Here is a 113,155-nt window from a genome sequence, read left to right as displayed (position 1 = left end):
TCAAGTTTGTTCACGTGCTGTTTGAAAACGCCTTGATTCTTTTTGCTGTGCTATCTCTGGGCCTGGGTAACTCGCTGTTGCTGCAGTCTGGGTGGTTTCCCATGCTCCCCTATGCATGTGTGTGCACACACACAACACACAGTTGGGACTGTATTCCAAAATGGGATCAGTCTTAACCCTGCCTCTGGCTGCAGCGTGTGTCCCCCTGGGTACCATTGCAACTGCATGGAGTTTGAACCCTGCCCTTGCTGCGCATACCAGAGGAGGAGCTAATGAGTAATATACACAAAGTAAATTGCTCTCTCAAATAGTAATCCTTAACATCAATAGCAGAATTGGAGAAACAGACCTCTCGTTGTCAGTCATTTTGAGCTAAGTATGTGAATCCCACTGGTCTGCATCTTCTGTTCCCTCAAGCAGTGTGCAAGTGTCACCAGGTGCCCATTGCACATCACACAGAGACCTCCAGTTCTGCAATGACACACTTTCTCTTTTTAGCTTTTGTCCCCTGACGGGTATAAATGCAGCTATTTGTTCACAGGGATGCTACTCATCCAGGCTTTTCCCCCACCCCCCTTCTCCCTTCCTACACAGCTTCTTTGGGAGACTTTTCTGATTCCACCCCGTAACATGTTACTTGTTACAACCACACTGGGGAATATGTTGCATTTGCAAAAAATAGTAGTCCTCAGTTATCACAACATGCGCTTAAGAAAATATTTTTTTTAAAAAAAAAAAAGCCCTGACATTTCCTTTACACATTTATTAATGGACACAGAGGTGAAAAGATGAACTGTCAAAGCAGATTATTTGTTGCCAAAGAAAGGTCTTAAACACCATGGATCTGATCCAGCAAATATGACACCGTCTTCCAGGCAGCGTAAGGACTAGAGAGCTACAGATGCTGTTAAAAGAATGTATTTCCAAAGCCATTGGGTTTTCCCCAAGTCTATAGAGAGATGGACTAGCGACAGCACACACTGAGGGAAGGCAGCTGGGTTGCAAAACTGGGTGTGAAACACGCATTTTTGCTAGCCATGGCCAGCTGGTGTTGCATAGAGAAGTCCCGCTGACGGTGTATCTTTTGGTGACCAAACCTGCTGGGTACCAATGATTTGTCACAGAACAGGCTGAACTCTGAGCCACTCACAGCACCGGGGCAGCGAGTGAGGAGAAGGATGAAGCAGAGCTGTGCTTGGCAGTGGTCGCTGCAAAAGTACCGTGAGCTCTTTGTTGGACACATGGACTGCGAGCATGGTGATGGGCAGAGCAGATAGCATGTGTGGCTGGGTGGAGAACAGCAGCATGGACAGCAAGGGTGTTGTCTATTCCCTGAATGTGTGCAGGGCGGAGTCACAAAATTGTGTATGGGAAGGGGTAACAAATAGCATGAGGAAATCATGTGGAGATCAGGGGAAGCAAACTTGTGTTCATGGCAGGAAGGAGAGAAAGGGTGGAGAAAGTGGAATGATGGGGAGGAAGGCACAGAAAGACGCAGGTCTACTTTTTGTTCTGACGAAGGCTGACCTTGGACTAATGCATATTTATAAACCTGACAATCAGCAGAAGGCATGTTGAGGCTGTTACTACTATTGTTAATATTAATATAGCTATAATTATAGCTATAGTTAAAATGATAGGACTCAAAACCTGCCTTTTTCAAAACAGAAGCTTCCCCTTTTTTCCCTCTATTCACAGATTTGAGATGCACTTTTACAAGGCTGATGTCAAGGTGTCACTAGAAATGCACAAGGCCACAGTGATATCATGGTGTGAGAGAGAGTTATGGGCAAGGCACATAAACTTTATGAAATATTGTAATTATTTTCCCTCCCTTTTTAGCCATTGCCTAAACTGCAACCATAAAACTGATCTTAAAATAGCACTGCAGGTGAAAAAAAAAAAAATAAACCAAAAGGAAAAGTACTGAACTAGATTTTGTTTTCCAGCCAAGTTTGATCAAACAGCCTTTGCTAATAGGAGAGCTTTGGGGGAATTCTGTGAACTCTAGGAAAGGGTATTGTATTGCAGATATCAGGGCTCTTATCAATAATTTCCTATCTCCTTCAAAGCCAGGAACTTTTCCCTATCTACCTAACCAGAGACATATTTTATGTCAAGATGTAAAGCAAAATAGGCTTGCATTCAATATTTAGTTTAAAGTTATGTAAACAATATTAACTGATCTGTCAAAAATGCGTTCATTGAAAACATTTGACTAAGCTAATTTGCGTTTTTGGGGAAATTGCTTGCACAGACACTTAAAACATACATTTACTGTGGGCCTGGCAATGTCTTCAGTGAGCCACGCAGCCCTCCAGTTACACATTTCCAAGCACTAATTGTGGAATAAATAAATTAAAAGTATCAAGCATATAATTGTAAACTGTTGGGGGTCTAACAACATAGAAGACATGATGATCGGGTCTTAGCATGTACTCTGTACAGTTGAGAAGGTGTGACATGGATGCAAACCAGCACCAGGCCATGAGGGCTAGGGGTTGTCTGGCAGGGGTCTGGGCCAGGGTTTTGGTGGTCATTCTGGCCTCGTGGACTTCAGCAGAGCTTGCTGCCTTAAGCCAGATGAACAGACCCGGCATTAGGAAACTAGAAGTTTCTTTGTGCTGCATTAGCAGCACTGCCCCTGCCCTCCTGCTGCAGCTCCTGTGCAGCCACTCAGATGTCACCGAGGCTGGAGCTAGAGATGGGGTCATCACTCTGACGGTGAGGACACTCAGCAGCTGAATTATCAGGTCTAGTATCCATCTGCCAAAATTAATTTTTCTAATAAGCTTCATGTGTTGGTCCAAGACTGCCATGTAGTCACAGGGGATAAGCAGAATATTTGGTGCCTGTTCTCCAAGCTAGGTGGGACTTCCAGACGTAACCCTTAACTTGTGGTTCAGGTTAAAATGGCTTTCCAGCTATGTTCTCGCTGGGCTGGTTCAGGTGAGTGCTCTTGTCAGTAAGGGAGTTTGCTGTGCTGCTCATCAGAAGGGAAAGCCTGAAAAGACACCAAGAAATTCAGCCTTTACTGGAGTGTTCCTGGGAAGCCTGTGGGAGCCGTGGCCAGGGGGTCTGTAAGTGCACACACAAACCCTTTCGATATCTCAGAAGTGTCTACTCTAGTGAAATTATTTTCTTGTGTATGAGAAAGTAAGGGCTGTTTGGAAGGCGTCAGCACTGTACCTGAACTGAGCAGAGGGCACAGACTGAAAAGATTCCTGGGGGGATTTCTATGTTTGATAATGGATGTGTGGTGAGAGAAAACTGGTAATTCCATCTTTCACAGATCACTGTGTTTTGCAAGCCAGGGCTTCTTGATAGTGATATAGATATATATAGATATAGATACCTGCCTATTCAGTAGGTTGCCTTTCTGCCGTATCATCTACAAATGCAGAAGAAAAAGGGTCCCATCCCTAAAAAAACATTATTCTGTAAGTTGATGATAAGGGTGCAAGACACAAGAGTAAAGAGGGAGCCATGGCTATCAGCATGGTGAGCAGCTGCTGTGGCTGTAGGAGAAGAATGCTTTTGCAAGTAGTCATAGGGAGCTCCACATGGGAATTCAGCACCCAGGAAGAAGAAGAACACTTCCCTGGAAATAAGAGAGAGGGGATAAAGGCCATTGTAGCAGACCAGCCATAGAGCAGTTTCTTATTGGTAAATATGTCATGAAGGGCCTTGAAAGCAAAGTCTGGTGACTTACACTTGATGCTAAAGAGGAGGCGTCAGAAGAGGGACACAAAAGGAGGGAGCGTATGTCAAAATGCTGGTGACAAACTGACTCGGGCAGTGCTGGCCTGCTGTGAGCAGAGCAAGAGGAAAACTGGCGGTCTGTTAAGATCTGTCAGATGGTGGGATTCAACTGAGGGGGTCACTGGGAAAGGCTGTCAGTTCTCAGGACCCAAAGCAGAAAAACTTCAAGTATTAAACCTCATTTGAAGGAGAGGATTCATAAACTGGGTGTTAGGAGAGAGACTGGAGGTTCTGGTGGGCTGCGGGGTGACTGACACACGTCACCCGGTCAGTAACAAAGGAAAGTGGGGTTATATGGAGGTGTGGGCAGGAGCTTTGCTTTAGCCTGGGAGAACCCCAGTTAAAAGTAGAGCTAAATAAGAGATGACCTTACAGAAAGATCTTTCTTTTTTATTATTTACTTTTTATTTGGATAGAAGGGACAGGTCTTGAGCTGAGCAGTGAAACAGGAGCTACCTCTGCAGAGGCAGCCACTGAGTTTGTGCAGAGATGAGTTTGGGTTTTTTGTCTTGTTTGGTGGTTGGTTTTCTCCTGGAAATGAGATGGTAGGAGAAAAGACACCAAGACCTTTCCAAGGCTAGTAAAGAAGTCTACTTAGCAAATGTGCTGAGTGAGTGACAGGAGGCAGAGGATGAGGGTTGCTGAATCCAGAGAACAAGATCTCAAGAAGAGTGTGGTCAACAGTGCTAAAAGTAAAGAAGAAAGATAAAGATGAAGTGTGTGACTGAAATCTTGGTAAGAAGAAGATATGAGAGACCTTGACTGGAGAAGTTTCAGTAGGATGTGGGGAACAGAAACTGTTGGGAGGAACACCAGGATACTACAAACAGCAAGGAGCTATGGAATGCAACAGTGTCTGGAAGGACAAGAGGGAAAGCAAGGGTGTTTGGGCAACACCTTTAAGAAAGGAGATGCTGAAGTATGTTAGTGAAGGGGAAACTGAAGAACTCAAGGTTAAATGAGGAGAGTTAAGTGCAGTTAGAATTAAAAGGGATGAAAGAAACTGAGATGGAGATGCCATTGGAAGGGAGAACAGGCCAGTGCCCTACCAGAGAGATGAGGAAAACCAGCCAGCTCATATTTCCAGGGAGAACAGAGGAACCAGGAGATGACAGTAGCTGAGGAGTGAGAAGTTGAGCCAGAGTTGCAGATATACTTCTTTAGATTCAGCTGTATCTTACAGCTACTTAGCTGGGAAGGTGACGGTACAGAGAGGTAGAATGAATTTGCTGCTATGTTAATAGCTTCAGGGGGGAAAAAAACCAAAAAGTGAAATTAAGTCAGTAGGCCAGACTCTGGGAAGGCAGTCTAGACCGGACTGAAATGAAGCTTGAAAGCAAATGAGCAATTTTCAAATTGAGAAAAGGACAGAGAGGAGAGGTCTGCAAACAGGAGGAAAGAAAAACTAATTGAATTATCCGGATGAGCAGTGACTAGAGGGGAAATCTGCACAGTGGAGAGGTGAGGAAGAGCAGTACTAGGTGAAAACCATAGCAGATTAACCATTTCAGAGTGACTGAGAGAGTCAAATAAGAGCTGCACATCAACTGAAGGCACAAGGATATGGAGATGACAATGCAAGGAATTGGTTGGATTGTCCTGTCACAACCTGACACCACCAAGAGCAGATGTGGGAATCTGGGAACAGGAGAAAGAGCTTTGGATCAAGCATGGAGAAGGAGGAGGATGGGGAGAGGCTGGGCAAGAGAAAGGGCTTGGAAGCAGCAAGAACAGGAGGGATCCTCAAGCATTTGCACTGTGTCTGCTCCTGATCCAGGAAGCTCAGAGAAAGGAAGATGCCTAGAAGAGGGAGAGAGCCCAGGTGAGGGGTCCCAATAGTTGGAGGAGCTGTGGGTGCCTAGGCTGTGCACGCAGAGCCCAGGAACAGCTGGGAGGGCACTGAAAAACAGCTGGAGGTGAGGGGTGAGTGTAGCTGGGTGGAGAGGGTGATACACCAGGAGAGCAGGGACTCCATCCAGAGTTGTCAAAGGAAGGGATGAGGAGCATGGTGGGAAGAGGATAGGCTTGGCATGGAAAATGGGAGGGCATAAGGAAGATAACAGGGCCAGATGCTGCTATGAACAAAGGGTGAGGTCAGAGCAATGGCCGAGTGGCAGACAGATGCATGTACAAAAACAGAAAACAAGAGGCAGCTCCTGCCTGTGGTTTCTAGGTATGGCGTTTGGCTGCCTGCAATCAAAAGTGATTGATTACAGAATTAGGCTTGTGCTATTTTGGCCCTGTGACTTCAGATGCTGTAATCTAAGCCCACTGTGTGCTTATCCTTGCAGCAAGGATGACTCTTTAGGCATAGGGATGCTTTGGGGGAGAGATGTCAGAAAGCTTTTCCCCAAACCACGTTTGTAATCCTGCCACTCCTCTCATCAGTCATCAAGCTAATATAAAGCTGGCAGTGTGCTTCCTGTTAGAGTGTTGTGAATTTTCAAAGGCAAAGTGCACTATTGTTTAATAGCCAATTATTCACTGGCATTGATAAACAGGCTCTGCTTGCGATTACTGCAGCAATTACTCACTCTCCTAATTTAGACATGAGGAAAAATTAATTCAAGCTTCCAGTTGATCATTTATATCTTTGGCTTTTGTAATACACATCACAGCACACTGAAAACAACTCCACCATAAAGGAAACTGATCTGTTCAAATTGATAACGTGTTTTACTCTCATTCTGCCACTGAGAGAGGCATAACTGAGTCCAAACAGAGGGGCTGTGGCTGAAGGTGGGGTTTTTTTATGTTTTGGGGACATAAAAATATGAAAATAGTTTTGATAAACCTTAAATTAAAAACAGAGGAGAGGGATGTTACTGTGGTCAGAAGGGAACCCCATGTACAGCTAAACAAACAAATAAAATAGTAGGATGTTTAAGTAATTTGACCTCACCTTACCCCCAGACCACCCTTCAAGTGCTGATGGACCCATCTCCAAACAACAGACGTCCAAGACATTCAGGGAAGGCTTGTGGGGTTAGGAATGAGAGGATGACGGCTGTCTAGTTCAGCAGGAAGAGGGGTGGCAGAGGTATACAAAACTCTTGACAGTTTTAGTAAGGGTAAGTTGCAACCATCTTATTTACTCTTTCTCATAAGTCAGGAGCAGTGAGCTAGAAAGGCATACACGTAACAGTAGAACAGGGAAATACTATTATTGTTGTTGTTATGATTATTACAGTTAATTCACAAATTGCAAAGAGTGCAAGAGTTCTGTGATAACTGTAAGCTCGAGCCCTCAAGATCTGACTGAAAGAGCAGCACCTGAGAAGCACCTTCTCCAGGTTTTCTCTCTCCCCTTGGCTATCTCTGCCTTCGCTGCTGGCAGCTGTTCAGCGGGGCTCAGGGAAGAGCAGGAAGAGCCTTTCCTCAGCCACCGCGGGTCTGACAGCACATTCCTCGTAAGCACCGGTTCTGTGCGAGGTAGAACCTCTTCCGTGTCTCGTGAGGAACGTGCACACAGCAACCGTGGCCACCGAAGCAGGGTACGGATTGCCTGCAGTTTCGTCTTCCAAATTCTGGTTTGTTTACCCCAAATGGTGTCACCGCAGTGAGCTTTTCTGTTCACGTGCAGTACAGACCTGGAGTGACCCCCGATGGGTATTTTGCTCCAGCTCTTGCCCGAGAAGTGCCTGCCAGGCGTCTGCCAGGTGGCGTTTGCAGAAGTAACACCACTGCTTTTGCCAGCCCAGGAGGTGGATGGGGGCAAAGCACAGGCAAGGCTGTGGCAGCTCTGATGTTCAAAGCAGACCTGAGGGAGATAACTGCTTGGAAAACTGAAAGGCAGCAAAATATTGTCTCGCCTCGGAGATCAGCTCTGATTGATGACATAGCAGCTACGAGCATTTAGCTGAGCTGCTAGGCAAGTTTAGCCAAGGCTGAACACAAGGTTGGCTCACTAACAAAAAATTGAATATTGTTTCAACTGGGAGACAGAACCAGGCCTTTACTTTTTCCTCCTTCGGTGCAGTGAGTGCTTGATTAGCAACAGACCATTTTTACTAATGATTTCTCTGGACAGGATATCTGCCTGCCCCTGCCCCCTGCTCTGCATGAGCTGGAGGTGCTGCTGTCTCTTCCCACCTCTGGCAGGAGGTCGTGTCCTGTCTCCCTCACTGCCACCGTGACTCTGCCTGTCTTTGGGATGCTCGAAGCTTCTCTGTGCAGTTTAAGTGCCCCACAAGCAGAGCTATCCCGACTTCTTCAGGAGGCGCTAATGCTCCAGAAGCCAAGCAGCAGGGTGGGCACACCAGCCGGGCTGGGCTAGGGAGGAAGGGGGACACTGCTCTGGGGAGGCTGGGGGGGTTGCCTCCAGAGACAGGGAATGGGCAGAGCACCGCAGTTAATGGGCGTTGCTGGCTGCAAACCCTATGCCTGCACATTGCAGTTGTATTTGACACAGCCATGGGACATGCATGCACGCCAGAGGTGCAGGCAGAGGCTGCAGCACCCTGAGGCTCCTGGGTTTGGTGTCTGCTGCAGGTGTGGAGCAATTGCAAAGCTCCGACTGTTACAACTGGGCTGATGGGAGGAAAGAAAAGAAAACTATCATTTGGACTTCATCTTATCTGAGACTATCATGCACGCTCAGGAACTGTGTAATTCAGTTGCCCTGCTTAGCCAAAAGCTAAATAGCTGCTAAAGTTTATTTCCTGTCTTTATAGCAACTGTCTGTCCCTTTATTTATTTTCACTGAAAGCTACTGGTGTGCTAAAAATAATTTTTGGAGCCATTCTTGTGGCAGATTATATAACAATCGCAGTCTGAAGTCAGCGTAGTTGGGAAGTGAAGGATGCCTCCTTGGCCAATCTCTTCTTACGAACTTCCATAATTTTTATTTTTATGTTTTGTGCTAAAGCATTTTCTGTCCCTCGCAGTTGAGAAGAGCTGACGGTTCGCATTGTTGTTACCTTGAAAGGGCAGTTATCACGGTTAATCCACCCTCCAAGGTTTTTCCTCAGGATAATTATTGTTTCAGTGATTCATCTTGCAGACCCTGCCCTTCCTTATTCACACAAAATATCCTACTCCCTGCAATATTTCTGGGTCAGGCTCGTGCCACACATGTGATTTCCTCTTGGGCACGCAGACAAGACAAGATGGATTTAAAGGTCAGTCACTGCTGAGCAGGCCAGCCTCGGCGTGCTACACAGGCAGCTTGGTGTGTCCCCTACGGGACATGATCAGACGGGGCAGGGTTTGCAGGGGTGGCAAAGTAGAGTTCACTCGCGTTTTCTGTGGGGCGGGGGAACAGTGCCTCTGTTGTTATGCTGGAAAATTTCACTGCTCCTGTCTTCAGTGGAAAACATTATCACCAGCACATCCTGGCATGTAATTTTGCCTCATTTATTATTGTCTAGTGTTGGCTTCATGCTTATGGTGCATTTCTAAGGTACTTAGAGAGGGTTGTGGTTTTTCAAGGAAACATAACTCATGGGGTTCAGGGGAGGGAGAATCCTGAAAGTTTTTGGCACAAATTGAGTCAAATTTTACTGAACATGAAAAATACAACCTGTGCAGGCTTTAACATGAGTTCCGCACGGCCCAGAGGCTGCAGGGAAGGGAGTATGCCCAACAGGCAGGATTACCACTCAGGAGACCTGGGCTCTGCTTCTCCTGCCAACCTGCTTGTCAGGGTCTGTTCGTACATCCTGTGCTCCCCAGTTTGGGTGCAAACCACCACATCTTGTAGCGGGCAGATGTTGCCCAACAGCTGTAGCTGTCTAATCTCATGTTCCTTCTCAGGATACAGAAGCTGGATGAAACCCAGTGATGCCACCAAAAAGGCAGATCAGAAGCCTGCTTTGGGTTTGTTTGGGAGGTTTTTTTCCTTCCTTTAACCTTGGTGTTTGTGCTAGAGAGATGGGCTCACAGCTCATCAGCTTGCTGGGTGACGCTCCTTGATGGTGTGCCACAGCAGAAGGGGGTGGGAGTACCATCAGAGGGAGACGGCAAACCCCTTACCAGGAGGTTCCACCATGCTTTCCTTTGTGAGGCCCCTGGCACCAGCCATTTCCCAGCAGACCAGAGCCAGCACCTGCCCTTGCTGCTGAGCTGGGAAGTACCACAACACCTTCCAGTGCAGGACTGAACTCAGGGTGCCCCCAGCTTTGCCGCCTCCTCTCGCTGTGCTGAAACAGCCACCCCACGGCTCCACCATCCTGCTGGCTGCAAGATCACTGTAAAATGCAGCTACCACATCTCTCATCTCAGAGGCATTGCACCCTAACTGGTGAGATCAGTAAGGCAGCTTCACATCCTACCTTCCAGGTGGGATGGGAAATGCATATTAGCACATATTAGGGTCATTTTAAGTAATGCTGCTTTTAGCCAAGACCAGCAGAACCTGATGACAATTTTGAGGCAACCTGCTTCGAACCAGGTTTACTCAATTATATATTAGCTTTGGAGGAAATCAGTCTTTGGTAAAGCCCCTCTAGGGACAGAGGAAATAGGGGAGAAAAACATAAGCTTCAGACTTCATTTCTTTGTTCACTGCGTGTGTAAGATGAAGGTGACAACAGTTACAACTGGTCCTGCTACCCTTTCAAGGGGTGTGAGTTAGCTGTAGCCAGTTCACAATACAGCAACATGCTTGCTAGTACAGTGAGGAACTGGGGTGTTACTAAACCCGCTGCTTCTGCTCTAGTGGCCTGGCCAGCTGAGCTGGCCCTTTGCTCGCGCCAGAGAGCTCCTTACAGACTCTGAGCACCTGCAAAGTCATCACACTCCTGGGGCTGGGATGCTTGCTGCTGGGGTGTCTCTGGTAGCACAAAGCTGTGCCCACACCGGTTGCCTTCAGCATGTGCCTGTTCCGTCTCCTTTAGCCAAATTCATCCAGTGAATTGTATTGTATTTTACCAAATTCACCCAGTGATTTGGCAGTGTATTTTATTGTCACTGTATCAGTATAGCACACAGCAGAATGCTCTTCCTGTGAACCTTTCACATCCAGGTAGAGCACAATACCTGTCTCCAAACACAGGTGTGTAACTTTCGGTATTAAGAAATGACAACCAGCACACTCAGTGTTACACACACAAAGTGAAAACTTGCACATGTACCAGACAAAACAAATTGGGAACTTGTCCCTCAGGGGGTCTGAGGAGCTGTCCTGCAGCCACTACCAGCAAGTAAATCGTGGGAGGTACAAAAAACCCCAAACTGTTGTGTGAGGTGCTGTACCTAATGACCAGTGGTCAGTTAACGGGATCTTTATGGGACAGAAGTGGTTTTTTGTGACTGATGTTACTACTTTCGACACCAAATCAATTTTATAGATGATGGTAGTCTTACCACCCTTCATTGCACAGTATATAGTTACGATACCTTTCATTTAAAAAAAAAAAAAAAAAAGTGGTATAGTGGGTTTTATTCTCATGTTTCCATTAAAAAGTTAACATAAACAGTGACCACAATGATTTGTTTTGAAAACTCACAAACCTACACTTACATTTACAGTTTCTTTGAATGTGTAACACCAGTGGTTCAAAGAGCTGAGGCTCTAGTGGCAGAACAGAGATCCAATCTGTTACTGCTTCCTTGACAGCAAAAGATGTCAGATGCTTTGAATTGGCTTCAGCATTTCTAAAATCCCTTTTTTTTTTTTTTTTTTTTTTTTTTTTTTGGCACAAGAGCTCTGGAGCAACACTTCAGAGAACAGTTCCCTGGGCGAGTAAGGCTGCTTTTGATGCCCAAAGTATCACAATTGGGTTGGGTTGGTTTTACAATGCTAAAATGACAACATGTTGTACAGGTACGTCTTGTATGGGTTTGCTTAGGTTTTTACTACTGTACTACGAAAACACCCAAGTAGTGTCCCTGCTAGCAGGCTGGTGACTGGACAGGCACACAAGATACCCAAGCAGTAACAGATCCAGTAAAGGTTGTGTCCAGGAAAGCATCTAAAAATCTGAGGGAAGGGATGGGTATATTCACCACGCTTTAGGCTTAGGTACTAGAGAAAACAGTTTTGTTTGGTTACTTGTCTCATGGTGGGTAACAGTTTTCAAAATGTCTAGTTGGAAGTAATTGAGTTTTAAGTTCTCAAAGATGCATATTAAAAGAAGCTGCCTATTAATCTCATGTTAAGTATCAGATACAACATTTTGAAAGATTTGTATACAGCTGTCACATGAAGTAACAATGCAAATCCATGTCAGGTTTCTTGTAAAAGCTTTGCTGACCATAAGCAGAAATGTGGAAACTCAACAAATCACCTCTGGAAAAAATAGCATTTGTGCATTATATCCTCAGAAGGCTAAAAATAGAGCTCTGTTTGTTTTTCTTCATGAAGTGGCTAACTGTAACACTCCCTTACCAACCCTAAAAAAGAATTTACATAAAAGATGGTGACGCAGAACCTTATCTCATTAGGTCATCTACGGTGGTGAAGGAATGGCGTAATTTTTAAAGTCTTTTTCCCATCTTGCCTGACCATGAACTGATTTGAGAAAATATTCAGGTGCCTATCTGCACACCAACCTGTTATCTATTAATATTGCAAATCTGTTTCTTGAACCTACAGTAAGATCTCAATTGTTAATCATCCATAACATAACACTCTAAGAGGGAAACTTTCACACATGCTGTCATTTGATAATACTTAGTAATATGCTGTCTAAAGGGCATGGTATTTTTCTGGGTGTAGTGAGCTCCACATCTTTAAACAGTTTGCTGTACAGAGCTTGTACAGAATCAAACCTTTCAGTTCTATTTAATTAGATTTTGTTTTCTAACTCTTATTTTATTGTAGGTAAAACAATTGTCATGGTTTATCTGCCCGACAATGAACATGTTTGGTGCTGGAAAGTTAATGTCTGTTACCTGAACTGCAGCTACTGATGGTACAGTTACAGCCTGGAATGGGCAAGAGGTGAGAAAATACATGAGTTCACCCATTTTTCTCTTCCCTTAAAAATTATATTTGTGGGCCAAATCTCTCCTGCAATACTTAGACCTTCAATATTTATGCCTTCTGCTTTGTTTCTTACAGAATTCTACTCCACTTGGGAAACAACTATTGTGATCTGAGAACATTAGCTTTCAGCTGATAGTATTTCACATGCTAAACTCTTCCCAATTCAGATATAATGAACTCTGCTATAAACCCAGATGGCATGGGATAGTTGTATGAAAGCATGTAAAGGTACCAGTCACCCAGTTTCTCTGAAGTCTACATATAATGAAATATTCTCTCTTACACAGAAATCTGTAGATATTTGGGTTGCAAATCACCTTCCCCACCCCCCCCAGCCTAATCTAAAACACTGTAGAAAAAGATGGTGCCTCAAGGATGTACAACTATTTCACTGTTTCTTGATCTGTCTCAAAATAAAGACAGAAAGGAACAGAGAGATAGAGCAGTTTGTATGGCAAATCACCTTTTTCTTCTGCTGTTGAAGGCTTCGCACAGGAGAGGTCTAGTAGTCATCTAGTCACAGAATTTGAACCGACTCTAAAAGCACCATTTATTGTTGCTGATTTTGATGGAGGAAACTCTTTGGACTGGAGAGAGATGAGAATACACAGTGATCAACCCAATCCTGCTATCCACCAAGTGAAACACTGTGTTCAGTATCAAATTTACTGATTTTTAATTTTTTTTATTTTTGGAAATCAGTTCATGAACACTGGCATTCACACTAGTCACCTTAAATGTAATAAACACTATTCAAGAGCAGCTTAGATTTGGCTACCATCACAGCTGCATGTAAATGCAGTCTTAAAATACCTGGGATATCTGTCTGTGAGTTAACAGTGAGATGAATTGGCAGAGAAAGTAGAAAGCTGTGTGCACAGCTGTGCTACATGTGGATCCAGAAATGGACTCTGAATTTCACAGGACCATGGTGCTGCTCCAGAAGCCAAGGGAAAGGGATTAGAAGGGGACGGGGGAGGGAATTTTAGTTTCTATGTTTAAAGAGAAGTTGACAGAAAAACCCCTACTTGAAATACAACAATTTGCGGTCACTGAATGTGATCTGAAGGGCAATCAATAAAGTGGACATTCTTTCTTTAACAAGGTAATCTTTAGAAGGAACTTCTTGGCTGCATTTCAGGATTTCTGAAACACAAAGGAGTGTGCTGAGTCACGGCAATCCAGTGGGGACACGGGTCCAGCCAGGGCTGACATGCGAAACAGAAAACAGGTATTTTATTCACAGTAAAAACTTCATCAGACACCCAAGAATTATTTTTCACATGTCTTTGAGAATTTCATATGGTCTAATTGACTTCAATATGAATAAAACTATATTGTAATAATTAACCCTCTATTAGATGCTTAGTAACTGGCAATGTACTATTCTTGGTTAGGGTGAGCAGATATGGTCAGGCTCCCCAGAGGAAATGCTACATTTGAAAGTCACAGCATCCCAGACTGGTCAGGGCTGGAAGGGACCCCTGGAGCGCACCCAGTCCAACCCCTGCTAAAGCTGGTTCACCCAGAGCAGGTTGCACAGGGTCATGTCCAGGTGGGTCCAGAGCAGGACACCCCACAGCCTCGCTGGGCAGCCTGTGCCAGGGCTCTGTCACCCTGAGTAAAGATGTTTTTCTTCACATTCAGCTGGAACTGCCTGTGCTTCAGTTGGTGCCTGTTGTCCCTTGTCCTGTCACTGGTCACCACTGAAGAGCCTGGCCCCGTCCTCCCCAGTGCTTGCCCTTAAGGTATCTGTGGGCATGGGTCAGGTCCCCTCTCAGCCTTCTCTTCTTCGGGCTAAACAGGCCCAGCTCTCTCGGCCTTCCCTCGGAAGGAGATGCTCCCGTCCCCTCATCATCCTCGCAGCACGGGCGAGCATGATGCAGCCTGGAGGGTCGCTCTGCAGAACAGCTTCCATTTTTCACATCACCACCTTCATGCAGCCTGGGCTACCCACTCAGGGAACAACAAGCCTTCCCTAGCTGTAGCAGGTGTGAAAAAACCAAAAAAATTACTAACCATTAATCTCTTATCTAATAATTATCTCAATATGTTGATTCACACAATAATGTGTTAGTTGTTCACTTTATTTCAATCATTTGTGTAAAAAATGTACTTGGGATCAAAGTGAAATCCTGCCCTGACATTAAGGGAAGGATTTCCATTGACTTCAGCTGAAACAGGGTTTAAACGGTTTAAACATGCCTGTTCCTGTCAAAGGACAGCTTTCCAGAGCTGCTCGTTGGCAATCCAGCCATTTCAAGTATCTTCACAATAGTTTTACACAGTTTGTTGCAAATTTTTGTGAGCTAGCTGAAACTTTTTAACAGCAAGAATCATTACTTTCTAACAAGAATCTTATTTCCTGCATTTGCATCCTTCAAATACCCATACTCTATCGTTCTTTCACACTATTTATTTATTCGTTATTCTCATGCCTAATGCTCCAACATTTCTACCCACCTTTTGTTTTTTTTCCATTGGTTTGAATAGGTTTGACCTACCTCTTTCACCTGTTAAAGCACCAGAAATACCATATATGAATGGGTGGTAGACTGTAGTATCAGAATGGCATCGCCGGTGTTACTTGCAGTAAGGACAAAAGCAGGATGGTGTGAGCAGGGAACAGTAGAAATACTGTTCTGTTTCCCTCTGCCACCGCCGGGACAGAGAGAGATTAGCCAGATGTGTTGACTTTGCTTATTTGCGCTGCAGTGGTAGCGCTCACTGCTGGCTCTCCTGGACTCTCCACAGTAGCTGCACTTAACTTGAAACAGTAACAGGAAAAGGAAATGTACTGCATTTGTTCAAAACTGAGGAAAACTTGCTTTGTCCTGTCTGTCCCGTGCATCGCCTCTTTCATTACAGCATGCACTATAAGGCATCTGGGGCAGTATATGCCAGCTGAAAAAATGATTGGGACGGCATTACATCAGCCTCTAAAAACAGCTCCAGTCATACTAATTTTTTTTTTGTGAAATAAGTATTGAGCAGAGTCTTTGTGCTTGTTTTGGCATAAGATTTATGTTTTATGTACCAGGTCCTGATAGCATCAGTCACAGCTTAATTGGGGAGAATATTAGTAACAAGTATTAGCTCTTTGACATTGTAAAGATTTATTTTTGTAGGAACTGCGAAGTTCAAACTACACTTCTTTTTCTTCCTTATCCCTCTTCATTTTAGGGAGCTACTGCAGGAGTAGCCACTTACGCACTGAAGATTCCAGATGTGAATCAGGTTTCCTGTGTAACGGCATTTTGTGATACTAGGATTGATTTACTACTCCTCGTTACTTTCACCTAGCAATTTACGCATAGCTGTTGGGAGTACTGAGACCACAGGCATCTCCAAAGGTAATGTATTAAAGGATGTAAAAAATAATGTATACAGGGAGTAGTAAACGCCCTCACAGAACTGGGACTTGAAATGGCATGATTTGATCATTCACTCTGGTATTATGGCATTCTGGGTTTAACTAATCAGCTCAACATCATTGATATAGGAGAGTTTTAGTGTCAAAGGAAGTATTTTTGCTGGTAACATTCTTCTATTTCAGAAAGGACCTTTTCAGCCACCAAAAATACAGTCCTTAGTAGCTCTACATGACTTGTAGTAACTTTATTTTGAAGATTGCTTTAATATACAGGCTGGAACAGAACAGTGTCTTAGTTTCCAATGCATATAAGCCCTCTTCACTGTAGGGGTTTTAAGTGTCTGAAACAAGCTAGCATAAAAATCATATTCCAGTAAGACCACCTATGCAGTAAGAACCAATCTGACTTCTTGTGTTGCAACAAAACAGAATGCTGGCATCTGATGCTTCCAGCATCTCTTGTTGTGACTCATCTTTACAGAACTATGTCATTAAATACACAACTAAGCTTGTTAGGTGAAATCTGTTTTCTTGACTAAATCCAACTATCTCATCTGCTGGTCTGAAGGCCACAGCATGCGCTGATGCCTCTAGGACAGAGGGACTTCAATTGTCTTTTGGGAGTCTCAGCTGAAACCACTCTCAGCTACACTTACTTGTTTCGACCAGTATATCTGAGACTTTCCTTCTATTTTTTTTTTCTTTCCCTTTGCATGTATCAGGTGTTTCGTAGTTGGCTTGGTAAAGACAAAAGAAGATGAACCACCTGTATGCACCTACTACCAGCCTGCTGGTTACCGAGAGAGAGGTTTTAGCATAAGGATGACATGGCATTTCACATGACCACAGTATTGAATCTAGCAATCAAGGAATCTAAACATAACATGAAAATTCTAGGTGTGTGTTGCTAACATCTCTACATATACATCTGATAGCTAAAGATTAATTCCCTTGCATCTGTTCTCACAGGTTGGAAGGAGGCTGGGTACAAAAGCACGAAGTAAAACTAATGGTTAAGGATGCCTAACGAACCTGGGACACCCCAGCAGAGAACACCCTTTTGAGGTAGGGTAAAACTGCTCTATGTACCTACGGTGGCAGCTGTCCTCTAGGAGCTCTGTTATCTTCTGCATAGCACCAAGTACAGAAAATAACAGCAACACTTCTTGTCTGCCACAATCCTAGCTCTCAACACAACGCCGTATAGGGGAGATAATTTTTAATGCATAAAGTTCATATACTTTGGACATGGCACAAGTGCCCAAAGTCCCCTTCAGAAGCATAAGAATGTTTATTAGTAGTGTTTTCTCTTATGGAAAAAGCGCAACGAGTCTTGGGTTTCACCCTACCAGGAAGATTTCGGGGCACACCTTCCTGCATGGAAGGGCACAGAACAGCAGTAATTCTCCTGGGATGTGGTTCTGCACTGAAGCTGTATTCTATTTTTGGAGCTCTACTGGAATGTTTCCAAGACCACCATGACACAATTGCTTCAATATGGGTGGTAAACATGTCTCTACTGTTCCTGCAAACTTTTCTGTACTGTTTGCTGTGCATTCTTTAAGCACAGTTTCTTTATTGGAAGGATTCTTGCTGTGTTGTCACCTCATCCTTGGACCCCTCTCTGAATATACATGTGGGAAAAAGCAAACGAATTCTGTGCTTTGCTGAGCAGATACCATTTGCTAGGCAGAACCCACAGATAAGTAGTCAAGGTGAGAAATAATCTGATGAGACTGCTAAACTAATTCCTTTCTAGTCTGAGTATCAGTTCATCAACTGCTTCCAATTACAAAGAAATACATGCCTCTACCTCTTATAGGTAAGACAGAATCAGCAGTAGAAAGATGGGGGTCAAGGGTTAGCATCCTCAGATAAAGGGAAGAGCTCATTAACCATTTTAAAAAATTAACTGAGTGGTACTGCCTTCCTCTACGAAGACATGATCAAGGCCACTCATGAGAGGGGGGATCTGACATGCCAGAAACAATACTGCGGTAGCTCTCTGCAGTATCCACTTATCACAACACACAAAGCATACAGACATTAACCCCAAAATTCAGGTACTTCTGCCTAAGAAACACTTAGGACTCTGTGAAGAGGGGCTCTGTTTTTAACACTTAAAAAAGAAATTTGGCTAATAATAAGGTTGAGATGTATATAACTTCAATCAGACACTAAGAAATTAAGTGCTTCATCTGCTTGTTTTCTGAAGCATACTGTTAAGAGCACCGACAGTATCAAATGTTATATTAAGAGGGGCAGAAATAGGCACATCAAGCCTAAAGCTTGCGTATTACTCCAAACAACATCAAACAGCTACTCATTTTCATCCAGGACCCAAGATCTATTTACTTCTCTCACAGAAGGGGCTTTACAAATGTGTCAGGTACAATGGGCGTATCGCAGCTGGCATGGCTAGCATAGGTATTTAAGTCTTTTATAACCATACTCCTTATAAAATGTTAAGTATATTAAAACTTTTAAAGCGTTATGTACTGCTAAAATCAAGTTTCTTGGTATGTTTCTCTGCCTGAATCTTACCTGTCGATAACTTACCAGCTGCATTTATACAAAAACCAAGGTGTAGTTCTAAGACAAGCAGAGCCCACCCTTTTGAAGTCTAGATTTTTGTGCAGCAATTTAAACTTATGCTCAGAAACCAGCTCTAGAGAAAGCAGAGCTCCTGCACATTCCTCTGCAGTGTTGTAAATAAGGATCACACACACAGCCCCCTGTGAAGCCTTGTACCAAAGCTCTTTAACCAAAGCCAGTTAATGCTAGAATAATTTTTAGTTAACACTAAAATAATTAGTTAACACCAATTCTTGTTAACACTATAACATGGTCTGGCCTTTATTTCAGTAATGTGGGCACTGTTTTCCTGTAAAATTAATTTCTTTTGTACAAAGTAAAGGCGATTCACTGTAGAAGTGGCACAAAATACTGTATTTTATTAACTAAATCAAATATGTACAATTACATTCATACAAGATAGTCAATAGAAGCACACTTAATGTTTATAATCTAGGATTATGTCTTGTCAAAAGTTTAAACAGTGGCTGGTGTAGACATGTTAATGCTACAAGATGCTCAGCAGTTAAAATACTTTATCCCATAGCAGCACGGCGAACAGCTGAAGCCCTACCAGAACTATTGCTGTAGCGCAGTCTAAGTACATAAAAAAATTACGACTACTTTTTAACACACGATTCCATGAGAGACAAACCATGCAACCTTTCATTTTACCTGGCTAAAAACTTCCCTCCTGCAAGCCTGCAAACAACTTATGATTGAGAGCTTGTTTTATTAGGAGTGCCCGTATCTGCTGAGAAACCACCAGCTTTCAGGTGAGTTGTAAGCTAATCCTTCTGGGGAAGGAAAACCTAGTTTTTTCCACTTGGAATGCACAAAGCCAAAGATGTATTTTAGGTACCTGTTTAGTACAGGTAAGTACATAGTATTAGTACCTCAACTGAACGTTAAGAACTGCATGCCACTTCCATCCTAATCACAGGGAACTGGATCTCACTCCTGAAGGAGTTGCCTTCCAAACGCAGCCTCTTACTTATCACAACCCAGTGTCACCAAAAGGGCAAGGACACCCTCAAGTGCAGCATTTCACCACACTGAATTCCAGCCAGCAGTACTACACTTGAGTTTGGTACCAAGATAGCTGATATACCAGTTTCATTAAGCCTCAACATGCTTACAAACAGCTTCTCATTTCTCTTCGCGTACCAAAGCTGCAGAGGTTAGGATGGAGCCAAAATGGTCCAGGTGTCATAATAAAGCCCTAAGAAAGGCAGCAGGTTGTATAGTTACCTCCTTGTGAGCAAAATCCCTGCCCTAAAACTATGCAACCTACTACCTCTTCCTAGGAGCCCAATGCTTCCTTTTTGCAGTTCTTCTTACTTAGCAGCTGCTCTGTGAAGTCACTTTAGCTTACCAGCTGCTTTTGGTCTTCTGCCTTTTAGGCCTGGGCACGCACTGCAACCTTGCACTGCTATCACCGCTTGGTAAGTGGTTAACCAGTTTTAACGCTCCAGGCTTAAATGCTCATGAATGGCTCCATTTTCACTCTGACCTACTATGCTAAACTTTCAGTCCCACAAACCATTTTCATGCTTTTCTTTGTTGCTACAGCAAGATGCTAGCACCGAAGCAGTTAAAACTGGGTACACCTAGGACTTCAGAAAGAAAAAGAATGCAGTAAGCTTAAAATGCCTTTTTACAAAATTAGTAACCACTTCAGAGAAAAATTACAGTTCTGAATCTTGGATGCTCAAACTTCATAGCTTTACGCTCCCCAAAAAAGGTGAGGGGTCAATTCTGGCCATTCAACACTTCAATTCTGTATCAAGTCTCACATGCTAGAAGAGCTGGAGAAAAACAAGCAGGCTTATTCATAAAGTATAATTGTAAGGTTCCTCTCCAACTTCTACTATGCAGTTGGAGTCAAGGAATTTTAATGCATTCTAGAAACTGGGGTCTCAAAACAGTTTAAGTCACAATGTACAAGTCTGCACTACCTGTAGTTTTACATTGAAAACAAAATTGTTTTAGAGTAATTCCCACTCTCTGGAGTATTCCACTCTGTATCTAGGAACATAAGCATTTTCAATATCCAGCCAGCATTGTGCCACTCACCTTGGAAGAAAAGTCGTATTAGTCAAATACATAATTTGGGGGTTGTACCATTCACACTGATTGTTAAGCCTGCAAATTCTGTCACTGATTAATCTGATACTTTACAACCCTTTGTTTATCTGACATCTATTTTTACTCAATGCAGACATGACTGACTGCAAAGGACCGTGGTTTGTTTTACTCCTCAGGGAAGGCAATAGATTGTATAGTTATCTCCTGAACAGGGTAAAATAACTACCCTACAACTATACAATCTACTACCTCACTCTGACAGAGAAGCATATACTTCAGCAAAGAGCTTAAGTAGCTGACCATAATTTCATTCTAAACAACATTTGATACTTCAGTTAGCAATGTTAAACAACACAACTGGAACATCAGTAACTGGTATTTGATTACCCCACCATACACATATAGGAATCAATCTATTCTTAATTTTTCACTTGTTAGAGGAGAAAAATTAATGAAGCTTTTCCAAGAACTAGAAAAATCTAAACAAAATTAACTGCAGGTGTTACAGAAATATTTTTTCCTACAATAAACATTACAAGTACGGAAGTTCAGTAGAATATGACATTCAGCTTAAAATCTAAAAGTTTCCATTGCTGATTTTCTGCTGCTTTGGGAAAGACAGTAGATTGTATAGTTATCTCCCAGTTGTGGGTATGACCCTAAAACTATACAACCTACTACCTCATCCCACAGTGCAGGCATCTTCAGAGTTGATGTAGAGTGTTGCTTTAGTAAAGACAAGTTAGGCTAGCTGCAGACAGCATTTACAGTGTAAAATATTGATCATAGAAAAAGCATCCGCTTACTCCCCCCAGTAATGCAATAAAGCTATTTTAAAGAAAAGATTCCTCAATTTCAAAATTTTACCAATTGCTTGGGTCTTAATATATTTCATCTTTAGACAGCAAGTTGTAGTAGTCATAGCAACTACAGTCATTAAACTTCTGTGAAAGTACTATTTGTGTTCCACAGATGTAACCTCTGATCTGAAATTAGAAGAAAAGTCTATCAGAAACATCGTATGCAGACATAAAACTCTTCCTCTTTGGAACTTCAAAATAATAAAATCTATAACAGCAGCTATGCAGCTGATTTACATGGATCAGTACAAGGCCTTCACATTTATAATTCTCATTAAATAATATTACATCTAGTAACATTTTTCAGCTATCCTAACAGTTAATAGCTCAAAGAAAACCATGTTCCGTCAAAATTAATATTTTGTGCTTCTGTTAGTCTTAAATTACATAAAGCCCCATGCACAGGGATCCTTTTACTATAAACAAAATTCAAATAAGATCATGGCCTATACCCTAACATTTAGTTGTTAAACTGCCTTACCAAAAGGCCACTTAAAATACACATTGTTTTCAGATCAGAAACAAGTGGGTTGCTCTTAACTGCTCCCGATATAACCTTAAAGCCAATTTCCACATTAACACAGCTCAACATGGTCTTGAAGTAAAAAAGTCTTAGAATACTGAAATCAAAATACTTGCCAGACAGATGTGTGACTTACAATCCCCTTCTTAGAAAGGACATCTTGAGAACAGATCTGGAGAGGAAAACTGATTGTTTTGTCAATGTACTTTATAAGATAGTTGAAAATGTTTACAGAAATGCAGTTCTTAAAACATTAAATACATGTTTTACTAGTACTTCATCCCAATTCTAAACTGATGTTTTCAGACCACTCTTCAAACAAAGCCTTGATAGAACAAGAGCGCCCTAATGCATGCTAATGTCCTTGCCAAAAAACACGTGTGATCCAATGCATTAATACACAAAGGGATGACATTATTCCTTGGAACAGTGAAAAAATAAAACTACTTTCCAACCCCCTCAAAGCTTTACTCCAGAATCCTTTATACAAATATTGATGACAAATTTTGGTGAATAACTCTTAAAAATCTTGCTTGTAATTGGTATAAATCCCAATATTTGCTTTTTCTAACTTACACGCTTACCAGCACACATACTTTAGCATGCACAGATGGACACAAGCAGTTGGTCCTAATGCCCATAAACTAGATAGAAAATAAATTAGAAATAAATTAGAACAGTAGCACTGGGACAAAGTCAAACCACTATGAAGCACTGGCACACACCACATCCTTTTGAATCAGCTCAGGCAGAGGTCCTGCTGCCAAGCCGATGTTCGGTAGGGAAGCCGACAGTCCCTTCAGTTCCCTGTTCCTGCACCCACAGCTTCCAACAGCTGAGCAGAATTCACGTAAAGCACCCATTTCTCACCCAGAGAGGCAGCCTGCTAAGGCCTGTCCAGCAAGTCTAGCTGCAACAACAGCCCACGCACTCTTCAGTTTGTTACTTAGCGAGTCTATGAAGACAATGATCTCCCACACATTTAAGTTCAGAAGGAAATTCAAGATAATCCTGATGATTCTGTGATGTACTGACAATGCTTTAAGCGCTTTGAAAAACTTAGTATGTGTAACTACACAAAAAGCTTATGTCAAAAATGTAAAATGTATAAACTTAACATGTTGGGAAACACTTCTGAATTTTCCTTCTCAAAATTAAGCCAGCACAGAAGGATTGTAATCTCTTGTATTTCACCACCTTTAGGCAACAGTTATAAACCTAACTTGAGACATATCAAACAGCTTTTTTTTTTATTATTTCCATTGACAGTTGGACTTCCCAATTAAGTTCAGTTATTGGAAATTCTAAATCACTTTCTACTGCCACCAGCTCTTCCTGTTCAGTACCCGCAGCTCCTCAAGCCGTAAGAATCTCCTTTCGCCTTCTTGAAACAAGAAACTTTTTATCTAATACAGGTCTGGATGGGCTGTTTGCTCCTTAAGGTTAAAAACGTCCTTGAAAAAGTATTTCTCCTAATTGTTATCCTGTGGTTATATGCAGTAGACTAGCCTGAGATCCTGAAGTGCACATAGGATATCAGGAAAACCTCATTGTGTAAGAAATATACCTTATGAAGTATCATCAGGTATTGTCTTCTATTACAGAAAAGCATTTTTATTGATACTACACCACTCAGGCATCATTTTTTATTTGGTTTAATACCAGAGGGCTATAGAATTAAAATTCTAGTAAAAAATCTTCTATTGGAAATTCAGGTTACATTCCACTTTTTTTCTTATTGTTGTTTTACTGTGTAATCATGCAAAGGCTAGCTAATTCACATTCTGCTTTATATTAATCCTGCAGTTTTAGTAGTTTCTAACTTGTGGGTTATTTTTAAGTTTTAAAAACACTGTATCACCTAAGTTGCAATGTCCTTTTACAGAATGAGATCTTCCAGGTGACCTTGGAGGCCTGCTATACGCTGCTTCTCTGGCATCATGCATTAAGGTTTTCTGGCACACCCAGAAGCAGAGAAGCCTGATGTACAGCACACTTGACAAATTATGATCCTGGCACAACCTCTACTGATTTGGTACGTTCTCATCTTCAAGTGAATCTGCTATTGCATACATCCCTGCTCCTGAAGTCACCATACTGGATGATATCATGCCTTAGTACAGCACAAGGGTTCCAGGGTTATCTACCTGCGTATTCACTCCTTCAACAATAAACACTTAAGACGATGATGAGGTTTTAAGCTGTTTAACAAATACACGGTTAATTTGCTTTTTTAAAAAACCGAGTTCAAAGTGCTATTTTTTTTCAGTTACCACGTGCTTGTATTTTAAAATCACTAAAGCAGTGAAAGTAAAGAAAATGACACTGTAATTGTGGAACCGTGGAACTTTCCCATACCACCGGCAAAGCAGGACTCCACCGAAGCTGCCTCCCACAGCCAAGGGCCGAGGCTCCCCCCTGCAAACAGCTTTCACCACACGATGGCGCTCCAGGGTTTCAAACGCCACCACCGACCAGTTCCGCGCAGATTTACACCGACACCGCAGTCCCACCCCCGGCACCGGCGTCCAGACTCCCACGGGCTCCTTCAGTGAGCGAATTCCTGCCACCTTCTCCAGTCACACCTGCCGTACCTGCACTCAAGCACCCCACATGACTACAGGCAGACTTACAAACTCAAGTCTGTCAGGGTTTTTTTTTCTTTTTTGACTGGTGGGGATTGGAGGGCAGGGGGAAGGGAGCAGCATGATTGATGTAAACTTAATTATCCTTTGTATTGCTTCCCCTCACTTCACCCAACTAGCCCTGCGCTGTCAGTCATCACATGCTACAGGCATACCTCATCACCTCCTTCCTAAAGAGGCTCAGTAAAATTACAGTTACTGACATGTAAGTTTCAGTATAAATTAAAATTTTTTCCTCTTCTATATTCAGTTTTGGCTTGTACCTTCCTTTGTATTAACCAAGTGCCTATCTCGCTGGAGCCTTGCTCCTCATTTGTGCCCAGGAGAAGCGACAGTAGTACAATTTAAACAGGCTCTAGCACCCTGAAGTATACTTTCCATGGCTTTCTTGAGCTACCTACCTGTAACTTTAAAACCTCTGAAATTATCCTAAACTGCATAGGAAAAAAAAGTCTCAATAATTTCCATGTTCTCATTTAGCAGCACATAAATACTCTTAAGCTATTCTCCAACCTGTGAAAGAGAAAAAAATAACTCAAATTACAGTTATGATTTTTAGTCATTACTCCTCTGAAGGAACATCTATTTGCGGATATAACAAAAGTTCCATTTCCTCTCAGTGTGGTCCTAAAAGAAAATGCTTTATCCTCCCAGTTATCTTGTCCACTTTGCAGCACAGAAGAAACCACGTAAAGCTGAACTGAGTTTCCAGAATGAATAGTTCCTACACAAACTGTGCTTTACTGACACATACTATATGCAGTGTGGAGACATACAGATATATTAACTTGAGGTATACAATGCTGTAGCATCCTTCTGTGTAAAATCACTTGGCAACTGTAAATTTGTAAGCAGCTTGTTATCTGAAAAGGCTATTTTACTCCAGTGGTTACGCATTCAGCTTTAAACATTCAGCAGATAAAATTAAGTGTAACAGGTCAAAGCTGCAAGTTAAAAAACTTTGTGAAGACGAAGACTAAACAGATTAGAGAGCTTCTATGGTTTTAGTTCTTGTTTGTTTGGGTTTGGTTTTTTTACTTTGTGCCAAGCAAATTCACCTGCACTGAAAAGAGGTGTTGCTTGAGAAAGCAAAAATTCTTTCATCAGAATGCAATGCTTGCCAGCTGAAGTCCAGATGACTTTTATGAGTCCCCTGCTTATGCCCCAAAACTTAAAATTTAGTACTTCTACTCAGAAATGCTTGTCCATTTAGCAGCAGTATACCACAGTTAAATGTAAATCACACCAGAACACTTGTTTGAACTGGCAAATTTTACAAAGAGAAAAGGAGTACAAGCAGTTTCAGCGCACACTATACAAACGCATAGAAGTGCTTTAACTCTAAGCGCAAGAAGCAGTACAATGTACACACACCTAGACAGGGCTATGTGTCCACTACAGTATTTCTTGGAATTTTTCACACAATAGTGTAAGACTAATGTCACTGACTGTCACCAATAATGTATTTATCTAATGTCTCAATTAGGGAATGCCTTTTTTTTTTTTAACAAAATCTATATTCCGTTTACATTTAATTGCTTTAATACAAAGAATTCTGGTTTAAAGTAATTATAACATGGAATGTTACTGTTTTGCCACATTTTCAATTAGTGTATTTGATTTTAACTTACTTTGCTAACTATGTAGTTACAGATGGAATATAAATATCCAGAAACCACAGCCTGAAAGAAATTAGAAGTCACTACTGCCCACTCACACACTGAATAAAGCACATCAACTGTGGAAAAGTATGTGATCGTAATTAATAATTTCTAGTATGAACAAAGTATCAAAGTAATACAAATCATAGCATCTTCCTGTAGACATACTCAAATTTACAACGTTAGTATTAAACTATCTGCATCTCAGTGGTGCATGTGTTGCAATACTGTAAAATACTGGCAAAAACCTCAGTGAATTTAGATAATGTGTCGTACTAAGGAAAATGACTGTACTAAAACGTACCAGATTGGCACAAATTCTTTTTGAATAAACATCTGGCAGTACACTGGCAGAAGAAACATATGTAGGAGCACACTTCAGTTTAGCTACAACTTCAAATGATATGAAGGCCTCGGTGCACTTCTTAAAAGCAAATCATTTTGGTTATTTGTTCCTTCTTCAAACAGGAATGTAGGTTTACTTATAAATATATGAATGTGTATTCACTAGATTTGTGTCTCTTAGGACATGCAAGTAGTAAGCAGGCTAACTTTTTCTGCATGAAGTTCGCATGTTAATATAATAACTACACAAATTCAGCAAATAATTAAATTAGTGCACAAGAACATTTTCAACAATGCCATGTTACATTATTAACTGGCAATATAATTAAACATCTACTGCCCTTTGTAAGTCCTGGGAACCTTTCACTACTTTTTTTCCCGCTACTAACAACAGATGAAAATACAGAAATTTATCAAACGGAAAGTGAAATAAGGATACGCTTTGTTAGTAGTAGTAGAAAAACAAAGCAAGTGATTTGATGTTTTATCTAAGTTTCCTTTTTCTAAGTCTCCAGTCTTTTTGTGCAAAGCAACTTCCTAGCATGACCTGCATGAACTGAGGTTCCATTGAAGATATAAAATGTACAACTTGGTGACAAGCTCAGTGAAAAAAATACAATCAACTGTTTCACATCAAAAATATCATAATACAGCTATTTATTAAGCCCCTCTTCATGAGGCTAGCTATTATAGGGCAAAACTGCTATTAAATCTGTTATTGCACATTGACTACACTGGAAAGACTACAGCAAGTTTGAACAACCACGGTAAATAACTCCTTGGGTAAATTCAGGCTGTTTAACACCTGAGTGGTGCTGTGAACAGAACATGTCCAATCTGACAGCAGGAGCCACACCAGTAAATCACTACTCTGGTGAAGCCCCCTGGCAAGTAGGGATGCTTACCCCCTTGGAGAATTAGGAAGAGGATACCCTGTTTCTTGAATATTGCTTAATTAAGTTAAAGAATTATTATTGCTTTTGAAGGGACAGATTCATTTTCTCAAAAATGCTGTCACGGATTAATGTGACCCGTTGTTATGATTAGGCATCGTTCTGTAAGATTTCTATGTACATTTTTAATGGAAGTAATTTTTCCATGCCAGTTATGGCTTGCCTTAGTCAGAAAACTGGCTGTGGAAAGTTGTATAACTAAAGAAGAGCACAGACTATGCAGAGATGACAAATCTATAAATGAGGATTATCATAACCTTGAACATCAGGTTGAGTTTCCACTCCTACAAGAAATAACTCATAGAAATAGAATGATTGAGCGATGTCTTTCTCTAAAACTAACTGTGCTCACCAGATGAAAGTCACTGTCAGCATGTTAGCGCCGATCAGGGACTGCTGCTGCACCGTGCTAACGGCAACACTGAAACGTAATGCAAGCGTTTAGTTACAATCAGTACAGCCTACGCTGACAAGCGCTGAAGTTTAGTTTTGTGCCATCCTGTCCCTTGGCCTGCTGTTTATTTGCCAAAGGAAGCAAATTTCATAAGGCATCATCTTCGGCTCCTGCCCCTCCTCGGGTGTGCATTTAAACCCTCTCACGCCGGACCGTGCGCCGCCAGCCCATCTCGTTCCCAGGCCCTCCCACCTTCCCGCTGCTGCTCACAGCCCTGCCCGCCCCGCCACAAGCCCCTCGGGCCGCCGCTCCCCTCCGCAGGCCAGAGCTGCGCCGTGCCCGGGCCGCGGGCAGGGCCGGGGGGCTCCCCCCTGCGGCCAAGGTCTCCCCTGCCCACACACTTGATAGCGGAAGTGACGTACCCAGGCGCTGACGGCATCCGCGGCCTATCCCCGGCGGGCGGCGGGGCCAACCCACCACTCACGAGCGCCCGGAGGCGGCACTTCCAGGCCTTCAAGTTAGTCTGGAGGAGAGAGGGGGAGGAAAAAGCGGGGGGGGGGCGGGGGGAGGGGAGGTAAGGCCTCAATGAGAAAAATAACAATAAATGGAGACCCCAGCAGCGCCGGGCGGCAAGGAGGCCACATGCGCCAGCGGCGACTGCGGCCCTGCCTCCCACCAGGGCAGGCGGCCGCCGCCGCCGCCCGGGCGGCTACCCGCGCCGAGGATAGCCCCCAGCCCACGGGGCGGCGGCGGCGAGCGGAGGGGCCGGACTTAGGCCCCACGCCCGCCCGCGGCGAGGGGAGGGCCGGACCCATCCGTCCCACCCGCCGCGCCGCCCTACCCGTGCCCCAAGCCCTGCGTCCGGGCCCCACCAGCGGTTCCCCACACGCTACCCTAGGCTTGCCGCTCGCCAGGTGGGCGATGGCGGCGCTCCGCGGGGTCCGTGCCCGCCACCGCCGCCCTGTTACCTGCCGCAGGGTGACCCGGAGCCGCGCCGAGACCCGGATGGAGTCGCGGCCGCTCCTGCCGCCTATCGCCGCGCGGCACCACGGGAAAGCGCAACGCGCCCCGCGCCGCCCGCTCCATTGGCAGATGGGCGCCAAGCCCCGCCCCCTGGAGCCTCCGGGCGGAGGGGCAAGTCGTCCATCATTCCCTGCCTCTTACGCCCATTGGCTTTGGGCCGTGCGGCACCGCCCCCGTCTGGCCCTCTCTCTTCTCACTGGATAGTGGGCAAGCGAGCCTCGCCCCCCTCCGCCATTTATTTCAGGCGTTTGCGTAGGCAGCCCTAAAATGGCGCCCCCGGTGGCAGCGGCCTTGCTGCTGGTGTAGCTGATGGAGTTGAGCAGGGCGCGGGCCCTCCCGTCCCCCGCTGTACTCTGCCTTGGGGGCGCCTTTCAGCGCCGGCATAGCAGCTGTCAGAAGGCCCGCGGCCTCGTTCCTTCCCCTCAGGAAGGAGACTGCTCGCGCCGGGTGGCCTCGTGTTGCTAGCTCGACGTGTGTGTTCTCCAGCCTGCGGTCACTCTGGTGTTAGCACTCTTAGAGCCAGCGGTGGCTTGGGTTTCCAGGACAGCCGCTAGCCCTGGTTCTGGTGAGCACCCTTACCGGGCTTGGACTTTGGATCCCCTTTGGCTGTTGCCATGTTGTTTCTTCATAAGCTGCTTAGGTTGGAAATCAGTTCAGAGGTTTGAGATTGGCGATGATGACTACATCTTTCCACACAGTGACCATCCAGACTCGCACGGTGCCAAGTAGTACCCCACCAGGTAAATCACGAACACCAGTTGCAGCCAGAATAGGTTAACTAGCGTGGGCGACTGCAGCGTCTTTAGCAAGCTTTCGTGAGGGGATGAGGAGTGAAATTTTCAGGCAAATGCAGTGTTATGTACGTGAAGTTTCTGTGCAGTGTTCTTGTTCACTTCTCTGCATTGCAAGAGTGGGTTTTCTTGGCACTGACAGCTTTTGTTCTCACATACTTCTGTAATCTACTTAAGGAGATGGTTGAACGAGCAACATGATGAGTTTTAATGACTTTGCTGATGGCATTCTCTGATAAGTGATAGTCTTGTGTAATTGGGCAGTAACCACTGAGGCGCCTTCTCTTCCTTCATCTTTATGTGCAATACCAGTGGCTCTTGGAAGTTGAGTTTGTACTGTTCGTTGCTGGACAGAAGTCTCTTTTCTACTAGTCACCCTTTCCTGTTTGGAAGGTACCGGCTTTTGCAGTTGGGTGAAAGAAGTCTCCAGCTTGCTGTTACGTCCTATTGTGAATTCTGTGTTTTGGCAAAGCTTGTGTCTCTGCCTCTGCATTTGGATTTTACCCTGTTCTACTTCAGAAGCAATCTGACTTGGAATTGTTGTGTTAGTGTGTTGTTACTTGATCAAAATACCTTTTCTGCTTATATATCTGATTGATTTTTTTTTTTCATGTTTTGGGGACACACAGTGGCTATAAGGCACATCAAGGTATTTCAGAGGAGGGGTGTCCTTCAGGTTTTTAGGGTATCTGCAATATTAGAGTCATCAGGACTACTACAAGCTCAGGGAGGGAAACGTGTGTTTAAAAACAAACTTCAAACAGATCTGTTTTTGGTCTCAGTTCCCACAAGATCGTTGGGATAGAGATACCTTAAAATGTGTGAATGCACAGAGGTTTCTTTTTAAGTAAGCTTTTTTGTGTTCTGAGGAATTTTAGAAGTAAGGCAACTTTTGTGACTTCGTAATGATTTTGTAAAAATTAGAGTGTGAATGATTCAGCTCTTATGTGGTGCTGTCTTCACAAATGATGCTTTTTGTCACAAATGCAAGAAGGGAATATGGAGCTTTGTTTTTGGTGATCAGAGCAATGAACAGATTAAAACAGTGACCTGATAGCTGTTTGGATAATGCAGATGTTTTGCAGGTCAAACAAATTAAATCATGATGCCTCAACAGCTAAAAGGTGAACCCAAATGCAATTTTCATTCTTGTGAAGGTGAAACTTTGTCAAATACATTTGGCCAGCTGCTAAATTAGTTTACACTTGAAAGTCAAGATTAAAATTTGACTCATTTTCTGACAAATCGGTTGGACTCGACGATGTTAAATGTCCCTTCCAATCTGATCGCGTCTATGAATACAGAAGTTACAGCCTGTGTTAGCGTGAGAAACTTTTTTTCGGGTGTCCAGCAGTACAACTACCACATGCTTTGGTAGCTCCTGCGCTTCCTCTGTAGGTCACAAGATGGGGTAGGAATACCCAGAAGGATGACTGTCCAAGTACATCTAGCAGTGGAATACCATCTTACTGTTGTTTTTGTTGCTTAGGCACTGTAATACTTCTTGCTAGCACAAAGACAGTACTGTCTGTCTACTTCTACTACGGGATAGCGGTAGTAATAATAAATATTAAGTAGTGGTTATTAAGTGTTATTTTTCAGGACTTGTATTAGGAAAGGTTGTAAGAGGCATATGTAAATTCAAGTATGCATTATTAGTAATTTACTGGTTGTGCTTGCTATAGTGGATATTTCTGGAGGGCCGGATTTGCCAGAGGAGCGTACTGCTGTAATAAGTCCCAGCTATCAGGTAAGTGAGGAGGCATACAGAAGCATTTTTCAGAAATGAAGGACACATTTATTTTCAAAGCAGGAAATACTGAATGATGGTGTTCTTTTGGGCTTGCACTTTGCCTGATGCATGCTGATTCATTGATGGCCTTTGCTTATTATACCTGTAATTGGGAAGTGACATTGGTTTTCACTTAGAGAAGTAAACGGTTGCACAGGGTATCCAGTCAGGCACCAGATAGTTGTTGACGTGACAAATTTTTCTTCAGAAAGTGAATTGTTGTATCAGTTTTTGCTGATCTTAAGTCTTGTATTCTAACAAGAAATGTCAGCCCATCTATTTTACTGGAACACATGTAGTTGTAGATTAGCAGGCCATTTTCAGTAGCACTGATTATTTTAAAAGGAGATCATGGTACACTGAAACCGTATGTCCTGAAATAGTATCCGGAAGAGTCTTGCAAAATAGTTCCAAATAGCTCACCTTGCTCTCTTATTTCTTTAGGGCAGATGGGAATTGGAGATTCTGAATCTTCTTCCTCATCTGAGAGCAGATCACAGTATAAAAAAAAAATGTTGAAAAGAAACAGGGTGGGCAAATGCAGTTGGTATCAGTGCAGAAGAAAATAGTTCAGATGTATAAACCACTTATTATGATAAATCTATCAACTTAAGTTCTTTGAAAAAGGGGTAATGTAGAAAGCATGAGTTCTGACCTGAACTGGTGTATGTGGTAAATAGGCAGTACACTGGCTGCTGTGGATTTCCTCATACCCATACTTGAGCTTTGGTTGCACCAAGTGTAAAAGATCAGAAATGACCGTGAAGTTATTCTGAGCATTTGACTTGCTGAGCATTGCTTGACTACAGCAGCAAGTGATTATAAGCTGTAATGTTACAAGCCATGTGTCATAACACAACGTTCATTACAAACAGCAGCTGAACAGTATCTTAAGGCAGCACCTTGGCAAGATCTAAGTGATAAGCAAGAGGTAAAGGTGATAAAATTTGTGGTTGGTCCCAGTTCTGTTCATTTGGCCTAACAGTGAAAATACCAGTACTTGTGCCTTTAAAAATTATACAAAATTAGAAGATAGTCAAAACAGTTAAAGATGAAAAAAGTGTGAGAAGACTTGGCAACATTGGGACTGGAGGAAGTGTCTCAGCCTGGTGAATATGGAAGCTCATGGTCACATAGCGCTGGGACTGGTAAAACAGAAATTCCTGTTTTCTGTTTGCTTCTGCATTTTCCATTCTCTAGTAATGTACAAATAACATAATGTACAAATGAAGCTTTTCTCACAATTAGGGCATTCATATTCCTCCACCATTTCAATGTGAATCCTGTAATGAAAAAAAAAAAAAAAAAAGAACTTATGTTGTACCCTCTTTTCACAGAGACTTCTAATAGAAAATCATCATGAAGTCTATGGGGAACTTAAGCTTCTTGCACTTATTTCAGTTAAGATGACTTGAAGGTGGTCAGTGGGCTCAAAAGGAATGAGGGGAAGAAGGATGGACACATACACACATACCTTTGTAACCAGGCTAAAAGGATCAAATGGAGTTTGGTATGAGCACTGTCTCCCGTTTATTGCATTAAGCATGTGCAACAAGACAAGTTGAGAACAGATTTGATGGTGGCCCCTCCAGGACCCTGCTGAACAGGAATGACCCTTGGGCCCCCTGAACTTGGCCTGCGCTGCCCTGCAGCAGAGGAGCCATACCAGCACCCTCCAGGACCCTGCCGAACAGAAACAGCCCCTGCACCCCCTGAACACGGCCTGTGCTGCCATTCAGCAGAGGAGCCAGACCAGTGCCCTCCAGTACCCGCTGAATGGGAATGGCTCTCATGCTCCCTGAGCCCATCCCCAGCCGCCCTGCTGCAGAGGAGCCAGACCAGAAACTTCTAGTACTCCCCAAACGGTAATGGCTCCTGCACCCCCCCACCCCACCCCCGAACATGGCCTGCACTGCCATTCAGCAGAGGAGCCAGATCAGCACCCTTCACCCCCCTGCTGAAGTTCCACAAAGCTGCCAAACTTGGCCCACGCTGCCCTGCAGGAGAGAAGCCCACCAGCCATGCACCGAATAGGAACAGCTGCCATGTTCCCTGAGCATGGCCCCTGCTGGTCTTCAGCAGAGAAGCCAGATCAGCACATTTCAGCCCCTCATTGAAAGGAAATGGTCCACGCACTCTCTGAGCCTGTCTCTGGCTGCCCTGCAGCAAAGGAGCCAGACCAGCACCCTCCAGGACCCTGCCAAAAAGGAATGAAACCCACGTTCCCAGAGCCGGACTCCAGCTGCCCTACAGCAGAATAGCCAGACCAGCACGCTCCAGCCCGAGACTTAACAGCAAAACTCCCTGCACCTCCCAAGCCCATTTCTGGCCCCTACGTAGCAGAGGAAACAGCCCAGCACTCTCCAGCCCCTGACCAAAACGCAACGGCCCTCACACCACCCCAAGCCCTTGCCCAGCTGCCCTGCAGCGCAGGAGACAGTCCAGCAGCCTTAAGCCCCAGGACCAAACACACCTGCTTAGCAGAGCGTCCACCAGCCCCACAGGCCCCCAAGCCGTCCGAGACCGCTGCTCCAGCCGCACAGCAGGGGCTGAAGGCAGCCACACCAGGGTAGGAGCTGGGGCGCACTGACAGAGCCCCAACCGACGGCTTCGGGGCTCAGCCGCTGCCCGCCAAAGACAGTGTGACACAGGGCTGTCACACAAGTGTCCAGGGGGTACCAACAGCAAACCAAGCTAGGCACCAGCACCGGCTGGGCTCCACGCCTGGGCGCAGCCATGGATGCCCACTGTGTCGGCAGGCAGGAGCTGGGCACGGGCGCGTGGGGAAAGCCCCAATGGCGGCACTATGTGCTCTGCTCCACAGCTCATCCCTGACTGCCAGCCTGCTGCAAACAGGTCATTAGCCTGAGGGGCAGGTCCTGCCCCTTTCTCCTACAACGCAAGGCACCCTCTGATGCCATCTGGGCTGCTCCTGAAGTGATTAAAGAGCTGGGAGAGCGGGAAGCGTGGTCAGGTCTCCTTCTCAATACAGTTCTCCTGCGTCGCCTGCAGAGAAGCCTCATGGCAAGTGGTGACTAGCGGTAGATGACAGAGCCCTGAGCACCGCCGCTGAACAGCGCCCTGCGGCTGCTCCCGGTCCGAGTGGTAGAGTCCCTTGTGTCAACGAAGAAGCCCTGCCAGGAGTGGTGACAGTAGCTGGGAAGGATAGGTGGTGTTGGCTCCCCGTGTCGGGGACAGATAGGGAGAGGTCTCCTTTCACCAGGCGGGGACTGCCGTTTACATGGACCGCCTGACCACAGTGTTTTGAACATTGTCCTGCCATTGCTCCTGCTCCACCAGCTGCAGAGCTGGAAGCATCCACATTAGCGCAGAGGTCGCTGTGATGCAGTTACTGTGTCTTCCAGTCCAGGACAGCCCGAGCCGGGGAGTTTTGACGTTATGCCCAGAGCGAGATAAAGAAGCAAATGAGGTCAAATGCTGCCAATCAAGGAAGTTTATAGGATCAAAGTGTTGACAAGCAAATAGCGATAGTAAAGGGAAGGAAGGCTAGAAGAGGAGGAAACCTAGCAAGCAGTCGGGACAGAGTCGCAAGAGATAGTCACCACCATGGATCCAGCAGCGTCCTGTTGGTCTGTAGTTTCCCTGTCCGTCGGTGATGGTTTCAGCTGGGATAGACTTAATTTTCTTCTTAGTAGTTAGTACACCGCGGTGGTTTGGCTCTGATGTGAGAACAATGTTGATAGCACACTAATGTTTTTAGTTGTTGCTGCGTGATGTTTATACTAAGTCAAGGACTTTTTGGTTTCTTGGGCCCTGCCAGTGAGAGGGCTGAGGGGACACAGCCAGGACAACTGACCCAAGCTGGCCAAAGAGGTATTCCATACCATACGACATCATGCTGAGTATATAAACTGGGGAAAGAAGAAGGAAGGAGGGGACATTTGGCATTATGGTTTTGTCTTCCCAAGTAACTGTTATGCGTGATGGAGCCCTGATTTCCTGGGAATGGTCAAACACCTGCCTGCCCATGGGAAGTAGTGAATGAATTCCTTGCTTTGTTTTGTTTGCGTGCAGAGCTTTTGCTTTACCTATTAAATTGTTCTTATCTCAACCCCTGAGTTTTACATTCCTTTCTGATTCTTCTCCCCATCCCTCTTGGTGAGGGGGAGTGAGCAAGCGGCGGTGTGGCACTTGTTTCCAACCAGTGTTAAACCACGGCATGGTCTCTTGATGGTGCCCATTACTGTTTGATTGCACAGTCTTTTATAGGGTATTTGGGGAGCCTCTTTCCCCAGGCAATGGCACGAACGGCACTTCCACACGTGCTCCCTGTCTCGGTACGCTGGTTTTGAGGGGCACACATCACGGCTGCGTGGTCCTTTGCCATGGACTGCGCATGTCTTGGCAGGTTGAGGTGGTCGTTCGCGTCTGGACATGTCCCCCAGAACAACGTGGCTGTTCCTTGACCCCAGCTGATGTCTGGTTTCGGGTGGCTGTTGCTTCTTGTGTCGTTTGCAACTGCCGAGTTCGGTTAAATTGCCAGGTAGCCTTTCACCAAGCTCAGCAGGAACGTCAACAAGCTTTGAGACAGTCAGCTCACAATATAGTCTCCCACATCATGAGGAACGGTGTGAAAGCCAGCGTCGCTGCAGCGCGGCTCAGATCCATCCCTTCCTACTGTGCAGGCTACAACATCCCCAGACGTGCATCTAAAACCTCTGGCTGCTGAGTCTCACGGCTAAGGCAGAGTGAAAGACGGGATCATGGAATCTCTGGGGTTGGAAGGGACCTTTACAGGTCACTGAGTCCAATCCCCCTGCAATGAGCAGGGCCATCTTTAACGGGATCACTTTGCTCAGCTGAGCCTGAATGTTTCCAGGGATGGGGCATCCACCACCTCTCTGGGCAACCTGTTACAGTGTTTTGCCACCCTCACCATAAAAAAACACCTGCTGTCCTTGTGTCTAGCCTCAATTTTCCCTCTTCTAGCCTCAAACCATTGCCCCTTCTCCCTAGGGCTGCTGGCCCTGCTCAGATCTCTGTCCCCGTCTCTCTGATAAGTGCCCATTAAGTACTGGAAGACCAGAATCACGTCTCCCCAGAGCCTTCTCTTCGCCAGGCTGAACAACCCCACCTCTCTCAGCCTTTTTTCAGAGCAGAGGAGTTCCATCCCTTTGATCTTTTTGGTGGCTTCTTTTGATGCAGCCCAGGACACGGTTGGCTTTCTGGCCTGCGAGCGCACATTGCTGGTTCATGCCCAGCTGTTCATCCACCGGTACCCCCAAGCCCTTCCTGGCAGGGCGGCTCTCAGTCCCTGCCTCCCCCAGCCTGTATTGATACTGGGCATTGCCCTGACCCTGGTGCAGGACCTTGCACCTGGCCTTCTTGAACCTCATGAGGTTCACATGGGCCGCATCTCCAGCCTGTCCAGGTCCCTCTGGACAGCAGCCCATTGCTCAGGTGCATAGCTGCACCACTCAGCTTGGTGTCATCTGCAAACTTGCTGAGGGTGCAATCGACCTGTGTGACAGCCCTTGGACGGAGCTGCCCGACGGGGCGTGCTCCCCAGCCTGGGAGGGCAGCTGCCCCGGCTGTGCTCCAGCGGCTCTCCCCCTGAGCACCGTTGCTATGCGGCCTGGGCCGGCCCTGAGGTCACAGTGGGGCTGCGAGGTGACAGTGGGGCTGTGAGGTCACGGAGCTCCATGGCGATGCACCAGCTATAAGTACCCACGCCTCAGCCCCCAGCCGCAACTGCACCACATGCAGCAGCAGCGGTGACAGCAGCACAGGATCATGTGGCTGAAGGGAGCCATGGCCCTCATTCAGCACTGCCTCCTCCTCCTCCTCCTCCTGGAGGCCCTACGTGCCAGGGTTGCCTGGGCTGCACCTTGGCAAGAGCAGGAAGCAGGTAAGCACTTGGCACATTTGCGACCTTTCACGGGCCAGCGGGCTCCTCTCCCCGAGAAGCGTGGATGTGGCTTTTCCCTCGAGCGCTTTGGTGAGGGCTTCCCCTGTGTGTGTGAGAGCTGTGCGGGTAAGAATGCCCCCAGGGGCCCTATGTTGGCCCATGTGCTCCACAAGGGGTCTTGTTCATGGCCTGGCTTGAAGAGCGTGTTGGAGAGCTGCCAGGTGCCGGCCAAGAGGTCACCAGGCCCCTCTGCAGCGCTGGCAATCTCCCCGGGGTCTGGCTCCCACGCTGCTACCTGAGCCCCTTCCAGTGCCTGTGGTTCACTAAGGCACAAGCGGATCCCAACAGGCAATGGCAACATTTCCCCTCTGTGCTTGCTTCTACGTGAGATGACTCTCCACAATTATCCAGCTGCCTGGCAGGAACATGGTTTTGAGGACTTGGGGCATCCTGGAAGTAAGCTCTTAATGTCTCTTGCCTTGAAAGAAGAAACAGTGCCAATGTGGCAAGAGCTTATGGCCTGCAATTTCCTGGTCCCCCAGCAGGTCAGGCGTGGCTGTTGCTTGGAGTAGGAACCAGGCGCAGGCTCTTCCCCCAGTGCCCACTCTGGCAAGTCACAGCAGCAGCCAAAGCTGAAAGTGTTTTGGGTTCGAGGCATCGGGACCATGTTCCGCAGATATGGGAAATGTGCCAAATGTCCCTCCCGCTCTAGCTGCATCCCCGAGCTTGCTGTGACTGCCGAGAGGCACAGGAGCAGCACAGAGCGGGATCCCTCCCTGAGCCGAGGTCCACAGCGATGCCCTGACTCCCAGACTAGGCAGAGGCTTAGGGGGAACCTCCCCGTCCTCCTGTGTCCTCTGTGCCTGAGACTCGCTGAGGCTTAACCTTCCCCCTCTGCTTTTTGGCAGTGCCGTCAAAGCCTGGAGAAGACCACCAGAGCAAGATAAATCGGGCTTATGAACCGGGCTCAGGTACGGAGCAGTCTTGCTGGGGTCCCCAAGTGGGAGACACATCCTGAAACCTGGGAGGTGCTGCAGGCGGTGCCTGTGCTGGAGAAAAGGCACTAGGGGGAGGGCAAGGCTTCAGTGCCACTTGAGGAGGCCTGAGTCTGTCCCCTGGGGTGTGGGAACTGTCTCACGGGGAGGGAGAGCTGGGGTGGCACTGCCTGCTGCAGGGACGGTTTCTGTCCGTGTCACTCAAAGGCTCAAGCAGCTGTGCCCCCCCTGTGCTCCCCTTCTGGCCTTCTGGGTTTGGTTGGGTGGGACACCCTGCCCCAAAGGGTGGGAACGTGCCTCCAGGCACCAGTACGGGGGGGAAAGAGAGAATGTCCTGGCCGGATCAATCGTGCTGCACGCTTACCAGTGGTGCGCAGGACGGGCTAACGTTCCTGATTGCTCCTGCAGATAATGTCATCGAGAGAACCACAGAGCTTTACAATCCCCTGAGCCCCTCAGCTGTTTCCAGTCCCAGAGATCCTGGAAAGTTGTACACTATAGGTGCAGTAGCGGCTGTTGTTTCTCTGCAAGTTACAATTGTGTTGGGCTATGTCGTGGTCTGGTGGCGAAGGAAGAAGAAAGCGTGAGTACATTTCCCTCCCTCCTCTTCCTCTGATGGCTGCTCAGAGCCACGAAGCATTTCTAGTCAGGCTGCCGCGGAGTGGCAGCCTGGTGGCTGCCCAAAAGCAAGGGCAGGACGAGAAAGAGCGGGGCAAGAGATTGCCCCAGCCAGGGAGGTGCCCAGTAGTGCTGGCTGGTGGCCACCGAACCTGCCCTGAGGAGTCCCCCTGCTCGGGGCTGCCATGAGGTGCGGGTGTCCACGTCGGCCAAGGCGTGCCAGCGGCTCTGCCCGTGCTGGGGAGCCTTGCCAGCTCTGGGCCGTGCTGTGGGGGACAGTCCGTGCGCCCCCTCTGCAGCTGAGCGCCTCAGCGGCCTCCTCTCTCCACAGGCCCGTCGCTGGAGCTTCAGCTGACCAGCTGGAAAACGGCAGCTGCCCCTCACGCCCGGACAGCCAGTGCAGCTGCCCCTCGCGCCCGGGCAGCCAGTGCAGCTGCCCCTCACGCCCGGACAGCCAGTGCAGCTGCCCCTCGCTCCCGGAGAGCCAGTGCAGCTGCCCCTCGCGCCCGGGCAGCCAGTGCAGCTGCCCCTCGCGCCCGGACAGCCCGAGCAGCTGCCCCTCTCGCCCGGACAGCCCGAGCAGCTGCCCATGGTGCTCGGACAGCCAGTGCAGCTGCCCCTCGTGCCCCGACAGCCCGATCAGCTGGCACTCGTATCTGGACAGCCAGAGCAGCTGCCCCTCACGCCCGGACAGCCAGAGCAGCTGCCCCTCGTGCCCGGACAGCTGGACACAACAGGAGCCTCTCCCATCTTGATGAGCAGAGAACCAGGCCTCCCCACGGCCCCCATGCCATCTGAGCCCATCCCCGGCCAGCCTGCAGCAGAGCAGACAGAGCAGCGCTGTTCAGCCCATGACGGACGAGCACTTCCCCCTGCGCCTCCCAAGCCCATTTCTGGCCCCCAGGCAGCAGAGGAAACAGCCCAGGACTCTCCAGCACCCGACCAAAACGCAACGGCCCCGACGCCCACCAAGCGCTCACCCAGCTGCCCTGGAGCGCAGGAGACAGTCCAGCAGCCTCCAGCCCCAGGACCAACCGCAGTCGCCCTCACACCCCCCGAGCAGATTACCGTCCACCCTGCAGCAGCAAGACTAGGACAGTGTCCAACGGCCCCAGCACCAACCACACAGGCCCCCAAGCCCTCCGAGACCGCTGCTCCAGCCGCACAGCAGGGGCTGAAGGCAGCCACACCAGGGTAGGAGCTGGGGCGCACTGACAGAGCCCCAACCGACGGCTTCGGGGCTCAGCCGCTGCCCGCCAAAGACAGTGTGACACAGGGCTGTCACACAAGTGTCCAGGGGGTACCAACAGCAAACCAAGCTAGGCACCAGCACCGGCTGGGCTCCACGCCTGGGCGCAGCCGTGGATGCCCACTGTGTCGGCAGGCAGGAGCTGGGCACGGGCGCGTGGGGAAAGCCCCAATGGCGGCACTATGTGCTCTGCTCCACAGCTCATCCCTGACTGCCAGCCTGCTGCAAACAGGTCATTAGCCTGAGGGGCAGGTCCTGCCCCTTTCTCCTACAACGCAAGGCACCCTCTGATGCCATCCGGGCTGCTCCTGAAGTGATTAAAGAGCTGGGAGAGCGGGAAGCGTGGTCAGGTCTCCTTCTCAATACAGTTCTCCTGCGTCGCCTGCAGAGAAGCCTCATGGCAAGTGGTGACTAGCGGTAGATGACAGAGCCCTGAGCACCGCCGCTGAACAGCGCCCTGCGGCTGCTCCCGGTCCGAGTGGTAGAGTCCCTTGTGTCAACGAAGAAGCCCTGCCAGGAGTGGTGACAGTAGCTGGGAAGGATAGGTGGTGTTGGCTCCCCGTGTCGGGGACAGATAGGGAGAGGTCTCCTTTCACCAGGCGGGGACTGCCGTTTACATGGACCGCCTGACCACAGTGTTTTGAACATTGTCCTGCCATTGCTCCTGCTCCACCAGCTGCAGAGCTGGAAGCATCCACATTAGCGCAGAGGTCGCTGTGATGCAGTTACTGTGTCTTCCAGTCCAGGACAGCCCGAGCCGGGGAGTTTTGATGTTATGCCCAGAGCGAGATAAAGAAGCAAATGAGGTCAAATGCTGCCAATCAAGGAAGTTTATAGGATCAAAGTGTTGACAAGCAAATAGCGATAGTAAAGGGAAGGAAGGCTAGAAGAGGAGGAAACCTAGCAAGCAGTCGGGACAGAGTCGCAAGAGATAGTCACCACCATGGATCCAGCAGCGTCCTGTTGGTCTGTAGTTTCCCTGTCCGTCGGTGATGGTTTCAGCTGGGATAGACTTAATTTTCTTCTTAGTAGTTAGTGCACCGCGGTGGTTTGGCTCTGATGTGAGAACAATGTTGATAGCACACTGATGTTTTTAGTTGTTGCTGCGTGATGTTTATACTAAGTCAAGGACTTTTTGGTTTCTTGGGCCCTGCCAGTGAGAGGGCTGAGGGGACACAGCCAGGACAACTGACCCAAGCTGGCCAAAGAGGTATTCCATACCATACGACATCATGCTGAGTATATAAACTGGGGAAAGAAGAAGGAAGGAGGGGACATTTGGCATTGTGGTGTTTGTCTTCCCAAGTAACTGTTATGCGTGATGGAGCCCTGATTTCCTGGGAATGGTCAAACACCTGCCTGCCCATGGGAAGTAGTGAATGAATTCCTTGCTTTGTTTTGTTTACGTGCAGAGCTTTTGCTTTACCTATTAAATTGTTCTTATCTCAACCCCTGAGTTTTACATTCCTTTCTGATTCTTCTCCCCATCCCTCTTGGTGAGGGGGAGTGAGCAAGCGGCGGTGTGGCACTTGTTTCCAACCAGTGTTAAACCACGGCATGGTCTCTTGATGGTGCCCATTACTGTTTGATTGCACAGTCTTTTATAGGGTATTTGGGGAGCCTCTTTCCCCAGGCAATGGCACGAACGGCACTTCCACACGTGCTCCCTGTCTCGGTACGCTGGTTTTGAGGGGCACACATCACGGCTGCGTGGTCCTTTGCCATGGACTGCGCATGTCTTGGCAGGTTGAGGTGGTCGTTCGCGTCTGGACATGTCCCCCAGAACAACGTGGCTGTTCCTTGACCCCAGCTGATGTCTGGTTTCGGGTGGCTGTTGCTTCTTGTGTCGTTTGCAACTGCCAAGTTCGGTTAAATTGCCAGGTAGCCTTTCACCAAGCTCAGCAGGAACGTCAACAAGCTTTGAGACAGTCAGCTCACAATATAGTCTCCCACATCATGAGGAACGGTGTGAAAGCCAGCGTCGCTGCAGCGCGGCTCAGATCCATCCCTTCCTACTGTGCAGGCTACAACATCCCCAGACGTGCATCTAAAACCTCTGGCTGCTGAGTCTCACGGCTAAGGCAGAGTGAAAGACGGGATCATGGAATCTCTGGGGTTGGAAGGGACCTTTACAGGTCACTGAGTCCAATCCCCCTGCAATGAGCAGGGCCATCTTTAACGGGATCACTTTGCTCAGCTGAGCCTGAATGTTTCCAGGGATGGTGTCGCGACGGAGGGAAGACACAGTCACTCAATATGAGTGAGCAGCAGACTTCATTTATTGTGCCTTACAGTCACCTTTTATGCCTTGTTATAATTAGCTCATACATATTACAAAAGTTAAGCTCATTATTGTTTAGTTGCCTAAATACAAAGCCCGCCCCTAGTTTCTCTTCTGTAGTTTTCTGTTCCCACCTGCAACATGCTTTTCCCGCCGCAGTCTTCCTGTTATTGTGTAACATGAATAGCCAGGGATAGTGTATTTTTGCTTTACTTCAGCTAAGCTGAGAGCGATGTGCATTTTTGTCCAAGCCAGCTGGACTATGTCTATGTGAACTTTTTCAGCTAGCCAGTTATCCACAATTCCCCCGTTTTTATTTTGGGCGACATAGGCTTGGTTGACTATTTTCAATAACAGCGTTTTAACACAGGAAAATACACAGCTAAACACTATTAAAACTATTACAATAATGATCAAAAATAATAATCCCGTTTGCAATGAGATTGTATCTTTGCTGTCAAAAGTTCAAGTTTTTCACGTGTGGTCCCCTGTATGTGGGATCAGAACAGATGTCGAATAGGTTCCAGAACAGGGTCTATCGCAAGGTGCAGGTGAAGCAGCGTTCTCGCGTCGAGCTCCTCCAGCGTGCTCTACAGCAGGTTTTACCCAACGGCTGGGAACCCAAATAGTGCCTGAATTGGTAGAAATACAGACATAACCACGCCCCACATAAATCACCTCCACAGGACCTACCCATTGTCCTGTTTTTGCATCCTTATACAGTACTTTCACGTGTGGTGGCCTGGGGGGTTCTGAGCCAGCGTGGTGCCTTATTATAGGCGGCTCATTACTGTCCCCAAATACACACAAATGATTAAGCACAAAAAGAGCCTTCTCTACCCTTTCTCTTACATCCTGAATCTCTTTGAACTTTTCTATATAATGTTTTAGCATCCCATTAGCCCGCTCTACGATTGCTTGTCCAGTTGGAGAATGAGGGATTGCAGTAACATGTTTAATATTCCACATTTGCATAAAGCGTTTAAGTAATCCGCTACCATATGCAGGACCGTTATCAGTTTTAATAGTAATAGGCACCCCTAAAACAGCAAAGCAACTAGTTAAATGCTGGCGCACATCCCGGACCTCTTCCCCGGGCTGTGGTGTGGCCCATAACATATGGCTATAGGTGTCTATAGTAACATGCACATATTTCAATCGACCAAATGCAGGAACATGAGTAACATCCATCTGCCAAACATCATTAGACTTTAGTCCTCGCAGGTTGACCCCGCAACCGAGCCCTAAGCCTGAGTTATGGTGACTACATATAGGGCAAGCCTTCACAATGGCCCGAGCCTCTTCCATAGAGAGTTTGTAGGCTCGTGCCAGCCCCTTTGCGTTTTGATGGAAGATCGAATGGGCTTCTCGGGCTCGTTGACAGACGCAAATGACCTTGTTGATACTGCTCTTTAACCAGTTCATGCGCCTGTTCTAGACTTTCCCTTTTTAACGGCCACTGCTCTATCCACACTGGTTCCTCTGTCTTCCATCGGAGTGGGATCGGGAAAGTCCAAGCGATGGCCGCTCCTAGAAAGGGAGGTCTGAAGTGAGGACCATCCCCATTTGGGCCAAGATATCACGGCCTACCAAAGCATTCCCTCAGGCAGTGGAATAATCGAGACACAACAATTTATAACTTTGTCAGCTATAGTCCATCGTAGAAGGGGGGATTTGCGAGCGAGGGTCAATCCTCCTACTCCTGCAACTGTGGCATTGGTCGTACAGGTTGGCCAATGCACCGGCCATTTGTGTGCACTGATTATAGAGACATCAGCGCCAGTATCCAACAGCGCAGTAATCGAGAGCGTCTGGTCTCCATACTGCACTGTGACCAATCGCCGTGGTCGTTGACGCAAGCCAATAGTCAATAAAGCCGTTTGTCCCGCAGACCCAAAGTTACCTTGTCCTCGAGGTTGTTCTTGCAATGGTTGGAGGGTGCCTGCAAGATGCGGTAGTGGAATCAGCTGGGCTATCTTGGTCCCTTTAGGTATAAAGAGTGGGGGAAACAGCATCCGAGCCATAATATGAATTTCTCCGTGAAAGTCCTTATCAATCAGTCCCACCAAAACATTGAGTCCCAACATGGTGGCTGATGAACGCCCTATGAGTAATGCTCCAACAGCTTGTCCGCCTATACAAACTGGGCCTTGTATGCCAGTAGCAAGTTTTGTAGGCTTTGAGTCCAAGAGGGTACAGTCTACTGTTGTTGCCAGATCCAAGCCGAGGCTTCCGCTGGTTGCGGGTCGGAGAGGAAAGGATTTTGTGCTGCTGGGCAAGCAGCCGCTTTTTGTGTCAGCACGGGGCGGCTCTTCCCGCTGGGTCGCCCGTTTCCCGATCGACGACAAGCAGCTTCGTTGTGAGTGTCCGAGCGGCAGTTTCGACACCATACGGAGTTGACATTGCAGTCCCATCTCACGTGTCCGGTGACACCACAATGGAAGCACTGTAGATGAGATGGGCTGCGGGCATTTGATCGCCCAGCAAAGGCTTGCAAAGGAGCAAGGGCTGCCAAGACCTGACTTTGGGTAGCCTGCGCCTGCTCTTTTAAAGCACTCCCTAGTTCTTTTATTGCCTCGACTAACATAGCCTGGGGCCCGACTGGCACTTGTGCCATTCTTTCCAAAGCTTCTTCTATGGTCCATGTCCCTGGTAGTGTAGCTAGGATGTTACGTGTGGCTGGGTTACAATTCTGTATGGCACACTGCTTTAAAATGGAGCCTTTGAGATAGTCTTGCACCCCAGCCGCCTGCATGGCATTTGCTACCCGATCGATAAATAACCCAAATGGCTCCTCTCTTCCCTGCTTGATTCCCATATAGGAAGGGATTCCCCCGGGCTCCTTTATACGGTCAAGCGCTAGTCTAGCTAGCCTCATCGCTTCCTTTGCCTTATCCGGTCCCATCAGTGCCTGCGCTTCGGTTCTAAAATAGGGTCCTAAACCCATCAGCTCCTGTAAAGTAACCCCATGCAGTGGGTCCCCTGGCTGTCTAACCACTGCTACCGATTCCTGACAAGCAGCCTGCCAATGAGCGTTAAACAGAAGCTGCTGATGTTGGCTCAAGATTAACTTCATTATACTGCGTATGTCACTCGGGAGTAAGATATTAGTTCCCCAAATATAATCTAACATTTGCCTGGTGGGTTCCCCTTTCAAACCTGACTCACTCACCGTAGCCCGTAGCTGAGTTAATAATTTCCAATCTAAGTTAGTGATAGAAACCATGATATTCCCCTGCACATCTGGCTGTGAATATGTGACTGGGAAAGCCTCATGCACGATTCCTGCAGCAAAATCACGTTCACCCTCAAGCATAGCGCTTTCTGCTATCTGCTTCCAGACCTTTTGCCTATTTTGGGCAACCTGAAGACATTCTGCAAAAGGATTCGTACATTCCCTACTCTCTACCGGGTTTTTATGGTCTATGTCCCTGCTTATGTCATCATTCCCCGACGGAGGGGCTGAGGGATTCGAAGAGGGCGGTGATGGGAAGGGCGACTGGTCCCACCTTCCCACAGCCCCCTGCTGAACCGTCAGCGTACGCACCGAGGGAGGCAACGGGCAATCGGGGGGGGGAAGCCGATTCCCCCTGCCGTGTGGCTATTGCAGTCCCACTTGCAACTCCCAGTCGCTCAGAGGCAGCAACAGCCGCTCTCTGTTCGGCTCGATGTTACAAAAGGGCATTAGTGACAGCTTGCCACGGTTTCATCAGTTTTTTGGCTGTTTCATTGTTGGCTATTACTTCGGCAAACAGCGTGTCCCCATAATTACGCCACTCTGCATGCTCGAAAACCATATCCGGATTCCCAAAATGACCCTTCGCTACCCCATACGCTAATAACCCTGGTAATTCCTTTTTACAATCTATGCCCCGAATGCTCCGCTTTTCTAAAAAGTATTTGAGCAAATCATACGTTGCTTGTCTCTCCATGCCGTGGTCAGCGCTGTTGCAGCCTTTGCGAGACTTCGGCGACGCGTGGCCGTCGGGACCCTCTGTAGGTGCTCCCGGGCGCGGGAACTGTGCCCTTCCGCCTCCTGCGCTGCTTTCAGGACCGGTACCCGAATCTCCGTCGAACCGTGGCTTGCAGGTTCAGCCCTCTCTAGGGTCCCTGTTCGGGCGCCATTTCTCACGACAGAGGGAAGACACAGTCACTCAATATGAGTGATCAGCAGACTTCATTTATTGTGCCTTACAGTCACCTTTTATGCCTTGTTATAATTAGTTCATACATATTACAAAAGTTAAGCTCATTATTGGTTAGTTGTCTAAATACCAAGCCCACCCCTAGTTTCGCTTCTGTAGTTTTCTGTTCCCACCTGCAACATTCTTTTCCCACCGCAATCTTCCTGTTACTGTGTAACAAGAACAGCCAAGGACAGCGTATTTTTGCTTTACTTCAGCTAAGCTGAGAGCAATGTGCATTTTTGTCCAGCCAGCTGGACTACGTCTGTGTGAACTTTTCCAGCTAGCCAGTTATCCACAGGATGGGGCATCCATCACCTCTCTGGGCAACCTATTACAGTGTTTCGCCACCCTCACCATAAAAAAACACCTGCTGTCCTTGTGTCTAGTCTCAATTTTCCCTCTTCTAGCCTCAAACCATTGCCCCTTCTCCCTAGGGCTGCTGGCCCTGCTCAGATCTCTGTCCCCGTCTCTCTGATAAGCGCCCATTAAGTACTGGAAGACCAGAATCAGATCTCCCCAGAGCCTTCTCTTCGCCAGGCTGAACAACCCCACCTCTCTCAGCCTTTTTTCAGAGCAGAGGAGTTCCATCCCTTCGATCTTTTTGGTGGCTTCTTTTGATGCAGCCCAGGACACGGTTGGCTTTCTGGCCTGCGAGCGCACATTGCTGGTTCATGCCCAGCTGTTCATCCACCGGTACCCCCAAGCCCTTCCTGGCAGGGCGGCTCTCAGTGGTACCGGGCGTTGCCCTGACCCTGGTGCAGGACCTTGCACCTGGCCTTCTTGAGCCTCATGAGGTTCACATGGGCCGCTTCTCCAGCCTGTCCAGGTCCCTCTGGACAGCAGCCCATTGCTCAGGCGCATCAGCTGCACCACTCAGCTTGGTGTCATCTGCAAACTTGCTGAGGGTGCAATCGACCTGTGTGACAGCCCTTGGACGGAGCTGCCCGACGGGGCGTGCTCCCCAGCCTGGGAGGGCAGCTGCCCCGGCTGTGCTCCAGCGGCTCTCCCCCTGAGCACCATTGCCATGCAGCCTGGGCCGGCCCTGAGGTCACAGTGGGGCTGCGAGGTGACAGTGGGGCTGTGAGGTCACGGAGCTCCACGGCGATGCACCAGCTATAAGTACCCACGCCTCAGCCCCCAGCCGCAACTGCACCACATGCAGCAGCAGCGGTGACAGCAGCACAGGATCATGTGGCTGAAGGGAGCCATGGCCCTCATTCAGCACTGCCTCCTCCTCCTCCTCCTCCTGGAGGCCCTACGTGCCAGGGCTGCCTGGGCTGCACCTTGGCAAGAGCAGGAAGCAGGTAAGCACTCGGCACATTTGCGACCTTTCACGGGCCAGCGGGCTCCTCTCCCCGAGAAGCGTGGATGTGGCTTTTCCCTCGAGCGCTTTGGTGAGGGCTTCCCCTGTGTGTGTGAGAGCTGTGCGGGTAAGAATGCCCCCAGGGGCCCTATGTTGGCCCACACGCTCCCTGAGGGGTCTTGTTCATGGCCTGGCTTGAAGAGCGTGTTGGAGAGCTGCCAGGTGCCGGCCAAGAGGTCACCAGGCCCCTCTGCAGCGCTGGCAATCTCCCCGGGGTCTGGCTCCCACGCTGCTACCTGAGCCCCTTCCAGTGCCTGCGGTTCACTAAGGCACAAGCGGATCCCAACAGGCAATGGCAACATTTCCCCTCTGTGCTTGCTTCTAGGTGAGATGACTCTCCACAATTATCCAGCTGCCTGGCGGGAACATGGTTTTGAGGACTTGGGGCATCCTGGAAGTAAGCTCTTAATGTCTCTTGCCTTGAAAGAAGAAACAGTGTCAATGTGGCAAGAGCTTACTCATGTGCAATTCTCTTGCAGAGCCTCCCAAGGGTTACACCATCCCGAATTCGTGGCCTGTTCCTGACCTCGAGCCTGAGAGCCATCCCACGGGTAAATCAGTGGGAGGAAGCTGCATCTACCCTCTAGGCTTCTTTCCGCCTGAAGAGCAAGTTGCTCCGTCCGTGGCCCATGCGCAGACATGGAGGAGAGCAGAGAGGGAACGGGCCGGGCTCAGAGATGCGCCCTGTGGAGCTTTGCCTTGCAAAGCTGTCTGCTGGCCCCTGCGAGTCATCTGAGTTCTTAAGGCAAATGTTGGCGGAACAGGAGAGAGGACACAGTGGGCACATTTCACTCTGCCTTCGCTGTGAAATTTGGCAGCTGAGCCACAGAGATGGTGCAGAGCCTCTGCTGCCAATTGTGCTTCAAGCGGAGGGCCAGGGGCGGCTGCTGCCCCAGTTTTGCCGTTACGGCTCGGAGCTGGTTTGTGCAGGCGTCTGCTGGCAGGCAGATTTGAGGGCCTGGCGAGCGCTGAACTTGTGTTCAGCTCACGGGCAGCACTGCTTGCCCACTGGCCCAGTTCCAGGCAGGAGCGAGGTGCCAGGCGACGCCGGCTGCCCTTTCCTGATGCTGGAGGTCGGTGGGGATGCTGGTTCGGCAGGCTTCTTGGGCTGTGCTGCATCTCCCGTCTGCCGACCGATAGCTGGGATGGGGCAACCGTGACCGTTGCTGGTGCTTACAGGGAAGGGCGGAGGAGCCCTTCTCGAAAGGGCTGTTTCCCTGGCCGGACTGGCTGCAGCTTCTTCCCGTCCTCTTTGAAGGAAGGCATTTTGCATTGCTTTACACGTCGCCAAAAGTGCAACGCAAACGAAAAGATGGCCTGCAATTTCCTGGTCCCCCAGCAGGTCAGGCGTGGCTGTTGCGTGGAGTCGGAACCAGGCGCAGGCTCTTCCCCCAGTGCCCACTCTGGCAAGTCCCAGCAGCAGCCAAAGCTGAAAGTGTTTTGGGTTCGAGGCATCGGGACCATGTTCCGCAGATATGGGAAATGTGCCAAATGTCCCTCCCGCTCTAGCTGCATCCCCGAGCTTGCTGTGACTGCCGAGAGGCACAGGAGCAGCACAGAGCGGGATCCCTCCCTGAGCCGAGGTCCACAGCGATGCCCTGACTCCCAGACTAGGCAGAGGCTTAGGGGGAACCTCCCCGTCCTCCTGTGTCCTCTGTGCTTGAGACTCGCTGAGGCTTAACCTTCCCCCTCTGCTTTTTGGCAGTGCCGTCAAAGCCTGGAGAAGACCACCAGAGCAAGATAAATCGGGCTTATGAACCGGGCTCAGGTACGGAGCAGTCTTGCTGGGGTCCCCAAGTGGGAGACACATCCTGAAACCTGGGAGGTGCTGCAGGCGGTGCCTGTGCTGGAGAAAAGGCACTAGGGGGAGGGCAAGGCTTCAGTGCCACTTGAGGAGGCCTGAGTCTGTCCCCTGGGGTGTGGGAACTGTCTCACGGGGAGGGAGAGCTGGGGTGGCACTGCCTGCTGCAGGGACGGTTTCTGTCCGTGTCACTCAAAGGCTCAAGCAGCTGCGCCCCCCCTGTGCTCCCCTTCTGGCCTTCTGGGTTTGGTTGGGTGGGACACCCTGCCCCAAAGGGTGGGAACGTGCCTCCAGGCACCAGTACCGGGGGGAAAGAGAGAATGTCCTGGCCGGATCAATCGTGCTGCACGCTTACCAGTGGTGCGCAGGACGGGCTAACGTTCCTGATTGCTCCTGCAGATGATGTCACCGAGAGAACCACAGAGCTTTACAATCCCCCGAGCCCCCCAACTGTTTCCAGTCCCAGAGATCCTGGAAAGTTGTACACTATAGGTGCAGTAGCGGCTGTTCTTTCTCTGCAAGTTGCAATTGTGTTGGGCTGTGTCGTGGTCTGGTGGCGAAGGAAGAAGAAAGCGTGAGTACATTTCCCTCCCTCCTCTTCCTCTGATGGCTGCTCAGAGCCACGAAGCATTTCTAGTCAGGCTGCCGCGGAGTGGCAGCCTGGTGGCTGCCCAAAAGCAAGGGCAGGACGAGAAAGAGCGGGGCAAGAGATTGCCCCAGCCAGGGAGGCGCCCAGTAGCGCTGGCTGGTGGCCACCGAACCTGCCCTGAGGAGTCCCCCTGCTCGGGGCTGCCATGAGGTGCGGGTGTCCACGTCGGCCAAGGCGTGCCAGCGGCTCTGCCCGTGCTGGGGAGCCTTGCCAGCTCTGGGCCGTGCTGTGGGGGACAGTCCGTGCGCCCCCTCTGCAGCTGAGCGCCTCAGCGGCCTCCTCTCTCCACAGGCCCGTCGCTGGAGCTTCAGCTGACCAGCTGGAAAACGGCAGCTGCCCCTCACGCCCAGACAGCCAGTGCAGCTGCCCCTCACGCCCGGACAGCCAGTGCAGCTGCCCTTCGCACCCGGACAGCCAGTGCAGCTGCCCCTCACGCCCGGACAGCCAGTGCAGCTGCCCCTCACGCCCGGGCAGCCAGTGCAGCTGCCCCTCGCGCCCGGACAGCCAGAGTAGCTCCTCCTCCTGCCCGGACAGCTGGACACAACAGGAGCCTCTCCCATCTGGAAGAGCAGAGAACCAGGCCCCCCCACGGCCCCCATGCCATCTGAGCCCATCCCCGGCCAGCCTGCAGCAGAGCAGACAGAGCAGCGCTGTTCAGCCCATGACGGACGAGCACTTCCCCCTGCGCCTCCCAAGCCCATTTCTGGCCCCCAGGCAGCAGAGGAAACAGCCCAGGACTCTCCAGCACCCGACCAAAAAGCAACGGCCCCGACGCCCACCAAGCGCTCACCCAGCTGTCCTGGAGCGCAGGAGACAGTCCAGCAGCCTCCAGCCCCAGGACCAACCGCAGTCGCCCTCACACCCCCCGAGCAGATTACCGTCCACCCTGCAGCAGCAAGACTAGGACAGTGTCCAACGGCCCCAGCACCAACCACACAGGCCCCCAAGCCCTCCGAGACCGCTGCTCCAGCCGCACAGCAGGGGCTGAAGGCAGCCACACCAGGGTAGGAGCTGGGGTGCACTGAGTAGAGCCCCAACCGACAGCTTCGGGGCTCAGCCGCTGCCCGCCAAAGACAGTGTGACACAGGGCTGTCACACAAGTGTCCAGGGGGTACCAACAGCAAACCAAGCGAGGCACCAGCACCGGCTGGGCTCCACGCCTGGGCGCAGCCGTGGATGCCCACTGTGTCGGCAGGCAGGAGCTGGGCACGGGCGCGTGGGGAAAGCCCCAATGGCGGCACTACGCGCTCTGCTCCACAGCTCATCCCTGACTGCCAGCCTGCTGCAAACAGGTCATTAGCCTGAGGGGCAGGTCCTGCCCCTTTCTCCTACAACGCAAGGCACCCTCTGATGCCATCCGGGCTGCTCCTGAAGTGATTAAAGAGCTGGGAGAGCGGGAAGCGTGGTCAGGTCTCCTTCTCAATACAGTTCTCCTGCGTCGCCTGCAGAGAAGCCTCATGGCAAGTGGTGACTAGCGGTAGATGACAGAGCCCTGAGCACCGCCGCTGAACAGCGCCCTGCGGCTGCTCCCGGTCCGAGTGGTAGAGTCCCTTGTGTCAACGAAGAAGCCCTGCCAGGAGTGGTGACAGTAGCTGGGAAGGATAGGTGGTGTTGGCTCCCCGTGTCGGGGACAGATAGGGAGAGGTCTCCTTTCACCAGGCGGGGACTGCCGTTTACATGGACCGCCTGACCACAGTGTTTTGAACATTGTCCTGCCATTGCTCCTGCTCCACCAGCTGCAGAGCTGGAAGCATCAACATTAGCGCAGAGGTCGCTGTGATGCAGTTACTGTGTCTTCCAGTCCAGGACAGCCCGAGCCGGGGAGTTTTGATGTTATGCCCAGAGCGAGATAAAGAAGCAAATGAGGTCAAATGCTGCCAATCAAGGAAGTTTATAGGATCAAAGTGTTGACAAGCAAATAGCGATAGTAAAGGGAAGGAAGGCTAGAAGAGGAGGAAACCTAGCAAGCAGTCGGGACAGAGTCGCAAGAGATAGTCACCACCATGGATCCAGCAGCGTCCTGTTGGTCTGTAGTTTCCCTGTCCGTCGGTGATGGTTTCAGCTGGGATAGACTTAATTTTCTTCTTAGTAGTTAGTACACCGCGGTGGTTTGGCTCTGATGTGAGAACAATGTTGATAGCACACTAATGTTTTTAGTTGTTGCTGCGTGATGTTTATACTAAGTCAAGGACTTTTTGGTTTCTTGGGCCCTGCCAGTGAGAGGGCTGAGGGGACACAGCCAGGACAACTGACCCAAGCTGGCCAAAGAGGTATTCCATACCATACGACATCATGCTGAGTATATAAACTGGGGAAAGAAGAAGGAAGGAGGGGACATTTGGCATTATGGTTTTGTCTTCCCAAGTAACTGTTATGCGTGATGGAGCCCTGATTTCCTGGGAATGGTCAAACACCTGCCTGCCCATGGGAAGTAGTGAATGAATTCCTTGCTTTGTTTTGTTTGCGTGCAGAGCTTTTGCTTTACCTATTAAATTGTTCTTATCTCAACCCCTGAGTTTTACATTCCTTTCTGATTCTTCTCCCCATCCCTCTTGGTGAGGGGGAGTGAGCAAGCGGCGGTGTGGCACTTGTTTCCAACCAGTGTTAAACCACGGCATGGTCTCTTGATGGTGCCCATTACTGTTTGATTGCACAGTCTTTTATAGGGTATTTGGGGAGCCTCTTTCCCCAGGCAATGGCACGAACGGCACTTCCACACGTGCTCCCTGTCTCGGTACGCTGGTTTTGAGGGGCACACATCACGGCTGCGTGGTCCTTTGCCATGGACTGCGCATGTCTTGGCAGGTTGAGGTGGTCGTTCGCGTCTGGACATGTCCCCCAGAACAACGTGGCTGTTCCTTGACCCCAGCTGATGTCTGGTTTCGGGTGGCTGTTGCTTCTTGTGTCGTTTGCAACTGCCGAGTTCGGTTAAATTGCCAGGTAGCCTGTCACCAAGCTCAGCAGGAACGTCAACAAGCTTTGAGACAGTCAGCTCACAATATAGTCTCCCACATCATGAGGAACGGTGTGAAAGCCAGCGTCGCTGCAGCGCGGCTCAGATCCATCCCTTCCTACTGTGCAGGCTACAACATCCCCAGACGTGCATCTAAAACCTCTGGCTGCTGAGTCTCACGGCTAAGGCAGAGTGAAATACGGGATCATGGAATCTCTGGGGTTGGAAGGGACCTTTACAGGTCACTGAGTCCAATCCCCCTGCAATGAGCAGGGCCATCTTTAACGGGATCACTTTGCTCAGCTGAGCCTGAATGTTTCCAGGGATGGGGCATCCACCACCTCTCTGGGCAACCTGTTACAGTGTTTTGCCACCCTCACCATAAAAAAACACCTGCTGTCCTTGTGTCTAGCCTCAATTTTCCCTCTTCTAGCCTCAAACCATTGCCCCTTCTCCCTAGGGCTGCTGGCCCTGCTCAGATCTCTGTCCCCGTCCCTCTGATAAGCGCACATTAAGTATTGGAAGACCAGAATCAGGTCTCCCCAGAGCCTTCTCTTCGCCAGGCTGAACAACCCCACCTCTCTCAGCCTTTTTTCAGAGCAGAGGAGTTCCATCCCTTCGATCTTTTTGGTGGCTTCTTTTGATGCAGCCCAGGCCACGGTTGGCTTTCTGGCCTGCGAGCGCACATTGCTGGTTCATGCCCAGCTGTTCATCCACCGGTACCCCCAAGCCCTTCCTGGCAGGGCGGCTCTCAGTCCCTGCCTCCCCCAGCCTGTATTGATACTGGGCATTGCCCTGACCCTGGTGCAGGACCTTGCACCTGGCCTTCTTGAACCTCATGAGGTTCACATGGGCCGCATCTCCAGCCTGTCCAGGTCCCTCTGGACAGCAGCCCATTGCTCAGGTGCATAGCTGCACCACTCAGCTTGGTGTCATCTGCAAACTTGCTGAGGGTGCAATCGACCTGTGTGACAGCCCTTGGACGGAGCTGCCCGACGGGGCGTGCTCCCCAGCCTGGGAGGGCAGCTGCCCCGGCTGTGCTCCAGCGGCTCTCCCCCTGAGCACCGTTGCTATGCGGCCTGGGCCGGCCCTGAGGTCACAGTGGGGCTGCGAGGTGACAGTGGGGCTGTGAGGTCACGGAGCTCCACGGCGATGCACCAGCTATAAGTACCCACGCCTCAGCCCCCAGCCGCAACTGCACCACATGCAGCAGCAGCGGTGACAGCAGCACAGGATCATGTGGCTGAAGGGAGCCATGGCCCTCATTCAGCACTGCCTCCTCCTCCTCCTCCTCCTGGAGGCCCTACGTGCCAGGGCTGCCTGGGCTGCACCTTGGCAAGAGCAGGAAGCAGGTAAGCACTCGGCACATTTGCGACCTTTCACGGGCCAGCGGGCTCCTCTCCCCGAGAAGCGTGGATGTGGCTTTTCCCTCGAGCGCTTTGGTGAGGGCTTCCCCTGTGTGTGTGAGAGCTGTGCGGGTAAGAATGCCCCCAGGGGCCCTATGTTGGCCCATGTGCTCCACAAGGGGTCTTGTTCATGGCCTGGCTTGAAGAGCGTGTTGGAGAGCTGCCAGGTGCCGGCCAAGAGGTCACCAGGCCCCTCTGCAGCGCTGGCAATCTCCCCGGGGTCTGGCTCCCACGCTGCTACCTGAGCCCCTTCCAGTGCCTGTGGTTCACTAAGGCACAAGCGGATCCCAACAGGCAATGGCAACATTTCCCCTCTGTGCTTGCTTCTAGGTGAGATGACTCTCCACAATTATCCAGCTGCCTGGCAGGAACATGGTTTTGAGGACTTGGGGCATCCTGGAAGTAAGCTCTTAATGTCTCTTGCCTTGAAAGAAGAAACAGTGCCAATGTGGCAAGAGCTTATGGCCTGCAATTTCCTGGTCCCCCAGCAGGTCAGGCGTGGCTGTTGCTTGGAGTAGGAACCAGGCGCAGGCTCTTCCCCCAGTGCCCACTCTGGCAAGTCACAGCAGCAGCCAAAGCTGAAAGTGTTTTGGGTTCGAGGCATCGGGACCATGTTCCGCAGATATGGGAAATGTGCCAAATGTCCCTCCCGCTCTAGCTGCATCCCCGAGCTTGCTGTGACTGCCGAGAGGCACAGGAGCAGCACAGAGCGGGATCCCTCCCTGAGCCGAGGTCCACAGCGATGCCCTGACTCCCAGACTAGGCAGAGGCTTAGGGGGAACCTCCCCGTCCTCCTGTGTCCTCTGTGCCTGAGACTCGCTGAGGCTTAACCTTCCCCCTCTGCTTTTTGGCAGTGCCGTCAAAGCCTGGAGAAGACCACCAGAGCAAGATAAATCGGGCTTATGAACCGGGCTCAGGTACGGAGCAGTCTTGCTGGGGTCCCCAAGTGGGAGACACATCCTGAAACCTGGGAGGTGCTGCAGGCGGTGCCTGTGCTGGAGAAAAGGCACTAGGGGGAGGGCAAGGCTTCAGTGCCACTTGAGGAGGCCTGAGTCTGTCCCCTGGGGTGTGGGAACTGTCTCACGGGGAGGGAGAGCTGGGGTGGCACTGCCTGCTGCAGGGACGGTTTCTGTCCGTGTCACTCAAAGGCTCAAGCAGCTGCGCCCCCCCTGTGCTCCCCTTCTGGCCTTCTGGGTTTGGTTGGGTGGGACACCCTGCCCCAAAGGGTGGGAACGTGCCTCCAGGCACCAGTACGGGGGGGAAAGAGAGAATGTCCTGGCCGGATCAATCGTGCTGCACGCTTACCAGTGGTGCGCAGGACGGGCTAACGTTCCTGATTGCTCCTGCAGATAATGTCATCGAGAGAACCACAGAGCTTTACAATCCCCTGAGCCCCCCAGCTGTTTCCGGTCCCAGAGATCCTGGAAAGTTGTACACTATAGGTGCAGTAGCGGCTGTTGTTTTTCTGCAAGTTACAATTGTGTTGGGCTATGTCGTGGTCTGGTGGCGAAGGAAGAAGAAAGCGTGAGTACATTTCCCTCCCTCCTCTTCCTCTGATGGCTGCTCAGAGCCACGAAGCATTTCTAGTCAGGCTGCCGCGGAGTGGCAGCCTGGTGGCTGCCCAAAAGCAAGGGCAGGACGAGAAAGAGCGGGGCAAGAGATTGCCCCAGCCAGGGAGGTGCCCAGTAGCGCTGGCTGGTGGCCACCGAACCTGCCCTGAGGAGTCCCCCTGCTCGGGGCTGCCATGAGGTGCGGGTGTCCACGTCGGCCAAGGCGTGCCAGCGGCTCTGCCCGTGCTGGGGAGCCTTGCCAGCTCTGGGCCGTGCTGTGGGGGACAGTCCGTGCGCCCCCTCTGCAGCTGAGCGCCTCAGCGGCCTCCTCTCTCCACAGGCCCGTCGCTGGAGCTTCAGCTGACCAGCTGGAAAACGGCAGCTGCCCCTCACGCCCGGACAGCCAGTGCAGCTGCCCCTCGCGCCCGGGCAGCCAGTGCAGCTGCCCCTCGCGCCCGGACAGCCAGTGCAGCTGCCCCTCGCGCCCGGACAGCCAGTGCAGCTGCCCATGGTGCTCAGACAGCCAGTGCAGCTGCCCCTCGTGCCCCGACAGCCCGATCAGCTGGCCCTCGTACCTGGACAGCCAGAGCAGCTACCCCTCACGCCCAGACAGCCAGAGCAGCTGCCCCTCGTGCCCGGACAGCCAGAGCAGCTGCCCCTCACGCCCGGACAGCTGGACACAACAGGAGCCTCTCCCACCTGGAAGAGCAGAGAACCAGGCCTCCCCACGGCCCCCATGCCATCTGAGCCCATCCCCGGCCAGCCTGCAGCAGAGCAGACAGAGCAGCGCTGTTCAGCCCATGACGGACGAGCACTTCCCCCTGCGCCTCCCAAGCCCATTTCTGGCCCCCAGGCAGCAGAGGAAACAGCCCAGGACTCTCCAGCACCCGACCAAAAAGCAACGGCCCCCACGCCCACCAAGCCCTCACCCAGTTGCCCTGGAGCGCAGGAGACAGTCCAGCAGCCTCCAGCCCCAGGACCAACCGCAGTCGCCCTCACACCCCCCGAGCAGATTACCGTCCACCCTGCAGCAGCAAGACTAGGACAGTGTCCAACGGCCCCAGCACCAACCACACAGGCCCCCAAGCCCTCCGAGACCGCTGCTCCAGCCGTACAGCAGGGGCTGAAGGCAGCCACACCAGGGTAGGAGCTGGGGCGCACTGAGTAGAGCCCCAACCGACGGCTTCGGGGCTCAGCCACTGCCCGCCAAAGACAGTGTGACACAGGGCTGTCACACAAGTGTCCAGGGGGTACCAACAGCAAACCAAGCTAGGCACCAGCACCGGCTGGGCTCCACGCCTGGGCGCAGCCGTGGATGCCCACTGTGTCGGCAGGCAGGAGCTGGGCACGGGCACGTGGGGAAAGCCCCAATGTGTTTTACCACCCTCGGCATAAAAAAATAAACTGCTGTCCTCATGTCTAGTCTCAGTGTGCCCTCTTTTATATGAAAACCCTATGTGCTATTACCACAGCAGGGTCTGCTACAAGGCCCTAGCTTTACTTGCTGCTGCTGAGGTTTAGAAAAGCATGACAGCCACGTGGGCTACAACGAGCTGAGGAGGTACATGAAGGTGTCTCAGAGTGAGCTACAGTAGCAAGGCGACTTTCACTACACTGTGAAACTCTGCAGCCAACCAGTGGCTCTTCCTATATATTTCTTCCAGCAGGAACCCATGGTTTCTTCTTCTAAGAGGAAAACAGAAACTGAGTATACTTGAGTAATACCAAGTATTGGTAGGCATGGCATGGGAGGGCAGCGGCAGCCTTGTACCTTTTCTCAGCACTTTTTTGCTCAGCTCAGGTCCCCATCACTGATGGCAGGCTTTCCCTACTACCTGCACCAGACCACTCTCTAAAAGGTAATAGACGCTTCACTGTTAGATTACAGTGACCTTTTTTTTTCAGGAGGATAGACGAAGTCCATATCCTCTTCTCTGTGACAGGATTTTATGATCATTTGTTGTCCCTAAGGCCCTAAAGTCTCCAGCAGGCTGCAGGCCAGACCAGACGTGCCCATAGCACAGCCACCACAGAACAGCCCAGGTCCTGGACATAACCCTGGGAGCATAAAACTCTGTGAAACCAGTTTCCCTAAGCCAGCCTGGGAAGGAGAGCGAGACAGCCCCCACAGAGCTCCTGGCCACCAAACCAGGTCACTCCCAGCTTCTGAGCATTTCATTTTCTCTTGGGCAGCCAGACACTACCATGCAGCTTACAACAGAGGGTCCCCAGCAGTCCCCCATATTCCGTGCAAACAAAATAATGTGAGCAAAGGAGAGCGAAACCCTCTGGGCTGCCTTTGCCTGCAGACATGTTAAGCAGCGCTGGTCCCAGTGTCAATGCCTGAGGAATGCCCCTTGGCACTGGTCTCCACTTGGCCATTGAGCTTTTGATTGCAACTCTTTCAGCACGACCATCCAGCAAATTGCTTATACACCACATCACTGATCTACACTTGGGTGACTGGATCTGTAGTCTCAATTTGCGTCGTATCATAAATTTGCTACCATGACTTTTGTCTCTCTCTTCACTATTTTTGATATGGAAAGCTATCGTGCTTCAACATTCCTCGTGTTTAAGTATGTTTAAGTATGAAACTACATGTTTAAGTAGTTTCACCATCATGGAACATCAGAACTAAGAAGACATTTTCTATTCTATGGAAGTTTGAGAAGCTGATGAAAGGCTTTTGCCTAATATCCTCATTCTACCAAAGAATTAATGCGCAACAGATTACTTGAAGAGATTTAATAAACTGGGACAATACTGGCTGGTCTGACAGGCCAGTTTCTTTCATATGGTACATTAGTCAGAGTTCGGTTTCTGTCTTCTGGAAGTTGATTTTGCTTGCAATTCAGACTCTGGGACCCATCTTCAAATGTATCTGCACTAGTGGATACTGGACCTTTAAAGAGCCCAATCACATGAACAGCCTGGAAAGAGTCCCCTGGAAGCACAAGGCCATTATCTGATTCAGTTTCAAACTGGAGCCCCATTATAAAAAAGTATTACTCTTTGGAACATAGTCTGTCCTCCTAGGGGTGCTTTTTACCATTTTCAACATGAGATAAATGATCTGGAAGACCAAGAGCATGGTAAACAGGCCAAAATTTGAGAGTTAATACGTTGTTGGTTATTTATTGTAACAATTATATTATGCCTGTGCTTTCAAGGATGCGGCAATTAATAAAGTCCCTTAACACACGACCCCAGTGCTACCCATAATATTGCCAAAACCATTCCAGTTACACTTTGTCTTGACAAGCAAAATGGCATAAGGAGAAAACATTTCCTTTGTCTTAGGGAAATAGAGCTATCAGTTGAGAAATAACATCGGTACTCTATACCAGCTGGATTGTAATTCATCTATTTTCTCACTTTTATGGTGTATTTGGGGTCTAATTTTGAAGGATTCCAAGAAGTTTAGAGAAGGCTGAGTTCCATATTGTCTGTATTTTTTGCTTTTTATAAGTATGTGCTTTTATTCTACGAGACTTAGGTCATCTTCTCAAATTTGCTGCTGACTTATGCTTGTTGCCTTGCTTTTTGAATTTGTAAAGAGAAGATTAAAACTTGGCAGAACTTTTAAAAGTATCTTTCAGCCAAAAGTATGGGTTCAGCTATTCAACTACATCTTGTGAAGTTATATTAATTGAAAAGTTTATTATTTGTTTGAGTCTGATTTTTTTTAATCAAAATATTTCACTTTGTTTAAAATGTTTCAGTGTTGTAAAAATGTATTTGAACCCCAAACTGTCTTCAAAAAAGTTTTTTTCAGAGTGGCTAGTGAACCAAAAATGTCATTATTTGCTTAGCTCTGTATCTTCTACTATGCTGTAAGGTTTCCTATCCATTTGCCTTGAAAAAACCGCTGGCAGAAAACTGGAGCTCAGAGAACGTCCAAAATCCAGCACTGGTCATTCTCTTGCATATCTTGGGCCTAACTTGCACACCTAGTTGTACTCACAATACATATTTATAAGTGAAGTTGGTTAGTTCTGGCCAAAGTCTACACCTACTAACTAATTATTGGTTAGTTGCTTTCTCACTTCGATTTAAAGGTACAGTTCATTTTAAATTTACTGGGCATGCTCCCCGAGTGGGGGTTTCACTCTTCTTCGGGGCGGGGGGGGGGGGGGGGCGGCATTTGTTATCTACCACTTCCACAATTATTTTATCCTAGTGTCCTTGAGTCTTATCACTTCAGTAGTTTTTCTTTTAGCGATTAGCACATCCTTTGCCAGAAGGCTACTGATTTACATTCTTGTGGAGCCCATCTGCACCTGTACTGATTGTCCCTTCTGAAGTGCTGAGCGGCCCGAGCCTCAGACCTTCTCTCGCAGCCAGTGAGGCTCCTGCCTGCCTCTTGATGGTTCCTGTTATCTATACACCTCCTGCCTGTAGAGGTTTTAGGTTTTTCACTGTATTTTCTCGCGTCACCCGCCTCCTCTGCCCCCTCCGGGTGGCGCCGGGGAAGGGGGGGCTGCTCAGCTCATGGCAGCTCCTCGCTGCCGTTCCTTCCCGCCCGCGCTTCTCCCCGGCTCCAGCGCCAGTGCCCGCCGCGGGCTGCGATCCCTCGGGGGCACAGGCGTCCCCTCCAGGGGCTGCAGGGCAATCCCCCGCCTGCAGCTCCCTCCTTCCCTGCCCTCCGTCCTCCGTGCTCGCAGGGCCCTGCCTCACATTTTTTTCCCTCACAACTCTCGTCTCCGTGGTGTTTCACCCTTCCTGAAGCAGGTTTTCCTCAGGGTGCTGCGGCCGAGGGGCTGGGCCGGGCCCTGTGGCGGGCGGCTGCTGGGCGGGACTCGCCTCACAGGGACCTCACATCAACATTTATCTGGAACTCTGATAACAGACGACATTACTCCTCAGAGAAAAAGAGTGCTTCTCAGTACATTTCTGTACATTTATCCTTGGTGTGATAGATACTGCTGCTATTAATGGACCATTTTTCATTATGGTTTATTGATTTAGGTGTATGACTGCGTAAGAAATGCTTTTTGTATGTGTTCAGGCAGGATTAGTAAAGTACACTTAGATATTGGCTCTTGGCTTGCAACTAGCTGATTTTTCTGGTGTGCCTGAATTTAGGGATCATGTTCCTTGGGGGAATCCAGACCTGACATAATCAGCAGGCGTTCTGTTGCTCAGTTCGGTAACAGCACAGTTTCACCTTAATTTTCCTCATTCTGCTGCTGACATGCCATGTCTCTGCACCTACCCACAGCTTGTTGATTTATTTTATAATGAGAATCGTATTTTCCTGTCCAATTTTTTTTTTTGTGTGTGTGTGTGGAATCGCTTTGAGGCCCTTGATATAAAATCACGGCAGTAGCTGATGCAAAAACCGAACACTGGGGTCGAGTCTTTCTAAATCCCACGTCAGACCCACGGCCCTTCCCGAGACACCTCGGATCCCCCACCAAACGCCCGCTTGGCCTTGCACCATCCTCGGTGGCCACGTATAAGATGGCGGCAAAAACTTTTCCCGCAGCCGTTACAGCACAACCCTGGATTCTTCCACGGGCGAGAGCTGTCCCCACCCCTCGCCGTGCCGCCCGCTCAGGAGCTCCGCAGGGCCCCCTCGCCCCACCCCCCACAGGGCCCCGCCCCCCCGGGCAGCAGCGCTCCGCCCCCGCAGAGGCTCCGCACGGGCCCCGCCGCCCGGCCCTCCGTGTGTCACCGCCCAGCAGCGGGGCGGGGCCGTGGGGTTGGCGGTGCGGGCCCGCCGGGCCCGCGGTTCGCTGCGCGGCGTGGCCTGGCGTGGTCAGTGCGGCCGCGGAAGGCGCGGGGATGTGAGTACCAACAGACACCTTCACGGCTCAGCCGCTGCCCGCCAAAGACAGTGTGACACAGGGCTGTCACACAAGTGTCCAGGGGGTACCAACAGCAAACCAAGCGAGGCACCAGCACCGGCTGGGCTCCACGCCTGGGCGCAGCCGTGGATGCCCACTGTGTCGGCAGGCAGGAGCCGGGCACGGGCGCGTGGGGAAAGCCCTAATGGCGGCACTATGTGCTCTGCTCCACAGCTCATCCCTGACTGCCAGCCTGCTGCAAACAGGTCATTAGCCTGAGGGGCAGGTCCTGCCCCTTTCTCCTACAACGCAAGGCACCCTCTGATGCCATCCGGGCTGCTCCTGAAGTGATTAAAGAGCTGGGAGAGCGGGAAGCGTGGTCAGGTCTCCTTCTCAATACAGTTCTCCTGCGTCGCCTGCAGAGAAGCCTCATGGCAAGTGGTGACTAGCGGTAGATGACAGAGCCCTGAGCACCGCCGCTGAACAGCGCCCTGCGGCTGCTCCCGGTCCGAGTGGTAGAGTCCCTTGTGTCAACGAAGAAGCCCTGCCAGGAGTGGTGACAGTAGCTGGGAAGGATAGGTGGTGTTGGCTCCCCGTGTCGGGGACAGATAGGGAGAGGTCTCCTTTCACCAGGCGGGGACTGCCGTTTACATGGACCGCCTGACCACAGTGTTTTGAACATTGTCCTGCCATTGCTCCTGCTCCACCAGCTGCAGAGCTGGAAGCATCCACATTAGCGCAGAGGTCGCTGTGATGCAGTTACTGTGTCTTCCAGTCCAGGACAGCCCGAGCCGGGGAGTTTTGATGTTATGCCCAGAGCGAGATAAAGAAGCAAATGAGGTCAAATGCTGCCAATCAAGGAAGTTTATAGGATCAAAGTGTTGACAAGCAAATAGCGATAGTAAAGGGAAGGAAGGCTAGAAGAGGAGGAAACCTAGCAAGCAGTCGGGACAGAGTCGCAAGAGATAGTCACCACCATGGATCCAGCAGCGTCCTGTTGGTCTGTAGTTTCCCTGTCCGTCGGTGATGGTTTCAGCTGGGATAGACTTAATTTTCTTCTTAGTAGTTAGTACACCGCGGTGGTTTGGCTCTGATGTGAGAACAATGTTGATAGCACACTGATGTTTTTAGTTGTTGCTGCGTGATGTTTATACTAAGTCAAGGACTTTTTGGTTTCTTGGGCCCTGCCAGTGAGAGGGCTGAGGGGACACAGCCAGGACAACTGACCCAAGCTGGCCAAAGAGGTATTCCATACCATACGACATCATGCTGAGTATATAAACTGGGGAAAGAAGAAGGAAGGAGGGGACATTTGGCATTATGGTTTTGTCTTCCCAAGTAACTGTTATGCGTGATGGAGCCCTGATTTCCTGGGAATGGTCAAACACCTGCCTGCCCATGGGAAGTAGTGAATGAATTCCTTGCTTTGTTTTGTTTGCGTGCAGAGCTTTTGCTTTACCTATTAAATTGTTCTTATCTCAACCCCTGAGTTTTACATTCCTTTCTGATTCTTCTCCCCATCCCTCTTGGTGAGGGGGAGTGAGCAAGCGGCGGTGTGGCACTTGTTTCCAACCAGTGTTAAACCACGGCATGGTCTCTTGATGGTGCCCATTACTGTTTGATTGCACAGTCTTTTATAGGGTATTTGGGGAGCCTCTTTCCCCAGGCAATGGCACGAACGGCACTTCCACACGTGCTCCCTGTCTCGGTACGCTGGTTTTGAGGGGCACACATCACGGCTGCGTGGTCCTTTGCCATGGACTGCGCATGTCTTGGCAGGTTGAGGTGGTCGTTCGCGTCTGGACATGTCCCCCAGAACAACGTGGCTGTTCCTTGACCCCAGCTGATGTCTGGTTTCGGGTGGCTGTTGCTTCTTGTGTCGTTTGCAACTGCCGAGTTCGGTTAAATTGCCAGGTAGCCTGTCACCAAGCTCAGCAGGAACGTCAACAAGCTTTGAGACAGTCAGCTCACAATATAGTCTCCCACATCATGAGGAACGGTGTGAAAGCCAGCGTCGCTGCAGCGCGGCTCAGATCCATCCCTTCCTGCTGTGCAGGCTACAACATCCCCAGACGTGCATCTAAAGCCTCTGGCTGCTGAGTCTCACGGCTAAGGCAGAGTGAAAGACGGGATCATGGAATCTCTGGGGTTGGAAGGGACCTTTACAGGTCACTGAGTCCAATCCCCCTGCAATGAGCAGGGCCATCTTTAACGGGATCACTTTGCTCAGCTGAGCCTGAATGTTTCCAGGGATGGGGCATCCACCACCTCTCTGGGCAACCTGTTACAGTGTTTTGCCACCCTCACCATAAAAAAACACCTGCTGTCCTTGTGTCTAGTCTCAATTTTCCCTCTTCTAGCCTCAAACCATTGCCCCTTCTCCCTAGGGCTGCTGGCCCTGCTCAGATCTCTGTCCCCGTCCCTCTGATAAGCGCACATTAAGTATTGGAAGACCAGAATCAGGTCTCCCCAGAGCCTTCTCTTCGCCAGGCTGAACAACCCCACCTCTCTCAGCCTTTTTTCAGAGCAGAGGAGTTCCATCCCTTCGATCTTTTTGGTGGCTTCTTTTGATGCAGCCCAGGACACGGTTGGCTTTCTGGCCTGCGAGCGCACATTGCTGGTTCATGCCCAGCTGTTCATCCACCAGTACCCCCAAGCCCTTCCTGGCAGGGCGGCTCTCAGTCCCTGCCTCCCCCAGCCTGTATTGATACTGGGCATTGCCCTGACCCTGGTGCAGGACCTTGCACCTGGCCTTCTTGAACCTCATGAGGTTCACATGGGCCGCTTCTCCAGCCTGTCCAGGTCCCTCTGGACAGCAGCCCATTGCTCAGGTGCATAGCTGCACCACTCAGCTTGGTGTCATCTGCAAACTTGCTGAGGGTGCAATCGACCTGTGTGACAGCCCTTGGACGGAGCTGCCCGACGGGGCGTGCTCCCCAGCCTGGGAGGGCAGCTGCCCCGGCTGTGCTCCAGCGGCTCTCCCCCTGAGCACCGTTGCTATGCGGCCTGGGCCGGCCCTGAGGTCACAGTGGGGCTGCGAGGTGACAGTGGGGCTGTGAGGTCACGGAGCTCCACGGCGATGCACCAGCTATAAGTACCCACGCCTCAGCCCCCAGCCGCAACTGCACCTCATGCAGCAGCAGCGGTGACAGCAGCACAGGATCATGTGGCTGAAGGGAGCCATGGCCCTCATTCAGCACTGCCTCCTCCTCCTCCTCCTCCTGGAGGCCCTACGTGCCAGGGCTGCCTGGGCTGCACCTTGGCAAGAGCAGGAAGCAGGTAAGCACTCGGCACATTTGCGACCTTTCACGGGCCAGTGGGCTCCTCTCCCCGAGAAGCGTGGATGTGGCTTTTCCCTCGAGCGCTTTGGTGAGGGCTTCCCCTGTGTGTGTGAGAGCTGTGCGGGTAAGAATGCCCCCAGGGGCCCTATGTTGGCCCACACGCTCCCTGAGGGGTCTTGTTCATGGCCTGGCTTGAAGAGCGTGTTGGAGAGCTGCCAGGTGCCGGCCAAGAGGTCACCAGGCCCCTCTGCAGCGCTGGCAATCTCCCCGGGGTCTGGCTCCCACGCTGCTACCTGAGCCCCTTCCAGTGCCTGCGGTTCACTAAGGCACAAGCGGATCCCAACAGGCAATGGCAACATTTCCCCTCTGTGCTTGCTTCTAGGTGAGATGACTCTCCACAATTATCCAGCTGCCTGGCGGGAACATGGTTTTGAGGACTTGGGGCATCCTGGAAGTAAGCTCTTAATGTCTCTTGCCTTGAAAGAAGAAACAGTGTCAATGTGGCAAGAGCTTACTCATGTGCAATTCTCTTGCAGAGCCTCCCAAGGGTTACACCATCCCGAATTCGTGGCCTGTTCCTGACCTCGAGCCTGAGAGCCATCCCACGGGTAAATCAGTGGGAGGAAGCTGCATCTACCCTCTAGGCTTCTTTCCGCCTGAAGAGCAAGTTGCTCCGTCCGTGGCCCATGCGCAGACATGGAGGAGAGCAGAGAGGGAACGGGCCGGGCTCAGAGATGCGCCCTGTGGAGCTTTGCCTTGCAAAGCTGTCTGCTGGCCCCTGCGAGTCATCTGAGTTCTTAAGGCAAATGTTGGCGGAACAGGAGAGAGGACACAGTGGGCACATTTCACTCTGCCTTCGCTGTGAAATTTGGCAGCTGAGCCACAGAGATGGTGCAGAGCCTCTGCTGCCAATTGTGCTTCAAGCGGAGGGCCAGGGGCGGCTGCTGCCCCAGTTTTGCCGTTACGGCTCGGAGCTGGTTTGTGCAGGCGTCTGCTGGCAGGCAGATTTGAGGGCCTGGCGAGCGCTGAACTTGTGTTCAGCTCACGGGCAGCACTGCTTGCCCACTGGCCCAGTTCCAGGCAGGAGCGAGGTGCCAGGCGACGCCGGCTGCCCTTTCCTGATGCTGGAGGTCGGTGGGGATGCTGGTTCGGCAGGCTTCTTGGGCTGTGCTGCATCTCCCGTCTGCCGACCGATAGCTGGGATGGGGCAACCGTGACCGTTGCTGGTGCTTACAGGGAAGGGCGGAGGAGCCCTTCTCGAAAGGGCTGTTTCCCTGGCCGGACTGGCTGCAGCTTCTTCCCGTCCTCTTTGAAGGAAGGCATTTTGCATCGCTTTACACGTCGCCAAAAGTGCAACACAAACGAAAAGATGGCCTGCAATTTCCTGGTCCCCCAGCAGGTCAGGCGTGGCTGTTGCGTGGAGTCGGAACCAGGCGCAGGCTCTTCCCCCAGTGCCCACTCTGGCAAGTCACAGCAGCAGCCAAAGCTGAAAGTGTTTTGGGTTCGAGGCATCGGGACCATGTTCCGCAGATATGGGAAATGTGCCAAATGTCCCTCCCGCTCTAGCTGCATCCCCGAGCTTGCTGTGACTGCCGAGAGGCACAGGAGCAGCACAGAGCGGGATCCCTCCCTGAGCCGAGGTCCACAGCGATGCCCTGACTCCCAGACTAGGCAGAGGCTTAGGGGGAACCTCCCCGTCCTCCTGTGTCCTCTGTGCCTGAGACTCGCTGAGGCTTAACCTTCCCCCTCTGCTTTTTGGCAGTGCCGTCAAAGCCTGGAGAAGACCACCAGAGCAAGATAAATCGGGCTTATGAACCGGGCTCAGGTACGGAGCAGTCTTGCTGGGGTCCCCAAGTGGGAGACACATCCTGAAACCTGGGAGGTGCTGCAGGCGGTGCCTGTGCTGGAGAAAAGGCACTAGGGGGAGGGCAAGGCTTCAGTGCCACTTGAGGAGGCCTGAGTCTGTCCCCTGGGGTGTGGGAACTGTCTCACGGGGAGGGAGAGCTGGGGTGGCACTGCCTGCTGCAGGGACGGTTTCTGTCCGTGTCACTCAAAGGCTCAAGCAGCTGCGCCCCCCCTGTGCTCCCCTTCTGGCCTTCTGGGTTTGGTTGGGTGGGACACCCTGCCCCAAAGGGTGGGAACGTGCCTCCAGGCACCAGTACGGGGGGGAAAGAGAGAATGTCCTGGCCGGATCAATCGTGCTGCACGCTTACCAGTGGTGCGAAGGACGGGCTAACGTTCCTGATTGCTCCTGCAGATGATGTCACCGAGAGAACCACAGAGCTTTACAATCCCCCGAGCCCCCCAGCTGTTTCCGGTCCCAGAGACCCTGGAAAGCTCTCTACTATGGGTGCAGTAGCGGCTGTTGTTTCTCTGCAAGTTGCCATTGTGTTGGGCTGTGTCGTGGTCTGGTGGCGAAGGAAGAAGAAAGCGTGAGTACATTTCCCTCCCTCCTCTTCCTCTGATGGCTGCTCAGAGCCACGAAGCATTTCTAGTCAGGCTGCCCAAAAGCAAGGGCAGGACGAGAAAGAGCGGGCCAAGAGATTGCCCCAGCCAGGGAGGTGCCCAGTAGCGCTGGCTGGTGGCCACCGAACCTGCCCTGAGGAGTCCCCCTGCTCGGGGCTGCCATGAGGTGCGGGTGTCCACGTCGGCCAAGGCGTGCCAGCAGCTCTGCCCGTGCTGGGGAGCCTTGCCAGCTCTGGGCCGTGCTGTGGGGGACAGTCCGTGCGCCCCCTCTGCAGCTGAGCGCCTCAGCGGCCTCCTCTCTCCACAGGCCCGTCGCTGGAGCTTCAGCTGACCAGCTGGAAAACGGCAGCTGCCCCTCACGCCCGGACAGCTGGACACAACAGGAGCCTCTCCCACCTGGAAGAGCAGAGAACCAGGCCCCCCCACGGCCCCCATGCCATCTGAGCCCATCCCCGGCCAGCCTGCAGCAGAGCAGACAGAGCAGCGCTGTTCAGCCCATGACGGACGAGCACTTCCCCCTGCGCCTCCCAACCCCATTTCTGGCCCCCAGGCAGCAGAGGAAACAGCCCAGGACTCTCCAGCACCCGACCAAAAAGCAACGGCCCCCACGCCCACCAAGCCCTCACCCAGTTGCCCTGGAGCGCAGGAGACAGTCCAGCAGCCTTCAGCCCCAGGACCAACCGCAGTCGCCCTCACACCCCCCGAGCAGATTACCGTCCACCCTGCAGCAGCAAGACTAGGACAGTGTCCAACGGCCCCAGCACCAACCACACAGGCCCCCAAGCCCTCCGAGACCGCTGCTCCAGCCGCACAGCAGGGGCTGAAGGCAGCCACACCAGGGTAGGAGCTGGGGTGCACTGAGTAGAGCCCCAACCGACGGCTTCGGGGCTCAGCCGCTGCCCGCCAAAGACAGTGTGACACAGGGCTGTCACACAAGTGTCCAGGGGGTACCAACAGCAAACCAAGCGAGGCACCAGCACCGGCTGGGCTCCACGCCTGGGCGCAGCCATGGATGCCCACTGTGTCGGCAGGCAGGAGCTGGGCACGGGCGCGTGGGGAAAGCCCCAATGGCGGCACTATGTGCTCTGCTCCACAGCTCATCCCTGACTGCCAGCCTGCTGCAAACAGGTCATTAGCCTGAGGGGCAGGTCCTGCCCCTTTCTCCTACAACGCAAGGCACCCTCTGATGCCATCCGGGCTGCTCCTGAAGTGATTAAAGAGCTGGGAGAGCGGGAAGCGTGGTCAGGTCTCCTTCTCAATACAGTTCTCCTGCGTCGCCTGCAGAGAAGCCTCATGGCAAGTGGTGACTAGCGGTAGATGACAGAGCCCTGAGCACCGCCGCTGAACAGCGCCCTGCGGCTGCTCCCGGTCCGAGTGGTAGAGTCCCTTGTGTCAACGAAGAAGCCCTGCCAGGAGTGGTGACAGTAGCTGGGAAGGATAGGTGGTGTTGGCTCCCCGTGTCGGGGACAGATAGGGAGAGGTCTCCTTTCACCAGGCGGGGACTGCCGTTTACATGGACCGCCTGACCACAGTGTTTTGAACATTGTCCTGCCATTGCTCCTGCTCCACCAGCTGCAGAGCTGGAAGCATCCACATTAGCGCAGAGGTCGCTGTGATGCAGTTACTGTGTCTTCCAGTCCAGGACAGCCCGAGCCGGGGAGTTTTGATGTTATGCCCAGAGCGAGATAAAGAAGCAAATGAGGTCAAATGCTGCCAATCAAGGAAGTTTATAGGATCAAAGTGTTGACAAGCAAATAGCGATAGTAAAGGGAAGGAAGGCTAGAAGAGGAGGAAACCTAGCAAGCAGTCGGGACAGAGTCGCAAGAGATAGTCACCACCATGGATCCAGCAGCGTCCTGTTGGTCTGTAGTTTCCCTGTCCGTCGGTGATGGTTTCAGCTGGGATAGACTTAATTTTCTTCTTAGTAGTTAGTGCACCGCGGTGGTATGGCTCTGATGTGAGAACAATGTTGATAGCACACTGATGTTTTTAGTTGTTGCTGCGTGATGTTTATACTAAGTCAAGGACTTTTTGGTTTCTTGGGCCCTGCCAGTGAGAGGGCTGAGGGGACACAGCCAGGACAACTGACCCAAGCTGGCCAAAGAGGTATTCCATACCATACGACATCATGCTGAGTATATAAACTGGGGAAAGAAGAAGGAAGGAGGGGACATTTGGCATTATGGTTTTGTCTTCCCAAGTAACTGTTATGCGTGATGGAGCCCTGATTTCCTGGGAATGGTCAAACACCTGCCTGCCCATGGGAAGTAGTGAATGAATTCCTTGCTTTGTTTTGTTTGCGTGCAGAGCTTTTGCTTTACCTATTAAATTGTTCTTATCTCAACCCCTGAGTTTTACATTCCTTTCTGATTCTTCTCCCCATCCCTCTTGGTGAGGGGGAGTGAGCAAGCGGCGGTGTGGCACTTGTTTCCAACCAGTGTTAAACCACGGCATGGTCTCTTGATGGTGCCCATTACTGTTTGATTGCACAGTCTTTTATAGGGTATTTGGGGAGCCTCTTTCCCCAGGCAATGGCACGAACGGCACTTCCACACGTGCTCCCTGTCTCGGTACGCTGGTTTTGAGGGGCACACATCACGGCTGCGTGGTCCTTTGCCATGGACTGCGCATGTCTTGGCAGGTTGAGGTGGTCGTTCGTGTCTGGACATGTCCCCCAGAACAACGTGGCTGTTCCTTGACCCCAGCTGATGTCTGGTTTCGGGTGGCTGTTGCTTCTTGTGTCGTTTGCAACTGCCGAGTTCGGTTAAATTGCCAGGTAGCCTGTCACCAAGCTCAGCAGGAACGTCAACAAGCTTTGAGACAGTCAGCTCACAATATAGTCTCCCACATCATGAGGAACGGTGTGAAAGCCAGCGTCGCTGCAGCGCGGCTCAGATCCATCCCTTCCTGCTGTGCAGGCTACAACATCCCCAGACGTGCATCTAAAGCCTCTGGCTGCTGAGTCTCACGGCTAAGGCAGAGTGAAAGATGGGATCATGGAATCTCTGGGGTTGGAAGGGACCTTTACAGGTCACTGAGTCCAATCCCCCTGCAATGAGCAGGGCCATCTTTAACGGGATCACTTTGCTCAGCTGAGCCTGAATGTTTCCAGGGATGGGGCATCCACCACCTCTCTGGGCAACCTGTTACAGTGTTTTGCCACCCTCACCATAAAAAAACACCTGCTGTCCTTGTGTCTAGTCTCAATTTTCCCTCTTCTAGCCTCAAACCATTGCCCCTTCTCCCTAGGGCTGCTGGCCCTGCTCAGATCTCTGTCCCCGTCCCTCTGATAAGCGCACATTAAGTATTGGAAGACCAGAATCAGGTCTCCCCAGAGCCTTCTCTTCGCCAGGCTGAACAACCCCACCTCTCTCAGCCTTTTTTCAGAGCAGAGGAGTTCCATCCCTTCGATCTTTTTGGTGGCTTCTTTTGATGCAGCCCAGGCCACGGTTGGCTTTCTGGCCTGCGAGCGCACATTGCTGGTTCATGCCCAGCTGTTCATCCACCGGTACCCCCAAGCCCTTCCTGGCAGGGCGGCTCTCAGTCCCTGCCTCCCCCAGCCTGTATTGATACTGGGCATTGCCCTGACCCTGGTGCAGGACCTTGCACCTGGCCTTCTTGAACCTCATGAGGTTCACATGGGCCGCTTCTCCAGCCTGTCCAGGTCCCTCTGGACAGCAGCCCATTGCTCAGGTGCATAGCTGCACCACTCAGCTTGGTGTCATCTGCAAACTTGCTGAGGGTGCAATCGACCTGTGTGACAGCCCTTGGACGGAGCTGCCCGACGGGGCGTGCTCCCCAGCCTGGGAGGGCAGCTGCCCCGGCTGTGCTCCAGCGGCTCTCCCCCTGAGCACCGTTGCTATGCGGCCTGGGCCGGCCCTGAGGTCACAGTGGGGCTGCGAGGTGACAGTGGGGCTGTGAGGTCACGGAGCTCCACGGCGATGCACCAGCTATAAGTACCCACGCCTCAGCCCCCAGCCGCAACTGCACCACATGCAGCAGCAGCGGTGACAGCAGCACAGGATCATGTGGCTGAAGGGAGCCATGGCCCTCATTCAGCACTGCCTCCTCCTCCTCCTCCTCCTGGAGGCCCTACGTGCCAGGGCTGCCTGGGCTGCACCTTGGCAAGAGCAGGAAGCAGGTAAGCACTCGGCACATTTGCGACCTTTCACGGGCCAGCGGGCTCCTCTCCCCGAGAAGCGTGGATGTGGCTTTTCCCTCGAGCGCTTTGGTGAGGGCTTCCCCTGTGTGTGTGAGAGCTGTGCGGGTAAGAATGCCCCCAGGGGCCCTATGTTGGCCCATGTGCTCCGCAATGGGTCTTGTTCATGGCCTGGCTTGAAGAGCGTGTTGGAGAGCTGCCAGGTGCCGGCCAAGAGGTCACCAGGCCCCTCTGCAGCGCTGGCAATCTCCCCGGGGTCTGGCTCCCACGCTGCTACCTGAGCCCCTTCCAGTGCCTGCGGTTCACTAAGGCACAAGCGGATCCCAACAGGCAATGGCAACATTTCCCCTCTGTGCTTGCTTCTAGGTGAGATGACTCTCCACAATTATCCAGCTGCCTGGCGGGAACATGGTTTTGAGGACTTGGGGCATCCTGGAAGTAAGCTCTTAATGTCTCTTGCCTTGAAAGAAGAAACAGTGTCAATGTGGCAAGAGCTTACTCATGTGCAATTCTCTTGCAGAGCCTCCCAAGGGTTACACCATCCCGAATTCGTGGCCTGTTCCTGACCTCGAGCCTGAGAGCCATCCCACGGGTAAATCAGTGGGAGGAAGCTGCATCTACCCTCTAGGCTTCTTTCCGCCTGAAGAGCAAGTTGCTCCGTCCGTGGCCCATGCGCAGACATGGAGGAGAGCAGAGAGGGAACGGGCCGGGCTCAGAGATGCGCCCTGTGGAGCTTTGCCTTGCAAAGCTGTCTGCTGGCCCCTGCGAGTCATCTGAGTTCTTAAGGCAAATGTTGGCGGAACAGGAGAGAGGACACAGTGGGCACATTTCACTCTGCCTTCGCTGTGAAATTTGGCAGCTGAGCCACAGAGATGGTGCAGAGCCTCTGCTGCCAATTGTGCTTCAAGCGGAGGGCCAGGGGCGGCTGCTGCCCCAGTTTTGCCGTTACGGCTCGGAGCTGGTTTGTGCAGGCGTCTGCTGGCAGGCAGATTTGAGGGCCTGGCGAGCGCTGAACTTGTGTTCAGCTCACGGGCAGCACTGCTTGCCCACTGGCCCAGTTCCAGGCAGGAGCGAGGTGCCAGGCGACGCCGGCTGCCCTTTCCTGATGCTGGAGGTCGGTGGGGATGCTGGTTCGGCAGGCTTCTTGGGCTGTGCTGCATCTCCCGTCTGCCGACCGATAGCTGGGATGGGGCAACCGTGACCGTTGCTGGTGCTTACAGGGAAGGGCGGAGGAGCCCTTCTCGAAAGGGCTGTTTCCCTGGCCGGACTGGCTGCAGCTTCTTCCCGTCCTCTTTGAAGGAAGGCATTTTGCATCGCTTTACACGTCGCCAAAAGTGCAACGCAAACCAAAAGATGGCCTGCAATTTCCTGGTCCCCCAGCAGGTCAGGCGTGGCTGTTGCGTGGAGTCGGAACCAGGCGCAGGCTCTTCCCCCAGTGCCCACTCTGGCAAGTCCCAGCAGCAGCCAAAGCTGAAAGTGTTTTGGGTTCGAGGCATCGGGACCATGTTCCGCAGATATGGGAAATGTGCCAAATGTCCCTCCCGCTCTAGCTGCATCCCCGAGCTTGCTGTGACTGCCGAGAGGCACAGGAGCAGCACAGAGCGGGATCCCTCCCTGAGCCGAGGTCCACAGCGATGCCCTGACTCCCAGACTAGGCAGAGGCTTAGGGGGAACCTCCCCGTCCTCCTGTGTCCTCTGTGCCTGAGACTCGCTGAGGCTTAACCTTCCCCCTCTGCTTTTTGGCAGTGCCGTCAAAGCCTGGAGAAGACCACGATGGAAAGATATATCAATTTTATGAACCAGACTCAGGTACGGAGCAGTCTTGCTGGGGTCCCCAAGTGGGAGACACATCCTGAAACCTGGGAGGTGCTGCAGGCGGTGCCTGTGCTGGAGAAAAGGCACTAGGGGGAGGGCAAGGCTTCAGTGCCACTTGAGGAGGCCTGAGTCTGTCCCCTGGGGTGTGGGAACTGTCTCACGGGGAGGGAGAGCTGGGGTGGCACTGCCTGCTGCAGGGACGGTTTCTGTCCGTGTCACTCAAAGGCTCAAGCAGCTGCGCCCCCCCTGTGCTCCCCTTCTGGCCTTCTGGGTTTGGTTGGGTGGGACACCCTGCCCCAAAGGGTGGGAACGTGCCTCCAGGCACCAGTACCGGGGGGAAAGAGAGAATGTCCTGGCCGGATCAATCGTGCTGCACGCTTACCAGTGGTGCGCAGGACGGGCTAACGTTCCTGATTGCTCCTGCAGATGATGTCACCGAGAGAACCACAGAGCTTTACAATCCCCCGAGCCCCCCAACTGTTTCCAGTCCCAGAGATCCTGGAAAGTTGTACACTATAGGTGCAGTAGCGGCTGTTGTTTCTCTGCAAGTTACAATTGTGTTGGGCTATGTCGTGGTCTGGTGGCGAAGGAAGAAGAAAGCGTGAGTACATTTCCCTCCCTCCTCTTCCTCTGATGGCTGCTCAGAGCCACGAAGCATTTCTAGTCAGGCTGCCGCGGAGTGGCAGCCTGGTGGCTGCCCAAAAGCAAGGGCAGGACGAGAAAGAGCGGGGCAAGAGATTGCCCCAGCCAGGGAGGCGCCCAGTAGCGCTGGCTGGTGGCCACCGAACCTGCCCTGAGGAGTCCCCCTGCTCGGGGCTGCCATGAGGTGCGGGTGTCCACGTCGGCCAAGGCGTGCCAGCGGCTCTGCCCGTGCTGGGGAGCCTTGCCAGCTCTGGGCCGTGCTGTGGGGGACAGTCCGTGCGCCCCCTCTGCAGCTGAGCGCCTCAGCGGCCTCCTCTCTCCACAGGCCCGTCGCTGGAGCTTCAGCTGACCAGCTGGAAAACGGCAGCTGCCCCTCACGCCCGGACAGCTGGACACAACAGGAGCCTCTCCCACCTGGAAGAGCAGAGAACCAGGCCTCCCCACGGCCCCCATGCCATCTGAGCCCATCCCCGGCCAGCCTGCAGCAGAGCAGACAGAGCAGCGCTGTTCAGCCCATGACGGACGAGCACTTCCCCCTGCGCCTCCCAAGCCCATTTCTGGCCCCCAGGCAGCAGAGGAAACAGCCCAGGACTCTCCAGCACCCGACCAAAACGCAACGGCCCCCACGCCCACCAAGCCCTCACCCAGTTGCCCTGGAGCGCAGGAGACAGTCCAGCAGCCTCGAGTCCCAGGACCAACCGCAGTCGCCCTCACACCCCCCAAGCAGATTACCGTCCACCCTGCAGCAGCAAGACTAGGACAGTGTCAACGGCCCCAGCACCAACCACACAGGCCCCCAAGCCCTCCGAGACCGCTGCTCCAGCCGCACAGCAGGGGCTGAAGGCAGCCACACCAGGGTAGGAGCTGGGGTGCACTGAGTAGAGCCCCAACCGACAGCTTCGGGGCTCAGCCGCTGCCCGCCAAAGACAGTGTGACACAGGGCTGTCACACAAGTGTCCAGGGGGTACCAACAGCAAACCAAGCGAGGCACCAGCACCGGCTGGGCTCCACGCCTGGGCGCAGCCGTGGATGCCCACTGTGTCGGCAGGCAGGGGCTGGGCACGGGCTCGTGGGGAAAGCCCCAATGGCGGCACTACGCGCTCTGCTCCACAGCTCATCCCTGACTGCCAGCCTGCTGCAAACAGGTCATTAGCCTGAGGGGCAGGTCCTGCCCCTTTCTCCTACAACGCAAGGCACCCTCTGATGCCATCCGGGCTGCTCCTGAAGTGATTAAAGAGCTGGGAGAGCGGGAAGCGTGGTCAGGTCTCCTTCTCAATACAGTTCTCCTGCGTCGCCTGCAGAGAAGCCTCATGGCAAGTGGTGACTAGCGGTAGATGACAGAGCCCTGAGCACCGCCGCTGAACAGCGCCCTGCGGCTGCTCCCGGTCCGAGTGGTAGAGTCCCTTGTGCCAACGAAGAAGCCCTGCCAGGAGTGGTGACAGTAGCTGGGAAGGATAGGTGGTGTTGGCTCCCCGTGTCGGGGACAGATAGGGAGAGGTCTCCTTTCACCAGGCGGGGACTGCCGTTTACATGGACCGCCTGACCACAGTGTTTTGAACATTGTCCTGCCATTGCTCCTGCTCCACCAGCTGCAGAGCTGGAAGCATCCACATTAGCGCAGAGGTCGCTGTGATGCAGTTACTGTGTCTTCCAGTCCAGGACAGCCCGAGCCGGGGAGTTTTGATGTTATGCCCAGAGCGAGATAAAGAAGCAAATGAGGTCAAATGCTGCCAATCAAGGAAGTTTATAGGATCAAAGTGTTGACAAGCAAATAGCGATAGTAAAGGGAAGGAAGGCTAGAAGAGGAGGAAACCTAGCAAGCAGTCGGGACAGAGTCGCAAGAGATAGTCACCACCATGGATCCAGCAGCGTCCTGTTGGTCTGTAGTTTCCCTGTCCGTCGGTGATGGGCCTGTTACAGTGTTTCACCACCCTCAGCATAATAAAAAACCCTGCTGTCCTTGTGTCTAGTTTTAATCTGCCCTCTTCTAGCTTCAAAATATTGCCCCTTGTCCCTAGGCCTCCCAGTACTAAAATCTGCCCCCATCTCTTGTCGTAGTACTCTCAAAAGTAGCCACCTGCAACAAGGTCTTCTACCATCATATACCAAGTTAAGCTCAATAAGTAGTTAGCACGCCTTGCCCCGGCACAGCCACCGATCCTCCACGAGGTCTCAATGGTCCATCTACGGTTCATGCTGTTTCTACATACTCTTCAGGACAGTCCCTCTGCTGCCTTCTCCAGGTCTCTCTCCTCCCTTTCCCAATCTCTCTTCACTGGCTATTCCCCTTAGAGCTATTTAACCACTTAACAGAAACCAGCCACACTTGCACCTTAGCTACATCAGCCAACCCACCACCCCTGAAGCCAGCCCAGAGCTGTATATTATCAATATTAATTAAACCATTTCATTTCTCTACAGTCTCTCTGATAAGCGCCCATTAAGTATTGAAAGACCAGAATCAGGTCTCCCCAGAGCCTTCTCTTCGCCAGGCTGAACAACCCCACCTCTCTCAGCCTTTTTTCAGAGCAGAGGAGTTCCATCCCTTCGATCTTTTTGGTGGCTTCTTTTGATGCAGCCCAGGACACGGTTGGCTTTCTGGCCTGCGAGCGCACATTTCTGGTTCATGCCCAGCTGTTCATCCACCAGTACCCCCAAGCCCTTCCTGGCAGGGCGGCTCTCAGTCCCTTCCTCCCCCAGCCTGTACTGATAGCGGGGGTTGCGCTGACCCTGGTGCAGCCTTCTTCTTCCCCGCCCCCTGTGTCCTCTGTGCCTGAGACTCGCTGAGGCTTAACCTTCCCCCTCTGCTTTTTGGCAGTGCCGTCAAAGCCTGGAGAAGACCACGATGGAAAGATATATCAATTTTATGAACCAGACTCAGGTACGGAGCAGTCTTGCTGGGGTCCCCAAGTGGGAGACACATCCTGAAACCTGGGAGGTGCTGCAGGCGGTGCCTGTGCTGGAGAAAAGGCACTAGGGGGAGGGCAAGGCTTCAGTGCCACTTGAGGAGGCCTGAGTCTGTCCCCTGGGGTGTGGGAACTGTCTCACGGGGAGGGAGAGCTGGGGTGGCACTGCCTGCTGCAGGGACGGTTTTTGTCTGTGTCCCTCGAAGGAGCAACCGGTCAAGCAGCTGCGCTCCCTGCTGTGCTCCCCTTCTGGCCTTCTGAGTTTGGTTGGGTGGGACACCCTGCCCCAAAGGGTGGGAGCATGCCTCCAGGAACCAGTACTGGGGGAAACACCGAGCCAGATCAAACGTGATGTACACTTACCAGCGGTGCGCAGGACGGGCTAACGTTCCAAATTGCTCCTGCAGACGTGAACAGCGAGAGAACCACAAGGGCTGATGATCCCCCAAGCACCGCAAGTCTTCTCTGTCCCCAAGATGCACAGAGGCACTGTATGATAGGCACAGCAGCAACCATGCTTTCCGTGCCAGTTGCAATAGTATTGGGCTGTGTCGCCATCTGGCAGTGGATGAAGAAAGAAGAGTGAGTTGTTGATTCCCCCCACACTGCTTCCTTTGATGGCTGCTCAGGGCCACGAAGCATTTGTCGTCAGGCTGCTGTGAAATGGTGAGCTGGTGGTTGCCCAAAACTCTCTGCTGAGATTTCTGCTGCTGTCAGATTCTTTAATTGGCCTCTTACTTCCTGGGCCACCTTCTCGGGAGCCTGCTCTGAGAGGAGCCAGTGTTAGAAAAAAGTGGCCCCCAGCAGCGACAGGCATTGGCAAAGCAAGGGCAGGACGAGAAAGAGCGGGGCCAAGAGATTGCCCCAGCCAGGGAGGCGCCCAGTAGCGCTGGCTGGTGGCCACCGAACCTGCCCTGAGGAGTCCCCCTGCTCGGGGCTGCCATGAGGTGCGGGTGTCCACGTCGGCCAAGGCGTGCCAGCGGCTCTGCCCGTGCTGGGGAGCCTTGCCAGCTCTGGGCCGTGCTGTGGGGGACAGTCCGTGCGCCCCCTCTGCAGCTGAGCGCCTCAGCGGCCTCCTCCCTCCACAGGCCCGTCGCTGGAGCTTCTAGAGTCCAGCAGGAAACCGGTGGCTCCTGCTTGTGCCCAAACAGCCAAAGCTGCAGCCCCAGCACTCCTTCGAGCTGGACCCAACGCGAGCAGACACCACTGCCAACTGGAAAAAGTGTGCACCCACCTTCTTCATGGCCCTGGCACCCATCCCCGGTCACCTTGCAGCAGAGGAACCAGACCAGCACTATCCAGGCCGTGACTGAACAGCAACCACCCCTGCACCCCTCTGAGCCCATCCCTGGCCACACTACAGCAGCAGAAACACTCCAGCATCTGACAGCCCCAGGACCAACTGCAGCAGCTCCAGCACCCTCTGTGCCCATTACCAACCCCCCTGCAGCAGTGGAACCAGGACAGCATCCACCAGCTGCAGTGACCCTTGCACCCTCCAAGCCCTTCCAGACCCTCGAGCCCCCTGCCGCTCCCAAGCCCTCTGAGACCCCCAAGACCACCATGCTTCCAAGGCCATCTCTCCCACCACCCTGCAGGGGTTAGTTCTGAGGCTCTGGCTTAGAAGGCAGTTACTCTTGCCAACAAGGTCTAAAAGTGATGACAGGGAGAGGGGTTTTAACGCTTCTCTCCGAGAAGCATGAATGATGGTTTTTCCCTCCAGTGCTTTAGCAAGGGCTTCACCTGTTCACATGAGAGCTCTCCCGGTAAGAAAACCCCCAGGAGCCCTATGTTGGTTCACCCGTTCCTTGAGGAATCCTGCACACAGCCTGGAAAGAAAGAGTGTTTGGAGAGCTGCAAGGAGCCAGCCAAGAGGTCACCAGGCCCCTCCGCTACTCATTAAATTTGGAGAGCACGGGAGAGTACGCAGGGTAATAAACACACGCTTGCCTTGCTCCTACGTGCCATCCTGGGCTTCACCCACAGGCATCAGCAGGCAGATGTGAGGGCCATTTTGCTGCAGCAGGCATCGGTGATAGTGTCAGCATGACAAGGCAGCACTCACAATGAGTATAAAGAGAAATGTGTTACACCAAGCTTTGAGTCAGGTTTACTGCACAAGGAATTGGTAGGGAAAAGGAGTATTTGCTATTTAGGCATTAATATCAGCCAGATCACAAATTAACAGGCTGCTGCTAAGGTAGGTCTGATTATTCATTTAGATGGGCTATTTTTGTTTTTTCCCATGATGGGTTCAATTAGACATGGTAGCCAGTTCAGCCATAACTACAACTGCATTTGTCAGTGAACCAAAAAATGTACTAAATAAAAAAGCACACAGTTTTACAATGTCCAGTTATATGGACTGCACATAGGTTATTTTTCAGTTGCTAACACATGACATTAACTTCAGAAAGGTTTTTCTACCTGAGTCCAATATTATTTGAAAGTCCTTGTTGATTATACTCATTTTAGAAATACTGAGCTGGTTTCTACACCTGAAGTGTATAATACCAGGAATTGGTGCAAGCTGTTTGGAGCTGTTAACTGTAGTAAACTGAAATAATTTCTTGGGAAACTAAGACACCTGCAAGTACATCTTAGTATTGCCAGGTCTGACTGCTAAGATATGCTGGCTAATGTTAAACTGCTTGTTATGTTGCCTTGCCTCTTCGCAAAGCGGCGTTCGTGTATGTGATTCATACACAAAATTTTACTTTCAAGTATGTTTACTTTAGGATAATTCTGCCAAAGTACTTGTTTGGATCTGAAATTGATATATAATCATCTGTACAGCTGAAGCATGTATAATTTATACATATTTTAAACTGGTCTGTTTTTAATTCTAAATATTAGTCATTTACAGTACTGAATAAAAATATTTTGGAGAAGGACAGATTCTTAACTATTTAAATATATCAAACTGGATAGACTGTTAATCCTGCAAACTGGCATTCCAGCCTGTATCCTAAGTCTATAATCAAAAACTGCAGTCATGATGATATCTCAGTTGTTTCTGTCTTATTAGATAAAAATAATAAGATATTAATTAATTATTTTTAGTATTACTGTTACACTTATTTATGCATGGTTTTGCTGAACATTAAGTACAGACAGATTTAGATCCTTATTAAGTTTTGGTAAGTTAAAATAAGATCTATACTCTTACTCAAAGCACTTAAAATGCCACAATCAATTTTCTGTTAAAAACACTTCAAAGATTTCTTAGCCACAAAAATCTAAATTAAGGCCTTGATAACTTCATGATGAATATATTTAATGTATTTCTTTACTGCCACACCCTTCAAAAACACACTGGTGACAATTATTTAGGACATCTAAAGGAAAAAATTATCTGCTGTCAATAGTAGACCTCAAGATCTGTTAATTATTACTCTTAGTCTTATTTTAAACTTTCTAAAAGGAAAAGGAATTTAATAAGTTCAGTACAATCACATAACATTAATGTAAACATACATAATACATAAATATTAACTCAATCCATTAAACCTTTGTGTACCATGGCACTGAACTTATGGCAATCACATAACTTGAAAATAACATTGCTTGCCAATGACAAGGGTTTATAAACCAATGAAGACATTCGAAAACAAGAGAACAGTTCACAATATAAAAGCACAGTACCTGAATCCAAATGCTACAGTACGGTCACACAGGAGCTGTTCCTTAGAACTGTGTAGATAAAACAATTGTCACTAAAACTTCTTCTAAAAAAATAAAATGCTTTGTTAATAACTACTATTACCTCAAGTTAGGTAAATCATGCCAGATAGCACAAAATACAGTAGCTGGAAAATGCAAAACAATTTGGTAGGCCCATCTAATTCTTCAGCATAGCTGTGCAGAAATCAAGAGTGATTCTCTGTTCCTTCCTTAAGCCTTTTTCTTTTTTCTTCCAGTGTCTGTTTAAATACTTTTTTCAAGGTATTGTAAACATATGGTCCATTTTCAGAATCCAAGTTTGTCTAATAAAAGGGAGAAATTTAAGTTCAGTTAACAGATGTCATATAGCAAAATGCAAAGTAGATAACCATTTTTTCAAACTTTTAAGATTTATCAAAGAAAATACATGTTTCATGATTGAGTACTTAATGCTGATCATTTTCAATTTTATGCTGACTAGACTTTAAAACAAACTAGTAGAAAGACAAATGCCATGAGTGTTTTAACAGGTGACATGTCTGTAGATTTACAAGGGATTAGGAAGCAGTAGGATGAATGTTCGGTTCACAAAATTTCACCTGCTGAATCTAAGAAGTAAGCAGCTCCAAGCTGAGCAATAGCAAGTTTAACCTGTCACTGTTACTAAATTATTCCAAAAGCAGAAGTTAGTTATATACATCCTATATTAAGGGCCCGAAACACAACTGAATTGTAACGTAACTTCAGAAAATTATTTAATCTGATGGAAAGATTCCAAATAGTACAGAAACTACCAAAGCCTTTAGTAAGCTACTCTCAGTGACTAGTTATTCCCACTTAAAAATTATCTTTTCTCTAATTTGAAGAAGTTCATGAATTGGCAGTGATCCAGAAACAGGAAAATGAGACTAAAGGATTAAGGCTGTAGATACAGCACTTAATTATGTTGAGAATATTTTCAACCCTTCATGAAGGCTGATTATTATAAAATTTAACTCTGAAATGGACAAGCATGAGTACACTAAGTGTGAAGGAATTACTGTAATTTTTCGCACAGTGGCCTGCTCTGTTGATTCACCCTTCATGATTTAAAGCAAATAAACACAATGTCATGGACAAATGGTTGCTTGCCTTAGTGAAAGCTTTAATAGCACGAGCAAGTAAGGCCTCCTCCACATCAGCTGGTAGCATTTGCAAGTTCACCACACAGTGGAAAATACAAAGGATAGTCTGACACTGTTCCTGGTGGGTAAAAGGAACAGCAGCTATTAGAAGAAATAATTCCATGAAAAACATTTAACTTTCAGGTTTTGTTTCAATAGCAGACCGTGCCTTCCCATACTGAAACCTTCAGGTGTAGGAGTTGGGGAGGGAATTTCACAAGCCTAAAGAGCCTTTACATAATTATTTCAGTCATGATGGGAGAAACTCTAGGAGGTCAGGCATGTATCTGGAGACTTATTTTTCAAGGTCCCCTATATAAACAGTAGCATTCATGTGAATTGGCATAGAAAAAAAGCGAGATTTGGTCTTTTCAGCCCAAAATGCTATGCATGTTTAGGGCTCTTCTGCAGCTAACATAGGATAAGTTGCATCTCTCTATCTACCAAGTCTCTTTCACCATCAGCAAGACACCTGGGTAGCTAGCAAGGATGCATAAAGGGGAGTAAGTGTCTTTGTGTCTGCTAGTCCCTAGCCCTTTTCCAAGGGAGACAGATCTCCACACAGGCAGGTCTCTTAAGAGTGAAACTTAAATTAAAACTTGAGGGATTTCTGGGAAGTGCAGCTGAATATGCACCAGTATGTATAAGGGGCTGATTGGCTGGAGAGCAGATTAACAGGAAAGAACCTGGGTGTCCCTGTGCATACAAAGTTGAATGTGAGCCAGCAATGGGCCCTTGCAGTAAAGGCAGCTCAAGAGCATCCTGGGATGCATTAGACAGCTGCCAGCAGGTCAATGGAGGTGACACGTCTGGAGTGCTGGGTCCAGTTCTGTGCTTCTTGGTACAAAAGGGACATATAACATACTAGAACAAGTTCAGCGAGGGGCCACAAAGATGATTAAGGGACTGGAGCATGTGTCACACAAGCAACCTGCTCTAGTTGACTTGTTTTGAGCAGGGCTGTTGGACTAGAAGATATCCAGAGGTCCCTGCCAACTCAACTATTCTGTTATCCTGAAGTAATATAGGATAAAGATAAAATTAGTATTTTTTAATTTTTTTAAACCCATGAATTATTCCTTTTCCATTTATTTATAACAGGTGTCAAGCAGTTATTTTTTATTTAATACAAACAGAAAGTTAAAACTTTAATAGAGTGGAAGAATGCTTCAGGAAGAAACATGATGGTTTTATATGAACTCAGGAATTCTGAATGTCATGTCATGAAGATGGTGACTGCACACGAAGTTCTGACCACCTACTGATTAGTAGCCGTATTCGTGGGTATCTGGAGGCTGATAAAAGAGGCCCTATTATCTTCATAAATACTTTGGAAACAAAGAATTCCCAAAGCATTATGAAATTAATTTGTGTAATTAAAGAGATCAAGAATGGAGATTTTTTTATTATTACTATTATATATGATATTACCTATCATCTAGCCCTTTGGGGAAAGCACAGTTAAACAGTTTGGATCAGAAACACCTGTTTTTCATCAGGATTTCAGAATACAGATGACCACAGTTCTGACTTATGTAGAATTTGGCCTGGCTTCTGATTGCTTGAATTGGCAAATTCTTCCTATTCCTTGCCCCAGCTCTTCCAAAGCTGATAGATTAACATGTTTGCACAGCAAATATGACAACCATTAAGCACAGCTGCCAGGTGTGATGTTAACAAAAGCCATACATCGAGTCACAGAGAAAACACTTCTCATCTTTGCCTCTGGATCTCAAACTGCAGAATTTGCAGGGAAATACACTGAAACTGAGCTTCTACTGAATGGTGTTCAAAGACAGTATCTGGTATGTTTCTTAAAATATTTGTTATCAAGTATTGATTACAATTGAAATAATACAATCAATACCAAAGTAATCCTCATTCTGATTTTTAAAGACATTGAAGTTGCCTTTTAAAAGTGCAATTCCCTTGCCTAAAGGCCGTAAATTAATAGTTTTAATACACATCAGCAAAATGTACTTGGCAGTTAAAAGAATGAAATGATATATAGAATACCTACCTTTCTCAGTAAGTAAAGTGCATCCTGTGATTCTGTGCAATTTTTTGCCAGCATGTCAATATCATCTTTGGATATAATAGGTTCTTTCAGCTGCTCTATCCAGGACCACATCAAGCTACAGAGGATAAAAGGATCTCTCTCGGTACAGATTTTATCCCAAGCTCCATCTCGAGAATTCAGTTCTTTCTTAAAAAACAAAGCAAAGCGAAACTGAAAACGCATCATCTATTTACTTTTGCCAACATTCTCTTTGATTGTAGCGCTTGGCTGCTTACATTCCAATAAAAAAAGAAGACTTAGGAGTTACAAAAAAAAAAAAAAAAAAAGAACATTCTAGTGTTTTTCAAAACATCAACATTAATCAGCAACAATATAAGTGATTCTTTAAAACAGAACAATGACATAAACAGTGCAGCTCAGAACCTCTCAATTGTCTAATAGAATACATATAGCTTTGGGTTCCAACTTCAAAGCAAGAAGGACTTGAGTTTTAAGGATAAGCAGTTAAATTTTCTATTAAATTCTTTTAAGCACAGAATCCTCTAATTAGTTCTGAGAAAGCACTGATTAAAAACACAGGGCTGCCTTAAAATCTGTAGTACTTTTATGCTACCAGCAGCCAAGTTACAACCACAGATAACTGCAACAATTTTCATCAGTAAAATGATGAACACAGCCAAAAATAACATTCCAACCTCCTGCTAGAGACCAAATTTGTAGGTGTGTTTTGCTTGCTTTTGAAAGAACTGGTCTATAACTTACAAGTACCGTCATTTACTGAGCCACAGTATAAACTGGTGTCCCAATATGCCATTTCAAAGCATATGGTGGGATTTTTGACATCCTAGGAATTAACCTAGGTGAAATATGCAGAGCCCACAACATTGAATTAAGTCTAAAATTACCTGCCACATTTCTACCTTCTGCTTCACTTCCTCCTCTCCCAGAAATTCATTTATATCTGCAAGTGCTTTTGCTGCCAAAACTCTTCGGGCTTCCAAACTTAATTCTGACTGCAGAACAATGTGTGGAATTGCCTCTGACACATCTTTGCTACCTTGGCTTTCATATCCAAGGGAAAAGTTCACTTTAGAAGAAGAAGAAGAAGAAGAAGAGTCCTCAGAGACATAGACTCTTCTGCTATACATATTAGTCTTGTGGTCTTTTCTATGACCAATCTCATTGGTAAAATTATGCCTTGGTGTTCCGGGTTCCCTGGTATTGTGGAGAGATGCTAGACCTGAAGAAAAGGTTCTACTGCGTTGTACTTCTTTCGTACAGTTCCTTCTGTGATAAAGGGAGGATCCATCTTTTTGTCCATCCAAATTAAATTTACCTTGACTCCAGAACATGCATGTATTACGCACTAATGCCTCTTTATTTAAATCCAGCTGTGGCTTTTGTTCACTTGTGGCAGAACATTCCTCACCGCTGTTCCGCTTGGGTTGGTTGCACTGTAGTATCTGAGCAGGTACTGTCCATGCAGTTTCTCCTTGCTCTAAAAGAAACTCAGTTCTCCTTAAATCTGACTCACTATAGCTTAGACGCCTTTTTAGATGAGTTAGAGGCTGAAGGCATTCAACATTCCTTCTTTTCCAAAGAGGATCACATTCATGTCCCAGGGAGAAAAGAGAATCCTGGGTCTCGAAAGTGGATGAGTGGGTGTGGGAGGAGTCTGACATATCACTGTCCTGCCTTGCAAGTTCTCTATCTAGCTGTGTGGATACCAACTGAGAAACAGTCTTTTCAATTTCAGCTGAGAGATCCGGTATATCTAACAATTCTGCCTCTACCACTTGTCTGTTTTCAGCCAGGTCTAACAACAATTTGCAAACAAGATGAATAAGTTTTGGCACATGTTTGAGATGCCTACTCTCGTAACCATGAAGCAGATGTCTCTGACGGGTCAGGTACTGGGACAGCGTCACTGTGTGTGCCTTGGGCTCACAGCACGCAAACACGTTTCTCAGAGGAACCAAAAACTGAGTGAATTCTCTGATGCATAACAACTGCCCTCTAGTCTGAATAGAATTAGGCCTTTTTGCTCTGACAAAAAGAATTGCTTGATCAGCACTCATTCTTGTTGCAAAAACTAAGTAACAAGCTATCAGAACACCTGGAAAATATAAGACAAGCATTAGCTGAAGAACTATCAGACCAAAACAAATACTCAGTGGAACTACAGGATAAAAATCAATATAGGTAAAGATACAGCTTTATGCCCTCTATTATGTGATGCTGTTACCTAAGTATAGTTGCATTTGTTGGACCATAAGATAGTAAACCCATTCTCACTATAGTTTCAGTGAGAGCTAGTTTCTCACCACAGCATCTCTAGGAGTTCCACCATTTGTGAACACAGGATGGTGGCTTCCACAGGAAGGACATAGGCAAAAAGGTCTTAAAAGAAGTAAATGACATTTTAGCTGCTCCACCAAATCCTACCTGATCTAAAATGAATGGCAGGTTTGTAAACATGTCATAAATACTGGACAATGAAAGTGTACTAGGTGAATTTTTCCCCATCAGAAAGAAACTGTTCCATTTCAATGTAACGGGGAATTATTATACAGACACGAACATTTTCTAATCTTACAGGTTTGGTTCTCATATACTAAAACTGATCATCTCTAGCCATTCAGATAATTTTCACAAATTTCTTCAGCATTTTTAACCATTTTACAGATGTACATCTTGCAATGATATAGAATCTAAAAAAATCATTAATAATTTATAACCAGACACTGTTTTGCATTTTTAGAAAAAAAACCGTTGATCTTGCAGTAGAGCACATACCTGTCCGACCAAGTCCTGCGTGACAATGAACAGCTACCCTCCCTTCCTGCAAGGCGAAAGCCATGACTTTTACCATATCAAGTACAGTAGTGAGAGATGCCACTCCATAATCCTTCCATCCAAAATTATAAAAATAAACTAAAATAAAAAGAAAGAGTTATTTTTTGCTGTATCAAATGTGAAATTTCCAGTAATAAATGCAGAAGAGAGATGACTAATAATAAATGATAGTACTAAAACTGCATAATGGATCTTAGAATCTGACTACATATTGTTTGCAAGAGATTGTTTTCCCATTTCAATGTATGCTTGCTATTGAAATTTGATAAATTCATGAAGCTAGCAAAGATATGTCAAACTAAAGTTCAACTTGAATGTAAAAGGTGTAACAGAACTGACTGATTCATACCAAAATTACTGAGCTATATATAGGTGGGGTAATTTTTTCTTTTTAGAAATAAAAGCACTTCTTCAGTCAAAAGCTTTTTCTTACAGAGAGATGCTTTTTCTCATCTCACCATAATACAAAAAACACAAAAATACTGCCAATAACAATGCCCTCAAATGAAATAACCTTTTACAGTCTAGATAAGAAAACATGAATTGTACCAGGATTTGAAACACCATTAATGCTCATGTATTTGCGAACTCAGAAGAAAAAGAAAAATTTAACTAGCTGTTGTCCTTTCTTTATTCTAAAGATGTGAACATAAACCCTCCATCTCACTCTACATATATACGATCTTCAATAATGTGTACTTACTCTTGATTGTATTTGCCAAGTTTCATGTTTAGATCCCATTTTGTGTAACATTTCTTACATAGCTGCTTTTAACACACAAGAATTCAAGTAAAAATATCTGTAAGTGCCAAAATCAGTAATTAATGAGGAACAGCAGCAGGAATGAACTTACTTCCAGCCTCCATAAAAGCTTCAGGAATGTAGGTGAAGCCGCTTTCTTGTTCCAGTGGACTCCCACAGCTTGCATGCTCCCCAGGACGCTGAAGGTTAATTATGGTTTTTATGCCACATCTTAAGGAAGGAATAGATGAGTCAAAGTATTATACGCAGCCAAAATCTCATTATCCCTTATTTTCTGAAATACATTTATTCTTAGTGGAGAATAAATCTTTACCTGTATATCGTTAAAATGAAAGGATCTTTATCAACAAGCCAAATCTATGTTGAAAGAGAAAATGGATCAGGAATTACACTAGTAACATCTACAATAAATAATAACTAAATTTGTTACCTTTCAAACTGTTCAATAATGTTGTACTTGTCAATCAATTCTGTTGAGGGTCGAGCCATTGCCAGTATGTTATCTGTTATCCTGAGAAATTAGTAAAGTAGATAATAATGTTGTTATTAATAACTTCTTGAGTATGAATCTACCAAAATAAGAATACTATGTTACATTCAAGACAGACAGAAATACCTTGCTGATTAACTAGAAATGATTTTTTCAAGAAATTCTACCATCATACAGTGATAAATCTTGTTGATACAGATAAAACATATCAAAGACCATTACTAGAACTGTTTAAATGCCAGGCCAATGGACATTAAAAAATTCCCTCTGAATATAATCTGGACTCAGATCTTTGTTTGGCGCTTTAAGTTTTGTATGCTTCTGAAGAACATCTGCTGTTACAAGAAAATCAGCAAGACTGTAAAGACACATTTCATGCAACTATTACCGCATATGAGTATGCTTTTGAACACACATGTTATTTCACGTTCAGTAAATATTTTTACATTTAAATTCTATTATGAATACGTTTTAATTAATTTGCATTGTAAACCTTAGCAAGAACTGTTCATAACCCAGGCTAGGTTTTGTATAATTCTTGACAGGTAGAAAACTTTCATCATCTTTACTGGGCTATGTACAGTGGTCATTACGGGCTACGTTAAGCTGTAATTCTGAATCAAGCTATCATTATGTTTTATACTTAACTTAGCAGTAGCTGATTTTAAAAACTGGATTTTGAACTTTCCTTTGAATTCTCTCTTTTAATAAATACAATCAATGCAGTTACATTTAGTGAGAGTAAATGCTGCTTATTACCAGGAAGAGTAAAGCCCTTTAATAGCTTGCTCCTGGTCACTCCATCGAGCTGGATTTTCATACTTGCAAGCACGTCCACCACATGCCATTGAGCACTGCATGTGACCAGGAATGACATGGCGAAGGTGCTCCCCTACTTTAGTGTATTTTGCTGTTGGACGCCTCGAACTTCCTAGAACACAGGCAAAAACAGATTTAGTAAGGAAGATTAAAAATTCATCTCCACCTTGAAAGCATCAGTTCAATCTTAAGTTGATGAAGTTACAAACAGCATAAATATATGGAATATACATTTAAGGCTCATTTTTCAACACAGACTTGAAGTAAGGATTCTGAGGGGAAAAAACTGCTTGTGTTACTGCAGAATTTGTTTGTTCTCACAGTTATCTTTGTTTTTTCTGATGATATTAGAAGTATGTGATATCCTTTGCAACAGAAAAACACATCACAGTCCTCTTCCACCTGAAACTGAAAATACTTAGCCATATACTTGTGTATGTATGTGTGCATATATGCTTCTATTTTATCTGTTCTTTCTGAGCTGTAACAGTGAAAAACACATATTAATCCCTGAACAAGGAATCAATGAACAAAATATGAAATACAGGAAAAAAATTCAAACCCCAGTATTTTATGCACATATACAAAATACAGTTAACAGAACAAAAGTATATTAATTTAATACCAAAAAAATACCAGAACTGCCAACAGCCTTAATGAAAGTACTTTACTTTTTTTTTCAGGAAAAGTTGCATCCAGCTCCTCAGGGCTCAGAGACGATATCGCCACCATAACCCGGTGAGTTGATGACGAGAGTACCTCTACAACCGAGCTCCGGCGTCTCTGGATTATGCGAAGAAGAGGATCGGAGGAAGAATGTCTCCGACCCTGGAAGAAGTTGCTAAATATACTCACTGCCGAACGTCTTCGGGGTGAACCCTGCATGACTGACCAGCCCCAGCTACTGTCTAGGCAGGCTGCTGAGGATGCACTGATAGGAAATCCAAGTTCCTCAGCACTGAAGTTGCAAAGAGCTGTGCATCCTCTATGTACTCCAGCAGTTAGTCAGCATGGGCTGAGCTGTCTCCATAGTAACTAACAATAAAGGCACTGCTGCCAGCTATCCTTGGGGCTGCTCCATTCTATAGGAATAGTTTGGGACAGAGTGTTCCACTGCTTGATGAAAATAGTTGCATTTCAAGTAGATAATTTTGAAAGGAGACTGGGAACAACCAAAAAATTTTCCATAAACAATGTGAGTATTTAGATAGTTGTAAATACCATGCATTCAGAACTCGCTAAGACACAAAATACTAAATTCAAAAGAACAATCAAAATGTAGCTGGAGGCTCTGATTCCTGAGAAATCTGTAAGTAAATACATTATACTCCCCCACCTCTTGGTTTAACATTCCACAACCACCTCTACTCCTCCACTTAGCTGCTCCAAAATGCATCATTAGCTCTGTAATGATTGGGATTAGTGTGTTCCTCCTGAAATGGTTCAGTACATGATGAATTGTAGACTGTTCACTGTGGACCATTCGTATCTTCTAACAAAACACAATTTGTTATTCAAAACAAAAGGCTTATTTTTTTTCAGGGCACAGCTTTTTTATTAAGCAAAGCTGTTAGCCCTACAGACTGAGATAAAGCAGATTATAGGGAGGCGAAGATGTATCAGTTGAGTGCTTTAGGCTTTTGAAGGTAGACATTAGGTGGCAAATTGCCTCCCACTTTGCTTCCAGTGTGCTAAGAAGGAGAATGAGCTGGCCAAAAAGATTGCAACACTCTAAAAAGCACAAAATTCTCATGCAACTATGTGGAGAACAGACTATGGCAACGCTAAAAATACTTTGTCATCCCATTGTCTGTGCATTAGACTTGCATTAGACTGTGCAAGTCAGAGAGAAAGACTGGGGAAATCAAGAAAACCCACCATAACCTTGTTCAATAATTAAATTAATCCCATTGCATTTTCCTAAAGATATATACTATCTTCAGTCTGTGGGGTTTTTTGCATTACAAAACCAGTAACTGTTAGACAGTAATTTGCATGAGAAAGCTCTCTTTAATAAAAATTCATCAGGTTAAAATCCACCATTTCTCCTAAAGACTGAACAGAAATTGAGTGGCTGACTTTTGAGTACTGCACCCCAGCTCTTAAAGAGAGACATGGTAGGGTTTGCTGTAGATACCAGGCCTGAAACATCAGTAGTGATGTTTTATGAGAAAAAGAAAATGTTAAAGCTGACTGTTAGCTGTTTTCTCAAAACCCTGACTATTCTAATTCAGCAATAAAGATAACAAGAGGTGAGGAAAAGACTATACATGCTTTTATCTTGGAGGCTGGCTGGAAGAGAAGGGAGATGAAGGGAGATTGAGTGCTACCTATATCCAAGAAACATGAAAAATATTTTCTAATTAATTCTATTGCTTTCTTATAGTTAATTCTTGTTTCTCTTTCTCTTCCCAGAAGCTTTTTTTGAGTATATATCAAATGACAGTGGATCCAGAAATGAGCCAAATAAAATGCTGTACATCATTATTTTCCTACTGAATCAAGCAGGATTTGCAAGTATTCACCCAAAACAGTAAGAAAGAATTAACATCCTATAAGAGTTTAAATAAGTCATTTGAAGGCATGTTTGTATTTTCAAAGAGCTAGGCAGTTTCTGAAAACAAAAATCACAGTTTCTTCAATTAAGAGATCTGACAGTATGCAAGTTACCAAAAAGCTCAACATATTAACACATCATGGTGATGACAAAGTAATGCAGTTTGGTTTTGTTATAGACATGTTTATAAATGGGGGATAAGATTTCTGGGGTTTTTAATTTTCTATGGAATTTTTCTTTTTTTTCTTTTTTTTTTTTTCCCCAGAATTTCTCTGAGCACTTTATATGAATGGTGTATCAGAGAAAAATTATTACCTGAACTCATATTTGCAAGATGTAGACTGCTCTCTAGCAATGAAGAATACGGTAATTCATTTTGCAGCAAAGCTCCTGCAGCCATTGCAGTACCTGTTGGAACAGCAAATATGTTCACTGAAAATCTACAACAAGCTCAAAAATGCAAATAAAGCTGAGTACCTGATGCTCGATTATCAAGTTGTGCAAGACTTAAGGTTTGGCCAGTCAGATATGGACTGTACTTTCCTTCTAGTGTGCATTTAAATTCAGCAGCTTCACTGTGTTCTACCAATTAAAAGTTTAGCTGATTGAGTCTTTCAAGCTCTGGAGTTTGGCTGAATATGCACTTTATAACGGCGTTTTTTATATGAACAGGAATCACCCAATTAAAAGCATTTAATGTAATGCCATCTTGATTTTCTCAAATTCTTAAAAGTAAACATACAACCAGTTTTTGAACTGAAATCTTGCAAGAGACAGTTCCATTAAAGCTAGTAATATCATAAATAGCAACACAATTTCCAGGTCACACCATTTACAATTTTAGTTGATACTTGCCAAACAGATTGTCCACAAGCTACAGGCCTTCTCTGCTTTCTTCCCTCTGCTCTTGCTTTTAGTCTGTTGCCAAGTTTGAAGTCACATATATGACAATTCACTTCTAACAAGAAAACTGAACACAAGTCTGTCTAAGCAGAAAGTTTTTTCTCATGCTTCAATATAATTTCTAACACAAGATAAGTCCTGCTCTGAAAACCTATCTGACAAAAAGAAAGCTAAAGGAAAGCTGTAAATGTGAATCTATTAATCAGTCAATGTGATGTTCAAATAAATTGCTTACATGCATCTTGAGTAGAAATTCTTACCCAGTATAACTGTTCTGTTTCTCTGCTCTCCATAGGAAAATAGTTGCAAGTATAACAGAAGAGCATTTTTTTTACTACCAAACTAAGTACATCTGAAACTTTACCAAACTAAGCACATAGAAACTTTACTAAATGCACAAACCTTAAGTCTCAAATTCTGCAAAACCAGTAATAGGATTCAGCAGTATAAATAATGCTTTAAAAGAAAGATTTGCTTAAAAACCAACCAAACAAACCAAAACAAACAAAAAAAACACCAAAGAAAAAAAACCAAAACCATTGTGTGGATCAGGTGGTATAACAGTCCTGTGTTGTGTTGGAATTGTGGTGTTAACTGCTTGCTGTTCATTGTCCATCTTTTATCTGTAACGCTGCATAATTGTTTTTAAAGTAAATATTTAAATGTATTCAAATATAATTTAATTTAGATATTACATTACCTACCATGTACTTGAATAAATTATTATTCCAACAATGTTAATGGACTTTATTCCACAACATCAGCTAGTGCAGCTCTGTCCTTTCCAAGATGCTTAGAGGTGGGAACAGAATACACGTACACATTAATAACCCTTTAATACTGCTGTATCAGTTGTCACAATAAGATGAGAATTACATTTGTCTGTGAAAACCAAAAGGCCTTCTGAAACTTCAGTGATGCTCAGAAATGCATTTCTAATGTACTTGCATTATTAAGAGTACGAATTAACATGAATCTTAACAAAGACTAAAGAGTATCTGGAGCATTTTCTACTCAGCTACTTGACCACGTGACTCTGCACTTTTAAAAGTAAATCCTTTAATAAATAGGCAGTAATATTTGCACATAATTGCATTCTATTTGGAGACGTTCCAAAACCTCTATTATTTTCCAGTGGACTTTGAAATCAGTAAGGGATGGCTTTCATGATCAAAGAAAATTTTGTAGCTAAACAAATTATTTCATCCCCAGAAATTCTTTTTAGAGTTAATAGGGTTGAATTAACAAAAATTGTTGATACCTATTTCTCAGACAGTTGTCTCTAAAAATTCTAATAGCTTGTCCAGATAACATAAAAACATTTGAAACAGACATGTCTCATCATACAGGCATCAGAATCACACCAGTATGACTGTTTAGTTTTCCTATTTCCTTGTACTCAAGTATTAGCAAAAATGAGATGAAATATCAGAGATATTTCTATCATCTAAAACTGTGTTCCTTTTAAAAAAAACCCAAACAAACAACAAACCAGAATTCAGGCTGACAAGGACTCTTAACTGAAACAGGAAGAGATGTATATTAATGCAGAAGACGATATACCTATAAAATTACAAAATACTAGCAAGACTGTTCTAAATGGCAGAGGTAAATAATGTGTTTATTTCCTGTGTAACAAATTAGACCTCCCCCAATTTTATATCAGCAGATATACCAAATCCATATTTCAAGTTTTGTATAAACAAGCAGTTCCAACTGACTTAAATATTTTGTCTGCATGTCTTTCAGTTTGTTAAATTCACTTCTTGACAGATGTTTTAAATTGCACAGTGTGATCAATGTGCGCAATTCCTTTATATTTATTTATGAAAAAAAGTTAAGTAAGATTGTGACAAATTACAGAGATATATTGCACTCCCTTGAACAGATGTAAAATGTCATTTGGGACAGGAAGCACTATTTCAGTGTTGATGTTACTAGACAAGGGTGTTACACTTTTTATTTGTGCAAGAATGTATGAAAAGTAAAAATAGTACTTGGATAAAAGAAACAACTCTCTCCTGATTCTTCTACGTATCGGATAATTCTTAGTTTTTAAAAGGTCCTCTTCAGCATTTTGTTCATCACATGAACACCTAATAGATGCTGGAGATAAAAAACAAGCCTGGAGCGTTATTCCAGGTCATGGTCCTCATTAGCTGCCTGAGGGAATTAAGTCACGTGTCTTACGTCAATCAGATACCACCTTAATCTGATATCAGAGATAATCTGCTCAGTTATCTCTGACATGCATTTCTATTGCCATGACAGCAAAGAAGTTGGTCTTTTAATCCCTGTTTCCCGATCAAAGAAATGGAACAGTCTCTCAGGTGATGTTCCATGTCTTTATGTTTGATAACAGGAAGCAATGTCATTAAGCATGCATAAACAACACCGCTAATGAAACCGAAACATAGCAAAAATAACGTCTGTGTTGTTGGCTGACTGAAGTAAATAGCAGTACCACACCACCTATGGAAACAAGGATCTCTTGAAATCATGATACACCACTAGATGTCAAGTATTAAAGGGGATACTTCAGGAGGTACCCTCCAGATGCGGATTTTGTATTTGTTTTGACATCTGTGTATTTTTGAGGGGGGTGGGGGGGTCGGTGTATGTGTCTGCTTTTGAGCTTACCAATTCCTAACAGAAATGACATAACATTAGTCGTGGCCTGTTGGTTGCACTGTTGAGTCTCTTGTTGCATTTGGTAACATGACAGCTATCAAGTCCTACTCACTGCTTCATACGTGCAGAGAGGTAAGTTTCTTGCAGAGTCAATAGTATAAGCACGCTGTGCTATCATAGGCAAAATCGCCCTGTCCTTCCACATTCTTTTAAGGAGTAAAGCTGCCTCTTGCCCACATGCATTTCCTCTGGAATAAAAGCACAGGTTGAGTAGTAAAGTGCCATGCAGCGAGCAGGACAACTGGGAGATCAGGGATCCACAACCGAGCAGGTTCTGCAACTTAACTGGTGGGCAGACTCACAGAGGAAGAGCATAAAGGAACCATACATCACTGGTTCACCCAACGGGCTGCAGTACAAACTCAGCAAACAAGCAATGCAGGTAGCAAATTAGCAACTGGCTTAGGTGTCGCTCTGCCTTTTAATAAAGAAGATTCCTTTTCTTTTAGCATTTCAGGATGTGAAAATCAGTGGCTTCCAGTCATTGGGCTGAATTTTTGCTCCAGAATGAAATGAGAGAAAGGAGTAATGCCTAATGTTTTAGCAGCCAGAAAACAATTATATAGCTGAAAAGTGATGAGACAAGAAGATGCTGGTATCACCTTGCCTTAGCAACTAAGATGGTTATTTAATAGATGCAATTACTATCTTTTAATTCAGAACACATTTTCAAAACAGAGAGAAGAGTTTGTGTTCCAGACTGGAATGATTCCAGCTGGGGCAGTTCAGCTGCCGGCACAAACAGTAATCCCATTGTAAATCTCCCCACTGCTTTTCTGTGTAACTGCCTACTAATAGTGAGGTGCCATCTCTCCATATTTGCGTGGATTTGGTAAACAAGAATACAACAGCAGACCACACATTTCAAGAAGATTTCTTTTATGTATTAACATGAAAAAATCTTGGATAAGCTTTCCATTTTAAAAAAAATCAGTGTATAATAAAATCAGTATTAAACCTCAAATGTATTCCTACAATACAGGCAAATGCCGATGCCTGTCACATAACATTTTGAGGTTATTTTTACTATTTTCTTGTCTTCTAAAGAGAATCTGTTCTCTCCTTGTTGCAGTCACATGTAATAACAACCCAGCAGCCACATTTTTAAAGGAACACAGTTAACTACAGATGCAGGCAGGGGCCATGTTAGCTGAGTACCTAAGCACTCAGGTAACACCTCTAAAATTTCTCTAAAATTTGACCTGATTCTACAGATACTTATCTTCCTGAGAAGCTTTGCTTTTGTGAGCAGTCCCACAGAAGTCAACAAGGTATTTGTCTAAATATAAGATCATATGGGATAAAGTTTCATTGCCAAAATGCAAAGTGCTGCAAAATGCACTAATTAAGATGTTTTAGACAGAGAACTAAAGATAACTCAGACTAAGCAAAAACATGATAGTTTAGGGAAGACTGTTGATATTTAATCAAGAAGTTAAGAGCTATGAAATTATAACTTGGTCTCTAAATTCAGGTTTTATATCTGATGTTTTAAGATTGGCAGATAATGAAAATTTTTAACAGAAAAATATAAATTTGCTGAGGCATAGTCACTTCTACAGGAAGCACTAGCAAATGAAACTGTCTTTTAAATTCCAACAGACTATCCAATTTTAACATTGCCAGGAAAAACAAAGCATTTATTTCTGAAGTTTTGTAAAAATTGTAGGTAACAGGTTTTTGTTAAGCTTGATTGTTATGAATAATGAAACAAAAGGCAAAGGTGATTTTCTAATATATGTATCGGGAAAAAAAAACTTGTTGAGAGTAGACATTTCACAAATACCTACACTACAATTAACAGAAGTCTTCAAGGCAGTTTTAGCATCAAGCGCACATATTTCATTAGGCACAAACCTCAATTCCCTAGGCTTACTTGAAATTTGAAATGCTTACTACCTATAAGCAAACATCAAGAAACGGAAAAAAGAAAATAAAACACACAGAGAACAGACAGAAGACAAGGTAATAATTCAAACAAATTTCCATATAGTTTAGTTATATCTAATTTACACAGCAGAATAATACTACAACTGTTTTAAGACTCCAGTGGTTTCACCAGGACCACAAACAGAACTGATTTGTTATTTCTGTATGAGGTTTTTCCTCTTTTGGGAAAAAAATATTCCCCATCTGTTTCAGTAAAAGGTGAATGTAATTTAATCATTAAGACTGACATTTACAAAGGACTGTAACTGCTTTCACATAAAAAAGGAACAAAAGAATATAATTCATTAGAAGATTATGTAGGTGTTGGTCTGGTGATTCAGTATTTGCTATTCATAGTTTTTTTCACATAAATGGCACAAAACTGCAAGCCAAACTGAGGGACAGGTCTACCAACTGACTTGGTTCATGTTATTTAAGTCACATCAGCTTTCTGTGGTACTGTTAACCCAATAGTTTACAGAAGTTATTTTATACTACCTTGAACAGACTGGCAGCTAGTAATTACTAATGAGAATTATAAAGGAGGTGGTATAAAATTAATATATTAACTGTTCTACAAATGAAACTGGTGACTCAGATACTCTTGATTGTGAGTATCGTGTTTACAAAGAGGCTATCAGACTTGTAAGACTGACTACATACAGAAGAATGAAATATTGTCAGTAATGCATTTTAACAGCATTCAGAAGTGGGAAAGTTTAAAAATGAACTCTGCAAGTTAAAGGAATTATTTTTAAATCTCATCTAATGAAAATAATGAATTTACATGAGTTTTAATCAAGTTTCAATAATTTCCATTTAACACCTTACCTGTTACCCTGCAGAAAGAATAAGTGATTGCTGATCCCTTCATTGTTGCAGCTATCAACCACAAGAAATACACTGTAGGTAATTCACATTTTACAGAACAGAAGCTGAATGATGTTACCACAGTATTTCCTGTAGTTAATTGGATTCACGACAGTAATCTGGGAGGAGCCGGTAACTATCTTTTCTTTTAAGACTGTATGAGGAGTGCCTTACGGACCATGCAGATAATCATCCCATAAACTGCTTTCTGTGTCTACCTAGATTTTAAAGGGACTGAGGCAAATAGGCCACACCAACCTGGTATTTTAATAACTGAACCACCCATCTCTTTTTTTCTGTTCACCTTATTTTCCTATTGTCAATCACAAGTAAATAAATATATGTATGTGTGCCTATATGCATCAGACAACTAAGCATGTAGATAGCTACAGAGATAATTTTGTGAGGTTACATTAATCAAAGTTAAACCCATAACATTAATTTTGAAACACCATGAAAAGAAGAGATAGATGTTTCATTGTTACCTTGGTTAGACCTGGAACAAAACATTTTTTTCCTCACCCAATAAAGCATAGCATATTATTGAAAGTATTTATAGAGTATAAATTAACTGCATCAAAAGTAGTATCTCAAAACTGTAACAAAAATAATTTCATCTGAACGTAAAGGATGTAATCTACTAAAAACCAAAGACTTTAGTGATTTAACTAAATACTGTACATATAAAGCAATAAAACAAGCTACATAAAATAGGATATCTTATTCTTTCTTACTAAATCAATTTCAGCCACTAAGTATTAGCTGACAAAATAAAGGCTTTCATTTATTTCCATCACTTCCCTGCCTGTCTTATTAAAAAATCCCCAGTGTTAAGTGATACTCAGTGCTCATCATTAAAAATGCCTCCCAATTAGTTAGAAACAAAATACACCTGCAAGCTTCTGAGATAACTCAAGACTGATGCCAACCTTATTAATTCCAAAAACATCACCTCAGTTAACCACCTGCCTTAATTTTAGCCAATACAGATGGAGCATATAACTAAACAATTTAGTCCTATTAATTTTCAGAAATAAATTTTGTAGTCAGGTTTTTGCTGTATACTGCTAATAAAAATAGAAAGAAGAAGAATCCAACTACTTTCCTATAGAAAAATTGATTTACCGAGAACAGAGACCAATTAACAAAGTAGTCCTTACAATTACACATCTATTTTCTTACTAATCTTGCGGGGGGGGGGGGGGGGGGGGGAGGGGAAGTCACATGCATGAACTAAACTGCATCCAGTCATTTGAGACAACAGCAAACATAATTTTATATAAATGTATGGACATTTTGCAAAAAAACCCCACCCTTAAATAAAAATAGGGCGGGCTTCAAAAGATTTGTACACAGTTTTGGAAAACACAGTAAGGGACCTCAGGTACTTAAAAAACCTGAACAGACTGCAGAGCCTAAAATCCTAAGTTGCACATCTTTCTTTCTGTGCTGGTAGAAGTTTCAATTCCAAGCACCCACGGCTTCCCCAGCCTATCAGTGGAACTGGAGGGCTCAAAACCTCCAAAACACTGATCCTCGCAAATCCCGTGTGAGAAGAACTGATGAACAGCCCCACTGCCTCCAGCAGCCCTGCTCAGCACCAGGCGGCAAGCACACAGAATTACGCATTCGCTTAGGTATTTGTGAGAGTGGACCCAAGCTGTAAGCAAAGCACATCACTGCTTTAATTCCTGGGAATTAAAAGACAGTAGGAACCCGTACTAGCATTATGGAAAATGTAGCACAGAAAGAACTGGAGGTCATGTAGTCCAATGTCCTGCTCAAGGCAGGGCTGACTCCCAAGTTAGATCAAGCACTGACAAGATTCCATGTCTGAAGATCCCTGCACAAGTAATACTCCCCAACAGCAGCACGGTTTCTTGGTTTCATCACGTGTTGTTCATAGTCATTATATAAGTGGCTCTAGAATTCAGAATCTAAGAATTACAAGTAAAGGGACACACAGATTCTACAAGTGTCAGCACACAAAATATATGTTAAAACAAATGGAGCACCTAGTAAAACATTTTGTAAGAGGAAATGGAGAAATTCAGCTTTTTTTTAGTTGACTAAAGAACAACTTTGGATCATTAAGAAATATTAATTAATTTTTTAATATAAGCATAATCTTTTGGGGAAGTTCTAAATGCTCACATTTGAGAAGCTGTCACTGACGTTCTTTGTGTTCATTTTCATATGGATAATATAGTAACACAATTTACCTATTTGATTCCAGAGGGGAAACTAATTCTTGAATACTTGGATTCTCAGTGCAACAGCCCACTGCTTTGTCATATCAACTTGTGTTACATGTTTGCTGGGTTGCGCTTTATATGTGTTCCTACATTTGTACTCTTCCATATTAATGGCAGCTTATTCAGCTGAAGAACTAGTATTTCCTAGTAATCTGTGAAGTTTAGCTAGTGCCAATAATTGGTGCCAAACACATTTGTTCAAATAGGCTATGTCATATCTTTGTCAAGACAAGGCTTTATGGTAAATGAAGATGGCTTTTAGGGGGAGTTAAACATTAGGTTGAAATAATTTGCCATTTCCAATGAAAGAATACACAGAGTAGGTGGGATGCTTGTGACTAATCATCTTTATCTCTCTAGACTTGGCATTTTCCTATTTAAACAAAATGAAGAATCCCAAATCCTCTGGAAAATTCTATTGAACTATGACTGCCATCTGAAGATACTAACAAGCTTTTTAGGTAAGAACAGGATCACTGGATTTCTAGCAGCTTATTTCTCTTGCACTGCATGGGCTGCCTCATGGCTGCTTTACATTGGACTTAGCAAATCCACCTGTTCTGTGACCTTAGATACTAATTTATCAGATTAGACTGGTAGAAAACTGTCTAAATTGTCTTGTAAGGAGCCGGATGCAATTAAAATGTTTGACTTCTGCTTAGACTGCACTGTTTTCACTGGTACATAGAGCAAATCAAAACATATCCTAAAACTTAAAAGTTTACTAAAACCTAATTTACTTGAAGGTTAAATTTACTATAGTACAAACTATGTATTTAGATTCCTAGCTGGCAATGGATGTTTCTAGCTTCACCTTTTGCTTTTTGCTCCTCTCATATTACGCATAATAAAAATCAATTAATGTTGCTTTCCTTTCAGCTTGTATTGAAACACTGGAGGGAATGCTTTAGTTTTGTGTAACTCTAAAATTGCATGAAATGTTATTAAAGTCTTTTTCTAAGTTTTGCTTTTAGATTTTATAGATATGTATTTTACTGCCCCTTAAGCATAATGCAGTACCATGGCAAATCAATCATAAAAGCAGGTCAAACGTCTTTGGTAGACGTCAACTACACTGGCAGTGTTGAAGCTGTGAGATAAATGTATGCAAATCAATCATAAAAGCAGGTCAAAACTTCTCTTTGGTAGATGTCAACTACACTGGCACTGTTGAAGCTGTGAGATAAATATATGTGTGTTTGGCCTCTTAATGAGACTCCAGAGCAGCAGCCCACCTGTGATCCCTGTCCTCTTTCATCATCTGTACTTCCGACAGTCTCTCTTTTCATGTTTGTTCCATTACCTAAAATTGCCAATAAAAGATAAAACGGAAACGTAGTGAAATATTAGGTCAAGACAGCATAGTTATACAAAGATTTAAAATCAAAAAATAGTTCTAAAACTGAAGAATTTTATCAAGTATTACTCACAGGTCATTCAATGGACCTGCAATGCAAAAGGTGACAACAAGCCTAAGAAAAGTCTAGAAACTCTTTTTAGCCACAGGCTTTAAAACGAAACAAAAATCACAGCTTAAACTATATATATATATAAAAAGGAAAGGAGAGCTACAGCAATCCCGCCTAGCTCTGCTTTGTGAAATAGCTCATTTTCTACATACATGGCAGAGTGGTACCCACATAGCTGTAAAGCCCTCATCCAGTAATGGTCTGCTCTGGGTTAGTAGCTGTCTTTGAAATCACTGGCAAATGTCAAGTTGTTGGAAAACAGAAATTAGGAAGAAATCTTTCTTCTGTAAATTTCAGAACTTCTGAAGAGCTACCATATATTAAGCTAGTTTGCAAAAGCACTGTTTAATGCACACATAATTTCTATGAAACATCGGACCTGCTGTGAGTATGCAGAACACTCATCAAGTTCATGCACAGTAGATTAACTGTTCAAAAATGGCAGGATAGGTGAAGGAAATGAGGAAATGTTAGGAAAATTAAGTACCTCTAAGGTACCGAATCCTTCTAGGCATTTATCTTGTGCTTTTTGCTAAGGAACAAAATGGTCAGGCTCTGTAACTCAGGAAACTGAGTGAAGAACCAAAGAGGTCAAAGGAATTTAATGGAAGTGACCAGAGATCAAGAGTTACAAGTGGCTGTATACCCCTTGTGTATCCATTATAGGATTAAGGCCAGGAAAAACTCCAGAGTGGAGAGAAAACTGAGGAAATTAGTATGGTTTTATATGTTTTTCTTATTTTCAACAATAACAAGCTACCCAAGATCAGGAGTAGAAATGTTTACAAATTTCTGTATTTTCTTGAAAAAATAACCACAGAATACAAGATTAGAAATAACTTGGGTTTTGTTGTATACTTGCTTAAGCAATTCTGGAATCTGAACCTTGTTTCACAAAGAAACAGAAAATCTATGCCTGGGAAATGTATCTAAGAAAGGAGTGGGGAGTCAGTGTCACTGCTGATGCCGGTCCTCCGGCATGGTGCCTCAGGTGGCTGGCTGCAGCAAGAAGGTGCTCAGGATTTGCTACGGGCAGGACCCTTCCTCAGCTGGAGGGAAAAGACCTGCAACGAACTGCTTCAAACTAGGCAGGTGGTTTTAACTGTACAGGACAATAACAGGAAAGGACCAAGTTCATTTTGAAATGTACTTGTTTTACATGTTACAGACATCAATTACCTGTACAGGTGACCTGGTTGAGCACTTTGAGGCCAGCAGTCTGTAACAGCCATCCAGCTCTGGGTGGCCACTAGCTGAGCAGTCGCTGCAGCATGCAGAAAAATACCTAGCCAGGGACTTCTGAGTCACCTGGTGAAGTAAATGAGAAACTCAGCTTGCCTAGTTGAACTCTTTAAACAGGTATGTCTTTAATTCTAAATCATATACTAGCAGGAAGAAAAATTAAAATAAACCAGCAGACTATACTCTCCATTCAGAAAAGTGGGACTATATTGCCAGAAACCGGGAATAAATTTGCTCTCTGGGACTGAAAGATATAAGCAAACTTGTACCTTATCTGACACTTGCAGTCCATTTTTTAAATATTATTTGTAGCACATTCCTTCCCAGCAACTAACTTCATCCATGTCAGATTTCACAATTTCTACTCTTTACTTCTCTCATTTGTAACGTAACTATTACCAAAAAAATACTTATAGTGGTGTAATTGGATTTACAATGAAGTCAAATATTTACTCAAACGCATGGAAAAAACACTATTCAGATCAGTTTATGCTGCCACCCAAGCAATCACACAATGAGAGAGGATTATATTGCTAATTATATCTCCAAGGTGATATTCTTACAGCATCTGGCCCTGAAGACTGTCTCCCTAACATATTTCATCTTTCTTGTCTTACACATGCGGCTCCACGTATGAAACTACCGATGAAAACAAGAGATGGAAAAATGCTTTGAAGTAATACATAATTGCAAATACTCTGATTTATTTTGTACATATTCTTTTGGGATTAATTACTCCACAGATGTAGTGCTCAAGTTCCACTAATGGAGGTGCAGGCCTCCTGAAAACATGTCTCTTTCTGAAAGAAAAGCAAGGGAGCGGGTGCAGAGGGGAAAAAATTAAGTATATATTACTAATATAGCTGGTAATCTTTTCTTGTTAATCTACTGATGAGCGTACTTACACTCTGTTGGCAAAAGCAGAAACAGCTACATCTAAAAATTATTATCCAGTGTCTGGATTGAAGAATATGCCATATGCACAAGTGCCTTTTCAACTCCAAAGGGGACTGACTGAGCGGTGTTTTTCAAAGGCGATTAAGTGATGATTAGAGGTAGGGCACAACTGCTACAAAACATGGAAATACTGTTGTGAAGAGGGAAACCAAGACGTACGCCTTGGCGAAAGTTAAATCCCGGGGTATCACCTCGGGAACGCCGGCAGGAAGAGCCGAACTGCCTTGCAGCCAGGCCGGAGGGAGCAGGGCAGCTCCCGCAGAGAGGGGGTGTTCAATTCCTAACGGAGGGCCTCTGCTCAGATCACTAGGGAACGTGGCATCGCCAGAGAACTTAAAGGCAGTAGCTACGGAAGGGCGTTTCAGGTCCTTCTTTGTCCGTGCCGAGCACGCTGCAGTCGCTTACCTGAGCCGGAGGGCGGGCAGCGGCCGAGGGAGCGCCCGAGCAGCCGGGGCTCCCCGGGACAGGGGGCGCCAGGACTTAAAATGGCGGCGGCCCCTCAGAGTGGTCCCAGGCCGCCCCCGGGCGTGCCGCGCTGCCATAGCGACCGAGGCGGGCTCCAGGGGAACGGCAAGAGCGGGGCGACCCTCACGGGCTGGGGGAGAGGGGCTGAGCGGGGCGGGGCGCCACGCTGGCAGAGGACGGCCGCCAGTGCGGGCAGGGGCGCGGGAAGAGCGCCGGACCCACCTGCCTCCCGCTGCGTCAGGCCGCCACTCCGCCGCCCGGCTGGGCAAAAGGGCGCCGGCCGTGGGCGCATGCGCCATCGTGAGGGAGTGGGCCGGGCGGCGGCTGGGCCGGGGTTTCCTCCGCCGGGGGCCCGCAGCTGCGGGTCGCTCTGTGCTTCCTCGGCGCGGCTCCAGAGGCGCTGGGGGGCGAGTGGCGAGCGACGAGCGCGTCCTCTGGCCGAGGGGAGGCGGTGCCGCCCGGTGAGCGCCTCGGGCTGCCCGCGCTGCCAAAGCCGGTGTCCGAAGTGGGGCTGGGCCAGGGGCCCGTGCCGCCTCCCGCGCAGCGCCGCCCGGGCGGGGGCCAGGCCGCGGGCCTCCTGCCGCTGCCGCACGGCCAGAAGTGCGCAAATGTATTTGTTGACGCGGTGAAATGTTTTTAACGTCGTCGTGGGTGATTCCTCTTAGCGGTTAATTTTGGTGAATTTTGATGGAAATGTCTCAAAAGGCCGTGGCTTTGAGGTGGACGGTGCGTGCAGCCGTCGCGCTGTGCCCCGGTGGGCCGCGGCCGGCAGCTCCGTGGTGGTGCCTCATCGTGCTGCTCAGCGGCGAAGCGATGCCCAACGGACATTGGTGAGGGTTTTGAGAGGCGTGGTCGAAGGGGTTTTTAGCATTTTTAACAGGCATAAAAAGTTACTTGGGTCTTGGACACGGAATAGAATACGTTTATAATGGTTTATTTAAATACTACAGTTGAATACACAGTTGCTGATTAAAGGAGTAGTAAGAGCTGTAAACCTTTGTGGTGCATTAGTGTGCTAGGCTGAAACATCTGCCTGCTGGCTAATGAGGATGGTTTTGGAGTGAGTGTCCTTGTAACACACTTTTGAAGTTTAGCTGTGGTTTTCAAAATATTTGGAGATTTTTGACAGTGTTATGTGTCTGTTTCATTAGCCACACTACTACATTAGCTCATAGAATTAGTGTCTGTAGTACGTTTCATAAATTACATAAACATTAGCAGTGTTTATGTATCTAAGTTTTTAAAGGTAAAGCACATGTGGGAACTCGGTGGAAATGCTGAAGAGTCTGTTGCTCCTTTTCTTTCTACTAAGCTGAAGGAGCTGTCAGCATTAGAGATGCAGGGCTTGCTTCTTAAAACATTTCAGTCGTATTAGTGCTGAAGTGTCTTAAACATGTCTTGGTTGGTTTTGTAGCATTAGCATACCACATTTCCTACAATAACTGTGAGTTCTAAACAAGCAAAAACATGGCTCTGTGACTCTTGCCTCTGTCTCCCTCTAAAAGACTCAAATGCAGTTTCCCTTCCTGCGTCTACCTGGCAGAAACTGTTGCTAAAGCTTGCAAGCTTCATTTTTAAAATTAACTACAGGGCACACATTTAGTGTTCAGTCCTGATGAGTGTGATTTGTGCCTTTGCCATCAATTAGAATTCTCATGTGTTTAGGGTTTTGCTGGCTCAGGGCTGGAATGCTGAGCATGGCTGTGAGCACGCCATGTAATATCTGTTCCCAAATTTTGTGTTTATCATATAATTACATGAATAAACAAACTTCCCGTGTGCTTCAGAAAGAGTTTATAAAGTTCATAAAATCTGTAGAAGAAAGCATAAGGTTTTCTTTGTTTTATTGTAAAGATACAACCACAGAAGCATACCACACTTTTTGAAAATAAATGCTGGCTTTGCTCCTTTCTGTCTGAAGTAAGGAAAAAGATGAGGTGTTCACCACACCATGTCCATGGTCCAGCTTGTGGTGCAGCGGCGTGGAGGGGGTAAGTCTGCTTCTGTCACCGTGCCTCTTAGCAGGCTGAACCATGAAGGGCTCCCTCAGGACTGTGGCGTAGAAAAATCTGTGTTGCAGGAATGCTCAGAAATGTCCTATTTTGGTTAGGAGGTTTTTGTTTCAGAGAATGAACCAGAACCGGCGGAGAGCTTACTAAGATTGAACATGAGATACAGGCTCCCAGATACGGCCAGGAAAAGGTTATTTTTGATTCATCAGGGCAAGTCAATAGAATATAAGGGGTGAAATGGGGAAAGGGAAGCTTTTTTTTATTTTCTAGGAAGAGCTGTGAATTCAAGTTCAATTATAATCCTAGGAACACAATGAGATTCTGTAATACCACGGGGCTGAGTTCAAACCTGATGGAAACAGTGTAATTCCAGTGAAGCTGGGCCTGCCTACCTAGATTTTGAGCTTTGCTGTTCACGTCTCACAAATCTTACCTGACTGGAACTTATTTTACATCAGCACATGCCACCTTGTGGCAAATTAACACGATGCAGCTGTTCTTTTTCCAACTTTGTAAAACTTTTTTTTTTTTTAAGTTTCTGCTCTCTTTTTATATTCCTTGGATTGCTGTGGGGTCAAAATGGATTTCGTCTCCCAAGCTCCTGTGCTTCATCTCAGTAGCTCCTTGGAAATCCCACCTATTCAGCATAGTAGTATATTGCACCGTGATGTTAGGCCAACATGAAGTGTGCTTTTCAGCAAGGTGTTCTGAGCGCTTTCCGATTCAAAGCTAGGAGCTAGCTGAAGAATAACTGTGTGGCGATAATGCATGAAGTAAGGTATTGTAAAGAATTTGGAACGTTTACCTTTTACCTTTGTTTCTGTATCCAAATTGTTTGTGGCCCGTACCTCTCTTGCACAAGCACTGGATTTAAACGCATTATTCCTCTTTGTTTCCTGACACTCCACTTGCTCACTGGGCATAGCAGTGTTCTTTTCCAGGGTAAACACAGCCTTTACAAAGATGATTTAGGTTTTCACTACGACCCTTTCATTTGCACTGTTTATATAGGCACATCAGGCATTGTACAATATCTGTCTTGTTTGCAGTGAACGTCAGCGTGATGGGAAGGGAGCAAAAGACTGCAAGCTATAATCAGCAAATGTAATGAAACAATGCCAGCAGCAAGAGAAAATAGCTGGAGTGGCTGCTTCTGGGGTTAGAAAAGTCCTCAGTGGAATGTGGTAATGCCGTTGTTGTGAGTTTGAAGAGTGGATCCTAAGTACAAGTAAGTTTGTGTGCAGATTCACTGGAGCTGGTGGGTCTTCTAGATACTGAGTATTTTGCTGGAACTCATTCACCTCTTAAATTTTCCACCTTTTCCTGGAAAAGACAAATGTTGCCTACTGCCACAGCTTTTCCAAGACATTTTGCCTGGGCAGTGTGCTGGTGGCACCAGCTCATCCCTCCTGTCCTCTGGCATACAGCAGTGTGAGGATGGAAACCTGTCACTGCAAGCTGGGTTTAGTTACAAAGCAGGACAAGTGCAGCAGATACAGTTCTGCTTCCTGTCATGACCATTTAATGTCCTTCTATTTGGTTTCATGTGGATTTGGTTCCTATTTCTTCTAAAAAGATGTGTTTCTCTGCCATGTTATCAGTCTTCTCCCTATTCTGTAGAGGTTTCTTATTCTCACTGCCTTTTTTTTTTAATTGCCTTTTTTTATGGGACTTTCCATTGAATTTCCTTCTGCTCATCTTTTCGGTTTTTAAGTGCTTCACACTTGTTAGCTGCAAGACTTTAAAACTATGCTTTGGCCTTTATATGTCTGATAGCCTAAGTCAAGTGAGAAGTTGTTCAAAGTAAGTTTGTTGTCACAAAAGGGTCAAAGTTTCTGTAGTTTACCTTACCTACATTATTCATTAAAGGAATGTTTTTTAATAATAACTATGCCTCAGCAGGGAGCTAATAATTACCCCCCATTTTACAACAGCACAGGTTAACTAACGGGGAAAAGTTTGAATGTCTTGGGCTTTGAGTGACTGTACTTCAAAATAATTTCTGAGAAATTTGATAGCCAAAGTGTACAGCTTTGATTATGGTGAATTCCTTCCCAGATCAGGGAATACAGGAATTTGGAGATCTCTTGTCCCTTCTGCATGTGGTGTGTGTTCTCCTTCCAGAAAGATGTTAAATCGCATTGCAGTAGGTGAAGGTATAAGCTACTGCATTTATATCAGTAATCTGCTTTCATCATTCATCTGTATGTAACCATTTTACTTTCTAAAGCAAATGCTTACATATTTCTCATTTTATAAACCCTGTAATCATTGAATTTACATGCAACTCTATAACTGCAAGTTAATATGAGCCACAATGGAGGAAAGTAAATTTTAATAGGATAACATAGGAGCTGTAAGTTTGCAGGGGGCTAATTTAAACCATATACTCTTAGCAGTCTGTCTTGAACATGAGTAAGAAATATCTTAAGTGAGAAGTAGTTTATCCTGCTTGCAATTCTAGTGATTATTTTTTAAATGGTTAAAGCTTATCAGTCTATAGCTTTTTCTTTTTTCTTTTTTCTTTTTTTTTTCCCCTACAAATTTCCAGTTGAAGGGGATTTTCGGTGACTTCTGCCTTAGGTTGGACTGGTGTTTCTGCCCTATAGGTAATAAATGCCAGATCACCTGTGATGCTCAGTAAAAATTCAGAATCCTCTGTACAAAAGTTGATCAGTTTCTTAAATGCAATGGCTTCTAAGGCCCACTGTGTGCATTAAAACAGCTAATATGCTGCCAGAATGGGTATTACCCGTATCTCAGATTAGAAACAATTATTAACTAAATAATAGTTCTCTTTTCATCAGATGAGAACATGTTGGCGGAATGGAATAGCTGCTTCCTGAAGGAGATGTTGAAAGAGGAGAGATTGAAGCAGTGAGTTTGATTATTGGGGTTTTGGTTTTTTGGTTGGGAAAGAATGAACAAGGACAAGGAAGTACAAATTACTTTTTAACAAAACATCTGGCATGACCAAGGAGTAGAGTCAGGCAGTGTGAATCTTTTACTTGCCAAAACAGAACAACCTGCTACAAGATTGCTGTAGAAAGAAGGCGAAAAACGTACATAAGGAAGACAGCTGCAGAAGTGAAATCTTGTGGTTTCTGACCATTAAGGCACTGAACAAACCCCAAAGAGACCTCCAGATGAGTTAGACTTTGTCAAAGAGAGTTGCAGGTATTCCTAGGAATTTATTGGTATGCCTGCAGCTAGGTGTCCTGAGGGAAGGGGGCAGCTCTCGGTAGGTATGGAAATATTGCTAGAAAGCTGCATTGCAAATTTTCTAGGAAGCAAGGTTTTTCCAGCTACAGCTGCCTGATAATTTGCATGATATGTTTAGTTAGGAATTTGATTAAATCACATCCAAGCCCCTGAATAAACCCATCCCTAGAAGAGGAAATTGAATGTTTGTGGAGGGGGTAGTGAGCCAGAGTCTTCATCCCTCTGACAGTGTTCACTCTGCAGGAACAGGAGTAAAATACGACATGCTCTAGCTCAGTGCCATCAGTACTGTCATCGTATCTTAAAGCTTGTCTTGCATTCAGCTATGCTAGTTTCCAGAAGGCTGTTCTACAAATAAGTCAGATGTACATACCATAATTCTGCCTTTCTTGACGTAATAGTGGGACAATGTGGAGGGATTTTATGAGCTCTGTGCCACTCAAAACAACCATGGAAAACCTCTAGGTAAGGTGGGCAGTTTGTTTGAAGCTCCCAGCATCTGCAGGGTGCTGCAAGAGTTTTTATGGACTATCAGAGAAAAAAGACTTGCAGCATACGTTGTACAGCAACCTCACTAGTGGAGCATCAGATAATGCATGAATGCAGGACATTCAGAAGGTTGTATTTGCAATAAATCTTCACCATTTGAAGGGAAAGTTCCTTCAGTGTATTTATTAGAAATGAGTATATATTGCAAAAGTGGTCGATTCAGATTTTAGAACAAATTTGTTTTGGCTGTGGTCTTGTCTACCATCCATGAATATTTGTGCCAGTAAAAACAGGTTTGGAAGCTGTCTCTCCAGAGTTTAAACTGACAAGCATGTGCATCCATGCTAGAATGGCATGGACTCTTGGTTCTTCAGGGATGGAAGCAACAGAATGTGATGGACCTGCTTTGTCACAACTGTTTTGCAAGTGGCTTTTCTGATTCCACAGAGTCACTCTGTTTTTAATAAAATACAGATTGCTTCAAAAAATGTAATTGAACTCAAGGAAAATGCATTTGATTCAGGGATATTATGGAAGCAATAAAAAGGGGTTTAAAAAAATCAGCAGTTTTCTGGAGATTATTTGCTCAGCTCTACTATTAATATTGTTTTGTTTGCCAGACTATGATCAAAAACATTTGGCAGGCAAGACTTGGTCAGGAAAGTGAGCCAGTAAAGTTGAGCTGTCATCTAAGTACATACAGAAAAACTGTTCTCTTGGCATGGAAAACAGACTGTTTACAGAAATAATAAACATGCCCTCTAAAATTATGTTCCTTCTCTCTAAAATCATGGAAGGTCACAAGACTTTGACCCTACAGAAGGAGCGTAACACTTTGAGACTTCTGTCAAAGCACATGATAAAAAATAAATACACTGTAATAAAGAAGTGTCAGTCTGATGGCTCAAATGTGCCTTCCTAACGTATCCTGTCTCCTTACTTTAAGATGTGTTATGCGTACTGCCAAGCAAAGGAAGCCCATCCAGAAGGGACAGCAAATCAATCCATTTTCTTCACATATCAGTTGATGTCATTAACTTTTGTTTCATCTCCCAAGTAAACCTTGTAAACAATAAAACATGTAAAGTAAAATAGAATTTATTGAAACATGTAACTTACAAAAGTTCTTATGGCAATTCGGCTGCTGGATAGAGCCCCAGATGCTGAGTATCCAGGAGGAATAAGAAACAAATCTGGCCAAGATTTGGGGTTTTTTTCTGAGCCCTGATGATAGATGAGTGAGCTATAAGCAAGGAAGGTAGTGGCTGGCTACCTCAGCAGCTGCCTGCAGCTGGAGGAGGAGGGTGTTCACCACCACTGCCAGCGTACCTGGAGAGTGAGAAGGTGAGACTGCTTCCACCTTCTATTAGCTCTTCAGGATTTCCAGGTTTACTCTTTATTTGGGTTTTCCCCTTCCTCCCCCACAAAGCTGTTGGTTTAAACACTGCTGTGTGAACTCCAGACACCGGAGTAAGAAATGTCACTTGTTCCTGAGAGCCCAAGTAGAACAATGCAGCTTTCCAGTATCACTTGAACATCGTCACTGGGGACCCTTGGCCATCTGTTCCTGACCCTCTTTGTTGCAAAGCAGTGACTGACAAAAAGGTTCTGGTTATACTGGCCGTAAATTATAATAGTTGCAGGTGCTTCCCCGCAAAACTTTGTCTGGGGCAGTCTAGTATCGGGTAGTATTTACATGAGAACTGAGAGGAGGGACTCACAAGACCTTTTCACTTGGTAAATACTTACCTGCAAGTAAAAGTTTGCAGCTGCCTGCAAGTAAAAGTTTGTTTCTAAACCTAATTGTACCATAGCATCTCTGACTAGGAACTGCTTATCACAAAAGGCTGTCGCCACTAAGGGGGAGAGGTAGCCCAGTATTCACAAAAGACAGTACTTGGGTTATAGGGGGACGGTTTATCTGAGTTATGGGTTGCAAATGAGAATCTCCATTGACTACATAGGAAACCAAGCAAAACCAGTGTCAGTAGGTTAATTTTGTTAATAGATCCCTTCTTCCCTTCCCTAATTACTTGCACAGCTATTTCCTTGTATTGTTCTCCGCTGCCTCTGCTAGTGTTCGCTCACATGCTGCCCCAGCAAAGGGGCTTTGAACTCGCTGCTCAGATAAGTAGCAGTAGCTGTACTTACCTGTAACAGCGTGGGCTGCAAATCTGCGAGGGGAGTGGGGTGTTATGCCTAGGCCTGCCCTGAGCTCCGTGCTGTCACAAGTATATTGGTGCCTAATTGAGCTAGGTAATAAAAAAAACAGTCAAGAAGCTGCAACTCGATTTTTGAGGGCAGTTCAGACTTGTAGTCAACACTGCTGGGCCACCTGTGGATTTTATGGACTGGCATTACTCGGTGTCATACAACCTTTAGCCTTTCCTCTGGCATCTCTGTAGTTCAGAAGAAGCAGAAGTGTTTCCCCACTCCCTGCCTCAGTTGCCAAGGTCTTCCTCTCACTACAGCACAAAACCAGCCAGATGATCCCTGTTATGGAACTCCACCAATATAGTTTATACATGTGTGGAACAGAAAAGATATTTGAATTTATAAAGCTTGAGCTCTCAGCTTGCTGAGAGTGAGTGTGCAAGTATTTGGCTTTGGGTCTGTCTTCCCCCT

At 47.3% G+C, this 113,155-nt stretch overlaps 6 protein-coding genes across 21 annotated transcripts; 5 read left to right on the top strand and 1 right to left on the bottom strand.

Moving 5' to 3' along the window:
• Positions 1 to 29,335: 29,335 nt before the first annotated feature.
• Positions 29,336 to 57,823, top strand: LOC129784560 (uncharacterized). 2 transcript variants are annotated; one of them, XM_055805782.1, is made up of 5 exons: positions 29,336 to 29,870; positions 55,415 to 55,486; positions 55,939 to 56,001; positions 56,434 to 56,608; positions 56,975 to 57,823. In XM_055805782.1, the coding sequence occupies exons 1-5, from the start codon at positions 29,804 to 29,806 to the stop codon at positions 57,675 to 57,677; spliced, it is 1,080 nt and encodes a 359-aa protein (XP_055661757.1). In that variant the 5' UTR covers positions 29,336 to 29,803; the 3' UTR covers positions 57,678 to 57,823. The 2 variants fall into 2 exon arrangements, with proteins under 2 accessions (XP_055661757.1, XP_055661756.1); XM_055805781.1 differs by lacking the exon at positions 29,336 to 29,870 and adding an exon at positions 54,577 to 55,030.
• Positions 37,975 to 41,893, top strand: LOC129784563 (uncharacterized). Its single transcript, XM_055805793.1, has 2 exons — positions 37,975 to 39,160; positions 39,527 to 41,893. The coding sequence occupies exons 1-2, from the start codon at positions 38,907 to 38,909 to the stop codon at positions 39,948 to 39,950; spliced, it is 678 nt and encodes a 225-aa protein (XP_055661768.1). The 5' UTR covers positions 37,975 to 38,906; the 3' UTR covers positions 39,951 to 41,893.
• On the top strand, positions 48,565 to 53,233 carry LOC129784561 (uncharacterized). Of its 2 annotated transcripts, none has more exons than XM_055805788.1 (4): positions 48,565 to 48,672; positions 49,981 to 50,043; positions 50,476 to 50,650; positions 51,017 to 53,233. In XM_055805788.1, exons 1-4 carry the CDS (start codon positions 48,606 to 48,608, stop codon positions 51,627 to 51,629), a joined length of 918 nt encoding a protein of 305 aa, XP_055661763.1. In that variant the 5' UTR covers positions 48,565 to 48,605; the 3' UTR covers positions 51,630 to 53,233. The 2 variants fall into 2 exon arrangements, with proteins under 2 accessions (XP_055661763.1, XP_055661762.1); XM_055805787.1 differs by lacking the exon at positions 48,565 to 48,672 and adding an exon at positions 48,686 to 48,826.
• Positions 57,824 to 63,260: 5,437 nt separating the features above from the next.
• LOC129784562 (uncharacterized) lies at positions 63,261 to 70,517 on the top strand. 2 transcript variants are annotated; one of them, XM_055805792.1, is made up of 4 exons: positions 63,261 to 66,161; positions 67,470 to 67,532; positions 67,965 to 68,139; positions 68,481 to 70,517. In XM_055805792.1, exons 1-4 carry the CDS (start codon positions 66,095 to 66,097, stop codon positions 68,911 to 68,913), a joined length of 738 nt encoding a protein of 245 aa, XP_055661767.1. In that variant the 5' UTR covers positions 63,261 to 66,094; the 3' UTR covers positions 68,914 to 70,517. The 2 variants fall into 2 exon arrangements, with proteins under 2 accessions (XP_055661767.1, XP_055661766.1); XM_055805791.1 differs by having other exon boundaries at positions 63,261 to 66,315.
• Positions 70,518 to 71,154: 637 nt separating this feature from the next.
• Positions 71,155 to 80,787, top strand: AMELX (amelogenin X-linked). Its single transcript, XM_055805790.1, has 4 exons — positions 71,155 to 72,770; positions 74,079 to 74,141; positions 74,574 to 74,748; positions 78,784 to 80,787. The coding sequence occupies exons 1-4, from the start codon at positions 72,704 to 72,706 to the stop codon at positions 79,298 to 79,300; spliced, it is 822 nt and encodes a 273-aa protein (XP_055661765.1). The 5' UTR covers positions 71,155 to 72,703; the 3' UTR covers positions 79,301 to 80,787.
• Positions 80,788 to 80,951: 164 nt separating this feature from the next.
• Positions 80,952 to 105,348, bottom strand: PTPDC1 (protein tyrosine phosphatase domain containing 1). 13 transcript variants are annotated; one of them, XM_055805773.1, is made up of 13 exons: positions 105,030 to 105,150; positions 103,323 to 103,451; positions 101,910 to 101,977; positions 92,882 to 92,944; positions 92,342 to 92,434; positions 89,410 to 89,581; positions 88,591 to 88,671; positions 88,252 to 88,370; positions 87,338 to 87,475; positions 85,447 to 86,657; positions 84,542 to 84,727; positions 82,490 to 82,600; positions 80,952 to 81,681 (listed from the first exon to the last, which is right to left on the bottom strand). In XM_055805773.1, the coding sequence occupies exons 5-13, from the start codon at positions 92,424 to 92,426 to the stop codon at positions 81,565 to 81,567; spliced, it is 2,220 nt and encodes a 739-aa protein (XP_055661748.1). In that variant the 5' UTR covers positions 92,427 to 92,434; positions 92,882 to 92,944; positions 101,910 to 101,977; positions 103,323 to 103,451; positions 105,030 to 105,150; the 3' UTR covers positions 80,952 to 81,564. The 13 variants fall into 13 exon arrangements, with proteins under 13 accessions (XP_055661748.1, XP_055661747.1, XP_055661750.1 ...); XM_055805772.1 differs by lacking the exon at positions 92,882 to 92,944; XM_055805775.1 differs by lacking the exon at positions 103,323 to 103,451 and having other exon boundaries at positions 105,030 to 105,140.
• Positions 105,349 to 113,155: the final 7,807 nt, after the last annotated feature.

Source organism: Falco peregrinus, chromosome 5 (genome assembly GCF_023634155.1).
Source record: "Falco peregrinus isolate bFalPer1 chromosome 5, bFalPer1.pri, whole genome shotgun sequence".
NCBI lineage: Eukaryota > Metazoa > Chordata > Aves > Falconiformes > Falconidae > Falco > Falco peregrinus.
The sequence above is the reverse complement of the archived record's forward strand: the minus strand, read 5'-3'. Positions and strand labels throughout refer to the sequence as shown.

Bases quoted from the DNA above. Each gene is read 5' to 3' on its own strand.
- LOC129784563 (XM_055805793.1), top strand. From the start codon at position 38,907: ATGTCCTGGCCGGATCAATCGTGCTGCACGCTTACCAGTGGTGCGCAG. The intron at 39,161-39,526 runs GTGAGTACATTT...CTCTCTCCACAG, and splicing joins TGGCGAAGGAAGAAGAAAGC to GCCCGTCGCTGGAGCTTCAG.
- LOC129784561 (XM_055805787.1), top strand. From the start codon at position 48,736: ATGTGCAATTCTCTTGCAGAGCCTCCCAAGGGTTACACCATCCCGAAT. The intron at 48,827-49,980 runs GTAAATCAGTGG...GCTTTTTGGCAG, and splicing joins GCCTGAGAGCCATCCCACGG to TGCCGTCAAAGCCTGGAGAA. The intron at 50,651-51,016 runs GTGAGTACATTT...CTCTCTCCACAG, and splicing joins TGGCGAAGGAAGAAGAAAGC to GCCCGTCGCTGGAGCTTCAG.
- LOC129784560 (XM_055805781.1), top strand. From the start codon at position 54,916: ATGTGGCTGAAGGGAGCCATGGCCCTCATTCAGCACTGCCTCCTCCTC. The intron at 55,031-55,414 runs GTAAGCACTCGG...GCTTGCTTCTAG, and splicing joins TTGGCAAGAGCAGGAAGCAG to GTGAGATGACTCTCCACAAT. The intron at 55,487-55,938 runs GTAAGCTCTTAA...GCTTTTTGGCAG, and splicing joins GGACTTGGGGCATCCTGGAA to TGCCGTCAAAGCCTGGAGAA.
- LOC129784562 (XM_055805791.1), top strand. From the start codon at position 66,225: ATGTGCAATTCTCTTGCAGAGCCTCCCAAGGGTTACACCATCCCGAAT. The intron at 66,316-67,469 runs GTAAATCAGTGG...GCTTTTTGGCAG, and splicing joins GCCTGAGAGCCATCCCACGG to TGCCGTCAAAGCCTGGAGAA. The intron at 68,140-68,480 runs GTGAGTACATTT...CTCTCTCCACAG, and splicing joins TGGCGAAGGAAGAAGAAAGC to GCCCGTCGCTGGAGCTTCAG.
- PTPDC1 (XM_005232416.4), bottom strand. From the start codon at position 90,354: ATGCAGGGTTCACCCCGAAGACGTTCGGCAGTGAGTATATTTAGCAAC. The intron at 87,476-88,251 runs GTAAGTTCATTC...TTTTTATTTTAG, and splicing joins AGCTTTTATGGAGGCTGGAA to TTTATTTTTATAATTTTGGA. The intron at 81,682-82,489 runs GCAAGCAACCAT...CCCTTTTATTAG, and splicing joins CTATTAAAGCTTTCACTAAG to ACAAACTTGGATTCTGAAAA.
- AMELX (XM_055805790.1), top strand. From the start codon at position 72,704: ATGACTCTCCACAATTATCCAGCTGCCTGGCGGGAACATGGTTTTGAG. The intron at 74,142-74,573 runs GTACGGAGCAGT...TTGCTCCTGCAG, and splicing joins ATTTTATGAACCAGACTCAG to ATGATGTCACCGAGAGAACC. The intron at 74,749-78,783 runs GTGAGTACATTT...CTCCCTCCACAG, and splicing joins TGGCGAAGGAAGAAGAAAGC to GCCCGTCGCTGGAGCTTCTA.